A 137,488-nucleotide genomic window follows, 5' to 3' on the forward strand; every position below is an offset into this window, starting at 1 on the left:
GCAACTTCATTATCCAGCATCAGGAGCTGATGAGAGAGCAGCGACTAGCTGGCTGGTGGTGGGAGCATCACACAGAGGTTGGGTGGCTCAGAGAGGAAGGGGCTGGTGGAGAATCTCCAGCTGGTGGAGAATCTCCAGGCCTCACCCACAGGAGCTGGCCCTGGTCCTGACCGGGGGGGGGGGGCGAGGGTGAGGCCGCCCCGGTTGGGCTCCTACCGAACTTTAAGATGCTACTACCCACCCGTCCACATCTCAAATTAATAACTACCCTAATGAGTGCCATCTCTCTGCAAGTGCTGGGCCCCCAGTCCTACTGTCCGTGGTGGTGTCTCTTGCTCTGGGACCCTCTCCGGGTCAGGGCCCGCTCCTCAAGTCCTAAAGGGGAACATTTGGGTGCTTGCTGGTGTGACGGGGGAGTCAGCACCGATGATCCCCTCCTTAACCCTCTCCCCTCCTCCGAACCCCTCATTAACCCTTTCCTCTCTGTTTCCCCGCAGGCATCCCTCCCCCATCTTTCGTCGGAGCCCGCAGCGGGGGAGGGGCGCCTCCGCCTCCGCCGCCGCCCGGGGAAGCCGGTACCTGGGCCTCCGCGCCTCGCCCCGCGGCCGGGCCCATGGCACTGTGAGCCGGCGAGGGAGCCCCGCTCGGCGCGGGGGGCGCCCGGCCCCCTCCCCGCCCCATGCGCCCGCGGCTCTGAAGCCTGAGCGGGGCCGGGGGCCGGGCGGGGCCGGGGCCGCCGGAGGCATGGCGGCCGGGAGCCCGTGGCGGCCGCCGTCGCCGTCGCCGCGGTTGCTGCTGCTGCTGCTGCTGCTGGCGCTGGCGGCGGGCGCGGGCAGCCTGGAGTTCGGCGGCGGCCCCGGGCAGTGGGCTCGCTACGCGCGCTGGGCGGGCGCGGCGAGCAGCGGCGAGCTCAGCTTCAGCCTGCGCACCAACGCCACGCGCGCGCTGCTGCTCTACCTGGACGACGGTGGCGACTGCGACTTCCTGGAGCTGCTGCTGGTGGACGGGCGCCTGCGGCTGCGCTTCACGCTCTCGTGCGCCGAGCCGGCCACGCTGCAGCTGGACACGCCGGTGGCCGACGACCGCTGGCACATGGTGCTGCTGACCCGCGATGCGCGCCGCACGGCGCTGGCGGTGGACGGCGAGGCCCGCGCGGCCGAGGTGCGCTCGAAGCGGCGTGAGATGCAGGTGGCCAGCGACCTGTTCGTGGGCGGCATCCCGCCCGACGTGCGCCTCTCGGCGCTCACACTCAGCACCGTCAAGTACGAGCCGCCCTTCCGCGGCCTCCTGGCCAACCTGAAGCTGGGCGAGCGGCCCCCCGCGCTCCTGGGCAGCCAGGGCCTGCGCGGCGCCGCCGCCGACCCACTGTGCGCGCCCGCGCGCAACCCCTGTGCCAACGGCGGCCTCTGCACCGTGCTGGCCCCCGGCGAGGTGGGCTGCGACTGCAGCCACACGGGCTTCGGCGGCAAGTTCTGCAGCGAAGGTGAGCCCCGGGGTGGGGTGGGGTGGGGTGGGGGAGCCGCCGCTGGGCGCCTGGGCTCGGGAGTGAGCGGCCGCCTGCGCCTGAGGTGGAGCCAGCGGCCCGCGGGCTCGGGCGCGAGGCCGTATGAGAGCGTGTGAGAGCGTGCACCAGCACGCGAGGGTCGTGAGGCGTGTCCTTGCGAGGGGCGGGTGAGGACGCCCGAGCAGAGGGGGCGCGTGGCTAGCCAGTGGCCTGTGTGGACGTGGCCTGTGCGGGGCGACCTGAGGGTAGTACTGTATCGTCTGGTCCGGCGGGGGGCTGGCGGGAGGACGAGGGTCCCGGCGCTTGAGGGCCTGTGGGTCGGGTGTGTGAGGGGGTGTGTGAGCGAGTGTGCGGACTCGATCTGTGCGGGGCGGCTCATGTGGGCGGGGACTATGCGGGCGCCAGGTCCGGGGCCTGGGAGGAGTCCCGACGGTGTGTGCAGCCTGGAAGGCCGGGCGGTGTGCAGGGCCGGGAGTGGGAGGGGTCTGCCCGGGGGGCGGGGCGTGAGGGGCTGCGGGTGGGGCCGGGGTGGGCGGGGCCTGCGAGGCGGGCGCGCGGCGGGCGGAGGCGGGCGGAGCAGGTGTTGCCTGCTGCGGGCGGCGATCTGAGTTGGTGAGAGTGAAGCGCGGGAAGTATGGCTGGTGAGGCCGGGGCACGACGGGAGGAAGGGGGCCTGGGCGTGAGGAGAAGGGCACGCAGCGAGGGCAGGTGAAGGAGAGTGGGGATGGCAAGGTTGTGCCTGGAAAGGGAGGTTTCAGGGAGGGAGAGCTTCCACCAGCTCCCCAGCTTCCAGAGGCGGAGCTGAGTGAAACGAGGGAACAGGTCGCGCGGGTGGCGCCAGGCCCCGGTCCCTGCGGGCTGTGGTTCAGGGGGACGGGAAAGGAGGGACTTGAAGGCACCTGTTGTACCTTGGTCTGGTGGGGCGGGGGGAGACGTTCCCCGTCAGTTTGGGGGCGAGGGTGGGCATCTCCTTCGACCGTGGTCTGTGGCGGCAGGCATGCTTTCCTCTGCCCCAGACCCCTAGAAGCTGTGGGCCACCTAGCTGCCGTGTGTGTGCCTGCCCCCTCCCCCGAGAGGTCGAGTCCCTTGGGGAGTGTGTGCAGGTGCATGTGTGTGCCCTCAGACTAGTGCGGCCCTAGGACCGCTTTGCGGATGGGTGTCCTCCTGGCTGCCAGCATGTGGACAGCCCTGGGAGGAGCCGAGTCTGCAGGTGTGGCCCTGGGTTTGGGATGCACAGTATTCTGACTGTGTATCTGTGGTTGTGGTAGAGGAATCCTTAAGGAAGGTGTTTGGATTGCTTTTGTGGGGTTATTTGTACAAGGTTGTGGGATATATCTTCAGGAACTGGGTGTATTAAGTTAACCTGACACCTTCTCACCTTTTCTCCAAGGAGTTCAGGTGCTCCCTAAACTGTGAAAGTGTGTGTCTGGGTGTGTTTGCACGCAGAGGCTGTGAGTCTGGCACTGTGTGTATTATGTGTGAATGGTCTGCTTGAATAGAGTAGTGTTTACAGATGGGAGTGCAGTGCTTACGGGAGTGAATAGTATACAAGTGTAAGGGCGTGAGCTCATATGTAGGTACCCGCGTGCGTGTGTCTTAATGTGAGACCTCAGTAAGACACTGGAACTCCATGAGGAATCTTTCTTTCCATGACTTTGAACTTGATTCTCTGATCTCTATGACCTTTCCCCTCCAAGCTTTTCTAAGAAAATAGGATGAACCACCCTTCTAACTTGATGGAAAGGGAATTTGAGCTATGGAGAGGTTCTAGTAGCCGGTCCATGGGCTTACTGGCAGAATTGGGCCTGAGTGTATGAAAAATGCAGCCAGCAGCACATTGGTCAACCAGACCCTTGTGTCCATTCCCTGCAAGGATTTATTGGCCAGAGGCTCCCAGTGAGCCAAATAAGGTGCATGCTTCTGAATACGGGTTGTGTGGTTGTGTGTCTGAGATGTGTTGGAGTACCTGTGTGCGGGAGGGACAGTTTGTGTATCATTTGCGTGTGTTGGATGTGTATGAGATGAATGTTTGTGTTAGCTGTGTTGGAGCTAGGAGAGACGGTTGCTTACCTGACCCATTGTGTGTGTGTGTGTGTGTGTGTGTGTGATTCATGAAGAAGAGGGAAAGGGGGTATTAGGTGGGTGTCAGACAGTTGTTGGGGCAGGATTGCCTCTGTGTGTATGTGTGTGTTTGTGTTGCTAGCTGTTGAGGGAGGGGTGGTGCTTTGTCTGATAAAAGGGCAGGGATATTCCTCTCTGTATTCCTTGTACCTAATATGGTACTAGCCACTTAGTGGGTGTTTGATAAAAATTTGTAGAATGAATTAAGAGATGTTAATAAATATTTGGGAGAATAAAGGCTTGGGTAAGGCTGTGTGTGTATATGAAAATAGGCGTATATTTTCAGATACGTGCTGTGGATGGGCACGGGGTTGTAAATACCGATCGTATCTGGAGGTGACAGGCACAGTGACAGCCCTACTCATTTGCCTCCCTCTCCCCACCCCATGACCTCATTCCCTCTCCTGATATTTGTTCCTATTTCCTGGGCAGCTTTGGTAGTATCCTGTGCTCATTACACTTCTAGTACATTCTCATCCAGCCAAGGAGGAGGAGAATGCAGCTCCACTCTTGGGTATATGGGTTGAGGAGGAAAACTTTAAGGGGAATAGGCCCGGCTTCTCATCCCTGAGACAGATCTGAGGGCCAGAGTCCCCAAGTTTCCCCCCGAAGTTATTGTCATTTCATTATTATCTGCTTTGAGTGAGCTTCAACTTTTTGAGATTGTGGGCATTTTAAAAAGTCAGTAATTCATAGTACCCTTTCCAAATAGGAGTTATTTTTATATCTGTCCGTTGTGAAAAGGGACAACACAAAGCTACTATGAATTCAGGAAAGCTTTTAGATGACTTCAATGTTACATTTGCCATTGTGGTTAATCAAATATACATTAGAAAAAAGTTTTTTAGCCTTACATGCAAGACATATCAATGTGCCTTCAGTATCTGGTGTGCATATGGATTTGTGGATGCTTTGGAATCCCCCCCAGGCCTTCCTGGGTCTGGGCCTACCCATTGACTGAGAACCTCCCTGTTAGGAAATGTGCTTCTTTTTTCTCTGGGGTGGGGGTGGGGAGTGGGGGGTAGGGGGTGGGGGCGGGGAGAGTCTGGCCACAGGTAACTGAAGAGAGAGCTAAGTATGAGTAACTGAGTGTGTGTACCCAGTGCTAATTATCTGCCAAAGCGGGGATGGAGTCCACGGGAATGGTGCAGTGACTTGCATGTGAACTCATCCTGTCCCTCATGTGTGAGGATAAAGGGCTGAAAAGTGATCAGGGGAGAGGGTGTGCAGGTGTGTGTAGGAGACCTCGAGTGGAATGGGGGCACAGATGTATAGGACAGAGTGGTAGGGGTACACCTAGCTTGGGAGAGGAGTATGAAGCTAGTAGGCAGGGAGTTAGATGCATGTTATTCATAGGTATGTTTCTTATGTTGGTTGGTCATTGAATTCAGTAAGTAGTTTTCAAGGCCTCCTTTGTGCGAGGCCTTGTGTTGAGGGCTGAAGGGGGGTCAGAAATGAATAAGATGCTGCTCTGGGCATTGACTGTTTAATCGGGGAAGCAGATAAAAAAGCAGTCCAGTCTGTGGTAAAGAGCACAGATTCTGCAGCCAGGCTGCCTGGGCAGTGACCCTGGACTTCAGCTCTCTCCATCCTGGTTTCCTTTTCTGGAAAATGGGGGCAATAATAGTACCTACCTTATGGAGTTGTTATGGGAGCTAAATCAGCTAATTGGTGTCAAATGCTTAGAAAAGCATCTGGCACATAGACAATGCTCAATAAACACCAGCAAAAGAACAAGACAAATAATAGTATGGTACAGGGACGCCTGGGTGGCTCAGTCGGTTAAGCATCTGCCTTCAGCCCAAGTCATGATCCCAGGGTCCTGGGACTGAGCCCCACATTGGGCTCCCTGCTCAGCGGGGAGCCTGCTTCTCCTTCTCCCTCTGCTGCTCCCCTGGCTTGTGCTCTCTCTCGGACAAATAAATAAATAAAATCTTTTAAAAAAATGGTGTGGTATATACCCAGAGATGTAGCAAGGCAGTGCAGCTTAGTGATCAGACCACAGACTCCAGAGTCTCAGGTCTGCGTTTCAATCTGACTTCTGCACTCACTAGGTCCGTGCCATCAGGTGAGTGCCTAAGCGTCAGACGAATTTTTCCTTATCTGTAAATGGGGATAAGCATGCTTGTCTCACAGGTCTGTTGTGGGAATTAAATGAATGTCTGGTACATAATAAGTGGTGAGTAGATGGGAGTTACTATTACCAGCAGAGTGCTATTGGTGTTTCGAGGAAGGGATAGTTTTACAAGTTGAGTGGGATTGGTAATAAAAGGCATGCTATTGAAGATTGACCTTGTCCATGGATGAATAAGCATGGTCTGAGGAGGCCACTCCATGCACAGACACTGGTAAGAGCAAAGGCATGGGAGGGAGGGACATGTATGTCCCATCCATAGAGGGGGCACCAAGAATATAAGGAAACGAGTGGAATCTAATGCAGGAGAAGCAGGCTGAAGCCAGGTCTTGGAGTTTTGACTTAAATCATTCAACCAACATTTATTGGATGCTGTGTCCTGAGTATTGGGAAATGTAGCCACAGAAGAATTTTGAGCAGATATATGAATAATAAGAGCTATGTATCAGAAGCTAGGTGTCTGGTGTAGAAGGATTATGGGCAGCAGAGTTATGGAGTGGAGAAACCACTTGGGAGATAGTTCACGAGAGAGATTTTGAGGCCCTGAATCTTGCTGGTCTTGGGGAATGGCGAGGAAGGGTGGTGGCCTTTGTCACAGCAGGAGAAGCACATGCTCGGGAGCTGATGCTGGGATGGAAGCTCTAGGACTCTGTTGCGTGGGGGTGGGCAGGGAGGAGGCAGAGGTGATGAGGTTTCAGGTTTGCGTGGAAGGACAGTGGTGGTGGGTTCATGGCAGCAGAGGGGTGAAAGGAAAGGGAGGGCGGTGGGAGGGGAGCAGTATCGGGCCACAGATCATGCACGTGTTGAAATGTGGTATCCCTTGGTGTTCTTAGACAGAGGCGCCCAGCCTGTTGGAAATGCAAGACCAGAGCTTTGCATTGAAGGCGGGGCTGCGGATGGAGACCTGGGTACTCCAGGGGGCATGTGTGGAGAGAGAATATTTGAAGCTCTGGAATCGGATGAGGTGGCCAAGGAGAAGGTGAAGAGACTTCAGAGGAGCCCACAGTTGGAGAGGAGTGGCCGCAGACATAGCGAAGGAACAGTTAGAACAAAAAGAGACCAGATCACACAGTCAAGGGGGGAGAGCCTGGGGCCTCCCAGCTAGTGAGCGTTTGCTGTGCCTTGGACGTTTTCTCTCATTTCATCCTCATGCCACCGCCTGAGGTGGAAGAGCTGGGATCTGAACCCGGAGCTGACTCCGGGGCTGGTTGTACCCCACCTTTGTCCATGCTGCCTCTCAAAGCTCAGGCAGTTGGTCAGCTGTGTCCGTGCATTACTTCCATGTGGTTTATTGGGGTGTTTAGGGACAGCGTTTCATCAGAAGCCAATAGCCACCCCCAATTCTTCGGGTCACAACTTCTCCCTTAAGCCAGTGTGCCATGAGGGTGTTCCTATGTCTGCCAGCCAGCTGTCCCAGCACCGGGAGAGGGCAGTGGAAATTGATCAGTAAAATCGCAGTCTTCCGGAGCCCTTGGGGAGAAACTCACCCTGGAAAGTGGAGCATTATCCCATTAAAATACACAACTCACCAACACTGAAAGCATTTCAGATGGAAATCTTTCTGGGATATGTTGCACACCTCTCTGCCTCCCTAAGCATAATATTTGGAAAGTGATTTAACCTTTTCCGGATGACTCAGGATGTCGTGATTCCCCTTAGGTATTGGACTGTCACACAGTGGTTCCTTCACTGAGATTTGTCCCTGCCTGAAATGATGCCTGACTGCTGTATTTGGAGTTCTTCTATTAGCTTTTCATGAGTTTTTCCACCTCTGTCCTTAGGAGGAGTTGTCAGGCGGCAGCCCACATCTCTCCCCCGGCCTCCCCTCTCTGTTTGAGAACTTGGAAATCAGCATTTCCAAGCGTGTTGGGTTGTGGGTCGCCACCAGTATGTGGGTTCTGGGTGAGGTCTGAGAGGTTCTCCTGTGAGGAGATAACAGTTTTTATTTTATTTTTATTTTTATTTTTTTAAAGGTTTTATTTATTTATTTGACAGAGAGAGACACAGCGAAAGAGGGAACACAAGCAGGGAGAGCGGGAGACAGAGAAGCAGGCTTCCCGCAGAGCAGGGAGCCCAATGCGGGGCTCGATCCCAGGACCCTGGGATCATGACCTGAGCCGAAGGCAGACGCTTAATGACTGAGCCACCCAGGCACCCCAGAGATAACAGTTTTTAATGCATCACTGCCAATGATGTTCATTTTGGTCTCTCAGAACGTTTTCTTCTCTTTTGTTCTGGGCTTCCTCACTGTCCTTGATAACGAATCTGCTGGAATCCTGAGTTCATGTTAGGCAAGACAATACCATCTATGCCCGCTGGTGGGGCGGATAAGACCTCTGTGTGTGAAAGTTGAGTAAATGAGGTCATGTATGTGGCACCACTCTGTCAGCTGTAATATCCGATACCCGTGGTCCTGACAAAAATTCTGCTGCGAGAGAGACGGCTCTGGGCTCAAGAGAGCGGTTCAGGGAGTGGCTGGTGTGAGAACCCAGAGATGAGACAGATACTCACAAGCAAAGCCTCAGACAGCAGCGTGGTTAAGAGCAAGGGCTGCCCGGGGTCCAATCCGAGTTTGCTCCTTGCTGTGTGTGTCAACTTGGGCAATTTACTTAATCACTTTGTTCTTCAATGTCCTACTCTGCAACATGGAGGTTAAAATGTTGTTGCAAGGACTCAATGAGTTATATGGAAATCCTTTACAATGGGCCAGGCACTATTCTAAATGATCAGTAAAGGCGACTATGATCATTAACCCCGGTGGTCAGAGAAGGCTGCAAGGAGGAGGTGGGACTTGGCTAGATCTTGAATGAGGACTAAGTGAGATTTGTGGAAGGAACAGGCGGGGCTTTCCCTCCAGGAAAACAGCCTAAACTCGCTGTCTAGGAGATGTGAGTCGGGTGTGTGGGGGACGGGTGAGGAGACCAACATGGTTGAGCCTTGGGGGAGATAAGATCAGAACTATAGAGTCAGGTCAGCTTCTAAAAGTCTTGACTTCTGGCCAAGAATGCAGGCCATGGGAAGTTTTAAAGCCAGACAGATTTGGGTTTAGATTTTGACTCTGTCCCTTACCGGCAGTGTGACACAGGACAAGTTTCTCACACTTTATGAGGCTTAGTTTCCCTATGTCTACGAGAGAGTGATGGCAGCATCCACTGACGAGGTAGTAGTGACAAGGGATGGAAACAATGCATGGAAAGAGCCAGGCACACTCGAAGTACTCAGTATGTGAGAAGTGTTTTTGATTATTCATTCAACAAACATAGGCATGCCTTTTTCTGAGCCAGGAACTGTGCAAGCAGCTGGAGGTAGAGATGAATGAGACATTGTCCTTGCTCTTGGATATCACACAGTCCAGCCAGGAAGCAGACATGGAAATGCAATTCGCGTTGGAGATACAATAAAGTGAAATAATGATACAATGTACATATTGAGAGTGGGCACAGAGGAGGGGCGGCTAGCCCTGCCTGGGAGGCCAGTTGGGAACACAAACAGAGGTATACTGACCTGGTCTTAAAACAAGAGCTGGCTTTCTCAGGGAGCTGAGGATGGGAGGAGTGGAAATAGGGAAGGGTGTTTCAAGCCAAGGGAACGGTATTTGCAGAAACGTGGGCCATTAGGGAAATGAACAGCAGTTGGGTGTGGCTGGAGCCTGGATTGTTTTAGGAAAGGAGGTTGGAGGGAGGCGTGGCCAAATTTCCAGTGGGCTTGCCTGAGAAGATCGGACCGTATCCTGGAGGAGTATCCTGGGAAGTCTTGAAGGGTTTTAAGCAGGGTCGTGACTTGGTTGGACCACTTTGGTGGTGTGTGGACTCAGAATTGCAGGGGAAAAGACTGGCTGTAGGGGGAGATCATTAAAGAGGCTTATTCATGTTCCAGGGAGAGGATCTGAGGAAGGTCTGGCTTTGGGGCCGTGGTGGGGGAGGGGTGGACGGACGAAAAGCATTTCTAGGAGTTTTGTTTAGTTTTTAGGGTTTTAGAAGGTGGGGCTGACGGGATCTGGTGATTGGTATGAAAAAAGAGTAAGGCTGATTTCTGGATGCCTACCTTGACCAGGAAGAGCAGGCGGGAGGACAGGGAGGGGTTAGGAGGTCCATCTTGGGCATGTTGAGGGTGAGAAGCTCAGGTAGAGCTTCTCTGAAGGCAGGTGGATACATAGGTTGAGAACATGGAAGAGAAGTTTGAACCACTGAAAAGTTCTGAGCATGTGTGCGTGTGTGCACATGAGTGTGTGTGTGTGTGTGTGTTGCTCACATTAGTATTTTGTCACGTGTATCTGGCACCCGTGCGAAGAGAGCTTGGTTGGGGATGGGCAGGGAGAACAACCAGGAGGAGGCTCTTGCAGGAAACCATAGGTGAAGGGTGGGGGTGTGGGCTAGGAGCCCAGTGGTCAAAGTCAGAGGTGATTTTGTGCTGCTGGGCAAGTTTCCTTCCCTGCCCACAGGAAGTAGGTAATACCACCAAGCTCATGACGTTGCTGGGAGGGTCATGCGTGAGACGCCTGTTGAGGGTCGGTAGGGTGCTGGCCACTTGGCTACTAAAGGCTTCTTGAGCCTGGCAGAGTGGAGGGTACCTCGTGGGTGCTCCAGAAGTGTGGGTTGAAAGCAGTGCCCTTGCCCAATGCAGGGCAATGGGCCCTTGGTTGCGGGCGTGGAGATTAGCATGGCTTTAGTAGTGGAGTTTGGATGTCAGGGAAGCTGTCTGAGTAATTGCTGAGCAGACAGTTGGGGATACACAACTGGTACCCGGGGAAGGGAAGAGGTTCAGTCTACAAACACAGGTCGGGGATTCCTTAAGCCACGGAAGTGAGCTGTCGCCAAGGAGGGCACGGAGAAGGAAGGAGTGTGGAGGGCATAGGACCGAGCCTGGAGGGGTCCGTGATGGTAGGTGTGGGACACAGATGAATCAGCAGAAAGCAAAGAGCAGCAGAGAAGGAGAGGTCAGTGAGTCTCTAGGAGCTGTGTCTCGGAAGCCAGGAGAGGGAAGGCTCATGCAGCCAGCAAATCAAGCTTGCTTGTTGCGCCTTCCTGAGTATAGCGTGGCCCACGTTTGTGGCAGGTGGGAATACTTTTGGAAATACCAGCCATGTTGGATTATTTAGAAATCACCATGCCTGTTTGTTTGTACGGGTGCTGGAGAGATGATTGTGCTGACTGACCAGGGCCTTTGCACACTGGGGCCAAAGAGGTCCTGACATGAGGCTCCTCGCGAGAGCCCAGGGGTTTTCCTGAGGGCCCCTTTCTAGTCCGCATAGCAACCCTTGCCCTAAATGCAATGCGATTCAGTTTATTTAAGAACATCCTTGTAGACACAGCTTTGGGGGATGCAGGTAATAGGTAAAGGCTTGCGTGAAATGCAGATAGATGATCGACAGACAGAAGGAGAGGGGGCTGTATTCATCGCAGGGCAGGAGTCTTCAGCCGGCCGAGGGAGAGTGGGGTGTGGTGGTGGTGTATGCATCTAATATTAGGTATTAGATCACTATGTGGGTATTGATTCTGCACTCAGCCTGTGTGTGTGTATTAAGGAGGTGGGATAAGGTCTGATAAATGACAGTGTGTGTGTTTCTGGAGTAGAGCTAACCCCCTAAGAGCCCCTGAGTAAATAACACAAAATGATGCTGGAGGTAGAGACAGTACGTGCATGTGGGCGTGAGTGTGCGCCAAACGGCTGTTTGTGTGTATATGTGTGTATCCTGGGGCCTGCAGGCCCATGTGCATGTGCATGCATGTGCATGCGTGTGTGTGTTTCCCCATCGGGTCTGTGCGTTTGTAGGTTGCACTGTTTCTCTGCCCCCCTGTTTGCTTCCTCTAAAGTCTCCCAGTAGGTGGGCGCGTGAGGAATGTTCGGGGAAGGGGGTGACCCGGCCCTCTCCCAGGGCAGACCAGAGCCTGGCCTGCTTGGGTTGTTGTAGCTTCTTTGAAGGAACTGTCTCCATCCTCTCTTGACCCACTGGGGTCAAGACCCATTGAGGTCAAGACCCAGACCCAGGCCGAGCCCCGCCTAGGGGAGGGCTGGCTACCCAAAGGCTGTGGCGGGACTTAGGGGTGGGCCCAGTGTGGCCCCTGCAGCTGGGGGGCAGCGCTCCACCTCCCCCAACTGCTTGTCCTAGAATCACAGAACCAGAGCCAGAAGGGCCTGGGAAACATTCAAGTCTGCCTGTCTCATTTTTACAGAGGAGGGACTGGTGGCTCAGAGAGGTTAAGTGACTGGGATGGGATGCGCGTCACATGGCACTTTGAGGCAGAACTGTGCTTTCTGACCTTCTGACCGCATTTGGATGGCTTTTCTCCCCTGGGGGCCGGGAGGGGATGGTGGTTGCGTCTGTGTGTGCAAAAGCTTCGAGTGTGGGTTGCGTGAGAGATGACATGTGTCTCCGGACCGCTGAGCGCCTATGTGTGTCAGTGTGTCACCGAGTGTGAGTGTGTCTCGGGTAAGCCCTGTGTGAGCGTGTCCCCATCTGTCTCCGAGGCACCGTGGAATGCAGGGGAGGAGCGTGCCTGGGAGAGCCAACCCTGCCTGCCTGCCACTCCCGGCTCTGCCTCCAGTTCTCCGTGTGACCTTGAGGGTCACTTCCCTGCCCTGGGCCTCAGTTTCCTGAAATGTAACATGAAACGGGGGGCCTCCTGGACTGTGTGACCCTGTGTGTGTGGCCTTGGCTCAGGTGGCCGCTGGGCCTGGGTGGGCTCAGGGACCTTGAACTCACCCCCCTGGGAACCTGTCCTTGGTACGTGCACTAACCAGCCCTCCTTTCCTCTCTCTCTCTGCCTTGCCCTTTCCTGAACCTTGCTGGCCTGCAGAGGAGCACCCCATGGAAGGTGAGTGATGCTTTTTTGTCATTGGGGTGGTAGATCAATCACCACGGGGTCCTATGTGAGGGGGTGTCGTTGGCCACCTAAGGGCTCCCTCTCCTGCCCATGCTTGGGGGCCCCCTAGGGGAAGGATGTCTGGGGGTCCTCTTGGCTGCCTGTTCCCTCCTTATTGGTTTGCTGGGGAGAACTGGCGGGCAGAGGGCAGGCCTTTCCACGGGCCAGTCTGCCACCTGGCATGTCCTCTTCTTTAGGGAGGAGACCAGAGTGAGGGTGAAGGGATGGGGCTGGAGGATCTGAAGTGCCCGGAAGTGAGTGAGGAGACACACTTTGGCCCAGCCCGGTGGAGGGAGCTTAAGAGGGCCATGCAGCCGGGGGCTGGGGGCTGCTTGGGTGAATCCGCTCTGGGTCTGAAGGATGCAGGCAGAGGGTGAGGGGGCCGTGTCCCCGGGTCCTTGGGTGTAGGTGGGTGGCAGCTTCTCTGCTCTGACTGACACGTGCGCTGGGAGGTAGGGGCCGTCTGCTTCTTCTTTGGGCCCTGGCCGAGGGCCAGCGTTAGGGCAGGAACCTGCCTCTCTTTGGAGTCCCTCTGTCCATTCCTTCCCGGTCTTCTGTTTCGTCTGCCTTCTCTCTCTCTCTCTGGTTTCTGTCTTTACCTTTCTTTTTCTCCAGGGCTCTGTCTCTGGACCTTTTTCTGTCTCTGTCTTTCCCCAGGCTCTCTCTGGGCTCCTGTCATTCTCCGAACCTTCCCCTCTCGCTTTGGTGTGCCCTGCTCCTTTTCTTCCTCTGGGGCTGGACGAGGTCGGGGAGATGGGAAAACTGGGAAGACTCAGTGGGCTGGTCCACGCGTGGAGGCTGGGCTGCAGGGGAGCTCATGCAGCCACTGGGGAGAAGGCAGGCAGCAAGGTGGGCAGGAGGTGGGATCCCATCCCCAAACCTGTCCCATGTTCTTTTCCTGGAGAAGCAAGAAGAGGGTAGGAGTGGGAGGGATGCAGCAACTCTAGGCTGGGAGCTCCCTGGGCCTGGGCCCTGGCATGAGAGGGGCAGGGGACAGCACCCAGGGTTGGGGAGTCCTGGGTGAGAAAGAAGGGGAGGGCTTTTGGCTGGAGTATGGGCTGGAATCCATTTTTCCTTGTGGTGTCTATGGTTTGGCTTGTCTCTTACTGATGTCTCTTCTCCTTGGGTGGCTTCAGTTCCCCTGGTCCTGGCGGGCAGGCACCCATCCGTGTGTGTGTGTGTGTGTGTGAGAGAGAGAGAGAGAGAGAGAGTGTGTGTATCCGTGTGCACACGTGTTCCTCGGGCTCAGCGGCTCGGTTGTGTCCGTGTGCCTTTGTGCACGTCTGTACCTCTGAGCTTGTGTGCTCGCGCCTGAGTGTGTGTGCAGGTGCGTGCACGTCTGTCCTCGTGTCTTCCATGGCGCGGCCACATCTCTGTGTGCCTCTGTAGGAGTGCCTGCATCTTAGTCTGCATCTCTGTGTGTCAGTGTTTACCTCTGTGTGCGTGAGAGAGTCTGTGTGTCTGCGTGGACGCAGCCTTCTGAGGGCTGGAGATAAGATTTAGTGCTGATGTGACTTTTACTTGCTCTTGATGTCATGTCTCCTCTGGAACAAAGGGAGAGATGGAGGAAGGGAGAGGGGAGGGGAATGGGCCCGAAGGGAGAGGCTCGTGGCAAGGCAGAAGGGGGCAGAGAGATGGGAGGAAGGAGGGGGGTAAGTAGAGGCAGGAAGAAGTGGAGGGCGGGACAGAAAGGAGGGAACTCAGGGAGGGGAAAGAGCCAGGCCACAGAAGAAAGCAGGAGGGCTGTTGGGGGGAGGTGACTGAGCCAGGAGGGGAGAGGAGAGGGACCATCAGTGCTTTCCCAAGCAAGCAGGGTAGCCGGGGACAAGAAGGGGAGCCGGGCTTGGGGACACGTGGGGAATGAGCCCCTCTGGACACCGCTGAGCCATTTCTTGGGGGTGGCGTGGTAGCCTGCTGGTTTGGAGGGGGCAGTGCCTGGGCCTGCGTGTTGGTGTGTGTGTGTAACACACCCAGGGGTGAGACGCATCTGTGCGTCTCTCTGTGAGGTGCCTGCTTGTGTGTCTGTCAATCTTGTCTCCTGTCGCCAACTTCCTTCTTTCGGTGCTGGTCCTTTTGGGCTTCTGGTAGAAGGGCAGGGACTGAGACTGGGAGTGGTTTCCGGGGGTGGGGGCTGGGGCCTCCTCTGTGGCACAATGCTCTGGACTCTGCAGTTGAGATCTTGGAGTCCTCCGTGCCGCCTTCACCCTCTTTTCCCGACCCTCAATGCTGTGCCTCAGGCCTAGCTTTCTCCCAGGAACCCGGCCATCCTGCTCCCTAGCCCCTGACAACATCTCCTTTTGGGGATTCTGGTTGCCCCTCCTCCTTTCTCCCTAGCCTCTTGTAGCAGGGAGAGAAGACCCAGAAGCAGCCAGATAAAGTGCCCGAGGAAAGGACCCTTGGTAATGCCATCCGTCACTGCCAACCTCTTCTCCAGGGGGTGGGAGGAGGGGCTGATGCCACAGGTGGACGTGGGGAGGGCTTCCCCAGGCTGGCTGGGCACGAGGAAGGAGCAGAGATTTTAGGCCTGGGGGATGGGGGTGGGGCGGGGGGTGGGGCGTAGTCTTTAGGGGGCGCACCTGCAGGCCAGGCTGACCTGAGCCATGGGAAGACAGGGTAGGGAACCGACCTCCCCTTCACCAAGATGGCTGGTGCTGTCACGCCTGAGGGAGCTGAGCAGCTGGTTGCCGTGGTGACAGAGGGAGAGTGCCGCATGCTAATGAAGCTGCCTGGGAGCTGGGCAGCGGAAGGGTCTGCGAGGGGAGAGATTTGGCTCCGTCCCTACCCCACGCAGTGTTCCTACCCCACGCAGCCGCTCAGGCCTTGGGGGGACAGAGCGCCAGTCCTAGGGCCTCCAGCTCCTGGGCCTGGATTTCCAAGGCTGGAGCCTACAGGCGAGGCTATTTCTGCCTGGAAGAGTTGGGTGAAGGTTTAGGGCTCTAGGTCTGGCTCCTGGATTTAGAAGGTTTGGAAGATGCTGGTAGACCTTGCGGAAAGTTTGTGGGGGGCATTCAGAGCAAAGAGTAAGACTCAGTCCAAATGCTTGGTCCTCCCCTGTTTTATGGATAAAACCTTTGTCTTCCCAAGAGCTGTTCGATCCTGATGCAGCTGCCGTCCCCTCCCCCAACTGGCCTGAGACGCAGAGGTGGGAGACGCATGCCTTTCCCCCAAGAGAGGAGAAGGGGGCGAGGTGAACCACTGCCCACATCTTCCACAGGGTCCAGGCCTTTGGCCCCTGGCCACTCCCTTCCTGACCTCCCGGAGCACAGGCATCCTGGCCTCTGCTTTGTCTCAGAGGCACCTGGAGTCCTTTACCTTGATAATCCCACTCTGGCCAGGCTTTTTGTCCCTAGGGCCACCCTCTCATTGCCACGGCACTGGGATGGTTTCCAAGGGCTGTTCCTTGCCCACCCTTTTGACTAGAGACCTGGGATGTAGGGTGGGGGGAGAGGGAGGGCCTGGCTGGTCATGTCAGGGAGCCCTGGGACCTCAGCTTCGCTGGGGACCTGGTGCTGCCAGCCTCTCTGGGGGAGGGCTTTCTGTGGCTGGTGTTCTCTGGGGACTAGGGTGCTGGTCCACTGGGCCAGAGTCTTTCCTCCTAAGGTTTAGGAAGGCATGGGTCAGGACTGACAAGGCTTTTTCAAGGGGCCGAGGTAACCCTGGAAAAAAAATCCCAGCCCGTCATGCCCTGAGTCTTGGAGATAGGACTTCTGTTTTCCATTTTCAAAATTCAGCTTTTGGCTCATCTCAGAGAGGGCCAGACCAGAGAAAGGGGGTCTGTAGAGAACTTCTGACCTCTCAGAGAGCCAGACCTCTTGCCCACAGGCCTTGGCCATCCTCTTTGGTTCTTGCTGTCCCAGAGTGCGGGCCCTAGTCTCCTAGTCCTCCTTGTGGAAGGATCCAAGCTCAGGATCTCTGCTCCAGCATTTCCCATCCTCCTATCTGCTTCTGCTCTAACTTTGTCCTCCCGAGAGCCCCGCTTTCCTCATAGAATCCAGGAGCTCGGCAATCCGTATGGAGGTTGTTGGGGAGGTGGGCAGCTGGGAGGACTGGGGCTGGACAGATGCCTTTCCAAAGCCCACTTTGGTGGGAGATTCCTTCTAGGCCCAGGCCCCGCACACCCCCCTCCACCTTCTCTGCCAGCCTCACAGGGGTGAGGGTGGGGGTGGGGGTGGGGTCGGAGGTCCCCCCTGTCCACTTAATCCTGCGCTAACAGGACACTCTCTCTCTCTCCAGGTGGCTTTGATTTTTGTGTCGTGTTTTATTTTCTCCTCCATCTGAATCGTTTTTTCTCGTTGACTGTTTTTTTTTCTCTCCGCCTCCCGGAAGAAAAAAAAAAAGAAAAAAAGAAAAAGGAAAAAGCAGCCCTCCCAGCCTCATGCTTCTCCTCCTTTTCCTTTTTTTTTTCCGGCAAGAAGAAAAAAAAGAAACCAAAATCTCCTCTCTCCCCTTGCAGTGACTCCCTGCCCCAACCCTTCCTCTGGTTCTGCCTGTACCCCCTCACCCCCTCTGGTACCCCCCTCTCTCACTCTCTCTCTCTCTGTCCCCCCTCGTGCCCTCCACCCTGTTTCCGGCATCGGGGCCCCTCTCCTCAGCTTCCGGGGCTGGGGGCTTCCCCCTCGATGCCTGTCACAAGTTAAAAAGGGTTTTTAAATTGTGGCAGCAAAAGCTTTTTTCTCCCCTCTCTCTGGCTGATTTTGATGACTCGTGTTTTCTTTGTTTCTTTCCCCTTTTCTTTCTTTTTTCTCCTTTTTTTTTTTTCCCTTTCTTTCTTTCTCCCCTTCCCCTTTCCAAGGTCCGGCTCACCTGACGTTAAACAGCGAAGGTATGGTTTGAAGTTCTGGTTTGGATTGGATTGGATTGGATTGCCCCCAACCTGCAACTGGATTTTCTGTTCCTCTCCCTGCCCCCTCTCCCTGCCTTCCTGCCTACCTGTCCCACTGCCTTCCTGTCCTTCCTGCCCTTCCTGCCCTTCCTGCCCGCTGCCTCTGTTGTCTCTCCGTGTTCTGGGACTGGGGTGCTGGGGTGGGGGCGGGGCCGGCCCCCAGTCTGTGCTCTCCCCTCCCCCGCCCTCCCTGCTGCGCTCCATCCGCGCTCATGTCACCTTGGTTTCTGACATCAAGAGATGTTGCAACTCCTGCCGCTGTCTCCAAGTCACCCTTTTGCGTTTTCCTGGTAGTGTATCTTCTTTTCCCCTTCTCATGGTGGTGTTTTATTTCCTTCCACTCATTCTGATCATTCTTTCTTTTCTGTGGACCCAAGTACAAAGAGAAAAGCATGGGCTGGAGGAAGAGGCTTCTAGGCAGCCTCGCAACGCTCCCCCTGCTGCTGCGGGGTGTCCCCTCTGTCCACAGCGGCAGCGAAGCAGGGAGAGGCAGGGGATTGGGGTGCAGGATGCCCCCTTTGCACAGCTGTCCCACCATCTGCCCTCACCAACATCTCTTGACACTGTTTGACAGATGAGGACATTCAGGCCCAGAGAGTTGAGGTGACTCGTTAGTGATTATATGGCCTTTAGTCGGTGGTACCATTGGGGCTGCTTCTCTATTTTTAGCCTCCCTTCAACCAAGTCCCTACCATCTTTAAAAGCCCGGTGTTGAGCAAACCTGACAGCCTAGGGATCCTGACTGTGATCCCCCCCAGCGCTGAGCCCTCCCTGGTCTCCCCATCCCTGATTCTTGAGCTCAGGTATTCTGGACCCTTAGGCACTGCTCCCCAAGCCCAGGGCGGTCCTCTGTCAGGGCTCATCTTCTGTGGAGGGGGTGTCTTTAGCCTATAGGCAGGAGAGGCCTAGAGGACGAAGACTGGGCTGTGGAGAGAGATTCAGATATGGAATTTGGGATGGATTTAAGTCTGGGAAGGTAGGGGCCTGGGTTTCTTGCAGGGTTGTGAAATCATGGCAAAAACTGTGGGGAAAGGAGGCGTCCTGAGGGGGTGGTCAGGACAGGGTTGGTTCACTCACCTCCTTCTTGCCTCTCAATGCCTGGTTCTGGGGCTGTTGGCGGTAGCACACCTTGGTCATAGATGAAGACCCAAAGGATCCAGAGCCCCGCTTCCCCCCTCCCCTGAAAGGTCCACAGCTCAGGTGTGATACTAGCTTCACTTGTGGGGATTTGGGATTGAGGTGGAATAAGGGCCCAGACACGGACGTTTAAACTCCATTCTCAAGCCATCCTGTGGGGTCTGGCAATAGGTGTGGGGGCCCGGGAGCCAGGCACTGAGTGCACGAGTCACTGTCGTGGGTGGGGGGTGTGGAGAGCTCAAGCCAGCCTGGAACCCAGTGTGATAACATGTGTCTGCGGGGGCTTTGGAGAGGAGGCCTGAGGGTTGATGAGCTGCGTGAGGGGGCGGGGGGAGGTGGGAAGTGGGAAGTCAGCCCTGAGAAAGGCCTTCCCTACATACATGACGAGCTCCAGTCAGGCAGAACCTCTCTTGGTGTGCATAGCCCTGCTGAAGGCGCGAGGAACAGACACAAACCATGGCCCTGGCCCTGGGAAGCCCCATGATCTGATCTAATTGGGAAAGCAGGGGACAGAGGTGACAGTAAGAAGGCTCACTACTGAGTGAGCCAGATGTAGATGGAGAATCAGGTTTGCCTTGAGGACAGGCCAAGAACACAAGAGGCCTTTGGTGTGTGAATCAGGAAGGTCTGGGAGGAGGGATGCCTGTGTCAGGCTTTTGGAGGAGTTGAAAAGCATGAACTCCCGCCCTGCAGAGAAGGTGCGAGAAGACGCAGAGTGGGGAGGAGAGTGAGCTGAGAATCTGGAAGTAGAAGCTTAGGGGCCTGCAGGTCCCCAGGGCTGGCCTATTTGCATGTTCTTGGGAAGGAGGAGCTCCTGAACCAGCAGGGAGCCCCCTGCTCCTCCCCGCAGTCTCCCCACCCCTGGGCCGAGGGCAGAAGTTGGTGGCTGAGTCTCACAGGGTCTGTGGGCCTGTTGGGTTTGTCATCTGGCTCCTTCCCCAGAGGCCCCGAAGCAAGTGAGTCCCCAGAATAGCACCCCCGTGCCCCAGCTGTACCTCCAAGCAGGACCTCTACCCTGGAGAGGGCCTTCCATCACCTCAAGGCTGGGGTGGGACTGGCTGGGTAGCCCCCTGTGCCTGACCCCCCAATTCTGCTTCTCCAGTAGGGTCCTTACTGTTCTCCGAGGGGGGGGCCGGGAGAGGAGGAGCCGGCGATGTGCACCAGCCAACGAAAGGTCAGTGACCCCACGGTCCCCAGAGAGCCCAGCCCTCACCCCTTGCAGGCTAAATGCACTTCCTTGGGGGGGGCAGCTGAGTCAACAAAGGTGTGCCCCTTTGTCCCCCCTCTGAGGTCCAAGGCCTGCGTCCCTGGGACCTGCCCTGGTGTGAAGGGCCACAGACTTCCATTTCTTTCCCAAATCCCAGTTGTCCTAATGACCTTTTTCTAGAACACAGATGACTTTTGGTGGCAGATGTTCAGGCCTGTCTTTAGAAAGTATCTGGGAAGCAGGGTAAAGAAGCGGGGTACCTCCCCCATTTAACCATCAAATTCTGGAAGCCTGCTAGGTACCAGCAGCCCGGGGAGATTCTGGTTAGGAGATGAGGCCTTTATAAGAGGTATGCATCCCCTAAATGAGCCTTCACCGCCCTTTGTGGAAGGCCTTGTTGCCCTGGGTTTACAGATGGGGAAACTGATGCTTGCCTGAGCCCCCGCGGCTGGCTTTCGGTCCGTCTCAGGGCTGTGTAGGTTCTCAGCGACTTTTTCTGCACTCAGGCTGCTTCTCTTAAGAGAATCTCTTTCCCAAGGAGTTCAGGGGGCCAGTTTGGCAACCCTCAAGGAGCTCAGTGGGTGCCAAGCCCTGGGGCTATTGCGTCCGGAGTCCCGTCTTTGCTCCCTAGTACGTGCTGGGCTGTTGGCTTGGCTTTCCGCCATCCCTGCCTTCTTCCCGACTATTCGGTGTCTCTCTCAGCCCACTCTTGAGAAAGCGGCCGGGCCCTCTACCCCGGAAGTCTCCCCGGAACTCTGCAAGCAAACCCACACGCTGCTCGCTGTCGCATTTGTCTATGCGTCGATTTTCTCCCTCGCCGTTATCCTGCATCATTACTGTCACTCCCCTGTTTGCCTCCTCCTCCCCCCAGACCGAGCCCCCTGAGGGCAGGGGTGGGCTGTTGTTGTTTGTACTCCCCCAGTGCTTTACACAGCTCCTGGCACTTCTGCGGGCACGTGCTCGGCAACTTTATTTTAAATGGGTGAATGGTCTCTGTTCTCAAGGGGCTCATTGACATTCTAACAAATAACTACAAGAAAGCGTGGTCCATGCAAAGTGTATGAAAAGTGCAGACTTTGTCCAAGAGTGAACTTATTCATTCATTTAGAGAGAGAGAGAGCACGCACGTACACACACACACACAAAGTTACACACCAGTGCAAGAGTCATTTATTAGCGGCATAGTTTACAGTTTACGAAGCTCCATCCCGTCTGTTCTCCTTCTAGATGGCACAGCAACCTGTGAGGTAGGTCAACGGTCAGCCCCTTTGTCCAGAGGAGAAAGCTGGGGCTTAGAGATTTGCCTCTTGGTCAAGGTCACCAGGCTGGTGGAAGAGCCAGCATTAGTGCCCAGGTCTTCTTTCTCACATCACACTTCCTCTCCAGGGAGCAGTACAAGATGTTACTAGGCAGTAAGTGCCAAATGAGCAGAACAGACAGCTGGAGTGCTTGAGAGTAGGGAGGGGCGACGGAGGGCTGGAGACCTTCCCAGAGGAGGGCTTTGAGCTGGGCCCGGAAAGGAGGCCACTGCTCTGTCCCTCACAGCTCTGTGACAAGTGGTCTCTAGCCACGTTCAGCTTGACTGGGGGCACTTGTGGGGCTCCCCACTCCCTGACCGTGGGAGGTGAACAAGAATCAGCCCTGACGCCCCTTCCTGTGCGGGGGTGGGGGGTGGGGGGTGGGCTGGGGGTGGGCATCAGGAGCTACCATTGTCGCTCAGGCACGGCGGGGAGTTGTAGTTCCTGGAGATGGTGGGTGACAGCGCCCCCTGGTGCTTTAGGTCTGGCTCCTCCCAGGTCTGGTTTGCGGCCCTCTGAGCACCCTGGGTGGGCATCCTTATGGCCACAGAGACCCCCATCAATCCCTTGAGGTCCTGCTGCCCTCCTCCCCATTCGGGGTCTGTCTCTGTCCTTCCCACCGTCTTTGGGTTGTCTTGTTCACATTTGCTCACCTCCGTTCTGTCCCTCTCTTCCAATTCTTTCCCACCCTGTCTGGCTGCTCCAAGGCTCTGTCCATCTCTGGGCCTATCCGGGTCGCTGGTGCAATTGGAGAACGCATAGACTCCTCCGACTCCCTGGCTGGCTTTGCCTCCTCTCCTAGGAGATCCCAGGCAGGGCCCAGAGGAATCGAGGAATGGCCGTGTTTCTTCATTTCGCCTTGGCAGCTGTGGTCCAGCCCCTGGCCCTCCTCTCTGGTCTCTTTTGTTCTGTCCCCATCACTTCTTCACGTGATTGCTTTATTCTTTCTTTCTGTTTGACTGTCCCTTTAATGATAGTTCCTTTGACTGCAGTGAAGGTGAGGGAACAGGAGGGGAGGCCTGGCTTCTGGGAAGGACTAGTACGTGTGGCAAACCCAAGGTCAAACACGTCCCCTTCTCTGGTCCTTGAGCCCCCTGGCTCTGCCAGAACTTGGGCAGCAGGACTGGTTGCTATGGAAATGGCCAGGCCCCGAGAAAGCCTTGGCTTCCATTCCCTAGAGGCCTCTGTCCCCCTTTCCTTGCTGGCCCCATTCTGTCCCCCTCTCCTGCCCGCCCTCGGCTCGCTGCTTGTCTTTAACCAGCTGCTTCACTCTGTCACCTCTTGCTCCGTCCGAGCTCTGAGCCGGCTCCATGTTCCTTCTGCCCCCGATGGCCATCTTTCCCCGTCTCTGTGGTCCCCCTCTGCGTGGCCCTTCTTCCCCACGTCCCCTTCCTGCCTCTGCCTGTCTCCTCTTTGTTTTCTGGCCCTTCTCGCTGGAGCCCGAGGGTAGGCAGAGTGGGGTTCCAACTGTCCCCTGTTGCTCCTGCCCCCACCAGCTTCACGGCCCCGTGGCCTCAGGAAACCGGGCCTTGCCAGCTGCAGTGGGTGCGGTGCCAGGCTCTGGGGCAGCAGCTGGTGCCTTGGCACCCAGAGGCAGTGAGGATGGAGTCTATGGGCAGCATGCCCGGAGGGAGAGAAGCAGGGCTGTTGTGTGCCGGGGAGGGGCATCTGCGGGAAGCGCACCCGGGTCGCGGCCGCTCCCACACGTGGTGCTTGCTACTGTGGCCAGGCTCACAGGGGCACAGGTGTCTTCAGAGGGCTGTACGTGCGCCCTGGCATTGCGCCCTGCTCCTTCCTGGGCCTGGTGGCCTAGACTGAGAACCCCTGCGCTCATGAGGGCCTGAGGCCGGCCATCCCCACCCTCATTCACCCTGTGACATGAGGGATGAGCCATTGCAGCTCTGTGTGTTGGGGAGAAGTGAGTCCTTGTCATTGTCCAGGTCCTCTGCTCTGCCCTGACTCCATGTCCCGTTCTCTTCCTCCTGTGTGTGCTCTAGCTTGTGGAGGTGTGGGGCTGGGACCCCAACGTCCCTCTGCACAGCTGTTGTCCTGTCACTTGTCACCCACTTACAGACGCTACAAATCCCTAGCGTCTCCCAGTCTTTTTTTGCTTCTGCTTGAAAAGTGCCCTTGGAGGGAGCCCTGTGCCAGGTGCTTACACACACACACGCGCATGCACGCACACGCACGCACATGCGTACAAGACCCACAGCCATCTGCTGGCTTTCAGGGGTCCTACCCCTGCCCTCTGGGCCCCTCAGAGGCTCTCCGCCTAGGGCCCGTCTGCACTCGCCTCTCAGGTTGGAGTAGAAGATGGGGCTGGGGATGGTAGCCGGCCTGCGGTCATCTGTATAAGCCTCACCCGGTGGCCCACAGCTCCCCGGTGCATATCGCTGTCACCTGCATTGTCCTCCTGTGTGTCTTCCCAGTGCCTTACCCCACCCCACCGTTCCCCATCCTCCTCTTCTGTTCCCTGCCGCCTAACAGGCCTGCTGCTCCCATCCCCCCATAAGAGGCCTGAAACTGCCCCGGGCACTGAGAATGACCATCACCAGAGAAGGGGCAGGGGTGGGAGGCGGGCTGCGCTCAGGAGACCCTCGTGCCCCAGCCTTAGGGGAGGTACTCCAGGGAGAAGGCAGGTGGAGGCTCTTCCGCATCCCTTTGTTCAGGGGAGTGGCCAATGGAGGGTTGGCCGGGAAGGAGAGAGTGCAAACGTCCGCTTTTCCTGGCCCTGTGGCAGCTAAATTGTCAGTTGTCAGTGTGAGAGCCACTTAGCAGCCTCCCGCTTTGGAAATGGACACGGGCGAAGTGGACTTCTGACAGTCAAGACGTCCGGGTCCAGAGAGGAGGGTGGACAGGCGGGGGGGGATGGAAGAGGGCCTGAAGCTTGCAGAGGGGGCTGTGGGGCTCCCGCCAGCGCCCAGGACCCACGCCCCGGGCCGTTGGAGGGGCCGCGGGAGGTCTGGCATGCCCAGCCCCACTCAGCCTCTCCCGTTTCCCCACACCGCGGCATCCAGGCAAGGAGGAGTTCGTGGCGACCTTCAAAGGCAACGAGTTCTTCTGCTACGACCTGTCACACAACCCAATCCAGAGCAGCACGGACGAGATCACGCTGGCTTTCCGCACGCTGCAGCGCAACGGGCTGATGCTGCACACGGGCAAGTCGGCCGACTATGTCAACCTGTCCCTCAAGTCTGGGGCTGTCTGGCTGGTCATCAACCTGGGCTCAGGAGCCTTCGAGGCCCTCGTGGAACCCGTCAACGGCAAGTTCAACGACAACGCCTGGCACGACGTCCGGGTCACCCGGAACCTGCGCCAGGTAGGGGGCGCGAGAAGGAGGCGGGGGTGGGGTGGGGGAGGGCAGCTGTGCTGGGGCAGACGGGAGCGTGGCGAGGGGGCAGCCTGCGCTGTGGGTGTGAGGCCTCAGGGCCTGGCCCATGAGGTGTGCTTCTGGAGAAGTTCCAGGCTTGGGGTGTGAGGGCCCAGGAACGCGGGGCTGCGGGCAGGCTGCAAGCAACAGGAAGCCCAGTGGAGAGGAGTCTGCAGAGCTGCCTGGGGCGGGGGCCTGAGGGAAGGGAAAGGGCCTGGCTCACACTGGTGGCCGCTGCTAGGGTTTCAAGGGCCCCGGGCTAAGAAGTCAGGTGACCTGGCAGGAGGGCAATTTGGGAGATGGGAGGAGGGCGGTAGAGCCTGGGTGGGTGGGCCCTGGGAGCCTGTGGAAAGGCTCTGGCCTGGCATAGTAGCTGTGGGTACCCTGATTCTAGGGCGGAAGGGCGCAGATGTACACGTGGGGACAGAGTGCGGCCTGCCCTCAGGCAGGGCCTTTCTAGAGCAGAGGCAGGGATGGGGTCCGGGCAGGGTCGATGTGCGGCAGGTGTGAGGAGAGCAGGACTGCAGGGCGTGCTTGGCCCTGCCTCTCCTCAGGGCTGCACACTTCCTTCTCCTTGCTCTTCCCGGCGGGCCCAGCAGCCCACGGCGATCTTTCGGTGGCCCCCGGGGGCCCCTTGCAGGAGCCCAGAGGAGGCCCTTGGGTCAGCCCCTGCAGGAAGGACGAGATTCATCTCTGCGGTGGCTCCTCAGCTCTGGCTCCCAGATGGACTGCCTGGAGAGGGCATCAGCTCTACCATCTTCGTGGTGGCCTCCATGCCACTTATAAGGCCCAGGGTGGCTACGGTGGGTGAGGCCATCTCTCTGGCCAGGCTTCTGCTTGACACCCCACTCCCAACCCCCTGTTCCGGTCCTGCAAGTTCCTGCCTCAAGCAGAGTCCCAGCCAGACACTTTTTCAAACCCAGCAGGGCCACTGTGCATCCAGTGATGCTTGTCTTCACCTCCTGACTCCTTTTTCTGTTCACTCAGGCAGGAGCCAGGGGCCCGGGCTTCTGCTGGTCCTTTTCTCTTGGATGCACTGCTTTCTCTCGCAGTGAGTGGCTGGGAAGCTCATCCAGCTCCATTTCCAGCAGGCTGAGTGCTGCCAGAAACGTGGACTGTCTCTGTCCCGGGAGGCACTTAACCGCTGCTGGGTTAGGCCTCCTCTTGCTAGTTACCTTCTCTGTACTTCCTAGTTCTAGCTGTGCGGCAGCTAGCCTTCCGCTGCCTCTCCTCCTCATAGTCCTCGCCATGCTCCTTCTCCCCCCGTCCTCCCTGACGGGCTCCTCCATGGGAGTGGGGATCCTGGCTGACCTCACACTCTTCCTACCTGTTCTTCACCACCACTGGGGGATGACTGAATGGGGAATCCTCCTCCTTTGGCGCCTTCCACCTTGCTGGGAGGCCTCTGTGACTAATCCTGCTGCTCTCTCCTGAGCCTGCTGCTCGCTGTGGCTGTGGGGCTCCTACCTATGGGCCTGTTCTCTGTGCTCCCCGTCCTCCATGGGGTACCAAGCCCGGTGCCATGCCTTGCTTCACATCACATCGTTCTCTGACCCCGTGGGAGGGCGGTCCTGTGTTGTCTCTATTGTCTGAGCGCACTTGAGTGTGTCCCATACATTCGTCCTACTTGTAGGTGCCATACACACAGTGCCTGCTGGGGGGCGGAGGGCTTGTTTTGGTGCTTCTTGCTGGTTTTCCCTCCGCAGGACCGGTGCTGTCACCCGGTACTGACCTCTGGCAACACGCTGCAAGCCCAGGGTCCCCATCCACGTGTTGCTGGTCAACAAACGTATTGTGCATCCACAATGGGTACAGAGGGAAAAAAGGCAGTCCACGCCCTCCCAGCCCTTCGGCTCCCGAGGAGACAGGAGAAGTCTGTTAAAAGTGAGCAGAGCAAAGCTACACGAGTGCCAAGGGAGCAGCAGGGACCTTAAAAGTCCTAGGAGCTTGAGAGTCACCAAGAGGAGACTAGGGGAGGCGGATGAGGTCCGGCCTCAGCAGTACTGAGTGTAGACAGTGACCCACGGTGGCCTCTTCCTCGGGCTCCCAGAGTCGGGGGTTCAGGCTGGTAACTGCTGAAAATCACTTCCCCCTGGCCTTTTTTTTTTTTTTTTGAAGATTTATTTATTTATTTGAGAGAGAGAGAGAGCGTGCACCTGAGTGGGAGGAGGGGCAGAGGGAGAGGGAGAGAGAATCTCAAGCAGACTTCCAGCTGAGCACGGATCCCAACATGGGGCTCGATCTCAGGATCATGACCTGAGCTGAAATCAAGAGTCGGACACTTAACCAACTGAGCCACCCAGGCGCCCTTCCCCCCCTCCCTGGTCTCTTTTACGATGGGTCAGAGCAGAGTCCGGTCATGGTGACCCCAATACAGGCCTTCAGGGCCAAAGAGGGTGTCTGTACAAAGATTTTGATTGAGAGTGCTGTTTAGGAAGGGTTTCTGGAGGGATCCACATCCATACATGTGAGGCGCAGTCCTGTTTTGGTCACTGTGACGATCCCCGAGAAGGTCAGCCTCGGGCTTGTGCTCTGGACTCACTGTCCCCACTCAAGGCCCAGTCTGTGGCCGAGTCCATCCTTACCAGGCCCTTCGAGTCCTTGCCTGTTTTTTGGGGGGCTCCTGTCATCCCTAGAGCTGTGGTTCTCAACCAAGGACAGCGTGTCCCCTCAGGCCCCCTGGGGAGACACTGCCGATGAGACACTGCGTTCCCGCCCTGTCATCACATTCCTTCCGCGTGGTCAATATTCGTGTTCATTTCTTCTCTCTACCAGGTGGTCCCCTTCTTGAGGGCTTAAAACCAGCAGCTAGTGTGCATTTGTAGCTCTTTTTCAAGCATTTTTGTGGTTCGTTTAGGCGCTTTCTTGAAGCTGGTTGGTGAGATTTTGGACATGAGGACCCAGCCGATCTATTTCACCCAAATATTGAACTGCCTCTGATGCCCTGGGAACAACTCCTCTTCCCTTACAAACCAGAGGAAAGAAAGCCTCTCCCTCCACCCCTCTGAATTGTCTCAGGACTGTGTTCCTTCTTTTCACAGCGTTTCTTGGAAGACACTGACAATCTCTTTTCTTTTTTGTATCTCACCTAATTTTCATGAACCATCCTGTGCAGTGGGACATATTCCCATTTTATCAATGAGCAAATCGAGACTCCACAGGTTAGAGAGCTTGCCACCCAACCCCCCCCCCCCCATTATCCGCTTAGGAAAGGGTAGGACTGGAAGTCTGAAGTCAGTCTGACTTCGAAGCTACGCCCATTTTCCTGCCTCCCAGGGAGAGCCTGGTTGTTGTCGCTGGTGCAAAGTGCAAAGGCTGCTCGAATTCGTAATTTGTCTTGTGGATCTGCCATTCTTGGATGTTCCCGAATCTCGAAACCATCTGAGCGTTCTGAGTACCTCTCTGAAAAATGGGTCCCCGCGATCCGTGAGTAGAGTGAGCGCCTCTTCTCTGTCCTGAGCTGCTCTTCCTCAAGCTCTGTGAAGGTTGCCTTCATCCAGAGTTCTGTGATTTATGATTTGTGTGTAGAGTCCCCGTCTTGGCTTTCTTGAGGGGTCAGAGCTACAGCCAGAGTTCAAGGTAGGGAGGGGGCTGAGTTGCCCCTGGATATAATGGCTAAGCCCCCCGCCCCCCCATGACTTGATGCCTTCTTCCTTCCTCCTTTGCTGTCATTCTTGTGCTCTTGGACTCCAGGAACCCTCTGTTTCTAGAGTGGGGAAGAGCCTTTACCACTCATGTGCTAGTGGGAGGCCATAGTCTTCCGCATCCTGGCATTCCGGAAGGCACGGGCTGCTGTGGACCCCTTCCCTATGCTGTGTCACAGGCCGCCAGGAATGGCTTCCAGTACCCTCTCCATTCTAGTTAATTTGGCCACAGTCGCCTTGGGTTTTGGGTTCTGGACCTGCCACGGCCTCACCTACTCCAACCTTGCTATTTTTCAGAGGAAGCCAGGATGTCCTGACATTAGCGGCAGGCCCAGGCTTTGAACTCACCTCTCTTTCCTCTCAATCCTGTTTCTGAATTCGCTGTTCTACTTGTTAAGAATTAAAGTTGTCCAAGAAAGTTGAAAACTTTTTTTTTTTTTTAATTTTAGTCTCTGCAACCAGTTCTAGTTCAAAAAGAATAATAGTAGTTGGATTTTTACATCTAATCCCCAACCCCCCCCCCCACCCAACGCCTTTTTTTTCTGCATTGCTAAACTAGTCAGGGATATCAGACAACTCTTACCTTTTTGGGTGCAACTGATTTAGCTGCCCTGAAACTAATTGTCCCTTGTCCTGACTGTTTGGCCTCTTCACTTCGCGACAGTCCTACCAGCCAGCAGTACTAATTCTCGTATCGTGGGTTAGCCCCTCTCACTGGTCACTGCACCTGACATTCGACTCTTGCCTTCCCGTTATGTAAACTACTTCTGCATCCCTAATAATTGATATTGGTTATCCGGCACTTCTTCTAGCTGCTAAATATAGAATTCTGTTATTTTTCATTATACGAGGCCCTTATTAATTGTCTTTCTGAATTAGTCCTGCGCCCACCAGTGATAATAATGCTGTAACTAATGGATCTGTCCCTAGAATACTTCTTGAAATCACACTCTCGGGTGTGCAGTTTAGTGTTTAATGGACATGGAGCAATAGTGTCCCACCATTTCTGATACCCTCTGCGAAGCTGCCTCAGTCCCTTTGATTTCTCCTCCACAATGACAAGGGTTATTGGGAAGGTGATTGTTGCCTCTGCCTTTAGCCTTGAGAAGAGAAAATAAACAGGGCCACATGGGGGTGGGGACTCTAGAGACTGGGATAGAAGAAGCTGGTTTATGGCTTAGGGAGGAGTGAGGGGTTTTAGAGGTGGGTGGGCCTCTGTGTTCCTTTTTATGGTGTGGTGTGTGGGGGATATGGATTTCTGGTGCTGGCTGGGGGGAGTGGAGGCTCAGGGGTCTGTGTGTGTGCATGGAAGGAGGCTGGGCTGCTGGGAAAGCCTTACCAATTCCAGGGTCTTGCAGGGGTGGTGGTGCGGGCACTTTATTCCAGGATGGGTGGCTGCCCAGAGGAGCGTAAAGGACCGAGGGTGCGGTATTTGAAGAACCTGGGGAACTTTAGGGGGGGAAAATGGGTTCTGGAAAGTCAAATTAGGCAGGAAGGAGGGATCAGTGATGAGTGGGAGAGAGGAAGGAGAGGAATGAGATATGCCGTGAACATGAGCCTTCTGCCAGCCCATGGAGGGCAAAGTTTCCTTTTCTCTGTTCTGGTGGCAACTTTATCTCTCTGCTTTTCTCAAGGAAGAGAAACAATAAAAGAGAACCTGCCCCCTTCCCTCCATGATTCCCTGGATCGATTTGCCTATCCTCCCTGCCCAGGAAAAGCAGACCCCTACATCCCTTCCTATGCTCCTTGGGAACCTCTTCCCTTTGCCTCCAAATGAAATTTCTCATTCTAGCCAGTCCTGTGATTCTCTAGGGGCGTTGGCCACCTTCTCCCAGCCTGACAGCCAGCTGGCCCATCACCAACCAGTTAACCCATTAACTCGATATGGTCACTGGTCAGCCAGTTGGCCAGTTCTCTAGAAGGCCATCTGGTTGACCAGTTAGCCAACAAGCCATTGTCCATTACCTGAGTCAATAGCCCATCCCTTTCTCGCATCCCTTGTCCCCCTACCCTTCCTTCCCCTCAACTCCCTAACATTTCAGCTGAAAGGACTTACTAATACTGCATAACTGGGTCTGCTTCTTAACCCCCTGCCTTCCCTCTCTCACCCTCTGTTGGAAAACCCCGTTGCCGACTCTGTGTGTGTTACTAACACGCTTATAACCCAGGGGACCAAGGGATGGCAGGGACAGGTGGGGTGAGGTATGAGTGAAAAACCGAACTAACCTTTCTGTCTCATTGCGGAATGTCGGCCATCTTTAAGTCTTTGCTTTCCTGGTCCAGTTCTTTTGTTGTTTTCTTCTCTACTAACCAAGGTCTTTAACTGTTCCCCTTCTCTGCAGCCGGCTCTTCCGGGAGGGGTTGGGGGGGCAGAGGAATCCAGAGGGGGGGTTGGGAGGGGGGATTGGGAGAAGAAGGGATTTAATTTTTTTGTGTGTTTTATTTCTCCCTCCCATTATAATTTAATTTTCTTTAAACAAAATGTTTTAGCTGAGCCTAAGGGGGAGGGTCTGAACCACCAACCAAATATATATGGATATATATTTTTCCTCCTTCCTTGAGTTTCACAGTTGGTCATTTTATTTATCTTTTCTTTTCGTTCTGTTCTTTCGTTGTTGTCTTTGTTGTTGTTGTTGTTGTTTTTTTTGACCCCCCCCACCCCCTCCCCCATATCTCCGGTGAAGCACGCAGGGATTGGACACGCTATGGTAAACAAACTGCATTATCTGGTAGATATCACTCTAATTGTCTTACCGTTTGGTTTGCCGTGGGTTTTTTTAACTGTTCGATTCTCCCTCTTTTGTTGGTTCCTTTCCCCATTTGGTTTTGGTTGTTTTGCTCTTCCGATTGTTTTTGGCGTCCTGGACAATCTTTAGATTTTGCTTCTCTCTTTTAGTTTTCCTCTTTCCCTTTTCTTTCTTTTTTGGCCCAAACTCAAATCCAAAAGACAAATGGAAATCGAGGAATTTGGCCTGTCCCTGCCCTAACCCTGACTCCTGAATTCAGATTCCTGGCCAGAGAGACCCGGGGGCAGGCCCCATGTTCATCGGCTCTGGTTAGACCAGCCCCGATGCCAGGCTGCTGATTTCTATTGCTTTATTTTGTTCCTTTTCCCCCATTCCCCCGCTCCCTCGTTTTTTCTCTTTGATTTAGTTTCTTTCTTGGTCTCCTGAAAATCCATGGAAAACACCATCCCATGACATGCTACGCTCTGGTCACTGTCAGCTCCTGGACAGGCCCCTCCAGTTGGGAGTGGGGGGGCTGGGGCTGAGCCTCCAGTGGCAGCCAGCTGGGCAGATTCCTTGAGGTGGGGGAATGGCCCTGGGAGATGTGGAGCGGCCCGGGACCAGTTCATACCAGTTTGGGCACTGTCCTATGCTGGCTGCCAGGGAAGAGGTGACATCCCCTCCCTCCCTCCTCAGCCTTGAGGGTTCGTGGTTCTGTCTCCCCCGACATTTGCATGGCATGAATGGTCTTTTCCCCGCAGGAGGGATAGCGGCCAGTTCCCCCCACCGCTCTGCTGTTCTGACTAACACTGTGTTTCACACTGTCTTCCTTCCGCCCCCCCATCTCCCCTGACCTCCGTCCCCCTGCCTGTCCCGCATGGCCTCTGACGGGGTGGTTACCTTCCCTGGTGAGGGGATGAGAGGAGGAGGTGCAGGAGGGGTGAAGTGGGGCTCCGTGTTGCCAAACTCCTCTGTTTGGGTTGGGCTCAGTCCCGGTGAGTGTCGGTGTGGGTGTCCGTGTAAACGCAGCTGGTGTGTGTTGGTGTGTGGGTGCGACTGTGGGTAAATGTTGGTGTGACATTTAGGGGGTGTTAGTGGGAGACTGTGCTGTGTGTCTGTGGGCTTCTGCTGGGGACTCCACACGTGTGAACGCTGGTGTGAGCTGCGGGCTGTGGGACGGTGTGGAGGTTTGACCCTGGGCAGGGCTCTGGGGGGGGGGGCGAGCAGTGGGGGCCGGCCCTCAAGTCTTGGGCTGTGATGGGCAGGAGCAGGGCAGGAGCTGGGGCGGGCCCTTTGCTCCCCGCCTCGCCTCGGCGTGTGTGCCTGGCGGCTGTGCTGGTGCCATCCCCTGGGATTCCCTCGCGCCTGCCCGTCCCAGCTCTGCAGCGGCAGGCAGTTAGTCATCGCCTATTAATAATGCAGAGTGATTGAGCACCAGGCTGGGGACCCCGCAGATGGACGTGTCTGCTCCCATGGGGCCCGCGCTGCTTGGGGCAGCTGCCTGGCCTTCCCAGCCTCCCTGATCTGTGAGGCTGCCTGGCTGGCCATGAGGGAAGCTTGCTAGCTGGGCTCCCAGTCAGAGCAGCTCCCCGACCTCCCCAGGGGCTCCACCTGTGAGGCTATGTCTGGCCTGTCCTGATGCTTCCACGGGCCGTGTTTCCCTTCACCCACAGACCCGTGGTGGTCCTGTCCTCTGCCCTGTCCCCGAGGCAGTGCCCACAGCCGCAGTCATCCCAGCCCTTCCCCATCCAAGACCTCTTCTGGTCACTCCCAGTCATCCTGGTGTTCTAGTAGAGCCAAGTGGTGGTCCCGGCGCCATGCCACCCACAGGCTCTGCTCTCCAGCGGCTGCTTCTAGAAGTTAGCTTCTGTCCATCCCTCCAGCCAGGCCAGGAGCTGGGCATTTGGAACTCTTTCTTTGCAGAGCCTCCCTGGACAGCCAACCTGTGACTTTGGGGACAGAAAGGAGGCAAGATAAACCCATGTGGCACACCCCAAACACCAGGGCAAAACCATCTGAGAATAAGGACTCCGTAGACCTTCCTTCTGGTCTTGGTTCAGTTAAAAATTGACCACATGGGCTTGGACCAAAGCTCAGTTTCCTCATCTACTGAACAGCTGATAATATACATTGGCTATTTCATGGGGTCAGTGTGAAGATCAAGCAGGGTAATGGAAGAGAAAGCGTCTGTACTCTGTAAAGGAAATTATAATTTTATTCGTCTTTATAACATGTTAACTGATTATCTATCTCAGTGTTTCCAGGGTGAGGATGTTTTGTAAAGAAGTGATTCCCTTCCCATAGCAAACCCTGGAGAATACAGCATCTCTGGCCCCACAGGAGATCCTATTACCATCCCTTCTTAGGAATCAGTCTCAAAATAACTGTATGAAACCCCAGAATGCCTCAGGAATTGACCTGGGGAGGAGGAGGAAGGATGGAGGAACGTGGTTAAGTTGGTTAAGAGGCAAACAGCCTTGTCTGGTTTCAGCCCCGGCAAGGAACGTTCCTGCTAAATTCTACGTTTTTAAAGTCTACGGTGTGAGCATCACTGCTTGATGATCAGGGCTGATTGCCTCCTGGTGGCCTGAGGAGCCTCATAAACCCTCGAAAACCTGTCCCTGGGGATCAGCCTTTTCAGGGGAAGACTAGACTCAGAGCATGGGGCCCCAAAAGAGACAGGGTTCACCCTGTTGTTACTCCCAGGCATTCCTCAGCCCCAGTTCCAGTTGGCTTTGAATTTATTTTTACTAACTCATTTTTATAAGGTCTCTTTTCTTGTTATTGGAGCGCTTCTCCTTGGGGGAGAGGGTGGATACAGACCAAAAAGGCCAGTATGTTGAGAGGTTTGGGTCAGGTGTGGTCAGGATGATGGAAGTTTTCTTGTAAAAATAATAATAGTTTTCTTGTAATAATAATAATAATCAAAGACACATACTGGGGTCTCTGATTCTTTTAAATAGCTCTCACATCCTGCATATAATTTAAACTTGACAAATGCCTAGGTTGAGGCATCAGGCAGAGACTGTTGTCAGTTAACCGAAGGGGAAACTGAGGCCCAGCGACAGCTCGGGGGGGCACATAGCAGTTATGGAGGGTCCGGTGCCTTCACTTCTGTTATCTCAGTCGATCCACATCATCAGCCTGAAGTACGAGTGATGGAGGTAGTTACACCCCTTTTACAGATGAGAGGCAGAGATTGTTCTGGAAAATGGGAAAGGCGAGAGGAACTCACGGTTTCTGACCTGAAGTCTTTCCCCTCTAGCCCCAAACCTTATCAAATCCAGACGTCAGGAGTTGCTGTAGGGCTATAACTGCTGGCCCAATCACTTTCCTGGGAATCTTTTCAACCTGATTCTCCTTTTAGCTTCTCCCTGCCCCAAACAGATGGCTGGACTTGAGCAGGTAGCAGGCTTGCACGACCTCCCTCAGCCATCCTGTCTTCATGCCCTACTCCTCCCACTTAATCTTTTTTTTAAGATTTTATTTATTTATCTGACAGAGAGAGACACAGTGAGAGAGGGAGCACAAGCTGGGGGAGTGGGAGAGGGAGAAGCAGGCTTCCCGCGGAGCAGGGAGCCCGATGCGGGGCTCCATCCCAGGACCCTGGGATCATGACCTGAGCCGAAGGCAGACGCTTAACGACTGAGCCACCCAGGCGCCCCCACCCCACTTAATCTTAAGGGGAGGCCCGGGCCTTCTTCCTAAACTAGTTGTTCTTAACCACCTTTGGCTTCTAGAACCCTTTGAGAATTTGATGATAGTAATGGACAAATGAGACAATTTTGCATACAATGTGGATGGCCTTCAAAATCCCAGAAACCCATCTAGCCCATCCACAAGTCAAAAACATCGGCCCTCCATCTTATTCTCCCCTGAATAAGTCCCCCTCCCAAGGAGGTCAGTGACCCTGTGATCCTAGCAGGCAGCTGGGAAAGGCGCCTCTTCCTCAGCCTTTCTTCCTGGGTCAGGACAGGCATGGAGTGTGCCTGTGGGGACAGGTATGGCCAGGACCCGGGTTCACATCCCACCAGCCTGCCTACGAGCAGACAGGCAGAGCAGAGCAGAAGAGAGGTGGGCCCAGCAGGGAGGGTTGAGACCCCGCCCAGGTCAGAGGCTGCCTCTTGCAGCCACCTCCAGCCACACTCCATGCTCCTGGGGTGTGGAGGGAGGCTGGGCTCCCGTGTCTTCGGTGCTTCACCCCTTCTTCCCGGCTGTGCATGGCTGTTCCAGGGCAGAGCTATGGCTCATTCCCGTTGGCGTCCTCAGTCCTCACTCAGGGCCCTGGCAGTCCGGGTTGATGTGTTGGTGTGGGTTGGGTGCCGAGTGTCTGCTGTGTCTCGGGTGCTAGCCGTGGTCCTGGTGACCGAAAGGAGGATGCTTGGAAATGAGCCGGTCAGGACTTCTCCCGCTGCCCCCAGCAGGATGTGGTGTGTGAGCAGGTGTGTCTGGGTCAGTGATCAGTAGTGAATGGGTGGTGGGAACGAGTGTCTGAGTCACCCTCTGGTGAGGAAGATCTGAGCCTCGTGTCCCTTCCCTTTCTTTCTCAACCCATAAATGTCTCTGTCCTAGCGGTGGCTCCTCTCTCCTCCTCCGTTGGAAGGAAGCTTCTCCTTCTTGCACCCACAGCTTCCTCACCTCCATCTCTGCTCTTCCCCATCTCCCCTGACCCCGCATGCCCTCTCACCTGCGGCTGCCTCTCTCTCTCCTCTCCTGCTGGGCCTGGCTCCCAACCCTGGCCCTCTAACCTGCATGTGTCCCAGCTGCAGAGGCTGTTCTGTCGCACGGCCCCCCTGCCCTCCTCCCCCGCCGGCCCCACCCCTTCCAGAAGCTGCGCGGGGAGGGGGGGTTGGGGGGCAGGGGCATCGCGAACCCCTGGGGTGGAGGGGGACGGGGGAATTACGCCCCTGTTTCCTGCTTTTACTAACGAACCCGCCATTTTTGTGTCTGGACTTTGATTTGTCTGAGGGAACAGTCGGGTTTTACTAATCTCCGTCATCTCCCTCCTTGCCTTCCCCAGAGACTGTCCTCCATTCCCCCTACTCTTGGCTTCCTTTCCACCTAGTGCCCGTCTCCCTCTTTCTCCTTCTACTTCCTCCACCCCCAGGCTGACCCCCCCTTCCTCTGTGCACCTCCGTATGTCACCCTGTCTCCTGCGACCCTCTCCCTCAGCCCCTGGGCCAGGGCTGCTCTAAAAAATAGTTGTGAATTTGGGGGACAGATAGGAGGGTGATTAAGGCAGCCCTTTTCCAAAAGGGGCACCACATGGCAGGGATTTGCATAAAACCGTAGAGGGCAAGGTCAGATTTGCGCCCAGTCTGAAGGGGAATTGAGGAGGGTGCTCCCCACAGGTCAGGTCCTTCTAACTCTAGAATGGCAAAGGCAGATGAGCTCACTGCATGGACTGGGCCAAAGAGAGCCCATAGGATGAAGAAAATAGCTGCTGGGGCCCAGGAGGGAGGACACAGCTGAGTGGCTTAGGGGGGCTGGAAGGCTGAGGAGGCCAGGGAAGCCTCCTCCTAAGGAACTTGGGGGCCAGCGGGGCCCTCCCCCTGCACAGAAGCAAGGGCACCTGATTAGAGCAGTCTCAGAGGATGGAGGCTCTGTCCACTCAAGGCTCCTGAGGTGTTGGGCTTATAGATGGGACACAGGCAGGGAGAGCCCAGTGTTTCTCTGGGTCACGAGGTGACTTGATGTTCGCCTTTAACGACCATGATGTGTCCCTGGATTGTGCTGGGATTAATGTGGTTACAGGGACATGTCAGGCCAGATACCTACCCTTCAGGAGCTGACCGTCTAGCTGGGGTGACCAGACACAGGCTCAGGAACTAATTAGTGGCCTATTTCCAGGTCTCGGTGTGGCATCAAGAGTGGAGGTGCAGGGTGGGACAGAGCTGAATTTGCCCTAGGGAGACCCCTTCACCTACCACCCCTCCCTGTCCTATCCCACCCCTTCACCCCAGTCCCCTTCTTCCCTTTCCCCAGCCCCCTTCTGCCCATCCTAATCTTGTATGCATGTTTTTGTGACTAATACTTTGATACTTCCCTTTCCCACCCCAATCCCTACTTCCCAGCCTTAGGTGGGTTGAGGGAAGAAATAAACAATAATGACCAGCCCTCCCCTCAAAATAAGACTCAAAAGCCAAACTGCCGCCTCCCACATAGACCTTCTGTCCTTGAACCTAGTCCCCCCAGCACAAGGTTTGATGGTTCCCAGGAGGGGGCCCCTTCAGCCCTCATTCTGCTCAGCTCTACCCCCACTCACTGTGAGTGAGGAGGACTCGAGGGCCCTGTGGGGGAAGCTCCCCTTGCCTCGTTGTGCCCATGTTCTTTCGGAGTTCCTAACATCCTCTTCCCACCCCATGACAATGGAACCCTGGAGACCAGGCTCAGGAAGATGGCTGGTGGCATGTGCGTATGGGCTGGTGTGGGTGGGGACATCACAGGATGTGACTGGAAGGCCCAAATCTCCAGACTGTGCCTGAAAAGAGGGTCCTGAAGCATCTTTGGGGACTGGGAAGTGGGGGTGAGCTGTGGTCTGCGGAAGCACAGTGTTGGGTTCACTGTGAGCCAGCTTCCTGATGTCTCCTGTAGGAGCCTGCCTGCTCTTCCCAGGTGACCATCCTAAGCCACAGCTTCCCTACAGTGGGGCGCTCATGGTCCCGAAGCCCTTGGTTCTTCCCCCACAGTCTTGCTGGGTCTCTGGAGCCCTTGCGGGCTGCTCCTATGGCTAAACTTTTCAGGGGCCAGGTGGGCATTTGTCTGGGGAGGGGGTAGACAGAGAGTTCCTTGCATCTGTCACTCCTCCCCAAGGTCACTTCTGCCTTCCCCAGGTCACTGCTGAGCCCCTGTCCTCTCCTTGGAACATCGGGTACTCCCCCCCTCCTTACCCACGTTGCTTTCTTAGCTGACTTTTCAGCCCAGGGTTAAGGTATCGTGAGGTTAGCCCACACCCCCTGAATAATGATGGCGGTGTTAGTAGGGAAGACAACGAAGAAAAGAAGGCAGGCTGATAAATAAAGGGCTACCCTCTCCTTGGGAGACAAGAGAACCACCGGCATACAGAGGGACCTGGGGAATAAAGAGACAGACTCAGGAAGAAGGCAAGGACCAGTGGAAACCCTTGATGTTAGGGTGGTGGTGGTGGGAATCAGCCCCCGGGGGGCGTTCTGTGTCCCCCAGGAAGTTCCAATGCTCCCCAGTCGTATCTGAGTTCCTGTTCCGCATGCCCTCGCTATCTCCCATTTCCCTGTTGGTCTCAGATTGAGTGGACTCCTCAGTGCCCTGAAGGGACAGCCTCAGGTGAGGCAAAGCCACCAAGATCCAAGGAGAACTGGTATTCTCTACCTCCTTTATGAGAGATGCTCTGAAATCACATGAGGGTCCAGAAAGCACCTCAAGAGGAGGGAAGTGAGGATGCCATTTGCATCCCCCCATAATGGGGCCTTGTCCTGAGGTCGCTACTCCTGTTTGGAGCCATTTCCAGGAACTGCTTCTTGCTGTTCTTCATGGTGAGCCCTCCAAGTACCCTTCAGGCCTCTGCCTGCTGAGTTGGGGGCTGTGGGGCAGGACTTAGCCCACCCTGAAACCATCAAATCTTGTGCTACCTCCTTTCCTGCCTTCCCTCTCTCCCCCCCACTGTTCCTCTTCCAAGACAAGCAGACATAAAAATGGGGGGTCCCCCTCCCCCGCAGCCCCCTGGCCCCTCCCTTGCCCAGCCCGTGGCTTTTCCCAGGGAGTTGATGCCGGTTGTCTCCTTGTCTCTCCCCCTCCCTCCCTGGGCTGGGCAGGTGACCATCTCAGTGGACGGGATCCTGACCACCACAGGCTACACGCAGGAGGATTACACCATGCTGGGCTCGGATGACTTCTTCTACATTGGGGGCAGTCCCAACACGGCTGACCTGCCGGGCTCACCCGTCAGCAACAACTTTATGGGCTGCCTCAAGGACGTGAGTAAGGCTGGGAAGGGTCTGGGGTCAGCCAGGAAACCCTTTGGTCCATGTCTTCAGTGTGATTTAGTCTGAGCTGGCCAACGGCCTGGTTCCTCTGTTCCTTTCAAGGTGCAGGGAGACCTCCCCTCTTCAAAACCTAAGCCCCATTGATTTCATCAAGAAGCTTCTCCTCTCTCATTTCCTTGAGCCTCTGAAGTCCCCCATCCTCTCTAGGACCCTCGAGGACCCTCGAGGGCAGCAGTGGTGCAGAGGAAAGAATGTTGGATGTGAAGACTAAAGACCTGTGTTTGGTCCTGGCTCTTCCACCCACTAGCTCTGTGACCTTGGCCAAGTCTGTCGGCCTGTCTAATTCTTAGTTTCCTCATCTGGAAAATGAGTAGTCAGTACCTACTTCTCAAGGTGGGTGTGAGGGGCAGACAAGAGGATAAATAAAAATACTTTGTCAGTTGGAAGATGTCCACTAGATGTGAGCAGTGATTCTCTTGCCATTATTATGAACCCCGATTCAGCAGGTACTGAGGGCCGCCCTGCTAGGCTGGGCCAGAGGACAGAGCACAGACCATAAGTGGGGCAAGGGAGGTGTTTGTTCACAGCCTCTGTGCATGAAATTCTAGAACAGAGGTCTAAGCCAGCGATCCAGTGGCACTGAGCAGGCCCCCCACCCCCCTTGGCAGGGTCCCCTGGTGGCTTCTGCTGCTGCTGGGCAGGAGTGGCCAGGCCCTGAGCTGCTTTTGCTTCTTCATCCCTGACCGCACCCCTCCCTGCAGGTGGTCTATAAGAATAATGACTTCAAGCTGGAACTATCCCGCCTGGCAAAGGAAGGGGACCCCAAGATGAAGCTGCAGGGGGACCTGTCATTCCGCTGTGAGGATGTGGCTGCCCTCGACCCCGTGACCTTTGAGAGTCCTGAGGCTTTCGTGGCACTGCCCCGCTGGAGTGCCAAACGCACTGGCTCCATCTCCCTGGACTTCCGCACAACTGAGCCCAACGGGCTCCTGCTCTTTAGCCAGGGCCGGCGGGCTGGGGCCGGGGCCGGCAGCCACAGCTCTGCCCAGCGGGCTGACTACTTTGCCATGGAGCTGTTGGATGGCTACCTCTACCTCCTGCTGGACATGGGCTCTGGGGGCATCAAGCTGCGGGCGTCTAGCCGCAAGGTCAACGACGGCGAGTGGTGCCACGTGGACTTCCAAAGGGACGGGCGCAAAGGTCAGGAGGCCTGGGGGTTGGGGGGCCCCTTCCACCCTCCCCCTGCCTGACTTCCTTTCCAGCCCCCTCCCACTCTCCTCCTGGCCTCTCCCCCATCTGTTCTAGGCCCCTCCCACTCTCCTCCTGGCCCCTCCCCATCCTTTCCAGGTCCCTCCCACTGCTGTCCTCCCCTTCCCTTCCTCCCATCCTGTCAGCCCCTTCATTGCCCCTCCTGTCATGGTACATTGACAAGAGGAGCGTAGTGTTCGGAGTCAGCAGAGCTGGCTTCACACCTCAGCTCTCCCACTTACCATGTGTGCGACTTTAGGCCCTTACTCAGCCCCTTGAAGCCCAGTTTCATTATCTATAAAAGGAACCATTGCACTGGGGTCCTTAAGAGGAGAAAATAAGAGAATATCTGTAAAAGCATAGCACAGTGCCTAACACAGAGTAGATATCCCATTCTCCTTTAAACAAACAAAAATCTTCCCAACCCTGCCTCCCTTCTAGCTAGGTCCATGCGACTTCCTTTTATTAACTCACTTAACAAGTACTTACGGAGTACCTACTGTGTGCCAGGTGCTGTCCAAGGTGCTGGATGAGGGCTGGTGCTGGGTTAGGGATGGTGGTGGACGAAAGAGTCTTCGCTGTTATGGAGCTTGTGCTCTGGTGGGGGGGACACAGGAGCACCTGACGCTCTCACCTGGTGAGGTTTCTAGCACAATAAAACAGCAGGGCAGAGAGTGCTCGGGCCAGGCAGGTGCTATTTCTTGAAACTTCTCTTGCTTCCAACCACCCTTTCCTCTACTCTTCCTTTTTGGTCTTCTTTGCCCATCCTCTTCTTTTCTGTCCAATTCTCTCTTTGTTCTTCTCCATTTGTTGACCACGAGAGAATGAATTGATGTAAAGGAGAACTGACACATTATCCAATGTAAGCACTTACCAACATCAGCTAAATTGTTGTGCCCGCCCCCCCAGTTGTCACTGCATCAGGCCTTCGAGACTGGGTGGAGGGGCTGTTTCCCCCCACACACAGGGAGGAAGGAGGCACTATGGCTCCCAGAAACATCCGCCTCTCGTGGCTGGCTGTTTCTTCCCTTCTCTTCCCCAGAGAAATATCCCCTTCTCCAGGCTTTACAGTACATGGGTTCATCCCTTGGTTTTGTCTCATGATGGCACCTGGGGGTCTTCACAGAGCACTCGCTGCCTCCCAGGGTTTCCCCATAGGTGACTAGTGACTCTCTAGGTTGGAAGTCTGCTCAGGCCTTGCAGAGAACCCCAGGGCCTTCTGCTCCTCTCTCCCTTCATGCAGTGGTCTCGTTAGCCTCCCACAGATCTCCAGAGCCCACACACCAGGTCTGGCTGGTCCTTGGGTCACTGTTTGACCAGCTCTGGCCATTTCTGATGTCCCAAGTTCATTTGTGCACTTAATCCCAGACTTGGGGCAGTCATCCCAACAAAGCTCTCCTTGACCTTTTCCATGTTTTTTTTTTTTTTAGTTGTGTTAAATTACACATAACATTACCATTTTAACCATTTTTAAAGTGCACAGTTCGGTGGCATTAAGGACCTTCACACTGTTGTACAACTATTACCACCATACATCTCCAGAACTTTTCATCTTCCCAAGCTGAAACTCTGTCCCCATGAAACACTAACTCCCTGTTCCCCTCCCCCAGCCCCTGGCAGCCACCATCCTACTTTCTGTTTCTATGGATTGACTACCCTAGGGACCTCCTGTAAATGGAATCATATAATAATTGTCCTTTTGTGTCTGGCTGATTTCACTGAATGTGTTTTCAAGTTCATCCATGTTGTAGCAGGTGTCAGCATTTCCTTCCTTTTTATGGCTGAATAATATTCCATTGTATGTAAATACCACCACCTTTTGTTTGTCCATTTATCTGTCAATGGACACTTGGGTTGTTCCATTTCCTGTTTTGGAGCAAGGATCTGCAGCAAGGCCTGTACTCACTTTAATTTCCTTTTGTTGACTCTCCATTGTACATTCTTTCCCCATCTCTTCCTTTCCCTCCCTCTTCCTTCTCCCCCATTTGGTTCATTTACTGAGAGTCCAGCTGGGCAGCGTCCATGTCCAGGAGGCCCCACAGCAGGTGGGTAGAGCAGGCATCTGGGGAATCTGCTACCAACAGGGATATGGGTGATCAGAGGGCCATATAGGGGGGCCTGGTCAGGGAGTGGGTTTTAGCAGCGAGACCCTGGGACATCTGACACCTTGTCAGGAGAGACAAGCTAGGGCCATGTTATTAAAATGGGACACAGGGGAGTGACTTCTCTGGCTTAGAAAAGGTTTTGAGCAGAGGAGAACGTGCTCCAGATTAGGAGTCCCATCCATAGAAGAGGCCCTAATTCTGCTTCTTGAATTTGACACCCTGTACTCATGCTTTGATCTCCTACTGCACCCCCTACCCTGTCCAAGATCTCTGCCCAGTCAGGCTAATGTAGACCAAACCCTCCTTACCTCTCTTTAACCCTGCGGAGATAGGCAGACTTTTTTTTTTTTAATATTATTTATTTATGAGAGAGAGAGAGAGAGAGAGAAAGCAAGTGCACTAGTGGATGGGTTGGGGGGGTGGGAGGGAGGGGCAGAGGCAGAGGGAGAAGCAGACTCCTCGCTGAGCAGGGAGCCTGACGCGGGGCTTGATCCCAGGACCCTGGGATCGTGACCTGAGCCAAAGGCAGACACTTAACTGACTGAGCCACCCAGGCGCCCAAAGACTTTTTTTTTTCCTTAAGAATTCTTGAGAAAGGACAGAAGAAGGAAAAAGTATAGAAAAAAATGTAAACAGAATAGTTTCTAATGTATAGGCTTCTGCTTCTTAAAGATCTCAGTAAAGGTTTTGAAGCTCCCACTTGATCCCAAATCTTTTTTCTAAGATAACCAGCCTTTCCTTCTAAAGAAGTCTTACGACTCAGGAGCTCTGTGCCTGGCCACCCCTCTCCTGACTGTCACCCTGTGTCGGGCTCTGGGAGCGGATCTGCCTGCCCATCTTGTCCACCAGGCAGAGGGTTGGACCAGCAGGGTCTGGATGGCACTCTGCCTCTGCTCCTTACCCTCTGGGGTGCTTTGGGCAGGTTCCCCAATCTCCCTAAGCCTCACCTGCCGCTTCAGAATGGGATCATAAAGGGCTATTTTCATAGGGTTACCTTGAGACCCTGACATAAGAGAAGTGCCGAGTGCTTGACACACAGTCAAAGAAGTTCAATAAATGTTAGTAGGAAGAAAACACTTTGGATTCAAACCTTTCAGCCTCCTTAGGGTTCTCTGCCTCTGGTTTCTCGTTTAAGGCACTGGCTGGGGAGATGACCCATGAGTGATCCAGCCCTTTGGGGCATGTCCAACTGCTGTGCATCCCCTGAGGACTCACTCAGGTGCAGAGGGAGGAGTGTGGACGGAGGCCCACCACACACCACAGCTGGGCTGGGGCTGGCTCACCTGAGCTCCTGAACTTGAAATCTTTGTCAAGTAGTATCAGCAGCTGCAAATAAGGCTGAGCTTCCGGCCCAGGGCTGCTGTAGGGTGTGGGGTGGGTGGTCAGGGGTCCCTTTCTGGCCCGTGTTGACTCTCAATCCTGCCTTCGTCCCTGAGGCCCACTCTCCCTTGATCCTTAGGCTCCATCTCGGTGAACAGCCGCAGCACACCGTTTTTGGCCACCGGGGAGAGTGAGATTCTGGACCTGGAGAGTGAGCTGTACCTGGGTGGTCTCCCTGAGGGAGGACGGGTGGACCTGCCTCTGCCCCCGGAGGTGTGGACGGCGGCGCTCCGGGCTGGCTACGTGGGCTGTGTGCGGGACCTCTTCATCGATGGGCGCAGCCGAGACCTTCGGGGCCTGGCCGAGGCTCAGGGGGCGGTGGGCATCGCCCCCTTCTGCTCCCGGGAGACACTGAAGCAGTGTGCCTCTGCCCCCTGTCGCAACGGGGGCGTCTGTCGAGAGGGCTGGAACCGCTTCGTCTGTGACTGCATCGGGACCGGCTTTCTGGGGCGGGTCTGTGAGAGAGGTGAGGCTGGTTTTCATTCCGGGTGTCCCTGCTGCCCATCTTTGGGCCCTTTCCTCCTCAGGGTGCCCCTCACAGGCCAGCCCTGGGCCTGTCATCCTTGTAACGATCCTCTTGGTCTTCTCTCTCCCTCCACTGGCCTTCACCTGTACCTCGATTCCCTCTCTCCCCACTTCTGGGGCAGAGGCCACGGTCCTGAGCTATGATGGCTCCATGTACATGAAGATCATGCTGCCGAATGCCATGCACACGGAGGCGGAGGATGTGTCTCTGCGCTTCATGTCACAGCGGGCCTACGGGCTAATGATGGCCACCACCTCCAGGGAGTCTGCCGACACCCTGCGCCTCGAGCTGGATGGGGGCCAGATGAAGCTCACGGTCAACCTCGGTAACCACCCCGCCCTGTGTTCTGGTCCCTTCCCTGTCCTTGCCTCTGACCACACCCCCTCTGTCTGGAGAAGCTGGTGGTGGCGCCACCGAGAGTGGGAAATGGGGAGGTGCCAACCCTGGGTCAGCGCCCCTGAGAGCTCTGTCTCTAGCAAGGATGCACAGTGTAGGGGATGCCCCATGTTTGGCAGCACTGGATATGGGGTACCCCCAGCATGGCCGTGCCATCCATCCAAGTGTGTCTCGGTGTGACAGCCGCTCTCCCGGGATACTCATTTGGGTTTGGTGGCGCCTGTCCTGCATCCACACGTAACAACATAGCTCCTTCTTGGTTGTCGGCTCATCCACTTACTCTTTCACTGGTTCATTCATTTGGGAAGGACTTACAGATGCCTGGCGGTGCTAAGCCTGAGCTCAGCGCAGCTCATCTGGCGATGAGGAGGACCTGACCCTGTACAGAGCCACTCTCACCTGCTCTGAGTTTAAAGAGCCATGTCTGTCTGTGTGCACAGGTGCACAGATGACGCTGGACAACTCAGGACATGTCTTCCCTTGTCTCCTTTCACGCTTGAGTCCCATAGCTGCCCTGTGAAGCCACAAGATCACCTGCTGGGCTTTGCTTTGCCTGTTTTATAGATTGTGAAATTCACATACTGACTCATCCAACATCACAAAGCCAGCAGTGGTTGGAGAAGGAGCCCAGACTCAAGCCCAGGTCATTTGCCCTAAAGTACAGTGTTTTCCCATTGCCTCTAACAGACTGGGGAGTGGAGGGCATCAGGAACCCTCACCATCAGATGGCTTGCCATCTCTGCTCCTGCCCAGAGCATACATCACCTGGCCATCCCCAGGGTGTCTGTGCGGATGGGACCATCAGGCCTGTTGGGGCAGGAAGAAAGCAGCAGGTGCACTCATTCCGCTCATATTTATGGGACACTTTGTAAGCGCCAGTGTCTTCTGCCCCTGGACTATAACAGCAGCGAAGACGAGGATCCCGCCTTGGTGGGGCTTTCAGTCAGGGGAACACTGGAAGTTGGAGGTCCTGAGCCATCCAGGCTGGGCTCATGACTGTCCGTTTCATACTAGCCTCGCTAAACACATAGAAGTATAGCACCCAAGGGCCTGCCATGTAGGAAGATTCAGGCCACGAGGCTCGCTCGTTGTGTCCTGGGCAGGAAGAGAAGTAGGATTCTTCTGAGCAGATTAGGAGTCTCAACTGGAGAGAACACAGAACTTTGAGCTTTTAAATCTTGATCTGCAGTTTCACGCTAACTTTGGTCTCTAGGCCATTTGTGGAACAGACTGTGGCCTTTTGGGGACCCATTGCCTCATTAATAAATTTATATGATGTCTTTCCCTTTCCCCTTTTGGCCAGTTGGTCTTTGTCCTCCCAGGACAAGGATTTGCTGAGCAGGGCGGGGCTGGAGGCAGGGAGATGTGTAGGTGGCTGGGGCCATAGAGTTGGGGAACATGAGGGCTCTGTGAAGCTCTGCTTTGTGCCATCATAGCCCACAGAGTGGTGCTGGGTGTCAGTGCTGCAGGGGGAAAGTGGGAAGGGAGACTCCCTTTGGCCAATGTCTCATGGTCTGTACAACACCCCTGGTCCCTCTGAAATGGTCACGGGAGGAAGGCACCAGCCCAGGACCCCATGAGTGGCCCCGTGCTTCCTCAGACATTCCTGGTCTGTGTACCCAGACCCAGTGTGACATACTCCTTCGCCCTGGGAGGTGTGTGTTCTCCGCACAGTAGCACATGGTTCTGTGTGCTGGGGAGTGATACGGTAGGGAACATCTCTGGCCTTCTGTTTGCAGGGAAGGCAGATGCTTCTTCCTCACCTGGGCTGTCTTAGGTGCTTGGGGAAGAAGCTTGGGTTCCTTTAGATTAGACAGGAGGCGGTGTCCTCAGCCAGGAAAATGCTTTCTGGTGGGTCCTCAGGACCTTTCACCCTCTCCTTCCCATTGGCATGCTTTTCTGTCTGTGCCTCATAAGTACTTAGAAGGCAGAGAAGAAGGTGGCCCTCAGGATGCCAGCCAGCAAGACAGTCCTCCCACCTCTCACCTCTGCCTCTGCCGGGCCCCATGCAGAGATGCCATCTCTAATATGGCTCATGACAAGCCATGACCAAATGCTTGGTGCAGATGCATCTGTCCACAATACCGAGGGACATGTGTACAGGGAGGCGTGCGGCTGCTGTGTGATCCGCACCCAGCCATGCAGCCTCAGGCTCTGATGGGAAGAGCACTGGGCCTGGGGCCAGGAGATCTGGGTTTCAGACCCAGTCTCTTTGACTGCTGGGTAAGTCATTCCCCTCTGCTGGCCCTCATTTTATCTATAAAATGAAGTTAAGGATCCTCGCTCTGTTTACCTTCTATGGTAGTTTTGAGGCTCAGATGGAATAACGGGAATGAAGGCATTACACAGATGCAGGACACATATGTAGGGACTCACCCAGCCTTCTCGAAGGAAAATCTTACTGGGGTAAGGACCTAAGCTTCAAGCCAGGCCTGGAGGCTTGCTTCCACACTGCATGACCCAGTCTGACTCCTGCTTCCCCAGCCTGCTTGCTACCCAGTGCCTGAGGGGCCTCACAGGCGGGGAACACCACCAAGGCTGGTCCTGAGCTGGACTTACTGCTGGGGACCAGAGAGAAGCCTGAGAAGCCTTGCTCTCTGGCCTCGAGGTCTCATCTTGTAGGGAAGGAAGGCAGCTCTGCAACCTGTCAGATGCTTGGTGGAAGGATGCAGACTTGATGCTGGGTCCTAAAGAGGAAAGTGAGGCTGCCAGTGGTCACTTGGTGGGACAACTGGGAGGAGGCCCTCAGTGCCAGCTTCAGAAGGTGGGGCGTTTGCTGGGCCAGGAAGGGCCAACCAGGAGCCGCTGCGTCCTTCTGGGCAGAGGATGCTAGAGACACTGGACTGTGCCTCCTGTCCTGTCCCTTGGCCTGCAGACACTGAGCAAGTACCCTAAGCTCTGCTGTCTGCAGCTTCTGAGCAGGTGATTGATTTCTGTCCCCAGAGAACACTAGAGTCCCCTGGATTCATCACCCTGTTCCACTGTGACCTGTGTTCCTGGGTCCTTTTGCCCTTGGTATGGCCTCTTGGGCCATTGCCCAGCCTGGCCCGTCCCTGTTGCCCTCCACCAGGCGTGCCCCTGAAGACCCAGCTGTCCATGAGGCTGATATGAAGGGCATATTGTAATAGGAGAATCTCCAAGCTGGAGATACCCTTAGAAGTTACCTCCTCCAGGCAGCATGCCCCGTCCCCGCCCCAGCCCATGTGTGAGTTACCCGTTAGTTCCTCCATCTCTGCTCAGCCGCCCATGTCAGGAGCTCCCCACCTCTGATGGCCACTCTAATCATTGGGTCTTTTTTCCTTCGTGTCAGCCGCTCCTTCTGAAGTTCCCACTTGTGGACCTAGTTCTGCCCTCTCAGGCATACAGAGTAAGCCTAACTCGTTCTTGCCGTAAACCAGGCTGAATACACATTACATTCCAAAGCCTGTTAACCCCCGGAGCCATGGAAGGGTGCTTCGTTCCCATTGGGGGGGGTTGGGGGCTGTCAGTGGTTCTCAAACTCCTCCCATAGCCTGGGCTGCCGGGGAGATTGCTCCGAACAAGAACTGCAGACTGCCACTCTTTCATGTCACTTCTGAGATGAGCTTCTGGCCAGTGGGCTCCTGAGGCTTCTTGCATAGGAGCCTTGGGCCTACCATCTCCCATCTGTGGGATCTGTGTGGTCTGGGTGGGGCAGGAGATCAGGTGGGGCGTGGATGGAAAGGCTAGGTTCTTTACCCTGGGTTCCTTAACATGCAGGTGACCTTTCCCACCTGTTTCCTCACACACTCATCCCCTCGTCCTGGTCTCTATGTCCAGCCAGGACCTTGGTGGGTCTGCGCAGACCTGTCACTTCCATTCCTTCCCAGAACCTGAGGCGCAGGTCACTAGCTAACAAGTCGCTAGCTAGTGCTGCCTGAGCTGGCTCCGGGCGGGTGGGTGCCCGGAGGGCTGGTGCCCTCTCTCACCCCCACTTTCTGCCTGCCTCCGGGATGGTGCTGGCTCCTTCCCGCAGTACCCGTCTTCACAGGGTGTTTGCTGTCCTCAAACCCCACTGGAGCGGGGCTTCTGAGGGTGGGTCCTTGCAGGGGGTGGACCTGGAGCCAACACCTCTTCTCTGGACAGATGGACCCCCATTCCTGGCACTCCCCTGCTGGGGAGGGGAAGAACTGAGCTTTTCCCAACAGGGGATCGGCCTGCCCTTCCAGCCCCTTTTTTCTTTTTTGGACCCTTCATTGGTGAAGGCTCTGCTGGCCCAAAGAGAGCCCCCGTGACCCGACTGCAGGCCTGGCACCCTCCCACCCTCACCCTGACATTCTTCCCCTCCTTCCATCTAGCTTCTCCTTCCCTCAGCTCCCCCTTCCTTCCTCTTTTCTCTCTGCACCCTCTCGACCTCCTTCTCACTGGGCCTCTGACTTTCCCCTGAATCTGCTCCTTGGCCTTCCTCTGCTTCCTCTTCCCTCCCTTGGTGCCAGGCGGTGGCTCAGGGTCCCGGCTGCTCCCCCCACTCTTCTGTTGCGGTTGACAACGCGTGTGGAGCTCAGCCGTACTGCCCGAGGGGCCCGTGCCCCCAGAGCCACAGGGGAATCTGTTCACCTCCACTGCAGGAACCTTCAGGGGCCCAAGGGATGCCAGATGCCCCCGCCTTTGTTTCCTGGGCGTAGGGCTGTGGGTAGAGTCTGCTCTGGGAGGAGCCATAGGATGCCAGGATATTGCTGGAAACTGCCCCTTTTCTGAAAGACAAGGGCCCGCCCGCTGAACCCCTCTTTCTTGTTCTCAGCTCACAGGGAGGAAAGCTGAGGCTCAGAGAAAAGTGATTTGCCCACAGCCACATAATGAGATTGGGACCCAGCTCCTCTGCCTCAGGGTGTAGGACTTCTGCAGCCCCAGGCTGTCTGGGTCCGATGGCATGGTGCAGTGTCCAAAGGGCCCTAATTCCCAACTTCGTAGGACCCTAGTGTCCATTCCCTCTGTAAGGCTGGCTGACTAACACGGTGTGGATAATGTGTCCCATCGAGGTGGGGTGGGGGTTGCCCAAGGCCCTGGGGCCCTGGGCTGCAGTTCTGTGTAGATAGCGTGCTTTCTGGCCACATGGGGCCCGCTGACCCTGGAGTCATAGGATAACAATGCTGGGGCTGGAGCAGGGACAGGAGACTTAGCCTATGGTGCCTGCCTGTCCCTGACTCTCTGGGTGTCCTCTGGAATCACACTTTGGGGGCCTTGGTATCCCCATCTGTGAGGCCCTGGCCCCTCCCTTGGAGAACAGATCGATGCTAGTTGCTCTTCAGGGTGAAAGATCACTCCAGTCCCCAGTGGCAGCCTGGCATCCTCCGTGTTAGGAAGGGTAGAAGGAAGGTTCCTGGAGGGGTGGTGCTGGCCCCCTGGGACTTTGGGAGGTGGATGGCCTCGGGAAGGGAGTCCTGGGGCAGACCCCTCCATTTAGCTCAGAGCCCAGGGGGCATGGGGAGTGACGTGTCACAACTTGGGCTCTGAGCAGGGAGTCGTCCCAGAGCAGGGGATGCAGGGATTCTGGCCCTCCCCATCCATCTCCCTCCCGGAGATGTGGAGATGTGGGGTTGGTCAAGCCCGCAGCCCCACTATGATCCCCTGTACGACTGGGATTCCCAAGGTGCCCATCTCCCTCAGACATGAGAGGCCTGGGCCCCTCTAAGGGAGACGCAAGCCCTCTTCCCATCACCTGACTGCCCTGCCTCCCAGCTCTGGGGAGGGTTGGAGCCCTCTTGGGGGCAGGAGGGACAGGGGTCCAACTGAGGAAGGGGAGAGGGCACCTGGGCACGCGTGGTCCCCGGAAAGTGGTCCCGGGGGGAACCCCCGCCCGCAGACACCCCTGCCTGTGAAGGATGTAAAAAACAAAAAAACAAAAAACTTGTTCTGCCTTTTTGTCTCCCCTCCCCCTCTGCCCGCCCCATGGCCCCCCCAGACTGCCTGCGCGTCGGCTGCGCACCCAGTAAGTGGCTTCCCTCTTCTTCTGCAGAGCCCCCAGGGGCCTGGGATGCTGGACGCTGGGATCTGGGGAGGGATAGCGGGGGCTAGCTTGTGTGGGGGTTGGGCAGTGGGTGTGGGGAGGGGAGCAGGCATGAGGGTGGGTGGGGGTGGGGTGGCTGTGGAGGGCAGAACGGGCCCAGTGACGCTGAACCAGGAAGAGTTGGTGGAGGACCGTGGGTCAGCATGCTCCCTAGGTCTGAGCAAAGGAAGGCCAGGAAGGCTTGTCAACTCAAGTCCTCGGGAGGGCGGGGCAAAGCCTTGGTGGCACCTCCCACAGGAAGGCCCACCGCCCTACGGCCAGAAGAAGCCGGAGAGGAGCGGGGACATTCCACTGCATCTCCAGAGGTGGCCACAAGGGGGAGGGCGAGGCACGCAAGAAAGAAGATGAGGGTGGGGAACAGGGTCAGGGCTTCAAAGTTCAGCCCTCCACGGCTCCTGTGGCGGGTGGGGGCTGAGTTCCTGCCAAGTTTGGGGTGCATTCAGAGGGGACAGGGAGGCTCTCGGCTGGGGTGAGATGGAGAGCAGGTGTGGACATTTCTGAGCATCCCAGTGTGCTGGGCTCAATGTTCCGTCTCTGAGAGTGTTTCTGCATGGTGTGCCCTGATGTCACGCAAGAGAGCCCAGGAGCACGGCAGACGCCTGCAGAGGGGCTGTGTGTGCTCAGCGTGTCTCTGTGGGTGTTTGGTCCCTGTGTGCGCATGCCTGGTGAGCCCGGTCCCCTCTGGCCTGAGCCCTGGGGGGCCCGGTGGTGATCTGGGTGTGCAGCGCGGTGTAGCATCATTCTACAAAAAAATATATTTCATCCTAGACTTGGATCAGATAATCCTGGTCTTGAATAAATGGTCATGATTCCTAAGAAAGGTTCCCCTCTCTGGCCATGTTGGCTGCGCTGTGTGTGTGGTCGCATGTCCAGATGTGCGGAGTTAACCAGCTGTGTACAGAAGGGTCCCACGGGGTCCCTCCGGAGATGGGGGAGCTGCGTGTCTCTACAAAGGTTTCACTGCCAGCAACGAAGCTGTGGGTGCAGACTCACACGTGGGGGCATGGTAATGCTCTGTATTTTTGAAAATTATAGGTCTATGCCTATATGCTGGGAATCTCACTGCTGGCTACACACACTGACATTGAAGTTCCTTAGAAGACTTGGAAAGAAAATATTGGTTGTAGGTATGAGTGTCTGTGTGCAGGGCCTCAGGGCACCAGTCTAGAGGCACCTTTCCCATCAGACTCTATTCCAATGACGCCCTTGGCAGTCGCACAAAGTGGCAGTACTGTTATCTGGATTTGTGACGGGGTGTGGAACCACCGTGCGAGCGTGTGCCCTCGTGTGTGTGGGTGCGTGGCACGGCTGAAGACGTGCCGCAAGCTGTGTGTGCGCAGTGCACGGGGGTGAGACTCTGTGCGCGCTCGGGGCGGCACAGGAAGCCATATGCGGGCGCGTGGGAGCGCCGTGCTCACTCCCCCCTTGGTGCCACAGGTAAAGGCCCTGAGACGCTCTTTGCGGGCCACAAGCTCAACGACAACGAGTGGCACACGGTGAGGGTGGTGCGGCGTGGCAAGAGTTTGCAGCTGTCTGTGGACAATGTCACCGTCGAGGGTAAGTGCTCTGAGACCAGGGAGTGGATACATCTCCAGCGGCCTGTGGATGGCTCTCTTCTTGGTGACAACTGCCTGGGCCTCCCTCCCTGGGGCAGCATTCTGGCAAGCTACGGCTGCCATTTCTCCCCAAGGAGTGGCATATTAGGGGGTGCTCCTTGCAGGCGGCATGGCCCCGGATGCCCGTGAGCGCTGGACCAGTGAGTCGGCCGGCTCCTCCAAGGCCCAGCTGCCAGCACCCCTCCCCCCGAGGCCCTTGTGTGGAAGGGAGGCTCCTGGGAGACCCAAGGCCCAGCCCCGGAAATGCTCCCCCAGTCTGCCCACCTCATCTCTGTGTCTGGCCCCGAGCAGGACAGATGGCAGGAGCCCATACGCGGCTGGAGTTCCACAACATCGAGACGGGCATCATGACAGAGCGACGCTTCATCTCTGTGGTGCCCTCCAACTTCATCGGGCACCTGAGTGGGCTGGTGTTCAACGGCCAGCCCTACATGGACCAGTGTAAGGACGGTGACATCACCTACTGCGAGCTCAACGCTCGCTTCGGCCTACGGGCCATTGTGGCCGATCCGGTCACCTTCAAGAGTCGCAGCAGCTACCTGGCGCTCGCCACGCTCCAAGCCTACGCTTCCATGCACCTCTTCTTCCAGTTCAAGACCACAGCCCCTGATGGGCTTCTCCTGTTCAACTCGGGCAACGGCAATGACTTCATTGTCATCGAGCTGGTCAAGGGGTGAGGTGCTGGGCCCGGCACCACTGGCGAGGAAGGGATCCCCTTCCCCTGCTGACCACGATCCGGCCCCCAGCTGCTGGCTGAGATATCCAGTCCCCTTGAACCACAGCTCAAGGTTCAGGTCCCCAGCCACCAGCCAAGATGGAAAAGCAGCACCCCCTGCTTCCACCCTGGTGACTCCCCAGTTAACGGCCTCGCCAGGATTCTCCCAGTTATAGCTGTCCTCCGTTCACTGTCTGGGCTCAGGCAGGGCCTTTCTACAGGCAGAAGGCAGGGCCCGGCCCTTGTGGCCTCTCTTGCCTGAGAGGACCCCACCCTAGAGCAGCTCTGTCCTGCCCCCGCCCCCAGAGGGCCCTGCTGTCCCCACAAACCTCTCCCCAGACCAGCTCCTCTTCTGAGGCTGTCTCAGGAGCCGGCTCCTCTGTGGCCCTCCATCCCCACGTTCTCTCCATGATGGGACTTCACACCAGAGTCCTCTTGCCATTGGGCTGGGTCCCTCCACTCTGAGGTCTCCCTCTCTATCCCTTTGTCCCGTGGTACCTGGAACCCCTTGCGAACCATAGCTCCTCCTTACCCTGCCCTCCCAGCTTTGCCCCTGCCTTGACCCAGTGTCTCCTCCCTACTGTGGGGCAGGTACATCCACTACGTGTTTGACCTGGGGAATGGCCCGTCCTTGATGAAGGGGAACTCAGACAAACCAGTCAATGACAACCAGTGGCACAACGTGGTGGTGTCCAGGGACCCAGGAAATGTGCACACGCTCAAGATTGACTCCCGCACGGTCACGCAGCACTCCAATGGCGCCCGAAACCTCGATCTCAAAGGTGGGGCCTGGGGCCTGTGGAGAAGGCCTGGCCTAACCCAGACCCCCCTCGGCTGCAGCAAGCTCTCCCCCGCCCTGGGATCCTCTCTCTCCACTGCCACTGTGGTTTCCACCTCATTCTCATTCTCTGCTGTGTCCAGCCTGATGTTTTCTGTTCAGCTCTCCCGTGAGGCTGCCCTCAACACGGGAAGCCTGGCCACAAGATGTGCCTCGCGGGGAGCTTGGCGGCCTCGCTCTGGAGCTAGGAGTAGGCAGCCCAGGGCTGCTGAAGGCCTCTTGGGCCTCCAAGCCAGAGAAGCCTGCCTTGGCTGAGGGCTGGAAAGAGAACGGGGAGCTCAGCGTCCCGGCAGGTGCCTCCCCCGGGTGGGCTGGGAGGGGGCAGTTGATAAGGGGAGGAGGGAGTAACAGTTGTGGGCTCCCTGTCTGCTGCCCTACTTTGGGCATTGGCTAGGCTGACTTGGGGGGTTCTTTTGGACCCAGGCTTCCCTGTAGGGTCTGTGTCACACCAGGGTCACGCGTTCCCCAGGGCCTCTGGGGAAGCTCTCGAAGTCACCAAAGCCTGCCCTCAGAATGGGTGCTTGAGAGAGGAGGGAAGGAGCCTAAAGCCCGGGCATTGGACCAGGAGTGAAGATGAGCCCTGCAGCTTCTCCAGAGCCCACTGGGGCAGCATGAGCGGCCTCCTCCACTGGCCCCAGACAGGCCTCAGCCCCATGGGGACCCCTGTGTGTCAGTGTGGCTCAGACTGTCTGGACTTGGGGAGGGTCCTCAGAGACCCTCTTGAATTCACCCCCCTCTTGGAGAGGAGAAAATGGGAGCTTCAGAGGCCAGTGAGCCGGAGGCAGGGTTGGAGCTAGAAGCTGGGTCTGGTGCTGGCAGAGTGCTGCCAGTCCCCCCAGCTCCCAGAAGGGGGCAGTGTGTCACAGAGAATCCGGGGCGGCAAACCTGAGGGGGGTCTGGGCTCCTCTCTGTTTCCAGGAGCCAGTGGCCAAGACTGTGTCTTGCCTAAGCTCTGCGATGGGCTGGCCAAGATTTCCAGGGAGTTGGGTGTGACGTGGCCAGGCAGCGGGGCGTGGGGTCAAGTGTCCCTGAGGAGAACTGCTTTCTGGAGTCGCTCAGAGTCCCCAGGCCCAGCCCCAGCTGTTGGGGAAAGGGAGCTGGGTTAGAGCACCTGGGAGGGAAGTGAGAGCTGGCTGGGAGAGGCCTGAAGAAGCTCTGGGAACAGGGAGAAGGGAGGGAGTGGGAGGGGCCCAGGGAGGGCCTCACGTCTCTGAAAGGCCCTGATTACAGGCCGGAACTGGAATCAGATGTGTGGGAGAGTGCATGGAACCCGTTCTTCCAGCTGCTCCCCCCCCCACCCCCAAGCAAGACCGCCCTGGGCATCTGGGCTTCTCTGGGAGGGGAGCAGACAGATGGCAAAGTGGAGAAGGAAGGAGGAAGAGGTGGGGGTGGGTCGTGGGATCTCTGTATGGAAACTGGAGCCTGGGAGGGGATGCTGCAGGCTGGGAGGACTTGTCAACCAGAGGCTGGTGTCCTGGGAGGGGACCGGGGACCAGGATGCCGAGGTTTTGACCCCCCCCCTTTACAGGGGAGTTGTACATTGGTGGTCTGAGCAAGAACATGTTCAGCAACCTGCCCAAGCTGGTGGCCTCCCGGGATGGCTTTCAGGGCTGCCTGGCCTCGGTGGACCTCAACGGACGCCTCCCAGACCTCATCGCTGACGCCCTGCACCGCATCGGGCAGGTGGAGAGGGGCTGCGACGGTGAGTGGAGGGTGGAGGAGTTAGGGGTGACTCTGCAGGCTGCAGGAGGGCCAAGCTGCAGGGGTGCATCGGGGCGGCTCTGGGGCAGGGGTGCAGAGGGTGAAGGGTCGTTTGCCCTTCCTGTTGCCTCTTACCCTGGCCCCTTATCATAGTTCGAGGCCCAGCCTAGCAGTCCCTGAGCACCCGTCCACTCCCCGCCCCCCATGCCCCGTCAGGATTTGGCCCTTCCAATCTGGCAGGGTTGAGAGCAGGACCTTCCGCCTGGCTCTGAAGCTTCCACACCTCCGGCGAGGGAAGGGGCTTGGCTGAGCGGGGGGTGTTCCTTCCTCCTGCCTCTTCCAGGCCCCAGCACCACCTGCACCGAAGAGTCCTGTGCCAACCAGGGCGTTTGCCTGCAGCAGTGGGACGGCTTCACCTGTGACTGCACCATGACTTCCTATGGAGGCCCTGTCTGCAACGACCGTGAGTGCCCGGGGAGGGGGGTTCCTGGCCCATGCCCAGCTATGGGGACTTTCTGGGAGGAGGGGGGAGTCTCCGAGAGCCATGCTGCTTGCTTCCTTCTTATCCCTTCCTGCCATGAGAGCCAAGGGAGCTGCTGGCTACGGTCCACTCAGGAGTCTTTTCTTTTGGGCCCGTGCAGGATTGCTGCTGCTGAGTCCCTGGGGCGATCTGTTGACAGATGGCCTCCTCTCCTCGGTCGGAGCTGGTTGGACACTGCTCCCTTCACCTATAACCAAAGGCGTCAGCCTCTGTTGCTATCCCCGTGAGATTTGGGTGATAGTCTTCCGTGTCTTATTTGTAGCTCCACATACACGCTATGGTGCAGGATAGGGGGCAGGCGTTGACCTGCACCCCCTTTCCTCTGGTGCCCTCTGAAGCGTGCAGTGGAAGTCTCTTATTTCTTGCCCAGAGTGGGCCCACTCCCAAGGGGCAGGCTCAGGAGGTTCCCGGGAGGCCAGGCCTAGCTGGCTTCCCTAGACCCCAGCTGTGCAGGTCCCTTATCCCCCGGCCCCTGGAAAATCTCTGCAGGTTGTCCCTTGGGGCCACAAGGACACTCCTCCATGTCCTTGTCTGGTTCTTCTCCTCCCCGTCTGGGCATCTGTCTGCCAACTTGCATGTTGTTTGAGGCCCCTCCCTGGAGAGGGCAGGGTGAGCAGCCGTCTCCACTCCCTCGTGGTTGGTGGCCAGCAGCTGGTGAGAGCTTGGGGCAGGCAGTGGGGAGAGGTGACCTCCTATCTGAGGGGGGCTGTGGCGTTTCTCTTGGATGATTGGGCTGCGGCAGCAGCTGGGGAGAGGGCAGCCTTCTCAGGCATCACCTGAATGGTCTTCCTTGGAATAGCCCTGCTGAGAGACTAGGGATGTGACAAGTCAGAGGCCTGCAGAAAGACACACACACACACACACACACACACACACACACACACACACCACGACGCAGCACTGGGCTTCTTCATTTTACAAAGATGGAAACTGAGGCCCGGAGGGGTGGGTGGATTCCTGGGGGGGTAGTTAATAGTAGATCTGGGCTAAGAACTGGGGTCGCTGCCTTTGCCTCCTTGACAGACCTTGGAGCCTTCGTCGTCTGGGCCTGAGTCCTGAGTTTCTTACTGGATAAACCTGCCTGTTTGGGGGCTTGGGCTCTTGGCAGGCCTTGGTTTTTTCCTTCTCCTCTGGAAGTATGTCTAGCCCGTCTCCCTCAGCATTGTCCTGGTGCTCTCAGGCATGGCCCAGCCTTGAGAACCTCCACATCCCCTTCTTGTCTCCAGGATTTTCTCGTCTGACCTGCTGCTCTCTGTTCCTTCCAAAGCCTCCAGACGAGGGCCACCTTGGGGACACTCGAGCCCTGGCTACTGGGGAATAAAGACAGGGCTGGGCCTCTTTCTACCCAGCTCAGTCGCTGTACGCAGGAGATCTGGAGATGGTGGTAGCTTTGCTGCTTAATAGTAGCAATGTCCGCTGATTGTTTAGTGTTTGGCAGCTTACAGGGCCCTTTGAATTTGTTCCTCAATGAAGACAGGGGGATGGAGACTGACCGTCCTGTTTAACTGATGAAGACCCCGAGGCTGCATGCTCTAAGTCCTAGGGTGCTGGGGGCAGAGTGCAGCTAGGCCCTAGGAGCTGCTGCCTCTGTTACCTCCTGCTGCTCATTTAGGCCCCGGGTGCTGGGGGTGCTAATAGTGGGCATTTCTTGCCTGGGGTGCAAGGGATCACGGTCAAGAAATGCCGCTGCCCATTGTCACTACTATAGCCCCACACACTGGAGCCTTCTGGAAGCCGGCATAGTGATTGGTGGGGGTTTAGGGAGTCATGCCATCTTTTAGCAAGGGTGGGAAGAGAGGCTGGAACAGCTTTTCCAGGTTCCAGGCAGGTGGGAGGCAGGGGTAATCGGGGCTGGGGAGCAGGGCACGTCTCAGGAAGAATCACCATCCCCGAGCATTGGTCTGTGTGTCTGGTAGCAGAGCCTGAGCAGAGCCATGCAGGTAAAGACAAGGTGGGTGCAGCCTGGCAGCCGGCGGGATTCTGCCTGCTGTTTCTCCAAATGCCAGCCCTGGGGGACCTTCCGAGAAGGGCAGGGCGGGAACCTGGGGCTGGGGGCTCTGCCGTTGCTCCCCAAACCATACTTCCCTCTTCTCTGGGGGTTGTGTCTCCTAAGTCTCCACGGCTCGGCTATTTCTTGTTCATGCTGCCTCTCTATGGCTGGTCTTGTCGGGACCCGATTGAGGCACAAGGCCAAGCAGGAACCTGGCCAAGAGGCCTGTTCAGTTCACTCTACCCCTGGACACCAAGGGGCTCTGTGCCTGAAGACAGGGAGGAGGGTGGGCCTGGCCAGGGTGTCTTCAGAGGGTTGGGGTTGTCTCGTGGGGGAGAGACCGGGATGAGGAGAGGTCTGACCTTCATTCCGGACAGCCTTTCCCAACTTGTGGCCTCAGTTTCTCCATCTGTGACATGGGGTGTGAAGGACCTCTGTGTCCCTTTAAAGCTCATTAGTCTGCTCTGAGAAGGCAGGAGATTTAATAGGAGGGAACCCATCTCTGCCCTGAGAGAGAGGAAAGTGGAGAGAGAATGAAAAAGAGAATATGAAGCGAGAGAGGAAGGGAAGAGAGAAGGAGGGACACTCCCTGCCATGGGGCTGGGGTTCAGGACCCAGGCGCTCAGGTTCGGGACCCAGGCGCTCCCATCAGTTCTGCTCCGGGGTTCTGTCTTCCAGAGCCCACCCCTTGCAGGCAGGCAGCTCTTCACCAAGTCTGCCCCTGTCTCTGTTTCTCAGCTCATCCTTTTGCTCTGTCCCTCTCTGCAGCCTCTATTGATCTCTCGCACACTTCTCTTCTTTTGTACCCTCTGTCTCTCCCCTCGCTCCCCAGCGTCACCCCCTCCAACTCTCTCCACTTCCCACTCACTGATATTGATTGGCCTCTAGGCGGTTTCCCTTCCTCTCCTCTCACTGCCACCGGCCCCTCCCTCCCTCCCTCGGGGACCATACATTTTCTGCCTGCTCAGAGCTCTGTCAGTCTCTATTCTGGAGCCAGGGGCGTAAGAATGGGACGGAGAGGGCCGGAGGACAAGGCTTTGGGGGACCCCAGCCCTGCTTCGCAGGCTGCTGTCTCTACTCTCCTCCCTCCTGAAGCCCTGTAGCACCTTGTAGCCTTCTCTTCTGAGGAACCCCTTCTTCACTTCTGGAGGGCCTGGGGCCAAACGGGGGCCCCTGTCAGCTCACGAGGTTGGGGAGGTGGCAGTGGCAACAGAGGAGCTGTCCCGGGTGCTGACTGCATTCGGGAGCCGCTCGAAGCACGTGCGCGGCTCTTGGTGACAGTTTTTGCTCCAAGATGGAATTCAGAATGGATAAGCAGGAGCCAGCCCTCTCCTCCCTGGGCGCCCCCATTCCCTCTCCCCTTTCTCACATCACCTCCCCCTTCCTTTTGCCCTTTCTTCACCACCTCTCCTCCCCACTCTACCCCACTATTTCTTTGGCTCCTTCCAGGTCCATGTCCACCTCCCTCCCTTTTCCTTTCTCTACCCTCTGGCTCCCCCCCACATAACCCCCCTTCCCTGGTCCTAACCCAACCCAGATTGATGTGGATGCAGAGGTCACATCCAGATGAGGGAAAGGGAGCCTCTCTGCACTTACTTCTTGGGCTATGACAAGTGTTTTCCAGAGGTCCCCAAAACTCTGGGGAGGGGGCAGATCCCAGTGGAGGGGCACCTAGATTAAGTGGCTTCCTCAGCTGAACATAAGTGACCCAGAAAGGGTTTTGTCTTACGTGGCATACTCAGTGGACAGGTGTCCTCGAAACTCCGTGGAGGGAGAGGTTGAGGCTGGCGGAGGGGCAGGGGGAGTCGAGAGGAAGGATTGGAGGAGTCCAGCAGGGGTGTCCAGGGGGTAGGGGAGCATCCTTTTGGGGAGGTGGTGAGAAGACTATGCGTGTGTGACATGTCTTACTCTTGAGTACCTTTGAGGCTCTGGGTCATTGTTTTTGGAGGGTAAGCTGGGAGGAGGTGTCTGTGTGTATGTTGGCTGTTCATCGCTCGTGGCCAAACGTGTATGTGTGCGCGGATGTGTGCCTCTGTCCACGTGTATACCCCGTGCCCCTCCCTTGCGCTGACTGTGAGTCCGTGTGCCAGTGTCTATGAGCACATGTATGCATGTATGTGTCTGAGCCTGTGTGTGTCTGCGCGCTCACTGGTGCCTGTATGCGCACGTGGGTGTCTCCATACCCGTCCACATCCTAGCGTGCACGTGTGTTCCGAGGGGTGCGTGCAGAGGTGGCCGTGGCCACATCTCTGCGTGCTGGACCAGAGAGCCCTATTGGGGTTCGTCCAGGTGCGGGGGAAGGGAAGGAGGAGGAAGAGAGCTGCTTCTCTTGCTAGCCTCAGTCCTGTTCAATTATTCAGCAGGGCCTCTTCTCTGGAGCGGGCGGGAGGGTGGCGCGCGCCCGGGCGCGGGGGAGGGGCGGGGCGCGCGCAGAGGAGAGGCGAGCGCCTAGCGGGCTAGCCAGGTGCCGTGCGGCGGAGCTGCCCAGCGCCGCCCGCAGATCGGGAGCCGCTCAGGTCCCTCTGCCCTGCCCCCTCCTCCTCCCGCGCTCCCTCTCCCCTCCCCTCCCCTCTCCACTCCTCTCCTTTCCTCCCTTCCTGTCTCCCTCCCTCCCTCTCCCTTCCAGCCCTCAGCCTCTGCAGCAACACTCCGCTGCCTCCATCTCTCCGCCGGAATCTCGCAGGCTCGCGCCTTTCCTCTGCTCAGCCCCGCTCCCCTCCTCTCCTCTCCCCTCCTCTCCTGCCTTCATTCCCCCCTCACCCGGATTTGCTTCCCTCCTCCCTTCTCCCGCCCTCCCCCCCCCCCACCTCGGCCGCTCCCTCCTTTCCCCGGGCCTCCGTCGGGCGGCAGCGGCAGCAGCGGCGCGGCCGGCTCTAGTCTCCGTCGGTCTCCCGCTTCTCCCCTCCAGTCCCCTCCCCCCCCCCCCCGGCTCGGTTTTTCCGCAGGATTTCCCCCGCTCTCCCATCCCTGCTTGGCCCCCGCGCCTCCCCTGCCTCTCCACCCGGCACCATGCCCCCTCCCCCGGGCGCTCCCCCGGGTTTCTGACGGCCCTCCTGCGCCGCTCCGACCCCGCCGGGATGCGGGCAGCCCCTTAGCTCCTCGGGATGGACCCAGGCGTCCTGGACCTTGGCGTTGCCGCTCGGCGGACCTCGGATTCCCCGGCGGGATCCAGTTGATTTCGTTGGCTCCGGACCGAGGCTTGGGCTCTGGTTTTCCTTCTTTTCACCCCCCTATCCCCCCCTCCCGGGGCTCGGAGCCGGAGGGGGGCTTCGCGGGGCTACACAGCCCCGCGTCCCCGCCCCCGGCCATGGGGCTGTGAGGCGGCCGCCCCCGGGCCGAAATGCCCCCCGGGGGGAGCGGGCCGGGGGGGTGCCCGCGCCGCCCCCCCGCCCTGGCCGGGCCCCTGACGCCGCCGCCGCCGCTGCTGCTGCTGCTGCTGTTGCTGGGGGCGGCCGAGGGGGCCCGGGTCTCCTCCAGCCTCAGCACCACCCACCACGTCCACCACTTCCACAGTAAGCACGGCACCGTGCCCATCGCCATCAACCGCATGCCCTTCCTCACCCGCGGCGGGCACGGTAAGTGGCGCTGCCGTGGCCGGCCGCCGCCCCCCCACCCCGCGCCCCCTCCCCGGGCCTCCCGTGCGCGCGGCCCTGGCCCTGCGGGCCGCACCCCGGCTTGTGCGCGCCCGGCCCGGCGCCCTCCGCTTCGCGGGACCGCGCTCCCTCACCGGCCAGCTCCGGCTCCCATCTTCTCAGCCCCGCCCTCGCCTCTCCATCAGCCCCTTCCTTCCTCGCCCTCAGCTCTGCCTCCATCACTCATCTCTTGCCTCACCTTCACCTCCTTCTCCCCGTCTGGGGTTTGTCATCACCTTCCTGTTTCCGCTCCGTCCCCTCCCTGTCTCTGTCCTTTCATCCTCTGTCCAGTTCGCCCCTACCCGGTCTCTCTCCCTCACCATCTCCTCCATCTCTGCCCCTTACCATCTCTCCAGCCGCCTTACCTCCACCTCTACCTCTCCCTACATTCCCATGGCTGCTCTAGCATCTCTGTGCCTGGGTTCTTATCTGTGTCCCCCCATCTGTGCTCCCCTCTGTCCCATCTGTCATTTCTGCCTCTGACATGTGCCATCTCTTCCTCTTTCACCTCTCCATGTCCGTCTTTTTCACCTCTGTCCCTCCAGCAACCATCCTTTCTGTCCCCCCTACTGTCCTTCCATCACCTCCCAAACAGGCGGCTCCTTCCACTGTCCCAGCCCTCTCCCAGCTTCCTTTCTCCTTTGCATGCCCCTTCTTCTCTGCTCTACCTCCACCTCTGACCCCCAGCGTCTCTAACCTCTGCAGTCCAGTTGCTTAGAGATTACGTTCCCCCATCCTGGGCTCTCCATCACCTTCCAACCCAGGCTCCCTGTAATCTCCCAGTCCATCTCCCCATCACCCCTCCTCCCAGTCTCTCCCTCACCCCCATTCCAGCCTCCCTATCACCCCATCACCCCCACTCCAGGCTCCATCACCTCCCCGCCCAGTCTCCCCATAGCCTCTTGTGGCAGGCCTTTCTTACTTCCCACTGTCACCTCTTATCTCAGCCCCTCATAACCTTCCATCTCAAAACCTACTTCATCTTCCCTCTCAGACCTCATCACCTTCCATTTCCAACCTCTATCACTTGTTTCCGGCCTGCATCACCTCCCGTCTCAGGTCCCTCATCGCTTCATAGCTTCAACCCCAAGGTTCTCTGTATACCATTTCTGACTCTGTACCTGTCACCTTCCATCTCTGTCCTTCCTGGTCTTGTGGCCTCTCACTTCCCATCACCGCACCCCACACCTTCTGTCTGTGCACTATCCATCACCTCCGTGTCCGGCCATCTTCCCATTTCACCTCGTTTCCATGCCAGACCCCATCACTTCCCACCTCAGTCCCTCCACATTCCACCTCAGACCCCCTGTCACTTCCCATCCCAGAGGCCCCATCACCTCCCATTTTAGTCCACTCATCACTTCCCTTCCCTGTATACTGCCATCAATTTCCATAGGGGGCCCCCCAACTCTGTACCTCTCTTACTTCCTGCTTCTGCACTTACATCACCTCCTATCTCTGTACCTCCTTCGCCTCCTAGACCCGTCCCCCATCACCTCCCATCTCTGTACCTCCTTCGCCTCCTAGACCCGTCCCCCCATCACCTCCCATCTCTGTACCTCCTTTGCCTCCTAGACCTGTCCCCCATCACCTCCCATCTCTGTACCTCCTTCACCTCCTAGACCTGTCCCCCATCACCTCCCATCTCTGTACCTCCTTCACCTCCTAGACCTGTGCCCCATCACCTCCCATCTCTGTACCTCCTTCACCTCCTAGACCTGTGCCCCCATCACCTCTCATCTCTATACCTCCTTTGCCTCCTAGACCTATCCCCCATCACCTGCCATCTCTGTACCTCCTTCACCTCCTAGACCTGTCTCCCATCACCTCTCATCTCTGTACCTCCTTCACCTCCTAGACCTGTACCCCCATCACCTCCCATCTTGACTCCCATGGTGTCCTGACGTCTCCAAGCTCCCATCACCTTTTATCTTGACTCTCCTGGGCTCTCATCACTGTACTGTCACCAGTTCTCACTCTGTACCCTTGTTGCCTCCCATTTCTGTGCTTCCATCACTTCCCATTTCTGCCCATCCATCACCTCTCATATTTTTTTTTTACTCCACTTTTGTTCCTCCTTCATCTTCCACACTTATATCTTTCTCCCTTCCCAGCCATGCCTCTCAGGGCCTTCCAGATCTGCGCTCACCTCTGCCTCCCCAGTCCCGTTCCGCATCTGTCCATCCTTGCTTCCCAACCTTTGCCCCATGTCCCTTCCAATCTTTTCACCCCGTTTCTACTCTCCCCTGCTCTCCTACTTCGTCTTTAGCTCATTTTTCATGCCTCTATGCTGTCTTTGTCCACTTCCCAAGAGTGGTCCCTTGCCAGCCGCCTCTCCATTGCTTTCTTCTCTCTTCCCCAGCGCAGTGTCCCTCTGCTCATCTCTGTCCCTGTCCCAGCTAGGGTCCTCTCCATGCAGCACTCTCTCTTGTCTCTCTCTTCCTCCACTTTCCCAGCCTGCACCTTCTCTGACTCTTGGCTCTCTTTTTCTCCCCACGAGCTCTCTGGCCCTCTGTGCCTTCCTCCTTCCTCTTCATTGCTCCTCTGGCTCCCCAGAGGCCCAGTGTTGCTCCCAAAGGGGCCCAGATAGGACACGGTCTTTCTGGGCACTGAGGCGAGACATGGAGGGGTGAGATACAGAAGGGGAGACAGGGATATTGGGGGAGAGTGTGTGCGGGGAGGTCCAGAGGACCAGAGGTGAAAGAAGAAGGGATCGAGAGAGGAGTTGGCTCAGGGGAGGTGAGCAGATTGGAAGGAGGGGCCTTCCTTGGAGCTGAGTGGCACAGGGAGGCTCAGTGAAGGAGCTGGAGTCAGGATGCAAAGAGCTGGGAGACCAGGAGAGAAAATGGAGGAGAGAGCGTGTGTGTGTGTGTGTGTGTATGGAATGTTGGTGTTGGGGTTGCCTCAGAGATGGCCACCCTCTTGCTGTGCAGAGGAGAAGAACAGCCCCAAGAGGGCTAATGGCTGCCCAGTGCCACATGGCAGCAGAGGGGAAAAGGAGGGTGCTGCAGGACAGGGATGGAAGGTGGTAGGAGCCTGAAGGGAGGAGCCAGAAAGGGTCAGGCAGGTGAGAGGAGGGAAGAGGGTCAAAGGGCAGCTAGAAGAGTAGGGAGGAGGCCATCTATTATGGCTGACCCCCACCTCTGCGGACCTTAGTCATGAGGAAAGGTGAAGGGAAGGCTTCTCTTGGGACCCCATGCTTGGCTAGAGGAAGAGGCCAGCTTGGGAGAGCTTTCTAGGTGGGAGGAGATCCTTCCTCTCTGCCCCAACATCTCCCTAGCATCCCCCAGTGTGAGGGAGCCTCTCCTTCTGCACTCGCTTCTCCATGTCCCTTCTCTTGGCTTCTCCCTGTATTTCTCTTTGCCTTCCTTCCCTCCTTCTCTTCACTCTTTCCTCCATTTACCTTCCATCCCTCAACCCCTCCTGTTACATAACATCCCTACAGACCTGCCAGACACCCATTGACACCCCTGCACCAGATGTCAGTCTGGGCATGGGGGGACCAGTACACCTGGCTCCTAAAAATGCCTCGAGGGGGTGACACTCTCCTGGTCCTTGACCCCGATTTTGGTTTGAGAGCCTTTCAGCCCCTCCGACCTTCATTTCTGCTACTCCCTGAAGCGGGTGGGTGGGGGGTGGGGTGGGGTCAATTCCAGCCTCAGTTCTGAGTCAGTAGCTTCCAGGGTTCTGGATTCATCACTCTAGCTTGCTTCTAAAGGGGGCTGGCATTGATCTTGATTCTGAAAGGGGGTGTGTTAACTTGGGTTTCTGACTGGGTGGTTATGGCCAAGAATGGGCACAAGAATTGAAGGAATATCATTCTATCAAGAGAGCTGAGCCCAGGGATGTGGACCTGTGGAGGTCCCCCTGGGTTGTGGAGGTCCATATACAAAGAGCTGGTACGGGCTATGGGCACCCAGGACCATGGCTTTTCGGGATTGTACAGGAGTTTTAGCTTCTCAGATTCTAGGTCTACCAGAAGGTTTTTGTCATGGCTTCTGATGCTGCAGGGAGGCCAGCAGGCGGAGGGTCTGCACGTGTAGTTTTAACCACAGGGGCATCGCTTTGTGGGTGGTTTTTTTTTTTTTACAAGAAATGAGTTTATTGTTTGGGTCTGCGTTAGCTAACCATTATTAATGGCTGGTTGTTGTGTTTTTCTAGAATGCAGGTGTGTGGGAATTCTATGGAAGATTCTTGATCATTTAGTGTTTTACTGGGATCAGTGAATTTTGGGGTCCAGGAGGCCCAGACGATGTTGGGTGTGGACAGAAGGTGCCAGCCCCGGGCCGTTGGTGGTGGGTACCTAGGCCCGTGGCACCTTGTGTGTGGCCAGAGGCTCTCTTGCCTTGGGCTTCAGGGTTGTATGCCCCCCCCCCCCCCGCTAGGCACTATGTAGCTCACTAGCTAGATGGGGAGGTCAAAGACAGTGGGTCTGGGCCATCCTAGAGTAACATTCTGGGCCTTGGCTTAGGCCCCTACCCCGGAGCCCTTTCTGGAAACTTTTAGAGGTTCTGGATGCCGTGTGGTGTCCTGGGCTCCTTGTCTCCGTGCCCCCGGGAGTCTGGTGGCCAGGGGCGTGGAGGACAGCTTGCAGGGGGTGGGGTGGGGGGAGAGGCGGGAGTTACCTTCAGGGCCCTACCCTCCTGCCTGCCATCCACCCCCCTTCTGGAGGGAGAAATGTCTCCCCAGGGTAATTACTGCTGCCCCCGTCCAATAAGCCATTCAACCTTGTCGGTGCAAGACGCGTGTATCTCCACCCGATTCCCCCACAGTGTAATAAACGCCCTTAGGCTTTAACAGGCCTGCCCCGTGTAATAAACTGGCTGCAGGGTTAGAACAGCTGGGTAGTAAACCCCGGGGGAAGCCGGGCTGAGCAGGGCCTGGGCTGGGGACCGGGAACCGGGGGGCTGGAGGGCTCGGGGCGGGGTGCCCTTTGGCCTCGGGGGCGGGGACGTGTGGCCGTCCTGTCCTGTGCCCAGCCAGCCCCCGTCCTTGCTGCCTGCCAAGCCCGTCTTTGTGTGCTCCCCGCCATGCTGCCTCGTGTCTCCTCTCCACACTGGGTCTTTGTGTGCAGCTGGGTGTGTCATCGCCTGTGTGTGGGTGTGGGGTCTGTGGGTGCCTTCCTGGGGACGGGTCTGCTGTGGGGCCTGGGGCTTGGGTGCCGGCAGGAGGCCGCAGTGCCCTGTGGGGAGTGGGGCCTGCCTGCTCCTCAGGCCCTCTCTGGGCTCAGGCAGGGTTCTCTCCAAGGCGATGTGCTGTCTGGGTTCCTGGGGTGAGGAAGTGAGGAGGAAGGGCTTCCTTTCCCTTAGACCTGGGAGGTTTGGAAGCAGGTCCCACGGACATGGGGTTTGGCGGGTCTGAGGGACCAAGAAACCCAATGAGTCCCTCCTGCGTCTGACCTGGGGGGCCCTGAAGCCCATGAGGTGAAGAGGCAGCAGCCTCTGGTCAGGGAGGCTGGGAGGCGAGCTGTGTGGAGGAAGGTCAGCAATCTCAGTTCCCCCAGCCCTCCCCACACCCCAAATTGGGACTTACAGCTTGTGAGTGGAGGGGGAAGGGAGGACCCTGGGTATTATGGTTGCCATGGAAACAGCCGGTTTTCCAGAGTGCTGCAGTGTTGGGAGTGGAGAGGCTGCTCCCGGCTGAGGCCTACCCTGCTCCTGGCTTGCAGGCCCAGCCCCTTCCGGGCAAGTGACCCGCCTGGGGTGGGGGTGTGGCTCACTGTGTACCCTACCTCCAGCCAGCTCTCCTACCTAATCCTGGGGCCCCCATCCTGAGGGTCCTGCCCTCACCACGGGGCCTCCAGGGCCCCCAGGTATAAAGGATACCTGGTCTGGGGGCAGGGGGCAGAGCCAAGCTCCCTCTCTCTGCCAGTTATTAGGCATCAGGGTGGTTCTTTCCCGCCTGCCCTGCCCTGCCCTGGGGCCGGGGTCATCTCTCCTCTCTGGCCAGATCTGGGGAGATGGAGGGCATTGATGACAAGTGCTCTGGAGAGCAGCTCCTGCCACCCCCCCACCCCCAAGCCCTGCTGGCCTCACTGCCTCTCCGGGACCCAGGCAGCAGCCTTCCCTTCTCAGCTCTGTCCTGGGCCTGCGGCTGGTGTAGATGGCGCCTCCCTCCAAGGCCCTCGGAGTCTAGTCTCCTTCAGGGGCTTGGGAGCTTCCTGGGGTAGAGCCCCCTCATCCCTGCTGGTCCAAACTGCACTGGGGCTCCTAGTCCCTGAGGTGAGAGACGCCCCAAGGTGCTTGAGGGACCTTAGTGTTACCAGCTGGGCTGCCCTCTTGATGGAGCAAACATGGAGCGGGTTTGCGCTCCTCTGAAGTGTCTCAGGCCTCAGGCCCTCCTCTGGCCTGGCCTCCCGGGCTCCTAGCTCCCTGACCCCAGGGCTTCCCATCCTACCTGAAGGCCGCCCTTTCCTCCCAGGCTACTTCAGGCTTTTGCCCTCAGGCCCCACCTGCCTTTCTCTCTCCGGATAAGTCCTCCCCTGAACCCCCCTCCCCCAAGAAGTGCTTTGAGAGGACTTGTTAGTGGCTAATTATTTAATTAAGCATTTTATGAATCTCATCTGCTCCATTTATGTCCTAAAGAATGCACGATTGTTCTCTTCCTTCTCTGAAGGCCCCAGAGTACTAGTCCTCTAAGGCTTCCCAGACAAGCCTCCCTTCCCGGAAACTGGGTGACCAGCCCCCAGCCCCCACCCCAGCCATCCGTCTGCCCCCCCCCCAGGGAGCCCAGTCAGCCACAGGAGGGAACATGGCGACTAATGGGGTTTATTTTGGGGCTGAGATCGTTAGGGACCTCACACCCGCCCCCGGCAGGCAGCCGGATGGAGGAGACTAAGAGGGGGAGGGAGGGTGGGGTGGGGGAGGGCAGGGAGAGGGAGCCTTCATCTCTGGCTCCCATTCTCCCACTTTCTCTCACCTACACCCCTCTCTGTCCCTCTGTGTCCATCTGTCTCTCTGCCTCCTTCCTCTTCTGGCTGTCAGTCTCTATTCCATACCACCACACCCCCAGCCCCAATACCTGTCTCTTCTTTGCCGGGTAAGGCTCCAGGCACCCCCTCTTTTGGGACCCAGGCAGCCCCCTAATTGGGAGTGGAAGCAAGGAGTCCTGGGCAAACTGGGACCAGGATTTCCAGGGGCTTGGGAGGGGGTGGGGGCAGGTGGTGGAAGGGTGCCAGGCTGTGGGCTATGAGTCAGAGCTGAACACAGCCCCTGTGCCTCTCGCCATCGCCTGGGGCTCCTTTCGCCTTGGTGCCTGCTCAGCTTGGCCCCACGGAAGCCCACACCTCTAATCTGTCACCTCCGCCAGCGCTGAGAGAAGTTGAGCTGGTGGGGCCCAGGCCCCCTGGGGCCCACCTGCCCTCCATACACTTCTCGATCCCTTTGCAGCCTCTCTCTGGGTTCTCTCTCAGTGTCACTCTCTCTGTTGCCTCTCTGTTTTGCTGTAATTAAAGCTAGAATTCTTGATGAGGCAGCTACATCTGTCTGTGCGCGTGCACGGGCTCTCACCGGGCACCCGCCCGCCAACTGTTCCCGAGGACTGCAGGGCTGGCGGCTGCCGTCGGCATCACAGCCCAAGCCGGTGGCCCTTGCCGTCGGCATCACAGCCCAAGCCGGTGGCCCTGTGCTCTGGTTGCAGTCCCTAGGACCTGCCAATTTCGCTCGCCTGAAGTCACATCTCCCTTTCTCCCTTCTCTTTGCAGCCGGGACCACATACATCTTTGGGAAGGGGGGAGCGCTCATCACCTACACGTGGCCCCCCAATGACCGGCCCAGCACGAGGATGGACCGCCTGGCCGTGGGCTTCAGCACGCACCAGCGGAGTGCCGTACTGGTGCGGGTGGACAGTGCCTCCGGCCTCGGAGACTACTTACAGCTGCACATCGTAAGGATCTAGGGCCCTGGCCCTTGCCCCCACCCCCTCCCCGCCGCCCCTGGTCTTCCTACCCCAAATCTACTCAGTCTCCTCATTGCCATGGGATCAGCACCTCGAATCTTCCCTCATGTGTTCCCCAATTCCTGGAGGTCCCTCTGCGTGGCTCTGCCTCTGAGGCCCACTCCCTTCCTGTCATGCATTCCCGGAGCCACCCTAGCTGATTGGAAGCTCTCCACTCCCCACTCCCTGACTCCATCTGTGTCTTCTGACCTTCCTGAACACAGGGCCTCCTTGAGCCTTCTGGCCCTTCTTGCAGCCCATGAAGCGTCCCCACATGGTGACTGGCCTGCTCACTGCTAGACCACCCAGGGCAGCCCGCTGTGTCCTGCCTGGATTCTCGCTCTGCTTCTTTTTTTTTAACTTTTTTTTTTTTTAAGATTTTATTTATTTCACAGAGAGAGACACAGTGAGAGAGGGAACACAAGCAGGGGGAGTGGGAGAGGGAGAAGCAGGCTTCCCGCTGAGCAGGGAACCCGATGCGGGGCTCGATCCCAGGACCTTGGGACCATGACCTGAGCCGAAGGCAGATGCTTAACGACTGAGCCACCCGGGTGTCCCTATCTCGCTCTGCTTCTTCACATCTCCTGGCCCCAGTGCAGTCCGTGCCTGCTCCGCACCTTGCTTGTAGATCTGCGGCTGCCTATGCTCTGCCCTTAACCTCCGCTCCCATGACCTTTGCCCTCCCAGCAGCCCCTTTACCCTGCCTCCCCTGTACCCTCTCTGCCAAGCTCCCTCCTCTCTAACCTCTTGGCCCAGCTCCACATCCCCACCTGGATCTCCTGGCCCAGTTGGCTCCGCCCTTTTTTGCCCATCTCCCCGCCTCAACCTCTGCCACTTTCTAGTGCCTCCCTCTGGGCCTCCTGCCAGACCTGCCCCTATCTGCCCTACCCGCCCTACCCCTGCCCCCCTACACTTCATAACCCCCTTCCACGCTACCTGCCATATCCACCGTTATTGCATATCCCCCTGCCCACCATACCCCCCACCCACCATACCCCCTTACCTGCCATAAACCCCTACCCGCCATACCCCCTACCTGCCATACCCCCCTACCTGCCATACCCCCCTATCTGCCATAAACCCCTACCCGCCATACCCCCTACCCGCCATACTCCCCACCTGCCATAAACCCCTACCCGCCATACCCCCTACCAGCCATACCCCCTACCCACCATACCCCTACCCTCCATACCCCCTACCCAACATACCCACTACCCGTGATACCCCCCTACTCGCCATATGCCCTCCTCACCCTACCTGCCATACCCACTGTTCTTGCCATTCCCCCCTGCCCGCCATACCCCTCTACCCACCATAACCCTATCCACTTTACACCCTACCCGCCATACCCCCTCCCCACCATACACCCCCACCCGCCCTACCTGCCATACCCACCATTCATACCCCCCTGCCCACCATACCGTCTACCCACCATACCCCCTACCCACCATACACCCCCATTCGCCATATGTCCTACCCACCCTACCTGCATACCCGCCATTCTTGCCATACCCCCTGCCCACCATATGCCCTACCCATCATACCCCCCCTGCCCACCATATGCCCTACCTGCCATAACCCCCTGTCATACCATGCCCCGACCCCCCCCCCACCATATTCACGGCTCTTCTCAGTTTTCATCTTAACTCTGGTCTTCAGGTAGCCCCTTTCCTTCCTTGACCCTTTCCCCATCTCTAGTCCTACCCCACACTCTTCCCAGTGGCCTCAGGCCTTGCTCTGTTTCATTTCTGCACTTAGCCTCTCCCCTGTCCCCTTCTCATGGTCTTAACCCCTGGGCCTCTGACCTCACTCTGCACTTCCACCTGTAAGTCCCCTGCTGCCCACATCCCACATGCTGACCATGGCCAGGACCCCCTGAGCCGGGGGGTCGAGCAAGGTGGCCAGGCTCTCTATGCTGGAAAGATCTGGGTGAGGGGGCCCCGGGCTTTAGGGGGACCGAGGAAACATGTTTGAGCTCTGGCCTCTCCCCATCTGACTGGACCGTGGCAACTGGCCCCTCCGTGCACATCAGCTTTTCAGGGTCCCCAGGCTGCACACACCTCCCCCAACACCAGGGAGCAAAGGCAGGAGGTGTGAGATGTCCTGTGGGCGGAGTGGAGCTGGAGTGGGAGCGGCAGCTGCTGGGTGCTGGACGGGGGAGGCCAGGCAGAGAAGCGTGTAGGAAAGGGGTGCGGAGGGGCGAGTCGCTGGGGGAGAAGGCCTGGAAGGTTCGTGCCTGTGTGAGCGGGACAGTGTCTCTGGCTGGAGGTGAGAGACCGTGGCTGTGGATGGCACACATGAGTGTGTGTGGCGTGTGGGGCTGGGTGCTTACTGATGGTGTCAGGGGTGACAGTGGGACCTCGAGGGACCGTGGGGGAGAGGCTCGCGGCCTCTGATCGCGTGTGCCGCTCCCCGTGGGCCTTCCCCGGCGGAGTGGTATGTGCTGTTACTCCAGTCTCCTGGCGCTGTGGCAGGTGTGGCTGTGTCCCCGTGGCCCTGTCTGGGAGTGAGGGCTGTGCTCTGTCTCCGCACACTCGTGAGAGTTCAGCCATGGCTTCGGAGCTGACGGGCTGGGCTTGAGTCTCCTCTCTGTCATTTCCTTGCTCTGGCCTCGTGCACTCACCCCACGAGCCTCAGTGTCCTCATCTGTGGAGTGGCCCGATAACAGGACGGTAAAAGGACAAAGGGAGTCTGTGAGGTTCCAGTGAGACTGTGTGCGTCAAGCCCTCGGGACACGGCCCGGCCTGCAGGAAGCGCTCAGTATCAGCCCCACCCCGAGTGTCTGGGATTCCAGATCTGCCTGTGCTCTGCGTCTGCCTCGTTGAACACTCCTGCGGGTCTTTGTGCCTGTGGGGTCAGGAGACAGGGCTCCTCAGTGCTGAAGAGACAGCGTAGGGGCTCGGGGTGCAGGGAGAAGGGACCCCCTCTTCTCTCCCAGCGTCCCCCAGGCCTCACCTGGCTCAGGGTTATGGAGGGATGAGGCCTGGTGCTGCAGAGGGCAGGGGTGGGGCGCCAGGTGAGGGCCGGGGCCCCAGAGGAAGGGTGGGAGCCCCGGGAGAGGCCAGCTCTGAGGGGAGCGCCAGGCCGGCCAGCAGGGCTGAAGCCCCTGGGGGGCAGCCCCCAAGCCACTCCTCTCCTGAGAACACACCAGCTCCTGCTGCCGCGTCACTAGCAGCTCTCAGAGAGTGGGGAGGCGGCAGCAAAATAAGAGAAAAGCAATTTGACGTTTCTAATAAAGCGTCGCTCCACTTTGCCAAATTAATTTTGACTCCCATAATTATTTGCTGTAGGAGCGGCCGCGTTCTCCCCACTGCCGCCTAATGAGGTAATTGGGGAATTAGGAATTAATGACTTTAACAGAAGTGACAACTGACTTCACGTCGGGAGCAGCTCTGGGAGCTGCCTCTCCCCCGGAGCGTATGGCTCTGAGCTCAGCTGCCTCCTAGAAAACCCGGGTGTCCTGCCTTCCAGTCACCCCGGCAGGCCTCCCTGGCACCCCAGCTCCCAGGCGGCCTCTACTCCTTGACCACCATCACCGCCTGGCCTGAGCCTCACGGGGAGAAAGCCCCCGAAGCATCCAAGGGGCTGATGCTATTCTGGGCGATGTTATCGCTAATAATAGTACTGAGGAGCATCGGCTGTTTCCCTCATGTGTGTGGGGAGCATGTGATCATCCAGTCTCCCTGGGATGTTGTCAGTCTGTGGGTGGTGGGTGCGTGGGGCTTGTGAGTACTCTTTGTTAGGCGAGCCCGGCCTCAGTTTCCCTGCTTTACTGCACCTGAGGAGAGATGCTGCATGCGTGTATGACTCTGTGTGTGTGTGTGTGTGTGTGTGTGTGTGTGTGTGTGTGTGGCGGGGGCTTTCCCAGGTTCTAGGAGGGGGAGAACTGGACCCACGAGGGGGGAAGGGATCAGGCCTGGATCTCCCAAGTGAGCCGCAGCTGCCCACCCTGTGCCCAGCTCTCTGCAAACCCCAGTCCCCGCCCCATCTGTGAGCCCCGCATCCCATCCTCAGTGCCACCAAGCTGCTTGGCTCTGTTGGATGAGGAGTTGGCAGGTGAATGGGCCCTCATGCCCAGGCTGGACTGGGGTAGTCTTTCAGGAAGACCTGTGAGTGTGTGTATTCTCTGATGATCTGGGTCCTATGACTGTGTGTGATTCAGGGGGCCTAAGTGAGCCTGTGTGGGTGTCTGTCCTGTGCAGGAGGAGGGCTGTGGGGGACTCAGGAGGCTGAGCTCAAGTGCTGCCGGCAAGTGCATGGGAATGGAATGGGGACTCAGGTTTAGGCCCTCCTGGGCCTTCCCTTGGCTTCTTTAGGTAGGTGTCTTTGGTCTCTCAGGTGGGTTGGCCTTAGTAGCTGCTCAGATCATCCCCCTGCAGTTTGAGTCAGTGTCTCCCTAGACCAGTGGGAGGGAGAGCGCACTGGCTTTGGAGTCAGGCCAACTGGGGTTCAAATCTGGGGTTCTTTTCCTGTGATGTGGATTTGGGGGTGTTACTCAACCTCCTCAGTTTTCTCCTTTGTGAATTGGGAATGCCATCAGCTTCCTGAGAGGGTTGCTGTGGGGATGAAGAGAAGAGAGGGCCCGGCACATTTTAGGGTTTGGTGAAGCGCTCCCTCTCACGCCGGTGCCATCAACAGAACTCTTCTGGGGCTGGATCCTGGGTGGCCTTTGCAGGGTTCCCCAGGCCCTGCCGTGTCCAGAGCCTGAGACCCTAGGTCCCAGAGGTTGCTGAGACTGACTCTTTGCTCCCCTTCTCCAGGCATGGGTCTCTCACTTTCTTCTCGTGTCCTTCCTCAGCTCCCAGCCCCATCGTCTACCCCTTATACCCACACGCTCATCTTTCCTTAGTAAGTCTACTTTGGTTTGTCTCCCTGATCTCTTTCCATACTCATCACCCCCCAAAATACACAGTTCAGACCCTGCCTCTGCTCCTGTGATTTCACACTCAGGCCTGACCAACATGGGGCCTGATGAGCTGCCAGCAGAAGCATGTTGATGCCCTAGTGCAGGGGCCCCGGGGGACCTGTTCAGTGCTGAGCGTGCAGGGAAGGGGAGGCTCGAGGCTGGGGGTGGTAGGGAGCAGGGAGGCCAGTCTTTCCTCCGGCATGGAGGAAAGTGTTGGTCTTGCGCTAGGGAATCCTCCACCCTCTGAGCTTCCATTGGCCCCCAGCTTGGTCCTAGCCACCATGTCTGGGGCCTGGGCTCAGTGGCCCTTGCACAGAATGGGTGCCCTGTAAACATTTGTGAATATTCTGAACGAACCAAAAGGCAAGAGGGAGGTGGGGTTAGTGGAAGTGCTCCCGGTCCAGGCTCTGCACCCCACCGTGGTCCCAACCTCTCTGAATCTCAGGTCACTCCCATGCCTGCATGTGGGAGAGAAGCAAGCCTGCCCACCTCTTTGGGCAGGTGAGAGGGTCAGCAAAGGCATGACGGGGAGATGTGCGTTTTAAAGCTGTGAAGTGCCACAGATCTGGGCCAGTGGTGGTCACAGGTGGAGTTCTAGAAAGAGTGAACTGTTATTCCCTCCCGGTTGCTGACCTCTACCTCCTTGTCCCCAGGACCAGGGCACCGTGGGGGTGATCTTTAATGTGGGCACGGACGACATTACCATCGATGAGCCCAACGCCATCGTGAGCGACGGCAAATACCACGTGGTGCGCTTCACTCGAAGTGGCGGCAACGCCACCCTGCAGGTGGACAGCTGGCCGGTCAATGAGCGGTACCCGGCAGGTAGGCGGTGCCGGCGCGCGGAGGAGGCGCTGCGGGCGGGGCGGGGCGGGCAAGGCGGCCTCTGATAGGATCGCTGCCTGCACCGGGGGCGGGGCTAAGCGGAGAGGTTTCTGGCCGTGCTGGGGCTGGGCTGAGGCCGCGCGAAAGGCAAGGCTAGTGGGGACCCGGACGGGGGCGTGGCTAAAGAGAAACCTCGGGATTCGCAAGACGGAGCTAGACCTCGGTGGTGGGAGTCTGTGGGCTAGGAGGGAGAGGGCGGAGCTGAGCTGGGAAGGCTGCAAGGCCAGGGTCCAGGTGGGGGTGGGGGAGAAGAGAAGAGGAAGAGGGGTAGAAATAGGGAGAGTCTGACACGACTGAGCAAAGGATGGGTTTAGAATTGAGGGACAGGCAGAAATGAGGAGGCAGATGAAGAAACCAAAGAGAGATCCATCAGTAACCCAAAATATATCTCTGCGAGGAGGCAGGCCTGATCCCAAGGACAGAACCAAGGAATGAACCAAAGTCTTTACAAAGAGCAAATCAGATCCATATCATGAGATCTAGATAAAGGAAGAGAAGTGACCACAGAGGCTCAGAGAAAAGGAACCCCAGTGTCTCAGGGAATAAGGGACATGGTGAAAGGGAGAGAACGCCAAGTGACAAGGGTGGAAGCACATTCCACAGAGCTTTACAGGGAGCCTCCCGGGTGTCAGGCTCGGGCGACACAGGGGAGCAGGACACAGCCTGTGCTTGCAGGGAGCTCGCAGTCTAGGAGGGGGGAGCACGGGGATGCAAATGGACCCCGTTCGACAGCGTCACACAGTGTGATGGCTGTGGTGGCCCAGGACAAACCAAGGTCTGAGGAGCAAGGGGAGGGAGGGGGTGAGGACATAGGAGAGATGAGGAGGCAGAGAAAGAGCCTCAGAGTGCGGGGGAGCCAGGGGAGGGGCGATGGAGAGATATGGGAACAGTCACTGGGACAGGAGCAGAGACGGAGGCAGCCCCGGAGTGATGCAGAGAGATATATGGAGATGCTGTGGCACGGACCCAGCCAGTGGGAGAAGAGGTGGACAGAGCCTTGGGAAGGAGAGGAGGAGAGCCCAGTGCGGGAGACTGAGGGGGAGGGGAAGGGAGCCACTGCAGGGGAGAACTGCAGAAATGCAGACTTGCGGAGGTATGATCTGGCTGAGCGACCCCGCACAGTCACACATGGGGGCGACTGAGGAGAAGGGAGAGCATCTGCAGCCTCAGTCCCTCTCTGAGGCAGAAGTTACAGCCAAGGAGGGGGCAGAGAGGCTGCCCCACGCTGGCTGAGAAGGGTGTGGGCAGAAGGACAGGGAAAGGCGCAGGTGTGCAAACCCTCATGGGCCCACTTACCCAGCTCCCCATCGTGCAGGCTTGTGCCCAACCCTCTCTGGAGCTAAAGAGAACCACATCCCCCCCCCCCCAAGAAATACAGAGGCTAACGGACATACAGGCCAGCCACAGACACATGGTGACTGCAAAGACTTGTGAGGTCAGACCGACATAGGAGCAACACGAGCCCTGCCGAGGGACGCCAGCCTCCACCCAGGTTCTGGGCATGTGTGGGGTCGCTGAGGCACACAAACGCTCCTGTGTGAAGTCTTGCAGGTGCACAGGCTAGGCTGTGTAGGTGTGATTACCCTACGGCCATCAGTCTTCTCTCGCTCTCAGCCACACACACGTGAGGGCAACTTTGGTAACAGTGAGGACTCCAGCCTGGGCTGAACAGGGTTGTACTGGGAGGACGTGAAGGCTTCACCACATCAAGCCATGACTCGGGTCCAGAGCTTCTTCCCTTGGGGCCCAGCAGGCCAGAGGCCAGGTTGGAGGGTTCATGCATGCTCTCTTCTGATCAGGGACCCCTGGCGGGGGGTGGGGAAGACTGCTGGGTGCCCCCTCACTCGCAAACCAGGTAACCTGGTGCCTGCCTGTGTGCAGTGTGAGGGCAGATGGTCGACGCAAGCCAAATGTCATCCTGAGCCACACTGGCGGGCTGGGCTGCCAGGCGGCACGGGCGCAGGGCCTGGGCCTCCAGACTTTTCGGGAGCACGGAGACTCAGCTCTTAGACTCCGAGGCCTTTTAATCCTGGACCTCCTACTGACAAGTCATGTGGCCTTGGGCGAGTCATCCAGCCTCTGTGAATCTGTCTCCGCCTCTGAAAGATAGGGATAATAGGCACCTCATAGTAATAACCCAAGAAAGCACTAGAAAGGCATGGCATAGAGGAAGTGCTCAACAAACAGAACTTTGGTTAGAACTGTTATGTGCCCCAATGAGGCAGATGTACATTCTTCCCTTCCTCTTGGGACACACACAGGGACAGCTACAGAGACACACACAGGAGGTCCCTAAGAGCCTCCTGCCCTCCTGAGTCTCTGGCTCTGTGCCTGACTCCCTTCTGGCCCCTTCACCTCTCCTCCAGTGTCTTCTTTGGTCCCTCTCACTCCCACCCCCAGGCTGGGATGCCCTGTGCCACCTCTAGGAGAACAAAGAACACTGCTGGTCACTTGTCAGTCTCCCCTGCTTGGCTGGGGCACTCTGCGGGTAAGGGCCAAGCCTTCGTCTTTGCATCTCCAATACCCAGCACGAGGAATGGAGCAGGCACTCAGGAAATGTTTGTTGAGTGACTAAACAAGTGAACAATCCATTTTTACTGAAACACTAGTGACCTAAATCCGTAGGGAAGGCAAGGTCTTGTGTCAGGAGCATCTAGGGAGGCAGCAGCTGTGCACACACACGGACACGTCATGTGCTTGTTCACGGGAGACGTCCACGGCAGGCCCGGGCCCAGGCCTCACTGGGGGCACGCACAGCCGTGCAGTGTGAGAGGAGCAGGAAAGCCGCCCCCCCCGCCCCCCGCCAACACGTTATTGAACACTGTACGTGGTTTCAATGGGAAGAGTGGCCAGATTCCCCCAAAGGAAATCATTTCCATTTCCACTGCTATAGACTAGGATAATCCACAGCCTGTGGGTGCAGGGAGGAGCACACCGAACTCCTAGGCACACTGACAAACCCCTTTCCACAGTCTGTTTCTCTCATACAGACACACACACACACACACACACACACAATCTTTGCTCCCCATCTCCAGGGCCTGGACAATGGTGAGTGGAGAGAGGGACAGGCAGGGTGGAGAAGGGGTGGGGTTAGGGATTGGGGGGAGGAGCCTGAAGGAGAAAGGCTAGTGAGTGACAGGGGGTCAGGAGCTGGGCTGGGTCCCCAGGGCAGAGACAAAAGGGGACCAGAGTAGAGCCGAGTCTGAGGGTCTTGGAATGGGGCTGAGATGGGGGGAGAGAGCCACCAGACAGAGGGGCTTGGGGGGGCCTGTGGGGAGGGAACCAGGGCAGGCTTAGAGGTGTGGAAGAGATGGCTGCAGGAGAGGTGGAGAAGGCCAGAGGGGTGGGTGGAGCGGCGGGGTGGCGCAGTGACCTGTAGGGATGGCGGGCAGGGTGGCAAGGCTGTGGTGGTGGGCCCTTTGGGGAGGGAGGGATGGGGATGGAAGCCGGTGGGGTAGGGGTGCGGGGTGAACTGGCAAAGAAGGCGCCTCGGGGAGCTGAGCACGGAAGGGAAAGGGAGCTGAGTGCCTGGAGAAGTGGTTTAAATGTCACTGTTAAGCGCGAGTGCCGGGCCACCCCCTAAATGCCGCATAAACCCCACTTAACCCATCCCTCCCACTTCTAAACCACCCTCTAAACTCAGTAACCAGCCGGGCCACTGAGGCCCCCCACCCCCTAACTTAAACCTGCTAAATGCCCCTCCCTGCCCTCACTGCCCCACTCTGGGATGGGGAAGGAAGGTGGGCACAACAGCTTGAACACAGATAAACCTGTTTAACCTCTGACCTTTGACCTTCCAGCTGCCTTTTCTTTTCCGTCCCCTTTCCTTTTCTTCTATGTCCCTGTCTTTTTGTTTGGGTCACTCATGCCCCTCGGGTGGGGCTGGCTCTGGACGGGAGCCTAGGGAGGGGACGGGAGGACGAGGGACCTAGCGCTTCTACTCCCGCCTTGGGTGGACCTTCCCCCCTTTCTGGTGGATGTTGCTGCTTTACTCTGAATCTCCTGAGAAACGCGTAATTACTTTGCTAACTCCTTTGGACTTCGCCGCCTGAGAAACCTACTGTCTTTCTAAACTTTTCCAAGGAAACTTTGATAACGAGCGCCTGGCGATTGCTAGACAGAGAATCCCCTACCGGCTTGGTCGAGTAGTAGATGAGTGGCTGCTCGACAAAGGTAATTAACCAGAATTAATTAATTAATTAATTAACTTTAAAAACACTATCTTAAAGGTGCAGAGCTCTCTCTTTCCCCACCGTGCCTTCCCCATCGCCCGCCCCTTAGCGGAGGCCTGATGATACCCCTGGGATGCCCCCCCTTTCCTCTCGGGAGTCAATCATCTGTGTCTTTAGAAGTAGAGTGGTGGTTTTGGACAGGGCTGGGTTTTGCTCAGAAGAAGGAGAGTCCTTGGGCTCTTTCCAAAGCTGGGATGGGCTAGGATAATCCACGAGCTGAGCCTCCCGAACCTGGTAAAGCAGGCTAGAGTGTAGATCGGGAGCAGGGTTTGGTGAAGGGCCGGCCAGAGGGCCACAGGGCGCTGAGAAGCAGGAAGTGCTGATCCTAGGATCCAAAAGGAGGGTGGGAAGGCTTCACTGGGGTCATCCTAGGAGGAAAGGGAAGCGGGGGAGGGAGGCCTCACATCCTACTGGAAGACCCCCACCCACCCACCCAAGGGAGTGGCTGTAGGACACTGTCTCTGGAATGGGTCCACGTTGGTCCGGAAGGCCTCTCGGAAGTGAACAGAGGCAGGGGTAGGGAGAAACTAGGAGGTAGGAGCAGGGGCAGCCGTCCCACAGGGCTTTCTGTGCTGGCTGCTCAGATGAGGAAGACAGAACAGGCTAGCTGAGTGGCGAGGCACTGCTGGGTGTGAGGGAGAAGGCCACTTGTCACCAAGGGAAGTTGGGGCCAAGGGCAAAGCCATCCCATTCCCTTCGGAGAGGGGGCGAGCTCTGTACCTCTAAGGCTAAACTCTAGGGGGGAAGTAGCACTGTTAAACCCCCACGTAACCAGCTGATAACTGTGCTTTTAAATGTCCACTGGGGCCTGCCCCAGCTAAAACCCCCAAATGTCACCTCCAGCCCCCCACACAGCCAGCGGGGACTAAACATATTGATAACCAGATGTGATAAATCCATAACAGGACAAAAAGTTAAAGGGACTGTAACAGACATCGCTAAAACCTACAGCCCCCAGCCGCACTGGGTTGCTCTCTCCAGCGGGGCGAACTTTAACCCTTTGAGGAGTTCATGGCGGGCGGGGCTGCAGGGGCCAAGTTCGCTAACCTGTGTAGCTTCCTCTCCATTACCCAACTCCCTCTCCCAGAATTAGAGAGGCCAAGGGAGCAGCTTGGGCTGAGGCTGGGACAACTTGTGACCCCAGGTAGGCAGAGCCACTTGACAGGTCCTTGCGGGGGGGAGGGGTGGTGGGGCTTTGCATTCAGGTGATGGTGAACCCCAGTGGTCCTTCCTTAGCTGCGGGGCCATACCCTCTCTTTAGACCTCTACTTCCGCTTCTGGAAAGTGAAAGATTGGGCAAAATGCTCTGGTATTTCCCAGAGTGTGGAAGGAGGAGCTCACTTCCCCTTTCTCAGGAGGGGTCAGCCCCCTCAGCCCCCTCAGCCTAACTTGTGGGGGCTGCTGGGAGACTGAGATGAAGTAAAGAGCAGGAAAGTATTTAAGAATGAGATCTGGGCCCTCTTGGAGGGATTATTTTACTGTCAGCATCTGGCATGTGGTAGGTGCTCAATAAATATTTATCGAATGAGTCAATTTCCAGTTCTAAAACATGTCCGGTGAAGCGCAAGTCCCATGAGAGACTTCCCAAGAAAGAGATTGTGGTAAAATGAGCTTGGGAAATGCTGAATCCCGTTTCTTCCTCTTGGAGATGCATGTGGACGTTGGTTTAATAAAGGCACTGAGAAGTCCTGTGAGAAAGAAACCTGTCGTTTAATTGTGAAGCATTTGCTTCCCCAACGTGTTCAACCACTGCCTCTTCACTGTCTCCTAATTCTTATGCCTGGGAGTAATCTCTGGATGCGGTAGTCCTCAGGCACCTCTCTGGGTCTGGTATTCCAGTTGCTACTAACTAGTGCTCAGCTTTTGTGGCCTCCGGTTCCCCCATTTGGAAGAGGGTGCCGCTGCTCCAGGGCAGAGTAAGGAGCTAGGCAGTGGGAGGGCACCGGGGGCGGGGGGAGAGGCTGAGCGGAGGACTGAGCAGATTCCCCGCCATGGACGGTCAGACAGATGGTTGGGTGGCCCAGGGAACCTGTGTTTCCAGAGGGTGTGGGTTTCACAGGTTGGACTATCCTCAGCCCAGGTTTTGGAGGCAGGGCATACAGACACCTAACTCTAAACCAGATCTTTAACGAGGCACTAACCAGAGGCTAACGAGGGCTAAGCCAGGTTTTAAACCCCCCAGCGCCCGCAGGGAAGGTCCAGGGGAGCGGGGGGGCAATGGAGTAGCTCCTCTGCCCCTCCTCCTCCCCAAATAAGCAACACCAAAAACCAAAGTTAAATCTAAACTTAAACATAATAAATATCTTTTCTAAAAACCAAACCAAAGCAACAAACTCAGAGGGTTAAACCGACCCCCAGATCCACTAAAACCAAAAAGAACAGCCGAACCCCACCCAGGTGGGAATGCTCAGGTGTCACTGCTGAGTGGGGAGCGAGATTGGAGCTGGAGCGGGTTTTTTTTTTGGCTGTCAGCGAGCGAAGCAAGGTCCCTTTAACGTTTTCCATCTCTGTGCTTGCACATCCTGGCGGGGAGGAAGGCCTCTGCTCTCCAGGGCCTGGTCCCCCCTGGGCAGGGGCAGCAGCTGGGCCTTGGAGGGGGGAGGCGAGAGGGGAGCCTGGCCAGAGGTCAGAGGGCTTGGTGGTGGCTGGCAGGGCAGAGTGGGGTCTGTGTGGCTGCTCCCACCCTCACGCACGCCAGCCCTCCTCCCGCGCACCGTCCTCACCTCCGGCACGTCGGTGTCGCCTCCCTCTCTGCTTTGACACGCACTGACCACTCAGCCTGCCAGTCCCCTTCTTTGTCTCTGCCTCTTTGTCTCCTCTGTCTGCTGCTTCTGAGGGCTCCATGGCTTGGGGGGGACACCGGGCGTGGCACGTTTGGGGAAGCAGAGGGAGAAGATGGGGATCAAATTGAGGGAAGGGAAAGAAGGGGGGGAGCGATGCCCCTGGAGCAGGAGAGGAGAGGGGGATGGGAAGGTCAGAGGCATGAGCATGGCTGGGAGAGGGGGGAGCTGGGCTCCCTTTCCCAGCCCATGTGTGCCTTGGGGACCCTCCCCCTCTGGGGTCCCCACCTGGCTGCGCTGGGGGCTGTGGCTGACGAGGACTTTCCCTTTGGTGTCTGCCCCTTCCTCGTTTCTCCAACCCCCCGCCCCTGCCCCTTGCTGGTTTCCCTCTCGATCCTCTTTCCTTCCCTTGGCTTCCCTCTGTTCTCCCCATCCCTCTCTGATCTCTCCCCGCTGCCTGCCCCTCCTCTGTCTGCCGCCCCCACCAACTCCCCTCCCCACCAGGCCGCCAGCTGACCATCTTCAACAGCCAGGCTGCCATCAAGATCGGGGGCCGGGATCAGGGCCGCCCCTTCCAGGGCCAGGTGTCCGGCCTCTACTACAATGGGCTCAAGGTGCTGGCGCTGGCCGCCGAGAGCGACCCCAATGTGCGGACCGAGGGCCACCTGCGCCTGGTGGGGGAGGGGCCGTCCGTGCTGCTCAGTGCGGAGACCACGGCCACCACCCTGCTGGCCGACATGGCCACCACCATCATGGAGACCACCACCACCATGGCTACTACGACCACACGCCGGGGCCGCTCCCCCACGCTGAGGGACAGCACCACCCAGGTGAGGACCCTTGGGGCTGACGGACGAGGAGCGAGGCCTCAGGTGGGGGACAGGGCTAATGTCTACGTAGCAACTGTGGCACCCAGAGGAGGGTCTGAGGGGCCTGGTGGGGTCCTGGAGGCTCCTTCGCATCCTTGTCACGGCGATGGTTCAGGTGAGGTGGGAAAGGCCTCCCTTCACGAAGTGGCCTTTGCCCTGGTGACCAGGGTTGTTGTACGTGGGAAGGTGGTTACTGTTTCTAGGGGTCAGGCCCAGTGGTAAGGGGGAGTTTGGTACTCCCGCTAGACCAGGGAAGACTGCCTAAGAGTCCACTCTGGACTGGAGTGAAGGTGGAATGACCCGTCTGCCTGCCCCATACTGGAGGCCAGGCCCCGTGGGGTGTGGGCAGCGAGTGGGAGATGGGTACAACCAGGATGGCATTGCTCTGGCTGGGCACCTAGGAGACAGCCCTGGAGGGGCCAGAGGCTCAGCTGCGGGTGGCCGCCGCTCTCTGGAGGCTGGCTGAGGCGCGGAACAATGTCTCCCGGATTGCCGGTGTCCTCATAGTGGGACTCCAAGCCCACTGCCTTCTCGCATCCTCTCCTCGTGACCTTGAGCAGGTGTCCCCCCGCCCCCCCAGCAGGCCTCAGGGTTCCCTATGCCTGTGGGTCGGAGGGGGTGTTGGTTCAGACAGTTCCCTGGTGCTTTACCCCCCGCACTGCCTGCCCACCTGCTCATGTGCTCTCTCTGGATCAGGTCAAGCCCAAGTGATTTGAGTTGATCTCTTGTACATGGAGGGGGGTCGAACCTGGGGAATGAGGCTCTCACGGGGCAGGATAGGCCTGGCTCTCCAGGTGCCAAAAGCCAATTGGGCATGTGTGACTTACGGAGGCAACTCGGGGGCCCGGCTGAGTTTTCTGGTTGTTGCCTTCAATGATTGTGGCCCAGGGAGGGCTCACACCTGGCGTGGTAGACCTTACTCAGTCACCCCAGCCCCCCGCCCGAGCTACTGTTGTCCCTCATCACCCATGGCTGTTGAGCCTCTGTGTCTGGAGAGAAATCTGTGCTGCTGGGGTGAGGGAGAAGTATGGGGGCAGCCTGGGGGGTGGGCCCCAACTCCACCGGCCTTCACTGTCTGTCAGTCCCCTCAGCCCTGCCAGTCTGTGCTGTAGGTGGCCTGGGGCTGGCTGACACCCTCATGCAGGCGGGAGAGAGAAGTCTGAACCCCCTTCCCCTCTGCCTTCACGGGCAAGAAAAGCTAGGGCCCCCAAAGGCCAGACCTTGCCCCAGGGAGCAGGGAGCCCCAAGGTTGGGCACCGACTATGCCCAGTGTCCAGAGGCAAGAAGGGCCCCCCAGTCTCAGTGGGAGGGCGATGGACTGACCATCCAGGTGGAAGAGAGGGGCGGGGGCCTTCGGGGTCACAGCTGTGCTGGAGAAGCCCCCACAGGATGGGGGGTGCTGGGGGGGCAAGGATGCCCAAGGAAAACCAGTCTTCGAAGATAGGGGTTGGGGTGGGAGTGTGGGAGTGGAGAAGAGGCACCATGTGACCCTTTCACCCCTCCCCACCCCAGACTCCTCCCACCTTTGGCCTTCAGGAGCCCTCTCCCCACACCCTGCAGTCTCTTGGGCACCATTCCTGCCTGGACTCTGGGTTTCCCTCCTTGGGTCTCTTCCCTAACACACCCTGAGCGTGCTCCCCTCCCCACCCCCTTACATTCACTCATCTTGGGGATTCTCTTTCTTTGCAATCAGGAGGAGAGAAAATGCTGACAAAGTCGACTCCCATTGCCATGGCAACCACAGCCCTAATTATTGTGTGCAGCCTGGTTCCAGGCTCTGGGAAGGGGGTTGGGAGAGAGATGAGGGTGGTGGGATAGTGAGGTTGGAGCCAGGAGCCACCCCCCACCCCAGGTCCTGCTTCCCTTCTCTGTCTGTGCTGGCCTCCAGAGGCCCCCATGCCTCATCTCCCCGATGCCCTGGGCCCCCTTGCTCCAGCCCTGCACCCCCAGGGCCAGCGTCCAGTCTCCCCGGCTTCCTAGAAATAAAAGACACAGCATGTGCTGTCTCACTGGTCCCCGGGAGCTGTGGGAGTTCCTGCAGGGTGGGCGCTGGCCAGTCTGTCTTTGCACAGCAGGGAACAGGAGGCTCTCGATCACCCAGCCAGCAATGGGAGAACTGGGGCACGGACCAGGGTGTGTGTCTTGGCCCAGGACCCATCTCCTGTGTGGTGCCACACCTCAAGAGGTGGCTTTGGGGCCTACTGACCCACCACTGGGCCCTCTTCCCCACCCCTCCCTCCTCTCGCCCACAGAACACGGATGACCTCTTGGTGGCCTCTGCCGAGTGTCCAAGTGATGACGAGGACCTGGAAGAGTGTGAGCCCAGTACTGGTGAGTGCCTTTCCCCCCTCCCCTGCCCCGGGCCCGGTGACGCTGATGGGAGGGGGGCGACTGTCCCTGCCACCTGGCCCGAGCCCAAGGGGCCTGCTGCCAGGTCTTACCTTTCCCCGATAGCTTCCTCTGCCTTCCTGCCATTCCCCTCCAGGTCCCTCAAATTGTCCCTCTGGCAAGGCAGTTTCTGGCCCTTTGGTGCCCCAGCCCTCCGAGGTAGTGAGGTCCTTAGCTTGGGATCCTGGGGTTCAGGGCCAAGGAATGCTGGGAAGGAAAGAGGGAGACTTTTCCCTAGCGAGATGAGTAACTGCAGCTCCCATGAGTCTTTATTGGGTGTGGGGTGGAGGGGGGGTAGGTGGGAGATCGCAAGCTTAGGAACTACAAATCCCATCAGCTTTTGGGTCCAGAACTGCAACTCCCATCAGTCCCTGAGGCCTGATTTTCCCCGGGTCAGCAGTAGAGGAGATCTCTGCTCATTCCCGGTCTCAGGGAGGTGGCCAGACACTCTGCAAGGGCTGCCAGGCCAAGCTGGGGCAGTTCTACCACACAGCAGCTCTGTGCCAGGCAGTGCGTGGCTGGGAGGTGTGGTCCCTTGGGGAGACTGGGACCTGAGGTCTGGTCTATATTTCTAGTGGAGCACCTTCCATTGAAGGAGGGCAGGACTGGGAGGGAAGGCTTCCTGGGGGTGGCATTCCAGGCCTCTGCTGGATCCTTTCAGTTGGAGAGAAGGGTGTGGCCCCAGAGAGAGACCTGATTGGCAAAGGAAGGGTGGGCCTTGAGTGCCAACTGAGAAGTGTGGGGTGTGGAGTGGTGCAGTGGGTGCAAGGGCTGCTCATCTGAGTAGGTTGGGGTAGCTGAGAGGAGCCGGGGGGAGGGAGGGCCTGAGGAGCTGAGGTCCTGGTGCTTACAACTGGCAGTGGGAAGGGAGGAAGGACTGAATATGGCCAGATTTCTCAGTGAGGGATCATGGGACTTGGTGGTGGGCCTGGATGAGCCTGTGGGAGCCTCATCCCTGGCTTGGGTTTCCAGAGACTTCTCCTGGTTACCTTGCAATGCATGGCACCTGGGCTGTTGCTACTGGAAGGCTGGAGGTTGGGGCGGATGCCTGTAGGTTTGGGGGAGGTGATCAGTCAGGTGAGGTGGGCAGCGTGACTGGGGCATATCTTGTGAATCTGGCCTGGGGTGGGGGTATGGGGGGGTCTGCCAGTCCCAGAGGAGATGCTCAAGCTGAGGCTAGGCTGCAACCATGGAAGGAGTGTGGGGAGAGCAAGAAAAGCCATGGAACCTTGGGGCAGAGGCTCAGGTTCCAGAGGCCAAAGGCAGAGGCAGTTCTGGGGCCCAGCACCCCTGACACTGTAGGCCAGAGCTGAAGAGGGTTGTTTGGTGGTCCTGGGCCCTGAGGCACTTGGAGGAGCTGTAGGCTGTTGGGTTAGAAAGGCCTCCCCATCCACAGCTAAGAGGTGGTACTTTCTGGAACAGACGCCCTCCACTGTGGGGAGGCCCCTCTGCTGGGGGGCCATCTGGCTCCATCTCACTAGGCCATTTCAGCTCAGGGATGCACCCTCACGCTCTGCCATTGCTCTGGGAGGTTCTGGACATCTGGCAGCTTCAATATGGCACTCCCCTCCTCGACCCTGCTTCACCCCTCTGACTCGTCAGGACTGGGCTTTCCTGGAGGTGGAAGCAGTGCCTTGAGCCTGGGCCTGCCAAAAGTGGCCATGATGAATGGCCCCATGAGAGCCCTGGGGGAGGACTCTGGGGACATAGGGCTGGCGGGTCCTGAGAGAAGGGCACTTGGCCCCATCCCATGTGTTTGCACACATGTGCTCACTCTGGGGGGGTGCTGTGGGGTGAGAGGAGGGGTCTGCTCTCCTTGGACCCCACGGAGAGGAGTGTTGTGCCAGACGGCCACTGTGCAGGGACGTGCAGCACATCCCGGGCCGTACCAGGGCCACACGCTATCTACCAAGGTTCTAGCTTCCCAGCTGTGGCACTGAGTGTGGGCACCGGGGGCCGAGCTCCCTAAGGCTGTGTGAGGACAAGGGAGCAAGGAGAAGCTGAAGTAGCCAGGTCAGCTGCCCTCCCCCAGTCAAAGAGCCAAGCCTATGAGGAGAGGTTGGAGGGTGGAGGAAGAATGGAAGCTGGGGTTAGGGAGAGGCCAGCGGGGAGCCCGGCACACGGCTTCAAATTAAGGGCAGAGTGCGTGCTTAAGCCTCCAGAGGAAGCCGGCGGACGCCCCTGGCTCTCCCCGAGATGTGCATGGCACACACCTGCATTTCCATACTCGCGCCACTCTGAAATGCTTAAAGTTGGATTTTTATCCTGATGGGAGGCAAGGCGAATGTCAAGATGACTCCAGAGCCCCTCAGGCTGATCTAGACCATGCCACCCCCCTACTTAGAGGGAAAGGGGACTCCAGCCAGAGGCCCTCTTGTGCCCCCGGTACAGGGAGGCTTTTTCCTCTAGCCGAGGGCCAGGCCTCCTTGGGCTCCAAGGTCAGTGTTAGAGGCCTGCCTGGAGACTGTGGCTACCCAGGGGCTGACCCCAGGGACCCCAGGGCATTTGCATCCTTCCCACCTGCCAGATCCTCCTCCCTGCGTCCAGATGTCAAGCCTGGGATCATCCCTACTTGCTTTCCATCCTTTCCCTTGACTTGGGCCCCTTCACAGACCCCAGGCCCCACTCCTCCTCCTCCTCCCATCTTGGTGAGATCATCCTCTAACATGGGTATTTCACTTGAGGTTGGCAATCTAGTCAAAGAAGGGTATTGTTTGCCGGACACAGTGTTTAGATTCTTTTGAATGGGAGTGCCTTTAGTGGGGATGTGCCCTGCATTGTGGGTAATGTCTCACCGTCTTAGCCAGCCTGACCCACGCATTACGTTGTGGGCCTGGCCCCTGTAGGGATTAGAGTATGCGTCCCTTGAGGCACATAGGAAGTGCACACCCAGACTCAGATCCACAGAGGCACACATCTATATGCACACACAGAAGCACACACACATACATCCATGCACATACATTCATGGATCTCCCAGCAAGCTCACACCTGCCCACTTGCTCACAGGCGCCCACCTGCTCAGACCCACAGTGTTTCACACTTACATGTGCTCATCACACCAAGGTATGTACACGGGGTGTCTCCAGCACACGGAGGCACGCTCACACACACTCATACCTGTTGAGGGACAGACCAAATGTTTCGGATCACATGCACATGGTCAGAGGCACCCACATATTTCAGACACTCACGATGGGCGTGTGTGTTCAGCGTGAGCTTGTCCACACACGTCCTTGGACTGCCAGAGTTCCACACCTGCAGTCAGCTCACAGAGGTACGTACATGTATACAAATCCACCTGCATAGCTCCGACCACGTCCTCCGTGCATGCTCAGGCTTACAGATGCTCACAGATGGTTCAGAGGGACCGTGCACGCACGTTCAGAACAGTGTGCTCAGACCTCCGAGGTGTGGGCGCACGCATTTGCATGAGTTCAGGGAAGCATGCATCTGTGCCCGGGCTCAGAGGTGTGTGCGGCACAGCTCCACCCAAGTTTGCACTCACGCTCAGACCTAGTGTCCCGCAAATAAGTTCACAGGCACCGGGACGCACAAACATCCTCAGAGGGATGTCATGTCCCAGCACGTGCGGCTCATTCCCACAGAGGTGCGCCCACGTGCATCTATGTGCCGAGATCCCCAGGGTACGTGTGCACAGGTCCTCAGAGGTGGGCTGTGTGTCGCCAGAGCCCGGGGGCCATGCTCATTCAGACATTCATTTAGACCCACGCCTGCCCCCCTCCCGTGGCCCCATGAGAGGGGACCCTCTGAGGCTCCCCGTAGCTCAGACCTGCAGAGGCCCATTCTTACGTTCACGCCCATGTGTTCAGAGACACACACACACTCAGAGGCACATACATTCAGACTCACACACATGCTGGGAGCCACAACCATGCTCAGCCCTCTCAAGGCACACACAGTCCTAGGGCAGTGCACACACACACACACACACACACACGCACACACACACACGCTGGTGTCTACACTGGCCCACATGGGCCCTCGCAGATACTGACACACTTACTCCTGTGCTCAGATGCACACCTGAGCTGCGCGGGGAAGGCCCCCTATTCTCAGGCCCTCAGGCCATACAGACATGTTCAGACCCAGTAAAGTGCCCGCCTCCGAGTGAGCACACATGGCTGTTCAGGTGCCCGCGGACACGTGTACTCAGATCCCCAGATGCCCACACGTGCTCAGCCCACGGAAGCAGCTCGTGCACGCACCCCATAGGCGCGCATCCCTCCTGAGGCTCGGCCCCCATGCACACATACACGAGACCCTCCAAGGCGTTCACAGGCTCAAGTCCACAGACACACAGACACACTCACTCAGACCTACGCTTTTAGCTCAGAATCACAGAGGTGCAGATGTGCTCACATTCCAGGGTTTCTTAAGGTACCACCAGTTGCTGTAATGGGTAACCTCCATAAACACAGAAATGTGTTTGTCCTTCACTTAAGGTTACAAACCAGTGTTCCTGGTGGGTGGGCAGCTCCTCGGCAAGCGCTACTCCAGGGCCTCGTCCCCTTCCCCAGGTGACTTCCTCAGTTGTGGTGGAAGGTGGCCAACAGGCGGGGTCACGAAGGGGTGGGTTCTGTGGGTCAGGCCCGGGAGGAGACGCACATTACACCTGCTGCTTCTGCTCAGTCACGTGGCCACAGCTCCGTGTCCGGGAAGGCAGGGAGGTGTGGCCTTGCTGTGCCCCCAGGAGGAAGCAGAAACAGATTTGGGGACCAGCTGGCAATTTATCTGCCCAGTGTGGCTTTGGGTCACCAACAATCCCTTTCACTCTTCCTGACATCCTGGAGCCCCACCCACTCAGGGCCGTCACGGCAAAGGTGAGGGGGTCTGGCAGGTGGCGGCCCACTTGTTGGGTCCAGACTTGCTCCTGAGGACCCGTATGTGGTCCGGATCCCTGTGTACTAAAAGGATAATTGATCTCACTGTCTACAGAGCTCAGCACACACCCCAAATCCAATGGTGGGCCAGATGCAGCCACCACAGTAAAAACTAACTGAGAAAAGAGAAGGATGAAAATAAATAAATAAATAAATAAAACAAAAAAGAGAAGGATGGAAGGAGACACACAGAGGCCCCAAGTTCTAAGCGTTAGGAAATCCAGCCAGCATGCAGTACATCAGACTCCATCCCTGCAGTGAGACTCCACCCGTGCAGGGGGGAGGTTTCTTCCTTAAACCCTGCATCTCCGGTCTTTGTGGCCCTGGCGCTGCCCTGTGTGAGGTTCTAACCAGTTCTTATCCTCCATGGCCATCTCTGAAGTGGGCGTTGGGGGAAATGTCCTTCTTGGGGGCCCCATGGTGTTGACAGCCCACTTCCTGCTCCTGCATATTTGGGGGCCCAAAGGCTCAAGCAGTCAAAGTAACTACACTCAGCGTTCTTTCCTGGACATACTTGTCAAGAGCTTTATTTCCTTGTTTCTCTGAATCCTTGCCTGTCTCTTAATTTAGTCATGACTATTTTGAGGGCATTTGAAACAGTAGGTGGGAAGGCCACGTCCTTAGTTTGATCTGTGGGGCATGGCTGAGCCCTCCTTATTCAGGTGGAGGTTTCACTTTGTCCCTCAAAGCCATTCCTGACCTCTCTTGTGATTTGCGGGTTGGAAGCAGGGGCTTTTTTGACACTTGGCGAGCCCCACATTTCTGGTCTCTCTCTGTTCCCTTCTCTGCTTGCAAACCCACCCACTCTTGCCTAACTTCGTCTTCTTGTAATATGTGACTGAAAGCAGACAGTAAAAGCCAGCCTTGTCACCCCGACTTTCTGGCACGTTCCTTTCCTGCCTCAACCTCAACAGGCGCATGGCCTTCCCTGTAGGTCATCGCAAGCAGGGTTGGAACCGGATGTCCTGCCACTGCATTTCATGGTTCTGCATCTTTCTAGCCGTTTCCTTGGATTGTTATGGGAAGGCCACCGGTTTTTGTGACGTACATTTCTGGTTCAGTGTCTGTGTTAGTTCAGGTAACATTTGTTTCTGGAACAGATGACCCCCAAATCTCAGTGGGTACTTCGAGGGAGGTTTCTCGCTCAGGTGAAGCCCCGCCAGGATGCTCCTGGTCCGCGGCAGTTCTGCCCCAAGGGGTGCTTTGGGAATCCAGACTCCTTCCATCCTATGGCTCCTCCTCGATATTCAGCACGTGGTTTGCAAGGTCGCCGGAAGGAGGAGAAAGAGCACGGAGGATCACACACAGGAGACTTCCGTGGGCAGCACTAGTAGTGCCCACTGCTTAGTCATGTGGCCACACCTAATTGCAAGGGATGCTGGGAAATGTAGTCTCGGTGCCCAGGAGAGGGAGAAAATGAGTTTGGGGAAAGGGGCACTCCCAGAGGCCTACCTCATATGCTCAGACCCACGGTGGCGTGCTCACAGGTTCTCAGCGGTACAGGCATGAATTCACACACGAACACACAGGTTCTGACCTGTGCTGAGAGGCGGGTGGACACAGGCACCGCGAGAGGCTCACTTACATGCAGATCCCCTGACACCCGCGTCTGTGCGCTCACATCCATCGAGGTTCGTGTATACACGCACACCGAGGCTTAGAGACGTGTGCCCATGTGCACAGAAACAGACTCTGAGGGTGTGTTCCTGCGCGTGCACGCACACGCACACACACATACACGCATGCACACATGCACGCCTGACCTTGCGTCCACCTTGATGTTTGCCGTTGCTGTGCTGGGGTTTCCGAGTGGGGCGGGACTCCATCCTTTGGGCCACCGCACCCAGTTGCACAGGTGGTCCCCTGCTGGAACAGGTGAGTAAGGGCTGAAATCTAGCCGGTGCTCTCTCCTCACCAAGCTGCTTGTCCTGGTCCTGGGAGCAGGGCTGTGTCCACCAGGAAGACAGAATACCTTTTTCTGGTAGTGTACAGAGAGACCGTTTGCCAGGTCATGCACCTGAAGGGCCGTGGCCACACTGAGGGGCTGCCTTTTTTCTACCCCACACGACGTGCCCTGTGGGCTAATGGCTTTGCCCAGGCAGGTACCCAGCGCTGGTGGGTGGGGCCTCAGCCAGCTGACTGCTGAGCCTCTGACACTCAGCCTCAGTTCTCCGTGCTCCTTTGGGGGTGGGCACATCCTGCTTGGGTGGGAATGGGGTTCTTGGGTAGATTTCCAGTCAGGAGCCTCTGTGCCCTAAAGGCAGAAAGAGCTCAGCTTGCTGGTGCAGCAGACCCTAGCGGTAGGGGAGCTGGGGGAGGAGGGGTGCTCAGGAATGGCCACTGGTCTCCTTGGCCAGATGGAATTCTCTCTAGCAAGTGGGACTGACGTGCCCTGACATTCAACTTAAAAAGAGTGGAGGGGGGTGGCATCTGTGATAAATGCCCCTGTGAGTACTTCTAAGCGCTGTAGCTGCCTGACGTGGGGGAGGGGAGGGAAGCGGCCTAGGCTCTTTATCAGACTCCCAGGGGCACCCCATCCCTGGGTGCACCCTTGTAGAACTGAACCCGGGGTCCCGGGTACCACAAGTCTTTGCGAGTCTGCTCCCTCCGATGCCCAGTGAGAAGGGCGGCCCAGGGAGCCACTGGTTGGACTTTCACAGGAGTCTCTGAGGGGTCCTCCCTTCCTCCAGACCCTTATCAGGGCAAGCTTGCCTGACCCCTCCCGGACCAGTGTATGACCCCAGGAAAACCCAATACCCTATGTTGCATATGACTTGCTGGCCACAGAGCCCAGATCGGCTTGAGTGAATGTGGGGAAAGGAAGACAGTGTGGGGTCTTGGTAGCATGCTATCTTTTGGAGAGAGTGGGAGCTGTTGGGGGGGGGGGCGGAGATGGAGGCTCACGTGGAGGATGTGGGTGAGTACAGGACACCCTCAGGAGATGCTGTCAAAGCCGTGGACAGAGCAGGGCCCAGGAAAAGCTCCTAGAGAAGCTGGGGACATGGGGACAGGGCTGAGACCCAGATATGGAGGCCAGGACACAGTTGGGGTTGAAAGGCAGGGGCAAGAGTCAATGTGACCAGGCCTGGGAGGGCTCTGGAGCCTGGAGGAGACTGCACGGGGGAACTTGAGGGGGCTGCTATGTGCCCCAAGGACCTAAAGAACCAGTGAGTTAGGATAAATGGTTGCAGAGGGCTCAGGCTAGGCAGGATTTGTCTGTGGCCCAAGGCCTGAAGCACCCCCCCCCCACTTCCCCAGTGTATCTGGGGGTGAGAAAGAGTAGAGAGACAAGGTCTGTGCCCTGATTGACCTGATCAGCCCCTTTAGGGCATGACATGCCCCCCAGCAAGGGACTCCTCCCTGGGCCCTAGCTATGGGCAGCTGGTTGAGGGCCACAAACCTGCCCAGGACAAGCCTGATCCTGAAGCTTCCAGGAGCAGCTGGTGACCCCCTGTAAGATCGAAGGTAGAGATGGCTGTGGGTGAGAGCTGGGCCCATGGAGCAAGGTGCCTGTCACGCTGAACTCAGCAGTGCCTGAGAAGCCAGTTGCTCTGGCCCATGAGAAGGGCTCCCACCCCATCCCAGATACCAGGCCCAGTGCTGGGTGCTAGGGAGACAGACAGATGGGCCTCAAGCCTTCCTGGAAGAGGAGGTATTTGGCTGGACTTGAAGGATGAGTGAGATATCCGCAGGGGCAAGGTGCTCTAAACAGAAGGCAAAGGTCAGGGAGAGGGCAGGGGTATGGTCCAGCAGGGATGGGAACCCTGCCATGATTGGACACAGGCACCAGCCTCCCCCCAAGAGCTGAGAGCTGAGTGTGGCCCTTACCCAGGGACCAGGGTGCTGGGCCATCCCTAGTGGGTCCAGGGCTCAGGAGGTGGTAGAGGGACAAATTATTCATCCATAGGCTGGAGGTCTGTGGGAGCCAGGCCTTGGCCTTACCCTGGGCCTGGAGCCCAATACCTTAATTTTATAGATGAGGAAGCTGAGTCCAGAGAGTGAGAGAAGATTGTCCGCAGTCACACAGGGTGGCCTCCCAGGTTAACAATCAAGCTAAGAGTCAAGCAGATTACCACAGGCATGGGGAGGATGAATCAGGTCTTTCCAGGCTCCATGTGAGATTTGGCCCTAGTGACCTTGGGAAGTCCTGCCCACCCCAGGCCTAAGCATCCTCCTCCATAAAAGGCCAACGTTGGATGGTCCCAGCTCCACAGAGCATGCTTGTCTGCTTTTGGCTCTGTTTCTCAGTGTGGCTGAGCCCCAGGAGGGCCAGGTGCCCTGGGGCTTCACAGTCTGGGGTGCAGGTGAGCCCTGGCCCAGGGGGAGAGGGGAGCCTGGTGGGAGGAACAGCCTGAGAAGCTCGGCAAGGCTACAAGTTCAATGGCAAGATCTTGGCTGTGGCTGGCTAGTGTGGCCAAGGACAGCTCTGCCAGGTTGCTAGAGCTTGGGATGTGAAGATCAGCAGTGTTTGAACAGTAAGCACAGAGACTAGAGGGCTTAGGGAGCAGGGAGCTGGAGAAGACACACAAAGATGTGGCAGTGGCACATGGCTGGCTTGGCTGCAGTGGGGCCCTGGGATGCTTCCAATGGAGGGGGTAGGGGGTTGTGGAGTCAGGAAAACCGGACCCTGCAGAGACCAGGGAGAGGCACTCAGATGGGGACAGGGCTTGGGTGGAGGGAGAGCTAGAGAGGAAATCTCCAGCACCAATCAGACCCAGAGGTGCCCCTCTAGAGGAGGAAGCCCTCCCAGCAGTCCCCTAGGGCCAGACTCCAGCTGTCTCTACCCCACACCAGTGGGTGAGCAGTATTTGGGGAAGGGGCAGTGGGCTGATGGGAGTTGTAGTTGTTGTCCTGGGGGCTGATGGGAATTGTGGTCCACACCCCTCCAAGGGCTAATGGGAGTTGTAGTTCCTACCCTTTGGGGCTGATGGGAATTGTAGTTTATGCCCAGGGTACCTCAATTATCAGACCTAGGGAGAGAGGAGACCTAATCACCCCCCACCAAACCTTCCCCACTAGTCCCCGCCCCCACTCCCACCCCTCGGGCCCTGTATTAGCAAGTGCTTCCTTCCCAGATGGCTGTGTATGTATTTTCTTTTCTTTTTTTGCTTTCTTCTTCTTTCCGTTGTTTTATTATTGTTTTAACAATAATAAGAGGGCCAGAGGCTGTCAAGCCCTGGTCAGGTCCTGGCGGCCCATGGGGGTTCTGGGGAGGGGGAGGGGGGAAGCCAGTGGGGGTCAGAGGTGGAGGGTGAAGAAAGAGAAAGTCGGGGAATTAGGGTTAGCTCAGGACTCATGTCCCTGTCCACTTCCCTCCCTCACTCCCATCCCTTCCCCACCTCCCTGCCTCTACATGGCTTCTCACCAACTCACCCAAAGTCCTATGGGACAGGACCCTTCTCCAATGTTTCTGTCTCCTCCTTGCCCACTCTTTCTCATGGACCTTGTCACCTCCCACCTTCAACTTCTTGTCGTCCCATGGCCAGCCTGCAATTAGCCTTCAAAGCTCCTTCCCATGATCATCCCCTCTCAAGTCCTCTCACCCATTGTAGCAATTCCTACACAGCTGCCAGTCATGTACCTCTTCCCCCAGCCCTCCTCCCACTGCTCCCCACCTCCCCCTGCACGCTGACACCAAGTGGTGGTAACAGTTTCTCAATGCCAGCCTGCACTGTGCAGATTTTAGCTTTGTGTTTAATGAGGGGGAGAGGGCACAAGTGAGGGAGGAGAGAGAGTATTCAGGAGGAAGCAAGATGTCCAGGGAGAGAAAAGTGAGGGAGGGAGATACCAAACAGATAGAAAACGTTGTACGGAAAAGTTGTTTTTTCTTATTTTTTCCGGGAGAACCCGCTTACACAGCTCTGTTTGTAATTTTTTTCTTCATGCTAAAATCACACGGCCTATTTGTTGATGTAAGTTGCCTGAATTCCGTGGTATGCTATCTTCTTTTTTAAAAACAAAAGCAAAAAAAAAAAAAAAAACAAAAGCAAAAAAAGAGAAAAATCTAGAAAAAAAAAAAAAAACCCTAAAAGATACTGTTGTTAGGTTTGTTTAAATGCTGCTCTTGTATCTGTTTTTAAGCCTTAAACCAGTAGAGTTTTTTTTTTTCCGTTTCTTTTCGATTTCCTTTCCTTTCTGTTCCTTTTGGTTTCTTAAGACAAAAGACCAAAACCCAGTGAGCCACAGAGCCCGTGCGTGGGGTGCCCAGGGCATCTGAGCCGCTGCCCGCTTAAAGCGCAGTGCTCCGGCAGGCTGGCGGGCGGGCCCGGCCCGCTCTAGTCTCCGCCAAAGCCAATTGGAACCGATTTGGGTGTGTGAGGCTGTTGTTTCTCTCTCTGTGCCGGCCGCCTGCACCCTGGGCCCTCGCTGACACCCTGTCTTTTCTCTTCTCTCTCTTGTTCTAGGAGGAGAGTTAATATTGCCCATTATCACGGAGGACTCCTTAGACCCCCCTCCCGTGGCCACCCGATCCCCCTTCGTGCCCCCACCCCCCACCTTCTATCCCTTCCTCACGGGCGTGGGCGCCACCCAAGACACCCTGCCCCCACCCGCGGCCCGCCGCCCGCCCGCCGGGGGCCCGTGCCAGGCCGAGCAGGACGACAGCGACTGCGAGGAGCCCATCGAGGCCTCCGGCTTTGCGTCCGGGGAGGTGTTTGACTCCAGCCTCCCCCCCACGGACGACGAGGACTTTTACACCACCTTCCCCCTGGTCACGGACCGCACCACCCTCCTGTCACCCCGCAAACCCGCTCCCCGGCCCAACCTCAGGACAGATGGGGCCACGGGGGCCCCCGGGGTGCTGCTAGCCCCCTCCGCCCCGGCCCCCAACCTGCCTGCGGGCAAAATGAACCACCGAGACCCGCTGCAGCCCTTGCTGGAGAACCCCCCCCTGGGGCCCGGGGCCCCCACGTCTTTCGAGCCGCGGAGGCCCCCTCCCCTGCGCCCCGGCGTGACCTCCGCCCCCGGCTTCCCCCGTCTGCCCACAGCCAACCCCACGGGGCCCGGGGAGCGGGGCCCGCCGGGCGCCGTGGAGGTGATCCGGGAGTCCAGCAGCACCACGGGCATGGTGGTGGGCATCGTGGCGGCCGCGGCGCTCTGCATCCTGATCCTTCTCTACGCCATGTACAAGTACCGCAACCGCGACGAGGGCTCCTACCAGGTGGACCAGAGCCGGAACTACATCAGTAACTCGGCCCAGAGCAACGGGGCGGTGGTGAAAGAGAAGGCCCCGGCTGCTCCCAAGACGCCCAGCAAGGCCAAGAAGAACAAAGACAAGGAGTACTACGTCTGAGCCCCGGCACCGCGCCCCACTGCCAACTGCCCCTCCCGGGACGGCCCGGGAGGGGGGTGCGGCCCTCTCCCTGCCGGGGCTCTGGGGACCCGCTCCCCGACTGCCTCAGACTTCTCTCACGAAGAGGAAACGCAAAAAAAAAAAAAGAAAAAAAAAAAAAGAAAGAAAGAAAAAAAAAGGGAAAAAAGAACGAACGAAAGAAAAAAAAATGAAAAGAAAGAAAGAAAAAAGAAAAAAATAGCAAAGGAAACCCCGTGCTCGTCCCCTTCCTCCTGCCGTCCAGTGGCGGCGCCGTCAGTCCTGGGGCTGTCTGTCCCTCTCAGCTCTGCGCCCGCCCTGGGCAGGGCACGTGCTCACAGCCCTGGGTTGATTTATTTTTTTAAGGGGGGGTAGTTTTATTTTGGTGGGGTTGGGCGGGAAGGAAGGCTGGGGGTTTTGTAAAGTGTCCACTACTCGTCCTGTTCATTTCCTCCATTTTTCTTCCCTCTGTCCCTCCTGCCTTCCTTCTCTTCCCAAGCCCTCCGGCCCCCATCCCAGGCTTGCTGTGTCTCTCTGTCCCCACCCTCCCTCTCCACTTCTTTTTTGTGTCTCCCTTTCCTACCTTTGGGTTTGCAGAGTCGGTGGGAGAACGGCGGGCGGGTGGGCCGAGCGGCCCAGCGTGGGGGGGGAGGGAGCGGGGGCGGGGCGGGGCAGTGGGGTGCCCCCCCAAGCGCCCCGACTCTGCCGACCAGGAGGAGGCGCTGGCCTGGTGCCGCCCAGGGAAGGGGCTGGGGCCGGGAGAGGCCTGTTCTATTGTGTGCCGCTGGGCGACGTGCATTGATGGGGAAGCTGCTGGAGGAGCAGGGGTGGGGGGGGCGGGTGGGAGGGGAAAGGCAAATGCAGATATATATTAAAGACAAATTATCTACATACCTGAGCAGCAGCCTGTGGCACCCGTTGGGCGCGGGCACCAGGGAAGAGAGAGCCGGGCGTTGCCCGCTGACTGCTGGGGTCACTTCTCTGCCCACGGGCTCTCTGCTCCCCCAGTTTTTTTTCTCTCTTTGTTAACAAATGTGTCTGAGTCTTGGAAAACACCCCAACCCCGGAAATGTGTGGGAAAAGAAAACAAAAACTTTCCAAATCCAACGGTCCTGTGCAGTTTTTTTGGGGTGGGTACTGTTGGGACATCGGTCCTGGCTCTGGGCTGGGGTTTGGGCCCAAATTGCGGCCTGTGAGAGCTGGTAAGTAGCGTCCAGAGTTTTGGGCTGAGCATGGTTTTGGGCTCCTGGGGGCGGCCTTTGTCTCACCCCCATGTACCTCCTGGCGGGAGGGTGGGGCTGGAGAACCGCTAGGTGGCCTGGTGGAGCCCACCCACCCCCGCGTGTCAGGACAAATCCCCAGAGGCAAGAGCGTCATGTTGCCCCCTAGTGGCTAAGGTGGGTCTATGCCTCTGGGGGCCGCTTGTGCGCGGGTCTTACGAGGGCACTGGCCTTGCTACAGCCCCGGGGAAGGTGGTGGTACTCCGGGGCGACAAGAGCTTCAGAGGCTGAGTCCACATTTGCCCCCAGTTCTGCCTAACTTGAGTCTCTGCTTTTTCATCTCTAAGGATTTGGACTCTATGATCTGCAGCCCCCCCCCGCCCCCCCAGTCCATGCGGGCTGACTGTGGGTAGCTCCTGGGCCTGCAGAACCTCATCCCTGGGTGTTTGCTCCTTCCTGGAGACACTGAACAGGCCCACGGTCCCAAACACGCTGAGAGGCTGGTCTGTATTTGCTAAGCTTCTCGGGGGCAAGGAGTAGAAACTCTCGAGGCGAAGGTTGTAGTGAGGACCCGAATGTGCGGACGTTCTCAGGGGAGCAGAGTGTGGGTGGTCTTCATCTCCCAGCTGGCTGTGGTGGATTGCCACGCCACTGGACACATGAGCCGTGACTCAGCCACGCTTCTGCACTCAGGTCTCCTCCACTTTGTGCTGGATGGGTCTCCCTCTGCTGGCTCCGCTTTCTCCTGCCGTTGGCTCGCCATCACCCTTCACCACTTGGGTCTCTTTGCGAGCTTCCATCCGCAGGTGGCTCTGTTGCCGGCCAGCTCATTCTTGCGGCATTTTCCAGCTCACAAGCCTGGTCCATGTTTAGGCCTGGACACCTCTCAGGGTCCCTGGGCTGCACGTCCACAGGAGACCCTCCCCCTCCTTCCTTCCATCCTGGAATGAAGCTTTTGTTTGAAGATCCTCCTTACCCTGGGGTGTTTCCCCAGGGACCTTTGAGAGCTCTTCCCCAGACTCTTGTCATTGGTGAGATAGTGGGTTCTCTTGCAGCCGCCCCCAGGTGTGGATTTCCATAGATTTGGCCTCACCTTGCCCTCCTGAACCAACCACCTGGGGGAGGCATGGGCTCGGCTCGTCCCCCACTGCTCACAGTGTTGGAACCTGAGGTCAGCTCTAACCCCCTGTGGAAGCCTGGGGCAGGGGGGAGGCCCTGACTCGGGGCAGTCTTGCCAGGACATCCTGTCCATGTACCAGTGACGACCTTGCTCCCGGGCCTTCTGCTGCTGCTCTCTCCGTCCAAGGGATGGAAGCATCTCAGGTTCCCCTGCCCCATCACCACTAGCCAAAGAAAATAGAGGCAGGCAGGAGTTCTGTGGTGCCAAAAAGGGAACATTCTTTTCTAGAAATTTCTAGAATGGTCCTGAGCAGTCTGTCAGAGTAGAGGACTGGAAATAGGGACAATGCAGGAGTTGGAAGGAGAGGCCCCAGTCCTGCTCACTGCCATGTGGCTGTAGGACTGAGGGCTTTCCTCTCTGTGTCAGGAGGCTAAGAGCTCCTGTCACTCGAGGACTTGGTTATAAGAGGAAAGATTTCTGGACTCTACCATTGACTCAGTTTACCCATCTGTGAGATATGGTCACCTCAGTCTCAGCTCCTTCATCTGGGCATCTGATGTTGAACTTAACACTGGGCCTGAGTTGAGCTTCTTGAGGTCTGGCTGGCCTGGCAGTGACCCCCAGGAGTGCGCAAACAGCATCTGGGGGTGACTGAAATTCCAGGAACCTCACTCTTTGACACTTGGTACTTGCAGGGATATGTCAGGAGATTCCACCTGGGGAGGATCAAGGACAGAGTTGGGGCAGAAGCTCAAAGTGCAGTCTAGCTGATACCTTGGCCTTGACGACCACACAGCCCCCCCCCCAGGGGAGGGAACACAAGCTCAGCCAGGGCTGGGATTCCTCTGGGAGGACATCCCTTTCCTGGAGGTGGATATGGAGCTGAAGGAGCCTGCATTGCCCTCCCCACATACCCTTCTGGGAGAGCTGCAGATCTGGCTGGAGACAGGAGGATGGCCAGAGAGGGTCCTGAGCCACTTTCCTGTCCCCACTGCCCCTCTCCCGCCATGGGAGGGAATGAGACTGTAGGGTAGTTGATGGCTTCTTCCTTCCCACACCCAGTTCCCTTGGCTCTTCCATTGCAGGGTGCCCCTGCTGCCTCTGGGGTCAGGAGCTCCCTGTGGTGTCCCGAGTGAAGGCCTGCCATTTGGGTGGTGGCGCCCAGCTGGAAAGCGGGCCTTTGACTGCTGCCAAGAGTGCCCCCTCTCCCTTTGCAGGGCATCCACTCAGCCATGGTGATGACACCACCTAGCTGCCCGAGAGGGGCAGGGCCCTGGACCCTCCCAGCTTCCGGGTCCCGTTGAGTTCAGTGAGTTCATGTTGGAAGCAGGTAGGTCCTGGGTTCTAGAAGACTGGGACCCCCTGGAAGCGCCAGGAGCCAGGCTGCTCTGAATGTGGGCAAAGGGATAGCTCTGACCACGTGGCGAACTGGAGAACACTCTAGGGGAGAGGAGGAGCCATCTCTCACCAGCCCTGGGTTCTCTCTTCTGGAAGCTTCTGGACACCAGGGGGCCCTAAGAATGCTGAGCAAGGGTAAGAAAGTAGCTGGGGCTCATCTGGGCAGCAGGCAGACGGGACCAAAAGTTCAGGGCAGGCTGAGACAACCTTGCCTTTGGGCAGCTTTACAAACATGATCCCCACCCCCACCCCCCTTGTCCTGGGGTCTTCACTGAGGGGCGACCACAGGCAGGCGCCTGAAAGACATGATCCCACCCCCCCACCCCCCCACCAAGAGGCCGAGGGGCTGCGGCGGGTAAGACCAGGCCAGTGAGTGATCCTGTCTCCCAGGGGCAAGGAGCAGCTTTCCGTTTTCCCGTTCATCTTCTGTGTGTACCCACTACTGATGCGGGTGTGTGTGTGTGTGTGTGTGCACGCGCATGGGCACGCGCGTGTGTGGGGGCACAGCCCTTTGCGGAGGTGCCAGGAAGCAGTGACACAGGCAGAAGCAGAGACCACCTGAGCACAGCTCTGGGGCGGCTCAGCAGATCAGCAGCTGGTGGGGACCCCGATGGGCCGCAAATGGCTTCTGCCTGCACCCGCATTTGTGTTAGGGGAGCTCGGGCGTCCGTCCCTTTCCATCTGAGCCCCTGCCCGGGGTTTTCCTGTAAGGGGTGCCGGTGGACTCCACGGGGTCCCGGCTGGTTCTGAGAGCGAGGCGCCTGACTCGAGAGGCATCACTGGCTGCCCATTTGTGCGGCCGGAGGGGCAGGGGGTGTTGTAGCCAGGGCTGGGCTCTGGAGACCGGGGCTGGGCTCTTGATTCTGCCCCTCTGAGCTGCAGGTCATGGGCAGTTGGTTTCTCTGAGCCTTACTTTCCCATCTGTAAAATGGGCTGTCTTCCTTGAAGGGTTTGGGAGAAGATAAGATGATGCCTTGAGGCATCCAGGGTGGTGCCTGGCCCACAACAGAGGCCGGAAAGGGCAGACACTCTGGCCCCGGCCTTCAGGGCAGGAAAACCCTCCTGGGAAAGGGCCAGCCCCTTGAGGGGTTCCCCAGAGCTCTCCCTGCCCCCACTCCCACCCATGGCTCATCCCTGGAGGCAGCGAGGGGCTGTCATGTGTTCCTTTATTCACTCTTTTGTGTCCCCCGCACCAGTGCCCCTCCTGCCAGGCTCTGTGTGGGAGCTGGGGTCAAGGGGTAAGCGGCCACCCCAACCCTCTGGGAACTCCGAGGCCGGAGTGTGGGAGTCAGGTGCAGGGCCACGGCTGTGGGTAAGGGTTTCACTATGTCCTCGGGTTGGGCCCTGGGCCCTGGGTCTGGGAGGGACTTTGTCAGGTAGAGAAGGGGCGGGGAGGATTGGTCCTTGGCTGGAATGTGGAGAGAGGGGGGACTGGGGGCCTTTTGGGAACAGCTGAGGAGCTGAGACTTGTGTGGGGCCCTCGGGGCAGTGCGAGGAGCTGGGGAAGATTTGACTGTGGGTGGTGGTGGCCTCCGAGCTCGGGGGGGGGGGCAGTGGGCAGCTAGGGGCCGTGAGCAGTGAGGAGGGGAGCAGGGGTGGACAGGTTCCTGTGGGTCCCTTCTCCTTCTCGCAGTCACGAGGGAGGGTCCCATGAGGGTGCACGGGGCAGCCCCCAGCCGGTGAAGCCGTCCTCTGGCCCTTTCTTTGTTGAAGGCGGCTCCTCAGGCAGAGAGGGGCAGCCCCTGGGCCCTCTTCTAGAGATGGGGGCCTTTGCCATCCTGCCTTCTCCAAAGGAGAGAAGGTGCTCCTCCCAGCGTCGCCTCGCAGAATTCCCGGGAGGCTTAAAAATGTGTGGATTTCAGGACAGTGGGCCCCGGGGTGCTGCGTGTCGCCTTCTTTACCGCCCTGTTCAGACACAAAAGATAAGAGGGTTGTTCTCGTGGGTGCAGCGTGACCTCTGACCCCTGCACCGTGTCTCTCCTGAGGACTCAGGAGATACTGCCCAGGAGCCCAGGAATGAGCTCCCTGAGCACGTGCTGGGGAGGGCGTGGGCAGTGACAGAGCTGCCGACCATCCAGGGGCTTCATCGGGAGAGTCTGGGGCCTGTGAGCGCCCCAACAATGCCCATCACAACCTCGGCCCTCCCCCTTCCGAAGGTCTATGCACTTCCTTCCTCCTGACTTCTCTTAAGGTGGAGTGGAGGGTGGCCCAGCTCTCTGGGCCTCAAATGGTGGCATGAAGGGCAGGAGACCAAGTCCACACGGTCAGCCAGGAGACCCAGCCTTTGGTCTCCCCTCTCCCACAGATGTACGGTGTGACTCCGAGCCAGGCCTGTCCCTCTCTGCACCCCTGTTCTCCCTCTGCCCAGCAGCGGGGGGTGGGGGGGGACCAGGCCTGCCCTACTCCAAGCTTCCCTGGAGGGACAGAAAGGGGGTTCCCGGGGCAGAGTTCACTCACTGGTTCTGCACATCTTGAATGGTGTCGGGCAGCGGCAGGCTCTGAGTCTCTGGGAGCAGGAGGGCAGCCAGGCCACTAAGGACTGGCACCCCCCCGTACACCAGCAGGGGCAGCCAGCGGCCGTGGACAGCCAGCAGCCGGACCAGAGGCCCCAGGATCGCTCCCCCTCGGGCTGCCATCTGGCCCAGACCCACCGCGGTCATCCTGTCGTTGCAGACACACCAGTGAGGGGCCCCTCTGCCTGCCCACCGTGGCTTTGACCTCCCAGCCCCTACTCTGTCCAGGATGGCCCAGTGGTTCAGGCCGAGCCGGGATGCTCCTGGGCGGCCCTGAGACCACATGGAAGGGAGATGGCGGTGGGGACATCCGAGGCTGGGGAAGGCCGCCCCCGCACTGCCCTCCCAGCTCTGGGCGACCCCTCACCTGAGCACGGTGGGGAAGAGCTCACCAGTGTAGATGCTGACGCAGGTGAAGGCAGCCCCCAGGCCCCCGAGCCCCAGCACGGCCAGGGCTGAACGCAGGGCCCCCATCTCTGTGGACAGAGATGGGGTTATCGAAGTTGGTCGCAGGGGCCCCGAGGTCAGATGGGGGTTCTCTCCAGCCTAGACTTCTCCCTGACCTCCCAATGTCTGTGACTCAGCTCCACCTGGGTGTCCCCAGAGCACATCCCGAGTGACCTCATGGCTACATTCACTGCCCCCAAATTGCCACCCAGCCTGACACCTGGAGCCAGACCCTGGGAGACCTCCTCGGCCCCCTGCTCCCCACCTTCCCCCTGCACTCCGGCTCTGAGCCTTATTTTATCTCCACAGTTTGTCACGAAGCCACCCCTCCACACCATCCCTGCTCATTGCCTGCTGCAGGCCACCACCATCTCTCCCGGAGGCTCTGCAGCCTCCTTCCTAACTGGGCCCCTGCTCTGGTCCAGCACCCTCTGAGGAGGGGACAAGGGCCTCTGTTCCTGGCTCAGCGCCCCCAGGTAGGGAAGCCTCGGGCCACAGCCGTGCGCACCCAGGCCCGCGCGCTCACCGTAGGGCACCAGCGTGTTGGCCAGGATGCAGAGCCCTGACAGCACTAGGGACCCCGCCTGGGTGGGCCGGCGGCCCAGACGGCTTAGCAGCAGCAGGGAGCCTATCTTGGCCGGAATGTCCACGACCCCAATGAGGACCTGGAGCAGGAAGATGTTGCTGTCTAGGGCCTGCAGGTCCAGGGCCAGGCCGTAGAAGGTGAAGCCAAAGGCGAACCTGCGGGGCGGGGCCGGGGGAGTCAGGCCGGGGGTGGGCTGCTCATTGGCTCCTTTGTTCTCAGACCCATTTCCACCCTCCTCCTGCAGGCTCTGTGTAGTGGAGGGGTGGTCTCCAGACCACCTTTCCCTGGGCTCCCTGTCAATGCTGCCCGTCGAGAGGTTTGGCCAATGGGAGGCATTGGTGCGAAGTGCAGGGGCACCAGCGGGGCGGTGTGTGTGGGGGGGGAAGGCCGGGATGTTCCCACCTCCCTCCCTCTGGGTGCCGCCTCCCCTCCATGGCTACGGCTTCTACTGAGTGTGTCCTTCCTCCGTGGCCTCAGCGGTTCCAGTCCTTGCTGGGTGGCCCTGGTGCCTGGGCTCTGATAACCCCCTCCCTCCTCCCTGGCCCCTCCGGACGGGGCGGCGGGCGCTCTCCTCCTCAGCGGGCTGGGCACTTCAGCTCTCCCGGAGCCTTTGCTGTGACTCCTCCCATCTCTCCCGCTCCCCCGCCCGCGCCCCCCCAGCCTGGGCTGCTTCCTTTGGGAGCCTGACCGCTACTAGAGGGGAGGTGACCGTGCTGCACGCCCTGTCCTGGAGGTGCTGTCAGGACCGTGGGACGGACAGGGGAGTCATTAGAGGCCCCTTGACTGGATGCCAGCCAGAGCCCTGATTCCAGGGTCCCCGGGGGCCGGCGACAGCCCAAGGCAGGCCAGAGGCAGAGGCTGGGGCCCCGGGCAGGGTTCAAGGGGCATCTACCAGCACAGAGTGGAGATGCCGGTCCGGAGGGGCAGCCCAGGCGTGCAGAAAAGGGCACCCAGGCTGGCAGGGGCCTGGCCCACACTCAGCTCCTCCTGCATGGCTGAGAGTAAGGCCTGCGGCGGGGCGGGGGGGCACCCTGTCAGCACTGGGAGCACTGGACCCACCCTCCTCCCTCTGACCCTCCTCCTCCCAGGGGCCCAGTGCGGGGGCAGGGAGAGGGTCTGAGGGTTGGCCTCACCTCGGTGGTCAGCGTGCCCTCCACCACCCTCTTCCTGTTGATGGCAGCCACCCTCCGCAGCTCCCGCAGGCCCCGCTCCAGCCTGCCTGTGATGAGGAGCCATCGGGCCGACTCTGCCAGCCACCTGCCAGGGTTCAGAGGTGGAAATGGAAGGGGGCCCTGCCTGTGGCCCCCAGGGCCTGGCCTGCACGAGCCTCACTGCCCTTCTGTCTCCTGTCCCCGGGGGCTGGCCCCACTGGTGCCCACAGGCCCCAGGCTCAGGGAGGCCACGCCGTTTGACACCCTCCTTCCCCAACAGGCCACCCTTTCTGCCTTTTTCCTTCTCCCTCTCGGATTGTGCTTGGGAGGCCCAGTCCTTCCCTTCCTGCCCCCCTCCCGACCTGGTGGCCTTTCCCTTGCCTCACTTGGAAGCCAGGCCCAGGTGACCCCGTGTGCAGTAAGGACCCCCCAGTGGTTATGGGATGGCAGGCCCCCCAGGGTCCCCTCCTGTCTGGCGCCTCCCTGCTGTCACACTGTCTTCCTGCTCACCCTCAAGGCTGCACCTTCCTGCTTGAGCGGGCTCCTCCCCCAGGGCCCCTCCTTGCAAACAGCTTCACACCCAGCAGGGTCTTTGGTCCTGACATCACCAGCCCCCTCCACCTGCACCCAGTCAGCCACCAATTCCTGTCACTTCCAGTATCCCTTGCATCTGACCCGCCCCACTGCCCTTGCCTCACTTTTGACCCTGTTGCCCATGCCAGGATGCTAGTTGGCCCAATGCATCTCAGTTCCCCCTTCTCGTGCCGGGACCCAGCCCGTAACACTAACGTGGCCCCCGCCGCCCTCCACATCAGCCCAGACCGCTTGCACTGGCCCAGCGCACTGAGTCCCCTGTCATGCCCACTACCCTACACAGGCTCCTGCCTCCAGCCAGGCCCCCCCCCAGCCAGGCCCCCTCTCTCCTATGAGCAGCAGCTAGGGGTGGGGCCTCCTGCTCCTCGTGCGCGGGGCCCTGAGGTCCTTCAGGGTTAGCAGAACCAGGGAGAGAAGGGGGACTCAAGGTACATGTTAGAGGTAGAGTTGACAAGACCCAGTGACCTGCTGGACTTGGGGTGGGGGGACGGGGAGGGACGGGGAGGAGGTGTCATGGCAACTCTGACTCTGGGACCCGGTGGGTGGGGGCTGCTATCATGCTGGGGAAGCCTCGGGAAAGAGCAAGTGCAGGAGATGTTACATTTGGGATGCCAAGACCCCAGTCACGGAGATGTCACACAGCGGGTGGGAAATGGGAGGCTGGAGGCTGGGCAGAGGCAGGACCCAGGATGTGACTCAGGGTCTGTAGCACGTGGGGGAAGTCAGAGCCGGGGGACAGGTTATGTGGCCTGGGAGAGAGCACTGGCAGCGACCGGAAGGCCAGCATCGGCCTCAGACAGCCAGGAGGGGTGCCCTGGACTCCGCATCATTGACCTTTGCCCTCCACCCTCCCGCCTCCACTCTGTTGGTACCGGGGGGTCAGTAGGTAGAAGGCCACCTGTCAGGCAGGACTGTCTCCTCTCTGAGCCAGTGTACCAGGTGTTGCTGTCTCCTGCTCTGGAGAGTGACTGCAAGTTAGTTGCTCAAGGCTCCATTTTAAGAGCTTTTGGCTCTATCCTGTTGGGCTCGGAGAGGTCTGTGAGTAAGCCCTCCTCCCAGTGCGGGAGTCCCATCCTCCCCTGGGCTTCTGCTGGGCTTTCCTCTGCAGTGACCACAATGGCCAAGCAACTCCTAAGTTGCTGGGTCTGTAGGTAAACGAGCCAGGTTCAGCTCTGTCCTGAAGTGCATCCATCCATCCATCCATCTATCCATCTGTCCATCCATCCATCCCCTCCATCTACCCATCCACTCACTAGTTTATCATCTATCTATCTATCTATCTATCTATCTATCTATCTATCTATCTATCTATCATCTATCTATCCATCCATCCATCCATCCATCCAGGTAGCCATCCAACAAATATTTACTCTGCACCTACTATGTCCCAGGAGTTTGGCAAGAGCCAGGCCTGAGGGCTGTGTATTTGAGGGCAGTGCAAATGCTCCCTAACCTCCCCCATATGTCAGCCTTGTGGGGAGGCCAGGAGTCCCCGCTGACCACTGGGTCTTGGTCCCTGTTCTTTAGTAATAACATCAGTACGGAAGGCTAGCCGGGGCTGTGTGTGCGTGCGTGCGCGCTGTATCTTTGCAGCTCACCCCACACGCACCAAAGCAAGCAGGGTCTTGAGAGGGAAAAGGGCCAAGAGGTGATGGGAAGGAAGGGGTGGGAGAAGGATGAGTAGAGGAGGAGGCACCTGGGAGGAGCAGGGAGGGGAGCAGCCCCGCGGGCACTTGGGTGAGCTCGTGGGCCTGTGGCGGCCAGCTGTGCCAGGACCCTGGGCCTCCCCTCCCTGCTCCCGGCCTCCTGCACCCCCCACCCCCTGCTCCCAGGGTGGAAGGTAGGCAGGTCTTCTCTGAGGCGGGGGCATGGCACGCACCAGGAGTACACAAAGCAGAGGAAGAAGGGGGCAGAGACCACCAGCTGCAGCAGGGCCCAGTCCCGCACACCGTAGGCCACGGCTGCCATCAGGACCTGGCCGAAGCTGAAGCCCAGGGAGTTCAAGGTCATCGCCAAGGCTCGGGCGCGCGCTGATGTCCACTCCATCACTGCAAGGAGACCACAGGGGTCAGCCGGGAGCCTGCGCCAGCCTCCCTCGCAGGGCCCAGGTCAGGTGACCTACGGAGCGTGCCGGTGTTCATCATGACGCCCGCCACGCCGAAGGCCGCCAGGAAGCGGAACAGGCAGTACACGGGGAAGGTGGGGGCGAAGGCGGCGGCCGTGCCCGACACGGCCATCTGAAGGTAGTTCCAGGTCAGCACCAGCCTGCGCCCAAACCTGCGGGCACACGGACACACAGACGATGTGGCTGGGAGCACGGCGTGCCACGGCCCCAGCCACAGGGCTCTGGACCCCCCCTGGGCTTGCCCGTTGAGCAGAGGCGAGAGTGACACCTGCGTCCGGCCCTGAGTTATCCACCCACGGAAGGCTTGGACGCCCAGGCAGTGTCCCCAAGGTCCAGGCAGCTGGAAGGCGCGCTGGGCAGAGAAGGAGTGCCCTGTCAGCGGGAGCCCTCGAGCAGCATCTGAAGGCAGGCTTGGGGCTGAGCAGATTTTAGCAGTGAACGCTGGATGGGACGGATGACCCTCTCCAACCCCAGAGGAGCCCTGGGGGAAGCCAAAGCCCAGAGCGGGTCTGAGGCTTGCTCAGTGGCAGAGCTGGATGGTGTCAGGAGTGAGGGCGGCAAGATGCCAGGGCTGTAGGAGCACAGGGGCGCAAGGAAAAGTGTGCTGCCAGAGCCAGGGGCACTCACCTGTCGGAGATGTGGCCGCACACCGCAGCTCCCACCAGGATCCCAGACAGGTAGATGGACTGGGCCATGGGCTTTAGGGCGTGGGAGTCACACACCAGGTCCCACTGGTGGGAGAGGAGTGGGAGCTGAGCCCAGAGGTGAGGGGGCGGAGGCGCTGGATGGGAAGACCCGTGGGAGCTAGGCGAGGGTGGATGGCCTGGTGACCTCTAGGGTGGTAGGACCGGGCTGTCACCCTGTGGCCCTCTGGTCCAGGGTCAAGCCCTCTCTAGACTCATTCGCTCTCCCCTGCCTCACCCACTCGGCAGCGCCACCCTGAGCTGGTGCTTGGTCACCACTCCCCCAGGCCTCTCTGGTTCTACAAAGAGGCTCCTTCCCCTTGCTGGGATGGGCAGCCCCTCCCTCTTGCCCAGATTTGCCTGATTGGCCCCCAGGGGTCGCCTGTCCCCAGACAGGAGGTGGAACTGGGCTCCGCGCTTGGGCGGCGGGGAGGGGAGCTGCCTGAGTCACAGCTAATCAGGGGCAGCCCGGCCGACCTGGCTGTCCAGGGCCCCAGCTTTCGGTACCACCCACCCTTCCACAAGCCCGAGTCCTGCTGCTGACTCCCCCCCACCCCGGGGCGATGTCCTGGAGGAGGGGGCCTGTCGAGGCGGGTCCCTCCCAGGACTGGGCCATTCTGAGTCCAGTCAAATGTGAGTTCTGACCTTGGCCTCTAAAGCGCCAGGACTTGGGGAAGGTGTCAGGAGAGGCTCTTACCTTGGCCACAATGGTGGAAGTGAAGGTGCTGTAGTCGTAGACCCAGCCGTCCATGCACGGCTCTGTGGCAGCCTCGCTCCAGTTGGTGGCCGTGGCGTTGGGGTCCAGGAGCTGCCACTGTGGTTGGCGGAAGCGGCGACACTGGTGGGGCTCATGGTTGGGGCCCGGGGGGATGGAGACGGTCAGGAGATCCTTGGGGCCCAGGGCCCCGGGGACACTGGCCTGGGCAGTGCTGTTGTCCAGGAGGGGTACCCAGCATCGGTGGCTGGGCACGGCGGCCGAGAAGTTCTCCAGCATGCTCTGAGTGGTGAGCCACACGATGGGGACCACCAGAGCCACCATCTGGAGAACCTGGAACCTGCCCAGGCCACCCACTTGGTCCAGGAGTTCAGAAAATGCCATGGAGCCCGCCCGGGGGGCCCCAGTGGAGGTGCCCACTTCACAGAAGCTGGCCCGGGGCAAAGGGGCCGACGGGGGGGCCCTGCTTTCCCCGCAGCGGCACCTGCTTCCCCGGCCGAGAAGCCTGGAGCGTGGCAGAGGCCACCACCCTCGCCGACACCGGGCTCCCCAGGTGTCTGTCCAGCAAAGGTCACTCAGGTTGGCTCCAACCGGGACCAGGAGCTGTGAGGCGTGACCCTGAAGCCACCAGCATCCTTCCAGATGCAGCTGGCCCTGGACCTCCAGGAGAAGCTGGTTACAGGAGGTGGGGGAAGTGGAGACTGAAGCCACCCAGACTGGAATTAAACTGTGACCAGGTGACATTTACGGAACAGGGGTTAGGAATCAGTCAAAGTTTAACCCAGCTCGGAGGGAGGCCCAGAGGCCAGAGCACAGCTGTTCCTGCCCGGCGGGGAGGCCTGGCCAGGGGCACCTGGTCTCTGATGGGTGTGGGGGGGCTTTGGCAGGGCTGCCACCCCCCTCGGCACCCCTGCCCGCCTCACAGGGGGACTCTCCAGGGCTCACGCAGGAGACCGCTGGCCGGGGTTCTTACTGATCCTGGGACTGGCGTGAGCCAGGGGCGACATCTGTAGGCTGCGAGGGCCTCCGTGTGTGCGCACGTGTGCGTGTGTATGTGTGTGTGTGGCCTGGGCCTGAGTCCTCGGTGGCAGCCATCTGCACCCCACCTCCCCGCCGGTGCGGCCCTGCCCCCCCAGCCCCCCGCCCTCTGTTGTCTGCCGCCACTCATCCCCAGCTGGCATGACAAGCGCCGCCTCCTCCAGGGGGCTCTGCTGGCTTATTCTTGCCTCCCTCCTGGGCTCTAAGTCAGGAGTGGAGCCCCATTTTCGCACTGGCCTGCACCCTTCTATTACTGTCTGGCTGGTCCCATTTCCAGCCAGGTCCTGGAGGGCAGGGACCCTTCCCTAGAGCATCTTTGGGACCAGCACAGATGTGGACAGCAGGTGCAGGCGCTGTTAAAATTTGCTCCAGCTGGTTTTAACAGCAGCTTCTATTTTTTTTTTTCCGGAGTATAAAATTAACGTACACACTTTCCAGAAATTTCAGAAAATATGGAAAGGTACAGAGAAAACAAAGATCAGTCCTAAACTCACCAACCAGTGACCGCCACTGTTGACACTTGGGTGTAAATACTTCTAGAGTCTGCTCCGGTCACTGGCACGTTCAGCTTCCTCATTCTGGGTTGCAAGCCAAGCTTAACGTCTCCTTTTGTAAAACCCAAACAGAAAGGCTCTGACTTTAGCTGGCGATTCTAGCCTGTTCACATTTATTGGAATTACTGTCATGCGTGGACTTCCGGTATGTTTTCTTCTTTGCTGTATCTTCCCTTTACATCTTTGTTTCCTTGTTCCTATTTTCTACGGAACCCACTGCGTTTTCTTGCTGTATATTTCTTCTGTCCTGGTTTGGTGATGGCGCATTGCGTTTCTGTTAGCCTTCTATGGGAGCATACCCTTCCAGAGCTATTTTATGTCCCCTCCTCCTTCATCCTCTCTCAAAAGATGTCCTTTCTCCTCATTTCACTAAGGAAATAGAAGTCATCAGAAGCCAACAGTCTCGTTCTCTGACTTGCCTCAGCCCCCCCCCCCCCCATTCTGCCTTCGCTCCTGCCACCTCCATGGCCCACATGCTCCTCCTCATCATGGCCTCCTCGCCGTGTGCCCTGCAGCCCACCTCTCCACCTCAAGCCTCTTTGGCATCTGTCTTTCCCTCCCTACTGGATAGTTCCCACCAATGTACACATATGCGAGTTTCCAGGGCGCCTGGCTGGCTCAGCTGGAAGAGCATTTGACTCTTGATTTCGGGGTCGTGAGTTCGAGCCCCACGTTGGGGATAGCGGTTACTTAAAAAAATAAATTAATTAAATTAAATTTTAAAAAAAACCCAAATATGCCATTTCCATCCCAATCCTCAGAAAAGTCCCCTCCCTTTTAATGCCTCTCTTCAGCACCCACCTCTTTTCCTGCTACTATTTCTAGTACAATCCCACAAAAGTGTTACCGGCATTCGCCTCCAGTTTCTCTCTTCCCATTCTTTTTTGGATTGATTCCCATGAGGTTTCTGTCCCTGTCGCACCCCAGTCCCCAGTGAGCTCACTGCCACTGCATTCAGTGACTTTTTCAGGGCTCCCCTTGCTTGAGCCACACAGCCTCTGGCCCTCCTCCTTCTGGAAGTCACTTCCCTGGGCCCATGCCCTCTGCACCTGCTTCTGTCTTCTTCGTTGGTTCCTTCTCTTCCCTGCACACTCCCGGTCCTTGGTCCTCTTCTCTATTGTTGGCACAATTCACATCTTCAAGGATCTCTCCTTGCGAGGCTCAGCTTTAATCCAACCGCCTAAGCTTGGGGGTCTTTTGGAATAACTTTCTAGGCCCTAGGTGGGGCCCCGCTCCTGCCCCGGGGGCACTGTGTCAGCAGACTGCAGGTGGGGGCCTGGGAAACCTGGCAGAATCTGGCAAAGGGTGAGAATTCTTTGTTTTTCTCTCTTTTTAAACTTAAATTCAATTAACTAACAGATAATGTGTTACCGGTTTCAGAGGTAGAGGTCAGTGATTCATCAGTTGCGTATAACACCCAGTGCTCATTACATCGCATGCCCTCCTTAATGCCCATCACCCAGTGATCCCATTCCCCCACCACCTGCCCTCCAGCAACCCTCAGTTTGTCTCCTATGATTAAGAGTCTCTTATGGTTTGTCTCCCTCTCTGATTTTGTCCTGTTTTATTTCTTCCTCTCTTCCCCTATGATCCTCTGTTTAGTTTCTTAAATTCCACATGAGTGAGATCATATGATAATTGTCTTTCTCTGATTGACTTGTTTCACTTAGCATAACACCCTCTAGTTCTATCCACATCGTTGCATCTGTTGTTGGACATCTAGGCTCATTCCATAGTTTGGCTACTGTGGACATTGCTGCTTTAAACATTGGGGTGCAGGTGCAAAGGGTGGGAATTCTTACCAGAATCAGCTCTCCCGGATCTTTATAGAGCCCTGTCGAAAAGTAAGGTAAAATTCCGCATTGTCCCTTCCTTTCCAACTCCAGACTCTTGTGAATTCAGGTTCGCAGTGGTTGTCGATCTTTTCTCTCCCGGGGACAGCTATAGCCTCCTCGTCTGTCTGGTTTCGTGTCCCGAGGACTTGCTTGACTTCCTGTCTACAAGGGGCCTGCAGGTTATCAGTTCTTACATATGCAGGCAGCTCAACATTGGGTTGGGGGCCCCAAAATGTGACCGGACAGAAGTGTGGGTTGCACCCCATTTGCAGCTAGGGTCTTCCCGCCTGTTGCCAGCTCTCAGGGGATTTGTCTCAGTCCTCTTTCTTTCGGCCACCTTTGGGAGTGGCTCTGGACCTTGGGAAGGTGCTATCTTTTGCATCCTCTCTGGGGACACCTCTTGCATCCCTGGAGCCCGTCCATACTGCCAGGAATCTTTACTCTTTGCTCCCACTGCAACTTAACAAGGTATTTGAAAGGATTAAAAAGTAGCTCTACGGTCAGAAGTTGGTCACACTGGAAGCTGATATTCAGAGCGGGATAGGAACTTTTTGAAAGACCTTCTCCCCTAAGCTAAAATGAAACTATGTACCCAGAGAGAAAGAAGGCTCTCCAAAGACAAACAGCTCTAAATTTAGAACATAGGGATCTTTTGATTTCCATCTCAGCTAGGACCATCTCCCTGATGAAAAGAGGCAAATTGAAGATAATGTAGCTGGATGGGTGGGTCATCCCCTTGATATCCTTTGGACTGAAAGGCATTTCAAGTCCTTGACTGGTGAGCTCACCTAGGGAGCAAAGAGATGAGGTCTGAAATGGAGCCCTTGGTCTCCAATTTTTAGAGGTCAGAAAGAGGAGGATCCAGCAAAAGCGAGTGGTTTAGATTATGACAGTGGGTGAAGGGAGGGACGAGGAGCAGAGGGTGAGGCAGATGGGCAGAAGACAGAGGGGAGATCGAGTTGTGGAAAGGCTTAGCGTCCCCCGCCCAGAACCAGCCTTGGAGAGTATCAGGTGTTCTCAGGAGATTACGTACCCCCTCGGAAATGGGCACAGGTGCGGTGTTCGTCAACGTGGGTTTTTCTTGGACCTGGGGATGCACCGTGGACATCTTTCTGGCTGGATCATGCAGCAGGTTTTTTGCGATTCCTCCCAACCCCCGATGTCCTGCGGTGACAGCAGCTGCCTTTGGTCCCAGGCCTGGCAGGAGAAAGGGCAGGCGGGAGTGCTTACTGTCAGTGACTCAGCAAATTCCCCGGGTGGCTCGCCGGGCTGGCAGAATCCAGGCGGGTGGCTGGAGGAGGCGGCAGTCAGAGCCAGCTGGGTTTGCTCCTGCCTCCAGGGTCCCCAGAACTCAGGCCACAACATGAATGCGGCATCTGAGCCTCCGCTCTCCTTCCCCCTTCCCTCATCTCCATGGGCTGGATTCTTTAAGACAGGATGGCTATCCTGGGAGAGCGCTCTGGGTTGGTCCCTTTGAGAGTGTCAGCCAGCTTGTCACCTTTGCGCAAAGCCTTCGATGACACCCCAGTGCTTCAGAGGCAAGACCAAGCTGCCTGGGGCCTTCTGCTCCCCAGTCCGCCCTCAGAGCTTTCGCTGTGCTGCCTCTTTCACGGGGCCTGGGCCCGGCCCCCACAGAACACGGCTCGTTCCTGAAATGCCCTGCATGCCCTCTCCTCTTGTTTGCTCTTTCTTCTGTCCGAGGGCCACTGCCACCAGTCCAGCAGCCCAAGCCTACCCTGCTCTCCCAGCTTCTCCCCTGCTGCCCCTGCACGCCTCCCTGACAGCTCGGTCCCTGCCGTGGCCTTGAGCTCTTCAGATAAGGGCTGCATGCGTCCTAAGGGCCGGGTCGGAGTCCCCATGCCCCGGACAGTGCCTAGGGCAGGACCCGGCGTACAGACCAGGCCCCGGGCAGGGCAGGGCAGGGCAGGGCTTGACGGACCTCCAGTTCCTCATCTGTGGGAAGAGCATCATAGACCCCATTTCACAGGGTTGTTTCCGGGACAAGAAGTCACGGTTCTGAGAGGGTCTTCACCTTCTCCAAACACCCCCAACACACACGTGGTGGTGCCTGGAGTTCCCACATCTCCAGAACCTCTGAAGATCTGGTCTCCTGAGTGTTCCTTCTTTCAAACTGCTCTTCTGGGCAGTTCTGAAAGTCTGGAACTTTCCTTTCTGGAAGAACACGGTGGCCCTACTCCTCCTCATCACTAGTAAATGTGCCCCACATGGGGCTATGGGCTCAACTCAGAATTACCCACCGAACAGCTGAGAGATGCCTCAATGTCTCATGATGATGGTGGTGACGGGGGCTGATACCTAATGGTCACTGAGTCTTTATTATGTGTTGGACACGATTCTAAGTTCTCTCCCTGTACTAACTCATTTAATTCTTCCAACAACCCTTCCAATTAGATATTCCATTCTTACACCCATTTTTACTGATGTGGAAACTGAGGCTCAGAGGGGTGAATCTAAGGGCACACAGCTACTCTGTGGCAGAATTGGGACTCCAGCCCAGGTCTGTTGAGCTCCAATAACTATGTTTTTAACATCTGAGGTTGGCTGAAGGCTAGTGGGTAGCAAAGGAGGATGCTGGGAAGCTACCGAAAGCCTCATGGCAAGCATCCCTGCCTCAGCGCCCCTGTCCCTCTCACTGGGGTCCTGCTCCCCTCCGATCGGCAGCCCCTTCCCTCAGATCCTCTTTCCCTTGAGCCCCAGTGCCCCCATCTCCTAGCTCAGCACCTCCCGAGAGGGAGCCCCAAGTCAGTCCCTGTCAGAGCCCCTCGGTGCCCAGGCCAGAGACCCCTTTGCTTCTCCATGCTGCCTGCTCAGCCTCCGCTTGCACTGGACCGGATTTTAGCTCTACTTTTGTGTGGCCGAGAGACTCAGTAAGAGATTTCTCTCGGACAGAAATGTGGCTTTACCTGAGCCGACTTCCAGAGTCCCCCCAGAACAGCCCGTTTCCCCTGTTGCTGCACCGTGCAGGCCCTGCCTCGTACCCAGCCCCGGCGGGCCGGGGTGCACAGAAGCCCGACCCCTTGACCCTGGCATGGTTCCAGAGGAGTCACAGGCATCAGCCACCGTGGAGCGTGCTCTCCTCTGGCCTCGAGGCTGCTGACCCTGGGGAGCAGGCGGGCGGCCACCTGCAGTAGCCATCGCCCACATGGGGGCCACTGGGTGGGGGCACGGCTGCGAGCGGCCACCAGCTCGGCGCCATCGCGGGCAGGTGCCCAGGGCTCGGGGATGACCGCGCAGTGGCTTTAATTGGCCCCCTCGTGCGAGCTGCCACGGCCTTGACCACAGCGCCCCTGTGATTGCGGCCCGGGCCCAGGTGCATCCAGCCCATTGAACAAATGCGCTCAAAATAGGTCAGGGAGAGCCCTGGGCAGCTTCCCTTTCATGTGCCCGGCGGCGCGGGCACGTCTGGCCTTCTTTCACCAAAGGGACTTCGCTCTCCTTGCTGTGTCAAAAAGATATTTCATGTTAAAATTCAACGGAGAGATGTTAACCAGCGGTCGGAATAAGACTGGTCAGAGCGCGGGCCGCTCACACAGGCTGAACTTTGCCTCGCTCTGCGGAGGGTCCGGCCCACCCCTGGCAGCGACCGACTGGCACATTTTAACAAGGCCGGGTGCAAACACCTCCCCCCTCCCCTCTTCCCCCACCAGGCCCTATGGGAGGGGCTGTGGGGGGGGGGCCAGGGTCCTTAGCCTTCAGGGCAGGGTTCCAGCATCCTTACTGAATAAGCCAGACGCTGCATAGCTGCATTTTAGGAACGCCTGGTCCTCTAGCAGGGCCTGGTCTCTTCTTGATTTTATGAGTTACAACCTGTTGTCAAGGGCAGTGATTTTAGGTGGGTGCAAGGACAAGCTGAGGGCGGGGGGTGTGGGGGGGACGGGGATTTTGGCAAAATCCCTCTCATTTTACCCGGAAAACACAATGGTGGGGTTTGGCCGGCAATGTGCAAACACACGGTGCAATTGGGAGTTAAAATTCTGCTCCTGGGGATGAGAAGCGCACAGAGGCGATCAGAGTGACCAGCGCCGGCCAGGCTGTTAACAAACCCGTGAATTCTCCCGAAAGGAGAGGCGGTGTTGCCCGAAGGTTATGCACGCAGACTCTGGAGTAGGCCGCCTGGATTGAAATCCCTGTTCTGCCCAAGCTGTGTGGCCTTGGGAAAGGAGTTTAACCTCTCTGTGCCTCAGTTTCCTCCTCTGTAAAATGGGGGCGATGATAGTTCTGATCTTATAAAGCTCCCGTGAGGACAGAGCGAGTTGGCGCACATCACCTCTAACAGCCCCCGGCGAGCAGCGAATGCCCATTGTTAATGTTATTACCAGCATCTTTTATTTTTCTGACAATGAGGATGGGGGAGACACCTGGTCGCCCTGGGAAGCTAACTTGAGAAGGTTCATGGGAAGCTGGGGTTGGCCCGGAGTCAGATCAAGCAGGGATAGGTGTTTTTGAAGGACAGGCATCGACAGCACGCCACAGAGTCAGGCTGCTGGGTCAACCTGTGATTCATCTTTTCACATATGGCAGATACTTGCTTGGCCGTTTTAATGAGGAACTCTTACTTTTGGAGAAAGAGCACCTATGTGAATGTGAGGGGGACTGGACCTTGGGGCTCACTCCCTGTCCATGCTGTTTGAACAAAATGCAGGAGGGTTTGGGGGTGCAGTGAGGGTGGGGCTTCCCGGCTCCTGGTTACTTCCTGCCCCCCCCCCGGAGTCTCTGCCATGGGGCTTGTGACTCTCCCTACGTGTCTATACTCCATGGCTCTGAATCCTAGAAACCAAAGGCCAGCTTCCAGCCTTTATATGCACACACGCACATGTGCACACATACATTCACACGTGCACACGCACGCACTCACACACGCACGCACGCACACACACATTCACACGTGCACACGCACGCACTCACGCACACACGCGCACACGCACGCACACATACATTCACACATGCACACGCACGCGCGCACGCACACACGCACGCGCACACGCACGCACGCGCACACGCACGCACGCGCACACGCACGCACCGCCGGCCTCAGTCGGCAAGGTTTGAGGAGGCAGAGGGCGCGTTTGCCCCGCAGCCATTAGAACATCCAGGTCTGGATGGAACTGGATCGTCTTGCCTCCTCCACCTCCCCCCCAACCTCCTCCCCTACCAGAGGTTGGCTCCTTTTATCACAGGACCATTCTGTCCTCTTTTTTTTTTTGCTGTAGTTTCTCCTGCAAAAAAGGGAGTGTTCTCAGGGTCTTGCCTTCCCCCATGCGGCCCAGGGTGAGGGTGGGTGGTTCCTCATGGAGACAGTTGTATCCCTGAAGGGTCAGGTCTCAGCTCCTGTGGATGCCCCGCCTCCACTGGGTACCAGGCCCAGGGGGGCCCCAGCACAGCATCACCAGGCACCTTGGGGTGGGGCTGACATCACATGAGCTGGGGGGTGTAACTGCATTCCACTGGGTCTTAACCGTGAAGCAAGTTAACATTCCTTGCCTGCTGACTTAAGGCCCTTGATCTGCAACAGAACCAATTTGCTTTCTTTGAGATTCGCACAACACTGGCCTTGGGGAATAAGGGACCAGAAAATTCCCAGGCCCCAGAGGCCAGCAAGTCTGCTTGAAGCGCCTTGGCTCTCTGTTTAGTCCAGCAATCTTTCAGTGAAATGTTTTTCCTTTTTAAGGTCACACGAAGGACTTCACTGACCTCCCTTTGCACATGTGTAGACTTGCCCCCCTTTGCAGAGAGAACAGAATAGTCTTGCACAACCACCCCCGGGGCACCAAGGAACCAGACCTTCTTGTACCACCTCGGAGCACCGAGAGAACTCTGGAGGTGGCATCACCGAGTCTGCACGTAAGCAAAAAAAGCCACAGACCCCTGGACTCCCTTAGCTGATGAAACCCGTTTAAAAAAATCTCTGGGCCAGGCAGAAACCTTGCGTTGGCCTTTGGACAAGAATCCACCTTCTCCTCAGGTGGCCGGCCTCCTGGATAAAGCTCATCTTCTTTCCCAGTCAAAACCTGTCTCTTCGGTATTGGTCTCTGAGCCACAAATGATGGAAGATGGGCAGCCAGACTTGGGTTTTGGTAACAGGAGGAGGGGTGCACTGGTGGCGTGGGGCCCTGGGCTGTGCACTTCCTCCGTCCCTTGCTTCTGCTTCTCTCTTGGCTTCAGTCTCCCCCCACCCTTTTTAAAAGATTTTATTTATTTATTTATTTATTTATTTATTTATTTGAGAGAGCGAATGCACACGTGTAGGGGGGAGGAGCAGAGGGAGAGGGACAAGCCGACTCCGTGCTGAGCGCTGAGCCTGACGCGGGGCCTGATCCCACGGCCCTGAGATCATGACTTGAGCCAAGATCAAGAGTCAGACGCTTACCTGACTGAGCCCCCCAGGCGCCCCGTCTTGGCTTCCGTCTGCTACAGATCTGTTTCCTCCACACAGAGGAGAGCATGGCAGCCAACGCCCCAAAATGTCAATCCTGCTGCTCCACTCCCAGGAAAGGGCTGATTTTCTTTCTTCCTGTGGTTAGAAACACCTTGGGAGGGGGCTCTGGCAGGCCAGTGACGGCATGTGCTGCCTCCTGGACCCAAAGAACACGGTGCCTCCCACTGATGCCACGGGGAGAAGGGGAGGCATGGGCAGGGGGCCTGATCTGACATTGGTGCGTGGAGATGGGGTGGAAAAGAGAGTATCTGTGGGTGGGTGGGGGTCCCTGGAGCCTCTCGGCCACACACTGAGCTTGGGGAGGCAGGGCTCTAGGCTTTCAGCAGGTGGAGGCCAAGGGAATGGAGATGGAACTGAACAATAGAATGTTCTCTTTGGCCTCTTCATGCTCTCTTCTCTCCCATTCATTCATTCACTCATTCATTCGTTCATCCAACCAACAACTATTTAAAAAAACCTTGAGTCGGGGCGCCTGGGTGGCTCAGCCGTTAAGCGCCTGCCTTCAGCTCAGGTCATGGTCCCAGGGTCCTGGGATCGAGCCCCCCTATCAGGCTCTCTGCTCAGCGGGAAGCCTGCTTCCCCCTCTCCCACTCCCCCTGCTTGTGTTCCCTCTCTCGCTGTGTCTCTCTCTGTCAAATAAATAAATAAAATCTTTTAAAAAAAAAACCTTGAGTCAGGCTCGGGAGCGGAGTTCTGGGGACACGGTGAGACAAGTGCTCACACCTAGACTGTGAAGCGGCCGAGAGTCGAGGGCAGAGCTGAGCAGCAGGGGAAGAGCGTGTGTGAGGTCCCTGTGGGGGGCAAGGACCTGCCAAGTTCATGGTGCCATGAGCCAAGTGAGCGGGCGGGAAGCTGGCAGGGGATGAGACCATGTCATGCAGGGTCCTGGGGGTCTCGTGAGAACCCACAGAGGGTGGGGAGCCACTGGAGGGTTTCCTGTGGGGCAGTGACGGGAGCCCTGGAGAACACGCGGTGGATGGTTACTGTGTGTGGAGGGCCGGGGGCAACAGTGGGAGCTCCTGTGGTGTCCAGGGGAGAGGGGACCGTGGCTTGGGTGGTAGCCATGGTGAGGACAGACACGGATGGACGGCAGGTATGTTTCAGCGAGGGAGACAGTGAGACTTGGTGACGTGGGGTGAGAGAGGAAGGGTTCAAGGACAACTCCTAGGTCTCTGGCTCCCACATTGACTGGAGGTAGGGCATCTCAGGTCTGGGGGAAGCTCAAGCCTTCACTGTGGGCCGTGTTGAGGTCCTGACGTCAGGAGGGCCGCGCAGGGGGGTGTTGGGTCGCAGCTGGCTGTGAGAAGAGGCCTGCCCACACAGATGACCCCAGTCTCGGGGAGCTGGCCGGAGGGGCCTGGAAAAGTGAGTGGCGGGAGCCCGGGGGGCTGCTCCGGCCAGAGTGTCCTCATGTGGCTCCTGGCGCAGCTGAAACACAAGAGAGGCTTGGCTCCTCCAGACTTACGTGGTGTGGTCCAAATGCTGTGTTTTAAACAAGTGAGCCAACATTGAATATTCTGGAGATTTCACATCAAAAATGTGGCCTCTGACTTAAAAACACTCGGGAAGCTTGGCAACCCTGGGCTCAAGCTTCCGGGCAACGCTGTCTGAGCCAGAGTGGCCTCGGGCCCTTGAGGCTGATCCCTGTACTGACCCCCCCACCCCCAGCCCGCTGGGCTCTCCCCAGATGTTTGAGTTTGTGAGCCTCACTCTCCCCTTCGGGAAAAGCCACCCATCTGGGGAAATCCCCACCAGGGGGCTTCCTATCTTTCAAGTTCCACTCTTGACCTTTCACCAAATCCAAGGGACTCCATCCAAATTCATGCCCTCCCTCCGACCACTTCCCCTGGTACCCACTTCCGTTGGTCGAAGTGGGTCATTTCTTGCCCGGACACAACAGCCGCCTGATGGGGCTCCCCGCCCGCCCACCCCCCCACACCCTGCCCCCCACCCCCCAACCCCCCCACCCCCGGCCAGGGCCACCTTTCAGAATCCGGTCAGATCATGTCAGCCCTCGCTCAAGACCTCACAGGCCCCTTCTCACCCAGAATCCAGTCAACACTTACCACCACGGCCACAGGCCCTGCCACTTGTGTGACCACAGCACCAGCCTGCCCCCCATACGCAGGGCCCAGCGCGTGCGGCCTCAGCGCCTGGGCTGGGAGCAGTCTTCCCATAGATGCTCCACTCCAGGCTTGCGTTCAAGTTTAATAAACGTGTAAGGGAGCGAAGTGCTACAGCCACCAATGATAAGGATGTGTCACCTAATATTGAGTTGAAAGAAGTGAGCGGCAGAAGACCACAGAATTCCACGCTGGTATTGCTACAGCATATTGCTGAGGGCTGTGTCGAGAGCAGGCAGGTGGACGGAAGCAGGGGATGCAGGAAGCAGTGAGGTTGGTGGGGGCCACATGGGGGCTTCCGAGGATAAGTGAGGCCCCATTTCTTGTACACAGGCGTTTGATAATCATTTTTAAAAGACTTTATTTGAGAGAGAGAGAGAGTGTGTGCACGAGTGGGGGAGAGAGGCACAGGGAGAAGCAGGCTCCTGCTGAGCAGGGAGCCTGATGCGGGGCTCGATCCCAGGACCCCGGGATCATGACCTGAGCCGAAGGCAGATGCTTAACCGACTGAGCCACCCAGGACCTTAACTGGCTGAGACACCCAGGCGCCTCTATGTGGTGGCATGTTCTTGTGGTTCTCATCTGATAATGTGGTTCCTCTTTTCACGCACTGACTTGCCATTCACATATTCTCTCTGGTGAAGCATCTGTTCAAACATTTTGCCTATTTTAAAAATTGGATTATCCTTTTTATTGTTAAGTGATAAGTGCTCCTTATGTTTTTTAGATAGAAGTCCTTTGTCAGATACAGATTTTTCAAATATCTCCTCCAAGTTTGTAGCTTGCCTTTTGTTTTTGTAACAGTGTCTTTTGGAAAACAAATGTTTTTAGGCTTTATGAAGTCTGATATATCATTTTTTCCTTTGTAATAAGCTCATATTTTTGTGTCTTATTTAAGAAATTTTTGCCAAACCCAGGTTGTTTTCTTCTAAAGGTTTTATAATTTTAGCTCTTATTTGTCTACTATACATTTAAAGTTAATTTTTGTATATGGTGTGAGTTAGGGTTGAACATTTTTTTTCCCCCTCTCACCTTTCTTCCCTCTTTCCTTCCTTCCTTCTCTCTTTCCTTCTTTCCTTCCTTCCTCCCTCCCCTTCCTTCCTTCCTTCCCTCCCCCTTTCTTTCTTTCTTTCTTCTTTCTTTCTTTCTTTCTTTCTTTCTTTCTTTCTTTCTTTCTTTCTTTCTTTCTTTCTCTTTCTCTCTTTCTCCTTCCTTCTTTTATATGACTATCTAATTATTCCAGCATCATTTGCTGAAAAGATTGTCCTTTCTCTATTTAACTGATTTGGCATATTGGTTGAAAATCAAGCAACCATAGGGACACCTGGGTGGCTCAGTCGGTTAAGCATCTGCCTTCGGCTCAGGTCATGATCCCAGGGTTCTGGAATCGAGTCCCACATTGGGCTTCTCGCTCAGCAGGGAGCCTGCTTCTCCCTCTATCTGCTGCTCCCCTGCTTGTACTCTCTCTCTCTCTCCCGTGCTCTCTCTCTGGCAAATAAATAAATAAAATCTTAAAAAAAAAAAAGAAAGAAAATCAAGCAACCATATATGCATGACTCTATTTCCAAACTCTTGATTCTATCATATCAAACAAAAGTTACCCAACTTTGCTTTTGTTTTTCAAAATCAACTTGGCTGATCTAGGTTCCTTGTATTTTCATATAAACTTTAGGATAATCTTGTCAATTTATACTGAAAAGATCTGCTGGCATTTGACTGGAATTGCATTGAATCTCTAGATTAATTGGTTGAGAATGGACAACTTGATGATATTGAGTCTTTCAATCCATGAATATAGTATATCTCTCGATTTATTTAGGTCTTCTTTAATTCCATTCTGCAAAGTTTTGTGCTTTTCTGTTTATAGATCTTGTCTTTCTTTAGTTGGATTTATCCTTAATATCACATTTTCCCATGCTGTTGTTAAATGGCATTCTGTTAAACATTTGATTTCTGATTGCTACAAGTATATAGAAATACAAGAGATTTTTGTATCTTGACCTTGCCTCCTGTAACCTTGCTAAACTCATTTATTAGTTCTAGTAATATTTTTGTAGATTTCTTAGGATTTTCTACAATTTTTAAAAAATATTTATTTATTTATTTATTTGAGAGAGAGAGAGAGAGAGAGAGAGTACATGAGAGGGGGGAGGGTCAGAGGGAGAAGCAGACTCCCTGCTGAGCAGGGAGCCCGATGTGGGACTCGATCCCGGGACTCCAGGATCATGACCCGAGCTGAAGGCAGTCGCTTAACCAACTGAGCCACCCAGTCGCCCACAATTTTCTACAATTTTGTCATCTGCAAATTAAAGATAGTTTTATGTCTTCCTTTCTTGTCTAGATGACTTTTATTTATTTTTTTCTTTCCTTATTGCACAACTAGAACCAATACTGAATAGAAGTGGTGAGAGTAGATAGCCTGGCTTCAGTCCTGATCTTGACAGGAAAGCATTCAGTCTCTCACCATTAAGTCTGATGTTACCTGTAGGTTTTTCATAGACATCCTTTGTCAGGTTGAGGAAATTCACTAATTTTCCTAATTTGCTGAATGTTGTTTATCAGGAATGGATGTTGAATTTTGTCAAATGCACTTTCTGTATCTATTGAGATGATCATATGGTCTTTCCTCTATAGTTTGTTAATAATTTAGTTTGTTAATCTTGATTTTTTAATGTTAAACCAGCTTTGCCTTCCTGAGATAAACTCCACTCAGTCATGATGTGTTGCCCTTCTTAGCATAATGTTGCATTTAATTTTCTAAATGTTTGTTCAGGGGCGCCTCGGTGGCTCAGTCGTTAAGCAACTGCCTTCAGCTCAGGTCATGGTCCCAGGGTCCTGGGATCAAGTCCCATATCGGGCTCCCTGCTGGGCGGGAAGCCTGCTTCTCCCTCTCCCACTCCCCGCTGCTTGTGTTCCCTCTCTCACTGTGTGTCTCTCTCTCAAATAAATAAATAAAATCTTTTTAAAAAATTAATAAATGTTTGGTAAGAGTTTTTGTGTCTATGTTTGGAAAAGATATTGGTTTATAGTTGTTATATCTTTTTCTGACTTTGGAATCAGGGTGATGCTGGCCTCAAAAAATGAGCTGGAAAGTGTTCTCTCTTTTTCAATCTTCTGGAAGATTTTGGGCATAATTGTTACTATTTTTTTTCTTAGTTGTTTGGCAGGATTCACCAGTGAAGCCATGATGTGTCGACCTCAGAGAGTCAGGGACCTGGGGCAGCGAAGGAACTGAGAAAAAGAGACGACAGTAGAGTGAGGCACAGGGGACCCTGAGGGAGCGGCCCAAGGTGCTGAGGTTTATTTTCCATCCTCTTACATAAACCTTCTATAGCGATATAGATCTATAATGGTTTACAGCAGAGGCATAGTAAGGCACATTCCTCCATGTATACAGGATTAGTCAAGCACGTAAGAATCTTTAAAACAGAATAAAGGAACAGAGGGGGGTGCCCAGTGTGCTGTTTACAGGACAAGGGAACAAAGAGGGGAGTGCACAGTGTGCTGTTTACAGCTGGCTTCCTATCTACAGAACATCTTCTGCTGCATACTTTAGAACTGACCACACACGTTCCAAGGGCATCTCACTCTGATCCTTTCGGGTTATTTTTAACCCTGCAATCTCAAGTTTCCTCAGAGATCTCAGAGTCTGAGTGCACATGCACCAGTGGTCGTTGTGGCGTTCTGTTTCCCACAATGGGGGCCTGGAATTTCCTCTGTGGGAAGGTTTTAACCCACAACTTCAATTTCTTTCACAGATATAGGGCTAATAATGTTATCTATTTCTTCTTAAGCAAGCTTTGCTAGTTCATATCCTTCAGGAAATTTGTTAATTTCATCTAAGTTGTCAAATTCATTGGCAAAATGTTGCTCATAATATTTCCTTATTTTTTTAATATCTGTAGGATTGGTAGTGATGCTTCTTCTTTTACTCCTGATATTGGTAATGTGTGTCTTTTCTTTTCTTTTTTTTCCTCATCAGTACATCTAGAGATTTATAAATTTTATTGACTTCTCAAAGAACCAGCCTCAAGTTTCACTGATTTTCTTGATCATTTTCTATTTTTCTGATTTCTGTTTATTATTTCCTTTCTTTTACTTACTTTAGTTTAAATGACCTCTTTTTCTAATTTCTAAAGGTGAAAGCTGAGATATTGGATTTGAGACTTTCTTCCTTTCTAATGTAATCACTTAATGATATTAATTTCTCCTTGAACCACTTCTCTAGCTTCATCCCACAAATTTTGATGTGCCATTTTTAAAAATTTTCATTCAATTCAAAATATTTTCTAATTTCCTTGTGATGAATTCTTTGGCCCAGGGTTATTTAGAAGTGTGTTGTTTAGTGTGAAGGAGTTTTCCAAATACCTCTCCACTACTGATTTCTAATTTCTCTCCATGAGGATCCAAGAACATACTTTATATGATTTGAATTTTTAAACATTTATTACATGTGAAGCAAGGCTAGAGAACCATGGAAGCCTATTGGTGGGGGAAGCGTGGTCTTTATCTTGAGCCACCAGAGGGTTTTAAGCAGATAGAGGATTTGATTTGAATTGTGTTTGATTGGCCTGGTGTGCATTGGATTTGACAGAGGGAAATGGGGATGCCTGGGATGGGAAACCTACGGCTTGAGGCTTCCGAGTCATCCAAGGAGAGTGGGCAGTTGTCTAGAGGGTCTGGCTCTCCAGGGAAGGGTGTGGGGGTAACTCTGTGACAGGGCTGCAGATGTCAGGCCTGGAGGTCTGGAGGTGAGGGTGAGGAGTCTGGTGTGCTGGAAAGAGCTCTGGACTGGGAGCCCGGCCTCCTGGCCAGGGCTCAGCCATGGGACTCCAAGCATGTCACTCCACCTCTCTGAGTTTTAATTTTCTTACCTCTAAAGTAGGTGGTCAGCCTCAGTGATCCCACAGTTTTAGCAGCATGGGCTGCTGCCAGCACAGGGAAGGTCTTTGTGTGAATTAGGCAAAGGTAACCCCTTGAGATAGACAACCAAAGGGTGCCCCTGTGATGTAAGGCCTCAAACTAAGGCCCAGTGTGATGTGCTGCCTTGACATGTAGGGAAACCAGGAGGGTCTCAAATGGTCGAACTGCAAGTCCTGCCCCACCTGCTCCTGTGGATAGGGTCCCGTAGCAAACAACACTTATTGTCAAGCAACCAGGGGCCATTCCTGTTATTCCTGAGCAGGGGGCCTCAGTTCCCTGGTAACGGGTGGGATTCCTCAGACTCATCAATCACATCCTCCCTTGGGAACCAGGGATCACTCTGCCCTCTTGGTGCTACAAAGCCTGCCTCCCACAGGCCCTGGTGGTTCCCGCTGTTCCTGCACGTAGCCCAACGTGTCCTGCATCAGCTGCTGCCTCAGGCAGAGCACAACCTGAACACCTGAGGCTGGCAGCTCCGCTAGAAGGTTCTATGTGTTGGACTCTGGTCTGTGCTAAGATCTGTTAACCTGTCACCCCCGGACCCCTTCCCCGGGGAGGTAGATTCCATAATCATTTCCATTTTACAGAGGAGGACTCTGCAAATGGTGGGGGAGGGGTTGGGACTCAGGTCTGTCCAGATCCTTCCCTTTTTGTCCTAGGATCCACTCTGGTAGCTTGGAGGTGAGAAACCTGCAGCTTCCGGTTCAGTGAAGTGAGTCAGGAGTTTTGAGTGAAGGTGTGAAGATGGGAGCCTGGCGGGGAGGGGACAGAACCCATCTAGTCGACGGGGCCAGGCCTCTGCAGGGCTGAGGTGGGGGGAAGAGAGGTGAGCGGGGAAAGCAGCCTTCAGCCTCAATGCCACCCCTCAGCCCAGCTGCCCCAGCATCAGCCATGCTATAGGCCCTCAAGGTTCTCCAGATTGCTTCCTCCCTCCACTGGAGAGGAGGCAAGTCCTTTCATGGGGATCTTCAGCCAAAGGGGCTCCTCGCAGGCAGAATTGCTAGAACCAGGTACTCTCTGTAATGACCACCTCTTGCTGCTTGCCCTTGGCTGCTGCCGATTTCCTAGAGTAATCAAAAGACAGAGCGGTGGTGTGTGGTGAGACAGCTGAAGAGCTCGGAGGGTGGAACTGGGGGTCAAGTCTTATGAGCACGTAAACTCCATGAGATTAGGCTTTGATTTTCCACCATGTCCCCCAAAGCATAAGACAGTGCCCGAAACATAGTAGGTGCTCAAAAAAGTGAAAGAGTAAGTTAAGTCCCACCTTCCCTGCTTCTTAGCTGAGTGTCCTTAGGCAAGTTACATGACCTCTCTGTGTCTTCATTTCTTTGGCAGTGAAATTGAACATAACAGCTCTTTGTGGGGTTGTTTGAATTAAATAAGATGCTCTATTGAAGCAGGAAGGGCCCTCTGAGCACCAGCTGTTAATATTACTCTCTTTTTAAAGATTTTATTTATTTATTTGGGAGAGAGAGAGAGGAGCAGAGGGAGAGGGACAAGCAGACTCCCCTGCTGAGCGTGGAGCCCGATGCAGGGCTCAATCCCAGGACCCTGAGATCATGACTGGAGCCGAAGTCAAGAGTGGGATGCTCAACCAACTGAGCCACCCAGGCACCCCCATCCATTAGCATGGATGGTTCCTGCTCAGCCTGTTGACGCCCCATGACTACCCTTACCCAGGACACAGCAGCCACACTCCTGGGGCCCGTGCTGTGGGCCAGGCACTATCCTCAGTGCTTTAATATAATAACTTCAACTCGAAAACAGCTCTTTGAGCTCGGCTGGGTTTTGTTTTGTTTTGTTTTAACCCCCATTTTATAAATGAGAAAGCAGAAGCATCATGGTGATTCGGGCCATAAAATAAACTTGAGGAATGTTCCCTCATTTCTGTTCTCTCAAAGGATGGCATGAGGGTAGCATGATGTGTTCCAGAAACTGAGCTGTTGATCTGTCTGGGCCTGGGATTCCTGGGGGAAGATTGAACTAGGGCGGTCAGGGCTGGCTCCATCCTCTTGGGCGAGTTTGGGAAGAGAGGTCAGTGCGTGCCCAGGGCGTAGGGATTCAGTCCTAGGCAGTCTGGCTGCAGAGCCGGGCTCAGAGCCTCTACATTTCACTGCCTAAGGGACGATGGCCTTCTACCTGTGAGACCTTGAATCATCCCTTCATCTCTCTGAGCCTCTGGTAAACAGCGATGGAAATAGTCTCTTCCTGGCTGTGTTGTTGCAATGATTACGTGGTCTCAGACGCAAAGCCTTGATGCTCACCGGCTTGCTGCCCCGAGGCACCGGGGATGCGGTCAGCTCTCGGCACACTCAAGCTGCTGGTACCATGTCGATGACAAGCGCAGCCCAGCTCTGGCCTCTTCGTCTAGCATGTCTCCCTGACCCTTGGGCTCTCCCGTCCCGTCCCGGGGCTGAGGGGAGGCCTGCCCCCACATCTGCAGCCCTGCCCAGCTACTCCTGGAAGCCCAGCCCTACTCCCAGGGTGACCAAGGATCACTCACTGGCTCTCCAGGTCCTGGATGGTGTCAGGAAGTGGAAGCCCCTTGGTCTCCGGGAGGAAGAGCAGGAGGATGAGGCTGGAAGCGATGGGGATGACACCGTAGGAGACGGGGGCCAGCAGGGGCACGGCCGGGCGAGTCATCCTGATTAGGGGCCCCGTCACAGCCCCCAGACGACCTGCCGACTGCAGGAAGCCATCTGCTGTCATCCTGGGGGTGGAGGGGAGGGTCCAGACCCTGGTCATCAATGCTACTTTCAAGAAGGGGGCTTTACTGGGGGAGGGGGAGGCATTTGGCTGGGTCAGGATGTGCCAGGGGAGGGAAAGCTGGGTGATGGAGCTGCAATCCTCAAAGTCTTTCCTAACACTACCTCCTCCATGGAGCCCACCTAGATTTTCCCACCCAGAGGGGCCCTCTCCTTCCTGAGAACATCCAATCCAGAGTCCTTCATGGACTCTCTAGGACCCACCCCATTCTCCCTGGTCGGCTGTGTTGTTCCTGCATACCCAGCCCCTCTTTGCCCTCCCCACTGGCCTTCCCAGGGACGTCCCTTTCTCGCGCGCCCTGGGTCTGGCCACCCCTCCTGGGTGCAGCGTGCAGCCCAGCCTACCGCAGCGCAGTTGGGTAGAGTTCGGGCTTGTAGACAGAGATAGAGGTTAAGCTTATGCCAAAGCATCCTTTTCCCAGCACGGCGAAGACCAAGCGCAGGGTCTGCAAATCTGGGCAGAGGAAGAGGGTGACAGTGGGCTCTGCCCGAGGGGTCCCCAGTGAGCCCGGAGCGCAGGGCTTCCTTGACTGCTCCCAGGTGCCCCACAGTGCTGACTCGGTGCCAGGCCGCCCAGGGCTGCAGGGGCAGCCTGACATCACAGTTGGTGGGCTGGGCGGAGGGGTGGGGGGGCAGCGCCAGAACCCAGCCAGGTCCGGGGCGGGTGACCGGGGGCAGCTGAGGATGGCTCTCGGGGCCTGCTCCTTACAGTGTCACCGTGCCAAAGCTCTTTGGGACCTGGGTGTGCTTCTTCCATGAAGGAGAGGGTCATGGCAGGTCCTCGCTGCCTTCCGTCTGCCTGTGGGAACACTGGCTTTTGCGGGGAGCCCTAGCTAGGAAGCCACACTCAGCCTCAGCTTTCCCTCCCACATGTTGTAATGAAGAGTCTCAAAAACTGTCAACACACTTGTCTTTGCAAGTTTTCCCCGAGCACTGCCTCTTGCAGCTTGTTTGGGAGACCACCCCTCTGCCTCCCTCCTGGCTTTGCTATCAGCTCAGAACTCGGGGTCCCCGCCCCTCCACCAGCCCCCCTTGCCTTGAGCCATAAAAGGAGACTTGAGAGGGTTTCCAGGGCATTAAAGTCTCATTCAGAAAGAAAAGAGTAAGATGGGAGCCCTGGCCAGCAATCTGCACACCCCAGTGCCCCAGGCTTGGTGTTCCCGCCTCACTTCAAGCAACTAAAGTGTCTCACAGCTTCCCCAGCCCCTCCTCCCACCTCAGGACCAGCCTCGGGCTTGAAGTCTGGTCCCAGCCCTGGCCCTGTCACTGGCTAGCTGAGTGACCTGCGGCACCCAACTCCACCTCTCTGAACCTCAGTCGCCTCAGGGGGATGGGTGGGGGGGCCGGTGGGGGGATTGGATGCCTGAGCTGATGTGGCAGGTGTAGGCTTGGGCACATCCTGCACACAGGGCCGCAGGGGTGCTGGGGTGGGGGGGCAAGGGAGGGGAAGGACCCCAGGAGCCGAGTGCAGCAGGCGGGGGGGGGGGGCGGGCGGGGGGGCAGGCAGGGAAGCCAGTGCCCCAGACTGTCAGCAGCTCAGCCCACTCAGTCCACCCCGCCTCACCTTGTGGGACCAGTATGTTGGCCAGGATGGAGAGGCCAGCCATGATCTGGAAGCTGGCCAGGGTCGTGCGGTGGCCCAAGAAGCTGAACAAGAAAGTGGTGGTGGCCCGGCCCAGTAAGTCCACAGCTCCGAAGAGGACCTGGAGGAGGAAGATGTCACTCCCCAGGTTTTGCAGGTCGAGGACCAGCCCGTAGTAGGAGATCATTTGGGAGAAGCTGCAGGGCAAAGCCAGAAATCGGATCCCTGCCCCAGAGGAGAGGGCACACACCTGAGCTGTCCCCAGAGGGCCCAGGCCATCCTGAGCGGGTCACTACCGGACCCCGAAAAACCTGTCTGTCGGATGCCTGACACATCTCTCAAGAGTGGGGCTGGCCCAGGAGAGAAAGGCCAAGCTTCATTCATTCCGCCTCAGGCAGTCACCTCCCAGGCTCCCTGGCCACCAGCCAGTGGGGACACTTAAGTCCCTGGGCTGACGGGCTGTGTGGGTCAAGCTGAGCTTCAGGTCTGGCCCAGGCACTCTCTCGCTTTGTTTCCAGTCACTGCTAGAACCATGACTCTACTAGCCCTGAACGTGGGCGAGTCTCTGCCCTTTCCTGGGTGCCAGTTTCTTTATCTTGAAAGATGGGATTCAGAGTAGAAGGAGGTGGGCTGTGTTGTCCTTCTTTCAGGAGGGCAAGTCTTATTTTCCCAGCCTCTGGGAGTGCTGCCTCTCAGTTGGGGAGGACATCCCATGACACAGGCCAGAGGGACGGTTCAGAAGGGCCACCCCAGCTCCTTGGGCCCTCCGTGGGCTTGCAGGGGGCCTTGTTGTGGCAGTACCACCGGGACTGCTCCCCTGCCCCATCTGATTGTTCCCCTCCCCTCCCTTCCCCTCCCCTAGCCTCCCCATCCCCGTCCCCAGGCAGGGATCCCAAGAGCCCTCGCCAATGAACTTCCTGCTTACTGACCTCCACCCCAAGTCTGGAGGGGTAGGGGGTGGACATGGGACAGACCGCCCTGCCACAGACCGCCCAGGCTCCTGAGTAGGCGAAGCTGAACTTAACAGTAGCTGGATTTCCGCAGTTTGGAGATTGAATTTGGATCCAGCAGTGACTGCGGTGTGAAATTACCCCCTACCGCTTTTCAAATCGGTCCCCATCCCTGCTTCACGGACACTCCCCTTGGGCCGCACCTGAGCACTGCGCCCAGCAAGGCAGCTGACACCAGCTGACACCAGCTGCTGACTAAAGCTGCAGGCCCCCGTGGTTCCCGAAGTTTGTGGAAGCCCCGTGGGGGAGGGGCTCAGCTCTGGCTCCAAGTAGCTGACGCTGAGGCTCTAGGGCCGGTACCGAAGGGGTTAACGGCGGAAGCCGAGAAACCCACCAGGTTAGCCGCTTCCCAGCCTGTGATTTGAATAACAAAGGATGCAGAGCGGCCCCTGGGAGCACTGAGGAAGCCTTGAAGGTTTTGAAAGAATGGTCCTGGACAGTCCTGGCACCAGGCGCTACTTCTCATTTGTCAGAAAAAAAACTTAAGCCGGGGGGAAAAAAAAAATAAAAGCATTTGATCCATTCCCTAAGGTGTAGCAAATATTTGCCATTGGAACCCATATGTGGTTAAATATAGCATAAAATAAACGTTTTTCTAATCTTTAGTTTTATTTCAAGATAAGTCTCCATCAAACCTGACCCTCACTTCTCAGTGTGCTCTCTGCAAGTCACTGGAACTGAATTTGTTTTATTAAGGGGCCTTCTCCTGGTCCCAGGTGGCCGTGGGTGCCAAGACGGGGCCTGCTGGGGAGTCCATGCTCACTGCGGGGCCTGCTGGGTGGCAGCGGGCAAGGAGGTAGCTCAGGCACGGTTCAGATGCCTGTTCCGTCGTCTTGGGCAAGTTACCTGCCCCACTGGGCCCTGCTGTCCCCTCTGTAAAGTGGGGGTGTAGATGAACTTGGCCTAAGTGGGCCAGTGGCCCTCTCCAGCCACTTCCGGTCCCCCATCTCTAGGGACATAGGCTCCGTGTCCAGCCTGGGCTTCAGCGTGCCCCTGTCCCTGCCCTCCAGCTGGCTTCCCGCATGAACCTCCCAGCCCCTCCCCAGTGCCGGCCGGGACTCCTGCCTCCTGGGGGAACTGCCTGTCCGGCCAGAAACGTGCTTCCTGAGGCCGTGCAGGAGCCACTCCTCACTCCCACCCCGGACACAGTAGAGGCCGCTTTTAGGCAACAGGCTTGGGCATTGGAAGCCCCAGTAAGGCAGAAGGGCCCACAGCGACCATCCTGCAAACAGGCCCACCAGGGACCCACCTCAAAACAGCCGTAAGCCCTCACTGACCAATCAGACCAAAAAAGGAACATTCCACATGTTCCCCTACCTCCTCCCCCTCCCCTATAACTACAGCCCCCTCCCACTGTCTCCTGGCAGACAGTCTCTCTGCTCTCTTACAGTGAATTCGATAAACTTCTATGTCTTTTGTTCGGCCTTGGGTGAATTCTCCCATTGCCCTGGGCCCTGGGCACTGGCCGCCGGCCTCCACTGATCCCATCCCGTCGGGCTGGGCCGCTTCCCTCCTCAGGCCTGGCTCTGGGAGGGATGAGCTGGGTGGCATACCTCACCAGGAACATGCTGCAGCTTCTCCAGCGGAGCACGGGCATGAGAAACAGGTCCAGCACCGACCTGCAGGCCTTCATAGAGGCCCCCTCCTCCTCCTCCTGCATGCTGGTCATGAGCACCTGCGGGGAGAGGCGGACACAGTGAGTGCGGGGCGGGGGGGGGAGGGGAGGGTGGCATGGGCCCCGCTCCGCCCCCGTGCCAGGGAATGGTGTCCAGGTGGGCAGAGTGATGCGAGGAGCCTGGCCTTGGCTTCTGGAAACTGGAGAGCCTTGGGGTGGGGGCGGGGATGGAGACAGAAAGAAAGATCTCTCTCTGGCCCCCTGACAGAGCTCTCTTCTGCCGACCTGGCCCCCCTACTCTGAGCCAGGGAGCCAGGCTTGTGTCCCAGCTCTCGGCAGTTCCTACACAAACCCGACCACCCCTCCTTGCCCCTCATGGCTGGCCTCAGGGTACGCCTCCTACCCCAGCCACACGGGCTCCCCACTGCACCCAAGTGCCATCCAGACTCTTCCTGCCCCTCTGGGCCCCGCCTGCCCCGTGCTCAGCTCAGTCTTGGTCGGCTCACCTCCTCCTGGAAGCCTTCCCTGATCCTCCCACCCCCAGGCTGTGTTTTGTTTCTTGCTGCACATCCTCCCACACCTACTTCCTTGAAATAATCACCTTCAGAGAAGCACATGCAGTTTCCCCCAAACACACCGAGAAGTCCTACGAGGTGAGCTTGCAATGCACGTGGGTGGAAGCCGCCCACAAGCAAGCTGGGGGTTGTCACAGCTGTTATCGGGTGGGTAGCGGTGAAGCTGGTGACAAGACATCAGTGGCTGTCCTCTCCCTGCCACGTCCCACACTCTGGGTCACAAACAGGGGCATCTCACCTCGACGGTCAGTGACTTTGTGGCTTCCTTGTGGCCATTGATCCTGGCCACCTTTTTGAGCTCCTGGAGCGCTTGTTCCGGTTTGCCCACAATAATCAGCCATCGGGCAGACTCCGGCAGCCACCTGTTAAAGACGCAGGCGCTTGCCCGGGCCCCTGCGCTCTTCTCGTGTCCAGGGCCCTCCTCGTCAGGTCAGGAGGGGGACGTGGGCAGCTGCTCCCCCAGCAGCAGGGGGAGAGAGACGGCAACTGCTCTCCCCTCCGCACGGCTGGGGCCGGGATGCGAGACTGGCAGCCTCCCTCGGTACCGAGTAAAGCTGAGTCCCAACGCCTGGCCGCCCTCTTTCCCCCGCACCACCCCATCTGGCTTCCCGGCTGCGGGGGGCTCGCGCATGGCCCGTGCACAGCTGCCTGAGCCTATGGTGATGCTGAGCCCATTTCTGTGACAGCTCACATCATGCTGAATTTCACACACACACTCACGCACGCACACATGCACGCACGCACACGCTAAACACATCCCCAGCCAGAACTGAGTGGTTTTATAAAAGTAGCCTGCTTCTTCCCAGCCTCGGGGCAGATAGCAGGGAGAGGCATCTCCTCGGTGAGAGGACTGGCATTTTCCCAGCCCGGAGGGGCTCAGCTCTGTTTGCGTCCTTCCGGAGGCCACCTGCCCTAGTGGTTCAAAGACCCAGCCTGCCTGGGTTCAAATCCTGCCTCTGGCACTTACCGGCTGTGTGGCCTGCACGAGTCACTGAACCTCTCTGGGCCTCAGTCCCTCCTCTGAAAATGGTGGTCATCCTATCATCTTCCTCGTTAGAAGAAGTGAATACACATCTGGGATGACCAACAGCACCTGGGACGCACCCAACCAGGGTGACTAGAGCAGCCTAATAAGTGTGATTATGGGATGTCTTCCTCCTCGCTTACTGATCCTGTTGTTATCGATAAAACTCCACGTGGTCAGTGGCTTTTGATCTGTTTTCTTTGCTGATGTGCCCCCGGGACCTGAAACCGCGTCTGGCATGGGGCAGTAAATACTTGAGAAGGAATGAATGAGTCCTTGCTACTCTCTATACCCCACAGTAGACTTAACGGGGCGCAGGTCCTCCCAACCCTGGTTCATGGACATGAAAGAACTTACAGGGTCATGAATTTGGGTCTGGTCCCCTGTCCCTCACCCAACCACGTGTTTCCAGACCTCAGGGAGTGTTGCAGCACCCCAAATAATCGTGATGATGGTATCTTTTCATATCCAACGCCAGTCCTCACTGACTCAGGAGCCCATGGGTGGGGGGTGGGCAAGTGATGTGAAGGAAGGGGCTAGCAGGTGGGGGGCAGCTAGTGCCGAGGAGGGGAAGGCCCGAGAGCCAGCGGGACGGGTGGGAGCCTCAGACGTCTGGCTAAAACGCCCACCCCGGAACTCTGAACCCCCAAGATGTCTCTCCTGAGCAGGGGCCCCACACACATCATTGCCCTACGTGGCTCTCAGCGTCTCGGGATCCACGGCCGGCCAGGGTGGTGAGGGTGAGGGGCACCCTGGCCCCCAAAATCTCCCTCCTAGCAAGTGACGTCCTCCCCAAGAGCAAAGGCCCCACACTGTACCCACCAGGAGATCAGGAAGATGGCAAAGAAGGGCATCGACACGGCCACCTGGAGAGCCCGCCAGTCCCGCAGGGTGAAGGCCAAGGCCCCCAGGGTCATCTGGCCCAGGCTATAGGAGCATCCCAGCATTGTTATGGTGACGGCCCTCCTGCGGGTTGTGGTCCACTCCACCACTGAAAGGTGATGCATGCAGACAGGCAGGTAAGGGCTGAGCGGTGGCCTCGGGCCCCATCCCCCCCCCAACCGCCACCATGGCAGGCGCAGCCGAGGGAGGGACTCACTGAGCGTCACCGGGGTCATGATGATGCCGGCCACTCCAAAAGCGCTCAGGAACCGGAGGCCACAGTAGATGAGGAAATTGGAAGCAAAGACGGTGCTGGTGTTGGCTAAAGCCACCTGCAGGGAGCACCAGCTCAGCGCCGGCTTCCGCCCGAACCTGTGGGGGACGAGCACTGTGGGGCCTGGAGAGGGGCCCTGGGGACTTGGGCCTGGAGGCAGGGGCTCCAGGGGAAAGGAGGGCTCGAGGGGGTGCGGCACCTGCTGGGGCACCTGAGGGCAGGCAGCACCATACGCCACCCCCCGGATCTCCCAGGAGCACGCTCCAAGTGTGCTTCTTATAAAAAGGGCAGACGCCTCGATCTCAGGGCCAGCGGCACCGCAGGGTCAAGAAGGGGCTTTGGTTGGGGCGCCTGGGTGGCTCAGTCGGTTAAGCGTCTGCCTTCAGCTCAGGTCATGATCCCGGGGTCCTGGGACTGAGCCCCGCATCGGGCTCCCTGCTCAGCGGGGAGCTTGCTTCTCCCTCTCCCTCTGCCTCTCTCCCCGGCTTGTGCTCTCTCTCTCACTCGC

At 57.3% G+C, this 137,488-nt stretch overlaps 3 protein-coding genes across 36 annotated transcripts in view; 1 reads left to right on the forward strand and 2 right to left on the reverse strand.

The window, feature by feature from the left end:
- The first annotated feature begins 729 nt into the window (after positions 1-729).
- On the forward strand, positions 730-98,367 carry NRXN2 (neurexin 2). Of its 31 annotated transcripts, none has more exons than XM_036101114.2 (22): positions 730-1,483; positions 12,557-12,574; positions 17,415-17,444; positions 19,744-19,815; positions 24,164-24,465; positions 30,845-30,889; positions 38,677-38,838; positions 39,609-40,047; positions 43,660-44,046; positions 44,228-44,431; positions 50,423-50,449; positions 51,956-52,084; positions 52,435-52,816; positions 53,450-53,640; positions 55,225-55,398; positions 55,741-55,860; positions 69,263-69,444; positions 75,055-75,226; positions 79,373-79,462; positions 82,806-83,131; positions 85,423-85,501; positions 96,867-98,367. In XM_036101114.2, the coding sequence occupies exons 1-22, from the start codon at positions 745-747 to the stop codon at positions 97,751-97,753; spliced, it is 5,157 nt and encodes a 1,718-aa protein (XP_035957007.2). In that variant the 5' UTR covers positions 730-744; the 3' UTR covers positions 97,754-98,367. The 31 variants fall into 31 exon arrangements, with proteins under 31 accessions (XP_035957007.2, XP_035957011.2, XP_035957008.2 ...); XM_036101118.2 differs by having other exon boundaries at positions 97,449-98,367; XM_036101115.2 differs by having other exon boundaries at positions 51,965-52,084.
- Positions 98,368-102,703: 4,336 nt separating this feature from the next.
- On the reverse strand, positions 102,704-110,913 carry SLC22A12 (solute carrier family 22 member 12). Of its 3 annotated transcripts, none has more exons than XM_078059136.1 (10): positions 110,306-110,913; positions 109,553-109,656; positions 109,025-109,077; positions 108,680-108,848; positions 106,189-106,312; positions 105,948-106,063; positions 104,996-105,210; positions 104,390-104,498; positions 103,967-104,170; positions 102,704-103,414 (listed from the first exon to the last, which is right to left on the reverse strand). In XM_078059136.1, exons 1-10 carry the CDS (start codon positions 110,705-110,707, stop codon positions 103,351-103,353), a joined length of 1,560 nt encoding a protein of 519 aa, XP_077915262.1. In that variant the 5' UTR covers positions 110,708-110,913; the 3' UTR covers positions 102,704-103,350. The 3 variants fall into 3 exon arrangements, with proteins under 3 accessions (XP_077915262.1, XP_077915261.1, XP_077915263.1); XM_078059135.1 differs by having other exon boundaries at positions 108,923-109,077; XM_078059137.1 differs by lacking the exons at positions 108,680-108,848; positions 109,025-109,077.
- A 15,793-nt stretch (positions 110,914-126,706) lies between these two features.
- SLC22A11 (solute carrier family 22 member 11) overlaps positions 126,707-137,488 on the reverse strand; it is a 15,148-nt gene continuing 4,366 nt past the window's right edge. The window contains exons 3-10 of one of the 2 annotated variants that reach the window (XM_036101112.2): positions 136,924-137,078; positions 136,647-136,815; positions 135,039-135,162; positions 134,164-134,285; positions 131,583-131,797; positions 130,364-130,472; positions 129,757-129,963; positions 126,707-128,317 (exon numbers count right to left, since the gene is read on the reverse strand). In XM_036101112.2, the coding sequence (XP_035957005.2) occupies positions 128,254-128,317; positions 129,757-129,963; positions 130,364-130,472; positions 131,583-131,797; positions 134,164-134,285; positions 135,039-135,162; positions 136,647-136,815; positions 136,924-137,078 (1,165 nt within the window). In that variant the 3' untranslated portion in view covers positions 126,707-128,253. The remainder of the gene's footprint in view (positions 128,318-129,756; positions 129,964-130,363; positions 130,473-131,582; positions 131,798-134,163; positions 134,286-135,038; positions 135,163-136,646; positions 136,816-136,923; positions 137,079-137,488) is intronic. The other variant, XM_078059138.1, reaches the window with a different exon arrangement.

This window comes from Halichoerus grypus, chromosome 11, assembly GCF_964656455.1.
Source record: "Halichoerus grypus chromosome 11, mHalGry1.hap1.1, whole genome shotgun sequence".
Lineage (NCBI taxonomy): Eukaryota > Metazoa > Chordata > Mammalia > Carnivora > Phocidae > Halichoerus > Halichoerus grypus.

Coding starts and splice junctions, on each gene's coding strand:
- SLC22A12 (XM_078059135.1), bottom strand. CDS start 110,707: ATGGCATTTTCTGAACTCCTGGACCAAGTGGGTGGCCTGGGCAGGTTC. Junction 105,211..105,947: donor GGCATCTCCACTCTGTGCTG/GTAGATGCCCCT, acceptor CCCGCCCCGCAG/GTTCGCCTTTGGCTTCACCT. Junction 104,499..104,995: donor CAACACGCTGGTGCCCTACG/GTGAGCGCGCGG, acceptor CTCTGTCCACAG/AGATGGGGGCCCTGCGTTCA.
- NRXN2 (XM_036101114.2), top strand. CDS start 745: ATGGCGGCCGGGAGCCCGTGGCGGCCGCCGTCGCCGTCGCCGCGGTTG. Junction 75,227..79,372: donor CAATGAGCGGTACCCGGCAG/GTAGGCGGTGCC, acceptor AACTTTTCCAAG/GAAACTTTGATAACGAGCGC. Junction 79,463..82,805: donor TGAGTGGCTGCTCGACAAAG/GTAATTAACCAG, acceptor CCTCCCCACCAG/GCCGCCAGCTGACCATCTTC.